The 142,175-nt window shown below is 43.9% G+C and overlaps 2 protein-coding genes across 3 annotated transcripts in view; one reads left to right on the top strand and one right to left on the bottom strand.

Annotated features, from left to right (window-relative positions):
- The first annotated feature begins 20,664 nt into the window (after positions 1-20,664).
- Positions 20,665-101,791, top strand: LOC129855517 (leptin receptor-like). Its single transcript, XM_055923270.1, has 20 exons — positions 20,665-20,937; positions 36,880-36,939; positions 37,921-37,973; positions 41,065-41,310; positions 42,690-42,819; positions 45,452-45,633; positions 61,281-61,438; positions 61,679-61,823; positions 69,790-70,065; positions 70,726-70,822; positions 72,639-72,862; positions 81,232-81,383; positions 91,087-91,240; positions 91,785-91,867; positions 92,134-92,347; positions 93,127-93,333; positions 97,743-97,826; positions 98,383-98,485; positions 98,963-99,038; positions 99,876-101,791. Exons 2-20 carry the CDS (start codon positions 36,929-36,931, stop codon positions 100,722-100,724), a joined length of 3,444 nt encoding a protein of 1,147 aa, XP_055779245.1. The 5' UTR covers positions 20,665-20,937; positions 36,880-36,928; the 3' UTR covers positions 100,725-101,791.
- Positions 101,792-130,750: 28,959 nt separating this feature from the next.
- LOC129855516 (uncharacterized) overlaps positions 130,751-142,175 on the bottom strand; it is a 12,114-nt gene continuing 689 nt past the window's right edge. For both annotated transcript variants that reach the window (XM_055923269.1, XM_055923267.1), the window contains exons 1-2: positions 141,642-142,175; positions 130,751-136,538 (exon numbers count right to left, since the gene is read on the bottom strand). The exon at positions 141,642-142,175 is cut by the window's right edge. In XM_055923269.1, the coding sequence (XP_055779244.1) occupies positions 131,797-133,131 (1,335 nt within the window). In that variant the 5' untranslated portion in view covers positions 133,132-136,538; positions 141,642-142,175 and the 3' untranslated portion in view covers positions 130,751-131,796. The remainder of the gene's footprint in view (positions 136,539-141,641) is intronic.

Genomic DNA, 142,175 nt, shown 5'->3' with positions numbered 1-142,175 from the left:
TAGATTCGATGGTAGTGGCACCTTGTAGTTACATGTAACAATGTCAGATTTTGGTTTGAGTTATTCACATGGTAATTCACATGTGACTTTCTAACGTGAAATTACAAAATATAAGTTACATTGTGGGAAAATAAAAAGTGTAATAGCATCAGTAATTACACGTGTTGAATAACCGTCAGCAAGTGGATGTGTACTTATACAGTTCCAATTGTGCAATAACTGATACTGCTACTAGTGGCATAGCACAGTTTTTCAAGGACCCCCGAAAAAAATAAAATAATAATAATTGGGGTTTCGGACCCCCTGAGCAGCCCCCCCCCCCCCCCCACACACACACACACACACACACACACCAGTGACTACTACAACCCTATTACATGTATTTACATAGTAACACCTAGGTAACTACTATGTTGTTACTACTGTTATTACTGTGTAGTTATGTACTGTAGTGATAAGGGCAACTTAATATAAAGTGCTACCGGAAATAGTTTTCGCCTCAAGCAGATGATTGTAAAGGAAGGAAACCACTTTAGAAAATTCTGTTGTGATTCACCTTTCACTGTGGGTGCAGCTCCGTCTCACTCTTCATCTCCCCACCCACCCTGCCCTGAGCCCAAAGACTCCCACCCCCACCCACCCTGCCCTGAGCCCAAAGGCCCCACGACTGACGCACTTCTGTAGGAAGAATCTCTGATGATCTCTAATGATGGATGAAAACTTCTGCCCAGAGTATTTTTTCCCGACCACGTAGACCATCATGCAAAATTCTAATCTATCTGACTCACTGTCTCCACAGGTAGCAATGTGTTTGTGTCTGAAAAAGAGTGAGAGAGATAGATAGAGGGAGAGATAGAGAGGGAGGGAGGGAGGGAGAGAAAGAGTGAGAGAGAGAGAGAGAGAGAGAGGGAGAAAGAGAGAGAGGGTGCATCTCAAGCTAACAAGGCTAAACAGGCACAGGTATTTGGAGTTACCTCAATGGATGGTTTTGGATTTAAATATTGTTTTTCACAATCTGTACTTTCATTCTAATCTTTAAGTTGTTTGATTAACGTTTAGCAAAAAATAAAATCACCAATTTCAGAGTGAATCCACACACAAAATAATTGGGACAGGTATGGAGCCTGTGGTCTAGTGGTAACACTGGACTGTCACATATGCTTCTCTGAGAACGGGGTTCAATCTCTGATCCACCCTCCCTACTGTTCTCCCACTTGTCTGTGGCAGGTGTCAAATTAGGTCTGAGACTCTTCCTGAGTTTCCCCCCTCCACAGTGTGCTCTGTTTATAAGAGTTAAGCTTTGATTATTATTTTGTGCCGAAAACACGGGTGAGTGTGTGTGTCAATCAGAGACAGAGAGTGAGCGGGAAGAAAGTGACTGTCAACATGCTCTCCAGTGGCCTCAGGATTTTCAATAGATCATCTAAGGTTGGCATCGCTGGACCAAGGTTGAATTTCACTCTGTCCTTTCACTCTGCTTGCTATGAGTCACATCAGTGACTTTGTGCTTAATTTTTCTCCAGCCGGGTCACCCGTGATACAAGTCAGCATTCAACGTCCATCCATGTCTGAGGACGTCGGGAGATGACGTGGAATTCCGGACAGTAGGAACAACAGTGAGCACTGTTACCTCCAAGTAGGTTTTCGTTTTGCCAGAGCATTGTGGACAGGGATGCTAGATGGGCGTAAGCATCTGCCTAATTCCAAAGGTTGCAAGTTTGAATCCAACGATAAAAAGTCATTTTTGTCTTAAGCCTATCCCAAACCTTAACCTTTACCTTAACCATTTGGAGTTAATGCCTTACCTTAAGAGTTCGGCGTTAATGCCTAAATTGAACCCTAACCTTAAAAATGTGGAGTTAATGCCTAAAGTTAACCTTAAACACTTAGAAATGTGACATTTGCAAGAACTTCGAAATGTGTTTTTGAGAAACATGGATGAACGTCTGATGCTGACGTGAGACTGTGAGAGCTAGTTGTTTTCTCTGCATTGTTCTCTTTCTTGGACGTTGGGTTCCTCCTCCAATAGCTCAACTGGAGAACCTCATCCTTTAAAAGGAAAAATGAATTGCTACTAATGCTTTATAACAATCAATAGAGCTACAATGAACTACTAATAATTAACGCAAGGCATGGCCATGCATGGCCGCAGTGGTACACTTCATTCGGTGTTTGTCCGTTACATCTGCCTATGATTATATGTAGTCCTTATTCCCTCATGTTTGCTTTATTTACTTAAAGTGCTTTAAATATGTATTTATTCCTATTGTGTGCTGTGTTTTGGTTTATTTCTCATTCACTTATTTGAGTGACTTCCTTTATTATGAATTGGTTAGCCTCCTTTTGAGTGTTTGTTTCATTGTGTAAATGAATGAGTGTGTTAATCAGGGACCTGAGCCACGCTCCCCTCACCGGAGGAACATTGGGGCTAATGAGCTTTCCCAGCACAAAGGCAGCTCTCAGACAATGTTCAGGAGATTAAAGCCAGCAACAGGAGAAGACGGGTGCCACAGCCATGCTCAGCTACCAACACTACCTCTACCTCTACCTCTACCACTACCACTACCACTACCTCTACCTCTACCTCTACCACTACCCCTACCTCTACCTCTACCACTACCTCTACCTCTACCACCACCACCTCTACCACTACCACTACCTCTACCTCTACCTCTACCTCTACCACCACCTCTACCTCTACCTCTACCACCACCTCTACCACTACCTCTACCTCTACCACCACCACCACCACCACCACCACCACCACCACCACCACCACCAGCACTACCACTACCACGACCGCTGCGTCTGGGGAAGGGGAACCAGATGAATGTGACCCTGCTCTAGAAGTGCCAAAAGGAACGATCCTGCTCGGGATGAAGAGCTGAACGATCTGATGTGTGTGAGTGAAGCCTACGGTTTCCAGTATGATTACGTTACTGACAAAGGTTTCTCCCCTCTCTCCAGACGTCTACCCGGACAAACCGTGATTACACTCTCGGGATGACAAAGGCATTTTCAACCATGGACTCTGTATGTGTGTATGTGGTGCGAGTGTGCCCGGGCCTGTCTGTTTTTACAAATTAAAAACATGTATCCATTGTAACGGCCTTGGGGAAAAAAGAAGTTAAATAAACAATGAAAGAACAGTAAAACTGACTGACTGCCTCTTTCCTGTGTTTGTGGATCCTAAAGAACTTTGTTTTTTTACACATACACAGTAAACTCATTTAAAGTCCATATTCAGTCAATAATATTTCTTATTATGCACATGGGTTTGGAAGCAGGAGAGCACTTTGGTGAGCCGGGGCTACCTTGTCTCATAGCATTTTATATTACTCTGTACGTAAATCCCAGACGCTCCATTTAGTGTGTTATGTTACATTAAGTATGGTATGTATTCATTTGTGGATGATATGTTACGTAATTACATTTCGGATGATATGTTACGAATTGCAATTCGTACAATATTTTACGAATGTACAGTATGATATGTTACAAATTACAATTTGTTGTGGCTAATGCTATCTAGGTGGCTAGGTGTCTAACGCTAATGTTAGCTAGGTGTCTAACGTTAGCTGGGCTAGGAGTTAGGGGTTAAGGTTAGGGTTAGGAGTAAGGTTAAAGGGATAAGGTTAGGGTTAAGGTTAGGAGTTAGGTTGAAGGGTTAATGTTAGGGCCAGGGGAAGGGTTAGCTAACATGCTAAGTAGTTGCAAAGCTGCTAATTAGCTCAAATGTTAAAATTTTCCATGATGAGATTTGAACACGCAACCTTTTGGACGCTAGACGTTCATGTTATACTCCGACCAACCATCCTCCTTTTATTTTATTGGTTAAGTAACCATACCAAACTTAACATACTGTATCATACTTATTTGAGTGTCTCGTATTTCCCGTATTTAAGTTTATTATGTTACGTCTACTCTACGAGACCAGGGTTTCTAGGGTGGAGTTTTGTGTTCGTGTAAGAGCTCTATGGTTAGATTCTTCTAAGCATCTGGTCCACTCAGGGGAGGACAGGGACAACAAAAATATAGTTACACACACAGGCAGTAATGCTACTGACACAACATGGGCAACTATAGTACCGCATTTATTAACTTTTACTGTACCAGTGACCTGTGAAACATAGTCCTCCTTTTTTAACCAGCTTATGTTTTAGACAAATACAACATGTAAAAGCCCCACTGGAGATACAAATCACCACTATACCTGTGCCTCTGTTGCCTCCCTGTTGTGCAGTCTCTCTCTCTCTGTCTGTCTGTCTGTCTGTGATTCTCCCTGTTCTTCTCTGTTGTCACTGTCTGTCACTCCTACAGTAAGAGTTCATCGCGATTACATATAGAGCCAACATGTTAAGGAGCTGGCATTACATGTGTTTCTCTGTTTTCTTCCTACTGTACCTCCAACTGCACTGACCTCTGAGTTGTCTCTGCTAAGCCTAGCATCCTTTCCCACAGCACTGATACCAGAAGACCAGGGCACCACACTGCTTGTGTAGAAACATCCTAGTTGTGAATGAATACACACATTTGTTAGATAAAGATGAAAGATACTGAATAAATGCCTAATAGATGCCCCCCCCCCCCCCCCCCCCCCCCCCCCATGCTAAGGGTTAATTACTATTACATACACTACCGGTGAAAGGTTTTAGAACACTGCCTCTGTATCCGTCGCTTCAGCCCAGTGAGCTAGTTTACGAGCTATAGTAACAGGTAACTCTGGTGTCGAATTACATTACATAGCCCTTGTCCTGAAGGCTGGAAAGTCCCGCCTATCTCCTGTTGATTTCATTCGCTGAAAGGCCCGTCACTTCTTGGGAGTATGATACTCATACGCGTGCGGCACTTGTCAAACAAAGCTCAACGCTGGAAATCTATCCGCATCCACATAAACTAGTGAATGTTGAATTGAACAGAAGAAAACTGAGGGAGAGAAATTCTGGCAGTTCCTTAAGCTCCGAGCTCCAACAGTGCAGGTTTGAATAAAACAATGAAAAAAAAATAATAATAATAAGAAGAAAGTTGAGTAAAAAGCACTGTATAAATGTCTAGTAGATGGCTATTGCTTTATCTATGTGTTATTAAAGCCAATCTAATTACTTGTTAGAATATATTGCAAGTAGCCTAATGTTCCCCCGAATCCCTCTTCCCTAATTAGCCTACTGTAGTAGGTATGAAATATATTTCATACAATATACAGCGAAAATATTTGGCCGAGCTGGCAGCAGTAGGCTGCATGGTCTGTGTCAATGTGTGTGAGTGTGTCTTTGTTTTCTTCCTACATCAATGGCACCACAGCAGCTGATCTGTCACTTGGACCAGTAGAACCAGAACTTTTAGTAAATAAGTCGGTTAACTTCACACATTTTACATCGTTGTCCTCAAGAGCCCTTTTTTGGTCTATAACTTTTTCGGCACCACCTTTCCGTTTTTCTGTTTTGACTGAGTGGCTGACAGTCAGAGCGAGTCTCACTCTTTTTGATGAGGCGCATTTGAGTTTGAATGTGAATTTGCACCACCTCAGCTCTGCCAGTCAGAAAACCGGGCCGGCCAAATGCTCAATATAGATCATTATGAAATAGTGCCGACCGTGTCCATTCTTAAACATATATATACAGTACCAGCCAAAAGTTTGGACACAGCTACTAAATACATTTTTTATAAAAAATAAAAAAACGATTTTCTACATTGTAGAATAATAGTGAAGACATTAAAACTATGAAATAACACGTATGGAATCATTTGCCTTGATGACAGCTTTGCAAACTCTTGGCATTCTCCCAACCAGCATCACCTGGAATGCTTTTCCAACAGTCTTGAAGGAGTACCCACACATGCTGAGCACTTGTTGGCTACTTTTCCTTCACTCTGTGGTCCAACTCATCCCAAACCATCTCAAATGGGTTGAGATTGGGTAATTGTGGAGGCCAGATCATCTGATGCAGCACTCCAGCCCTCTCCTTCTTGGTCAAATAGCCCTTACACAGCCTGGAGGTGTGTTTTGGTCATTGTCCTGTTGAAAAACAAATGATAGTCCCACTAAGAGCAAACCAGATGGGATGGCATATCGCTGCAGAATGCTGTGGTAGCCATGCTCGTTAAGTGTGCCTTGAATTCTAAAGAAATCACTGACAGTGTCACCAGCAAAGCACCCTGACATCATCACACTTCCTCCTCCATGCTTCATGGTGGGAACCACACATGCGGAGATACTGTATACATACTGTATTTATTAGTGAAACCAAAGTGCTGTAACATATATACATTAAACCAACTAGCCTAGTTCACACATTACAACTTTTCAAATATTCAAAATCAAAAGGCAATTGCACAGGAAACGCATACACATCCCGAGTCCTTGGTGCCGACACATTCAGAAATCAAAAGATGGTTCAGTATTTAGTTTCATAGTTCTGACGAAGGCCAAGAGAACAATAAACACTTTTCAATGACAAAACAGAAATCCACTTTGTAAGTTCAAAGATGTAGCCCTCGATGCAATACTCGTGATCATTTTAAGGAGAACAAAAACTACTTAGCCTACATTTGAACACCACTGCAGAAGCTTCGCTATTCGGCATCTTCCCAATTAAGTAGCCTAGTTTTGTTGTTAGGTTCCTTGAAGAGAGCTAGGGCCCACCTCTTCCAATGTATTGTGGAAAGTGTGCATTGAATTCTGCTAGATGAAGAGACCGAAAAAAATTCACATACTATAAAACATATTTGTCACGCATGAGTGCGTTGTTTAGCATTATCGGTTAATTTCGGTAGCACATCCCCATATCTGATTATCGGCTGTTGTCAAAGCCGAAATGAGTATGACATCCAGACAAAGTATACTCAATTTTTGAGATGTCACATACTATAAAACAAAACAAAAAATCTGAAATTACCACTGTCTACCGGTGTCCTAGCTAGCTAACGTAAATTCACCCCATTCCGTACAAATGTGCGTAACCGCGACGTTCAAACGAGGCTACAAAGAAAACTAATGGGACTGTAGCGACTGTGTTGACTTCAAAATCGGGGGTGTGAACTAGGTTTCTATTCAAGCGTTGATCGACATGGTAATGGCTCTATAGTATTGGAGAAAAGTTGAAAAAACTGACCCTCCATTACATCTTGACGTGTCATGTCGTAACGTACAGCACGCATAAAGCAACTATTTCTGTCTTACAATCTCTCTCCACCAGGTGTAGCACTTCTCTCATCGTTTAAAAACAAGAAACGGACAGTGACGGGGGTAAGGGGGATACCTAGTCATTTTTTTCGTCATCATTGCATGCGATCATCATTCTCAAAGCCGCTGTTTACTTCTAAGATCACTTTAGCACCGCCCTAAAAACCCGATTCAAATTCGACACAAACCTTCAAATAGGTATGTAATGACGCATTATACAAACTCTTTATAGTGTTTTATTAGAGGCGATTTTTTAGAGGCGATAAGGTGACAATCTGTCCTTCTCACTACCACGCATTAGTTTCGCTTCAGCACCCGCCATTTAAAAAAAAGACCCGACGGGGCTCATTGCCTGCTTGAATTATGCAGAAACAGGCAGTGTTTAGGTCATGTAATTGATTTTGTTGGAAAGGGGAGAAATTGTGCTTTACAATGGTATTGACATTACAGTTGATCTGGAAGTATTACGTTTTTGGGGCGCTAAAATAAGGGCAATTGTACGGACCAAGGCGATGTACGAGTTTACGTGAGTTTACGTTAGCTACTGGTGTCACCCCCACCTCCTGCCTGCTGTTTACCGGAGTCCTACCTAGTTAGCTAGCACACAGAGTCCATCGCTCCCACCTTCCCTCGCCATAGTTACCAGAACTGCGGGAAAGCAGTGCCCGACAGGCAGGGTTGAAGGATGCTGTCTACCGGTGTCCTAGCAAGCTAGCTACCGGTGTCACTCCTGCCTGCTGTGTACCGGAGTTGTAGCTGGCTAGTGCACAGTGTCCTTCCTTTTCTGTTGGGTTTCTCAGTGGTTGGCGTCCAACGTTATGGTGCATTGCCGCCACATACTGTCCATGAGTGCCCCCGCCTCCCGCCTGTGCACCGGAGTACTACCTTAAAAATGGACAAATAGAAGTATAAAGAGGGGTTCCAGCAGATGCAGGAATGCCCACATGCAGGAACACCCCAAATTCTCAGTAATTTAGCCTAGTATTTTAGGACATACTGTATGTATAGGCTTACATGTATTGCATTGTGCTCGAGTACATTATGTATTCATACTTCAGAGGAAAGATTAGGCTAAACAGGGTGTCATGTTCTTTTGAAATGTAAATTTAAACCAATATCCAAAAAGTCTTACGGGATTGTAATCGGGAACAAACGCATTGCAATTAAATACAGTACTTTTAAGCCTCCGTGCTTTAAGTTGTTTAGTTCCGGGAGATGTTTTGGTTAAATTGCTTTTGTATGAGAGCTGTTTTTCTTGTCTGCTACTTCCTCTGAGTCAGACAGCAGTGTTCATCTCAGCCATGCCATAATTAAAGTGCCTTCCCTGAACCCTCCAATGTAATAAACAACTGTTACTGTAATGTGTTTCAACCACTTATTCATTCATTCAGGTTAGAGCACTAGTTAGAATATTGGAAAGTTGTAAAGCCCTTGCTAGAGTAGTCTTGCGCACCAGACACTTCATCTCCAAGCTATGCACAGGATGGAAAGACTTTCAGCAGTACTACTACTATTTTTGATTCTATTTACATTTTTTTCTCTCTGAATTGTTGAGAAGGGCCAGTAAGTAAACATTTCACTGTCAGCCAACACCTGTTGATTACGAAGCATGTGACAAATAAAATGTGATTTTCACTACTACTACTATGCCTACTACTATTAACTGAGCAATAGGACAAGTACATTAGAGGGTCTAGTTTGAGAAACAGATGCCTCAGAAGTCACCAACTGGCAGCTTCATTAAATAGTGCCCGCAAAACACCAGTCTCAATGTCAACAGTGAAGAGGCGACTCCGGGATGCTGGCCTTCTAGGCAGAGTTGCAAAGAAAAAGCCATATCTCAGACTAGCCAATAAAAGATTAAGATGGGCAAAAGAACACAGACACTGGACAGAGGAACTCTGCCTAGAAGGCCAGCATCCCGGAGTCGCCTCTCCACTGTTGACGTTGAGACTAAAGACACACACACACACATGCCTACTACTACTACTACTACTACTACTACTACTTCACTAGGTATAGACCACACCTTCAACATTTTTGAGATAGCTTAATGCGGGGAAGGTTACAAGGTATGAATGCAGAATTATATTATGCAGAATGAGCTTGGGCTTGAGCTTGCAATGATGTTGGATGACAGTTAGGTGGTTGTAGATTGGAAGAGTCTTGATAGGAGTCGTCAGAGGTGGTGGTGTAGGATAAAGAGGCAGACTGGATGATTGAAGAAGCGTGACGGTTCAGGATGGTTGAGGCAGCTTGATTCCTCAGGATGGTTGAAGGAGCTTGATGGTTTGGGATGTTTGTTGCTTGGTCGTTGCAGGATCGGGAGGGGGAGATGAAGACTGAGTTTTGGGGTGGGAGTCCTTGCGGTCTCTGCTTTTCGGTTTAAAGTTAATCCCCCTTATGGATCGTGGAAAAACACTGTAAAGAAGATCAGAGAAGGGAGAAGGCAGGGGTGGTTGAGGGATGCAAAATTCAACAACCCGATAACAGGAACTGGATAGGGTGAGTATCACTGAGAGTACAAAATATTAAGAAAACCTTCCTAATATTTAGTTGCACCCCCCCCCCCCGCCATCAGAACAGCCTCAATTTGTCGATTTTAAGAATGTGAAATGTCAGAATAATAGTGGAGAGAATGATTTATTTCAGCTTTAATTTCTTTCATCACATTCCCAGTGGGTTCGAAGTTTACATTCACTCAATTAGTATTTAGTAGCATTGCCTTTAAATGGTTTAACTTGGGTCAAATGTTTCGGGTAGCCTTCCACAAGCTTCCCACAATAAGTTGGGTGAATTTTGGCCCATTCCTCCTGACAGAGCTGGTGTAACTGAGTCAGGTTTGTAGGCCTCCTTGCTCGCACACGCTTTTTCAGTTCTGCCCACAAATTTTCTATAGGATTGAGGTCAGGGCTTTGTGATGGCCACTCCAATATCTTGACTTAGTTGTCCTTAAGCCATTTTGCCACAACTTTGGAAGTATGCTTGGGGTCATTGTCCATTTGGAAGACCCATTTGCGAACAAGCTTTAACTTCCTGACTGATGTCTTGAGATGTTGCTTCAATATATCCACATAATTTTCTTTCCTTATGATGCCATCTATTTTGTGAAGTGCACCAGTCTCTCCTGCAGCAAAGCACCCCCACAACATGATGTTGCCACCCCCGTGCTTCACGGTTGGGATGGTGTTCTTCGGCTTGCAAGCCTCCACCTTTTTCCTCCAAACATAACGATGGTCATTATGGCCAAACAGTTCTATTTTTGTTTCATCAGACCAGAGGACATTTCTCCAAAAAGAACAATATCTGTCCCCATGTGCAGTTGCAAACCATAGTCTGGCTTTTTAATGGCGGTTTTGAAGCAGTGGCTTCTTCCTTGCTGAGCGGCCTTTCAGGTTATGTTGATATAGGACTCGTTTTACTGTGGATATAGATACTTTTGTACCTGTTTCCTCCTGCATCTTCACAGGGTCCTTTGCGGTTGTTCTGGGATTGAGTTGCACTTATCGCACCAAAGTACGTTCATCTCTAGGAGACAGAACGCGTCTCCTTCCTGAGTGTTATGATGGCTGCGTGGTCCCATGGTGTTTGTACATGCGTACTATTATTTGTACAGATGAACGTGGTACCTTCAGGCGTTTGGAAAGAAAGAAAAAAAAATCTCAGGTCTTGGCTGATTTCTTTAGATTTTCCCATGATGTCAAGCAAAGAGTCACTGAGTTTGAAGGGAAGCCTTAAAATACATCCACACGTACACCTCCAATTGACTCATATTATGTCAGAAGCTTCTTAAGCCATGACACCATTTTATGGAATTTCCCAAGCTGTTTAAAGGCACAGTCAACTTAGTGTATGTAAACTTCTGACCCACTGGAATTGTGAGACAGTGAAAGTGATAAGTGAAATAATCTGTCTGTAAACAATTGTTGTAAAAAAGACTTGTGTCATGCATTAAGTAGATGTCCTAAGTGACTTGCCAAAACTATAGTTTGTTTTAACAAGAAATTTGTGGAGTGGTTGAAAAACGAGTTTTAATGACTCCAACCTAACTGTATGTAAACTTCCGACTTCAACTGTCTTTTTTATACATACAGGGGTCATAAAATTAATAATCAAATAGCTTAATGATCCATCGTATTTTAAAATAATTCCATACGTTAGCTTAGTAGACCCCCCCATGCTTAGACTTGTAGAGGTTATTAATCAATAGTATGTCAAGGAATTTATGTTCCTGTCCATGTTTGCAGTCATGACACTGCTAAGCTGAGTTTACCTCTCCAACACCAGTCTGGGCCTCATAGGCTACTGTACAATAATCTCACCTTCCTCCCACTTCAGGAGAAAGGATACATTATTGGGACGCACCTACACTTACCGGACAGTTTATTAGGTGCATCTCCCCGTTCACAAAAATGGATAGCCCCTACAGACAGTGAGACAGTATGTAAAGATGTATGTACATGTACATACAGACAGTATGTAAAGCAGACAGGCAAGTGTCGAGGCATTAATTTACTGTTCGATAGAACGTTAGAATTTGCAAAACTAGTGATTTAGGATCCAGTACCTCAGAAAACGACCGCCCTCCTGGGCTTTTCACACATGACAGTGCCTAGGGTTTACCGAGAACGGTGCGACAAACAAAAAACATTCAGTCAGCTGCAGTCCTGTGGGAGGAAAACTGCTTGTTGATGAGGCGTCGAAGGAGAATGGCAAGAATTGTGCAAGCTAACAGGCGGGCCACAAACAGACAAATAACAGCGCAGTACAACAGCGTGTTGTCCCTAGTGTCCTGTGTAGAGCATGGTGCTTGCAATGCTAAGGTTGTGGGTTCAATTCCCATGGGAAACCAATATGAAGAAAGTATGAAAATGTTTGCACTCACTATTGTATGTGTGCTAAATGACTAAAATGTAAAATGTGTGAGAATGACATCTTGGAATGCACAACTTGTTGATCCTTGTCGTGGATGGGCTATTGTGGCAGATGACCACACTGGTTTCTGCTGAAAACAAGAAGTGGCTCCATGGGGGCACATGATCACCAACACTTTTACAATTGAGTAGTGGAAAAACATCACCTGGTCAGGTGAATCCTGGTTACTGTTGAGTGTCAGGATTTGGTGTAAGGGCAGCAAAACGTACTTCATCTAACTGCTGGAAGCGAGGAAGGGATGAGGCAACAATAGAGAGATGAGGCTAATATGCATATCGCACAACTTTAGGGGAAATATTATGACAGTATATGCGTCAGCCTACTAAGTATAAAAATGTAAAAGAGGCCCTGTTATATTTCAAAATGTTTCTAAAATTCGCTAGCATATGAACTTTGTAGGCTGCATGTCCTGCACCAGCAACGCATGTTCTCTCCCAGCTTCATGGTTTGAACAAGGGGAGTAATTCCAGTCCAAATATTTCAGTCCACAAAATGTGCCTACGGGAGCTTGTTTCATTTATTTAACCAAGAGAGCATAGTTACATCTGTGGGCTTTTATGTTTTCCTGTTGCGAGGAATGTGCGGTAGCATATAGCCTACTGTGTATCATAGGCTATTTATTGGATAACGAACGGCACAATCGTTTGGGCTTTTTTGTTTTTGGCCTTGGGATCATAAAATGTCTTTAACGTAGGGCTCATAAAATGTCTTTATCTTATGGCTGATAAAATGTCTTTAACATAGGGCTCATAAAATGTCTTTAACATAGGGATCATAAAATGTCTTTGACATAGGGCTCATAAAATGTCTTTAACTTATGGATCATAAAATGTCTTCAACTTATGGATCATAAAATGTCTTCAACTTTTGGCTCATAAAATGTCTTTAATGTATAGCTCATAAAATGTCTTTAACTTATGGATCATAAAATGTCTTCAACTTATGGCTCATAAAATGTCTTTAACTTATGGCTCATCAGGCTCAGGTAGCATCAGGCTTGAATTTTCATGCCCAGCAAAGCTCTAATCAAATCCTGATTTTATTTATATGCTTTATATGCTTCAGAATGACACTTACGGTTTTGGTGGGAAATACCGGGTTTTCCAGGAGAAATGTGATTTATTGTCGGGATGGAACATTTGTAAAATACCAGGACAATATTCAACCCTAATATAGGCTATGGCTGTCTGCTCAGCACTTCAAATGGAGGAATCTGTTAATTAATTATTAATCCGCATGCAGTGCACCATGTGACCACTCTCCTGGGAGGATGAGATCATTCTTACATGCAGTGGGATGATACCTGGTGAGAGGAGAATGATGTCACCCCCTTATTATGGATGCAAGGATAATCCTGACACCCATTCTAGCATACTGTAATGTCAACAAGCTCTGACATTCTCACATCAGAATTAGATGTTCATCCATGTTTCTCAACACTCACTGGTGTGGGCGGTTTCCACGTCATCTCCCAACATACTCAGACATGGATGGACATCCAATAATCTAAGCTTGTAATCACGGGTGACCTGGCTGGTAATGTAGCCTACAGTACTGTCTCACACATGCTCTTTGACAGCTGTCTCCCTCCTAGGTCAAATCAAATCCAAACCATGATCTTATCCAATGTGATTGTGTGTAGCCTATTGAGAGTGAACTATACACTGCAGGCTACACAAGCCTACCATGTTGAATTGTCTTATAGTGTTTATTTTTTTCAAGTGTTTATTTGTTTTACTATGCACGTGGGACCTAATTCCGACAAACGTACACCTTTCCTACGCAATTCTCAGTAGTTGGTATTCAGACTTACCTTATCGAGGTGGGTAACAGGCTTTGCAGGCGTGGTTCCTTTGTGCATGCTGAAAAAATGTAATTCAACTGCTGAAACCCCTCCCATTTGCTGGCCAACAGATTTTCACGTGGAGTTTTCGTTCCATAGAGTTTCCAGTACAATTACTGTATCTATTTTTTATATTTAACCTTTATTAAACTAGGCAAGTCAGTAACAAACAAATTCTTATTTACAATGACGACGCTGGGCCAATTGGCCTACCCCGGCCAAACCCTAACAACTCTGGGCCAATTGTGCGCCGACCCTATGGCACTCCCAATCACAGCTGTTTGTGATACAGCCTGGAATTGAACCAGGTTCCGCAGGGACCTCTCTAGCACTGAGATGCAGTAACTTAGACCGCTGCGGCACCCTAAAGCCATACCTTTAAATTTGCTGTTCCTAGAATATATGGAAAAAAACGGTTCAGAATATTAGGGATCAATGTATTTGTTTTTATTTTGGATCCCCATTAGCAGTTTGTACAATTTTTAAAACATTACAATACATTAACAGATTTCACAACACACTGTGTGCCCTCGGGAACGCATGGTATTGGCGTTCCGCTAAGATCTGGAGTACTTTCATAAGGTTTTGAAGTAGCTCCTTGTGTCTTCCAATGGTGGCTTCTTGGGAGGAGACAGCGTCGCAGAGCTGGTCCCAGTCTGCCGGGTCAGTATGGCCAGTTTGTAATATCACGACTCAGGATAAGACCCAGATGCAGACACAGGAGGCAGACAGTTATAATGTCAGAAATTTATTTTAAAACAGGAGGCAGGCAAATGGCAGGTTAAGGGCAGGCAGAGGTCAGCAATCCAAGTCAGAGTCAATCAGGGACAGAACGGCAGGCAGGCTCAGGGCAGGCATAATGGTCAGACCCGGGAAGACTAGAAAACAAAACTTGAGATACAGAAAAAACAGGAAACACGCTGGAATGACCTGACAAGGCAAGATGAACTGGTAACAGACAAACAGAAAACGCAGGTATAAATACAGAGGGGATAATGGGAAAAAATGGGAGACACCTGGTGGGGTGTGGAGACAAGAACAAGACAGGTGAAACAGATCAGGGATTTATTCATCGTTTCCTCGCACGTAAAGGTGATAGAATCATGAGGGAATTAAGTCCAGGCCAGAATATGTAGACATATTTGTAGACACACCTTAATCTCCATCCCCCCAAAAATTGCCGGTGTATAGCATGCTATTCTCATTGTTATATTCAAGGTCAGAATACGTGTAGAGAGAAAAGTGAATAAAAAGGGAATTATGTTCCATTTACGCGCTTAACTCGGATAAGTATTGACCCTAAAAGGATTAATGGTATGATGGACTAACGATGATCTTGATGCTAAAAGGATCTTTCTGTTTTTGGGAAACCCACCCCACATTGGTAAATATCTCAGTGAGTACTGTGTGGAATAATGGTGTTAGTATAGACAAGTATAGGAGTTGCAGGCTTTGTCTGCCTTTAGTTTCTTCCTGCCCCTTGATGACATACAGTAGATACAGTGCCTATTTACACATTTTGTTGTGTTACAGCCTGAATTTAAAATGGATTAAATTGAGATTTTGTGTCCCTGGTCTACACACAATACCCCATAATGTCAAAGGGGATTCATGTTTTCAGAAATGTGTACAAATTAATACAAAATGAAAAGCTGAAATGTCTTAAGTCAATAAGTATTCAACCCCTTTGCTATGGCAAGCCTTGATTCGGTCTTAAAATTTTAAATGGTGTTTTTTACATTGGATAAAAGAGACACAGAGCTACGAAATGGTATATCATACACTGCATTTGAGGAACAATGGGAAAGTAATTCTGCTTTGAAAGTTGATTAACTTGTTACCTCACTTTTGAGAAAATGGCCTTTGAATCATTTGGTATCTACTGGAGAGCTCTTCTTTGTCTACACCCATTCAGCATCGTTCACACCCTCTTAAGCTTTCGCCCCACTCATCTCTTTAAGGGTTGATCTGTGTGTTCTGTTCTAACAACAGCAGTCAAGCACCCAAGCTAATTGGCTAATGTTGGCTAGCTTGCTAGCTACTTCCAGACACAACTGAGAGAACAGCTAACTGACCATTTTACTCACCCTAGCAGAACTGGTTAGGCTGTTTTTATGTTATCCAGAGAGTTGGTGACTGCAACTGTGCTGCTGGCAAAAATGTAAGCTTTTTGCCAACGTTTACTGACACCGGCCATATTCAACCGGTGTTGAGCGATCGTAAATTCATCGGTTATTCTGTGCTCTGGCACACTCAGAGAGTTCTCTGAAATCGGAGTAGATAGCACGAGTGAATTTAACAGCTACGTCTATTAGTTGTCGCAGTGACATTCTATTGAAATGGTTACTTGCATAGTGGAGTCTTTTGTTAAGCCATGTAGCTAGCTAGGTAAACAATGAACCATAATCCCAACTCATGGTGTTAGTAGCCTTCATGAATCTACAGGTAGCTAACCAACCAGGTTCACTGTTAGCTAGCTAACATTAGGCCATAACTAGCAAAGCAAATGGCTCTGAGATACGAATAATAAGATCATGCATGCAATGTTAGCTAGTGAGCCAGCCAGCTAACATTAGCTAGCTAGCTAACAGCACACTTTAACTTAGAAACGTGTCATATCTGAAAATGTAGCTAGCTAGACTATCTTACATCATTAATGGAAGCTTCTCGTTGCCACAGATGCCATGGTTGCCCTTAGTTTGAAGATGTAATCCGGAGATAGGTGTTTTCTCCATCTCCTTAGCTATCATACTCTATTTACACTGATTTCAAAACTCGGTCCTCCAGAAAGTTACCGCACACTGAGCTATCGCATCCAACCCCAAGGCTACGGCTGACACGAACATTTACAAGAAGTCCCGCTACAACCTCCACAGTGTCATCAAACAGACAAAAGGACAATATAGGAACAAGGTGAAATTCTAAATGAAATTAAATCAAATTTTATTGGTCACATACATATATTTAGCAGATGTTATTGCGGGTGTAGCGAAATGCTTGTGTTCCTAGCTCCAACAGTGCATTCGTATCTAACAATTCACAACAATACACACAAATCTAAAAGTAAAAGAACAGAATTAAGAAATATATAAATATTAGATCGAGCAATGTCGGAGTGGCATTGACTAAAATACAGTAGAATAGAATACAGTATATACATATGAGATTAGTAAAGCAGTATGTAAACATTATTATTTATTTTTTATTTTTTATTTTTATTTTTATTTTTTTTAAATTTTATCCCATTTTCTCCCCAATTTTTTTTTCGTGGTATCCAATCGCTAGTAATTACTACCTTGTCTCATTGCTACAACTCCCGTACGGGCTCGGGAGAGACGACGGTCGAAAGCCATGCGTCCTCCGAAGCACAACCCAACCAGCCGTACTGCTTCTTAACACAGCGGCCTCCAGCCCGGAAGCCAGCCGCACCAATGTGTCGGAGGAAACACTGTGTACCTGGCCCCCTTGGCTGGCGCGCACTGCGCCCGGCCCGCCACAGGAGTCGCTGGAGCGCGATGAGACAAGGATATCCCTACCGGCCAAACCCTCCCTACCCCGGACGACGCTATGCCAATTGTGCGTCGCCCCACGGACCTCCCGGTCGCGGCCGGCTGCGACAGAGCCTGGGCGCGAACCCAGAGACTCTGGTGGCGCAGTTAGCACTGCGATGCAGTGCCCTAGACCACTGCGCCACCCGGGAGGCCCTTATGTAAACATTATTAAAGTGACTAGTGTTCCATTATTAAAGTGGCCAGTGATTCCAAGTCTATGTATATAGGGCAGCAGCCTCTAAGGTGCAAGGTTGCGTAACCGAGTGGAAGCCGGCTAGTGATGGCAATTTAACACTGATGGCCTTGAGATAGAAGCTGTTCTTCAGGCTCTCTGTCCCAGCTTTGATGCACCTTAATGATCTTTTTGGCCTTCCTGTGACATCGGGTGCTATAGGTGTCCTAGAGGGCAGGTAGTTTGCCCCCGGTGATGCCGCACCACCTTCTGGAGAGCCCTGCGGTTGCATGCAGTGCAGTTGCCGTACCAAGCGGTGATACAGCCCGACAGGATACATGTTAGAATCACCTTTGGCAGCAATTACAGAGATTTGCACACCTAGATTGTACAATATTTGTACAATATTCTTTTAAAAATTCTTTAAGCTCTGTCAAGTTGGTTATTGATCATTGCTAGGCAGCCATTTGCGAGTCTTGCCATAGATTTTTAAGCCGATTTAAGTCAAAACTGTAACTAGGCCACTCAGGAACATTCAATATCGTCTTGGTAAGCATTAATAATAAATGAATTTGAAAAAATTTATAAAAACTTCATTCTACTTGGACATCATGGGGTATTTTGTGTAGGCCAGTGACACGACATCTCCATTTAATAAATATTAACTTCAGGCTGTAACACAACAAAATGTGGGAAAAGTCAAGGGGTGTGAATACTTTATGAAGGCAATGTATATCCTACTACCAGTCACGTTGTATGTATAAACCTCAACCACTCCAGTACCCCTGCACATTGAATAAGGTACTGGCACTGACCTGTATATACTTGCATTCTCATGTTTCTCCAACTTATATTGTGCGTGTTTTTTAAAATTGTATGTTTTATTATTATTATCACTGCAAGAGCTCTCAAGTAAGAATTTCACTGTACTGTTTTACACCTGTTGTACCCTGTGCATGTCGTGAATAAATGTAGAATCTTGAAACACACACACACACACACACACACACACACACACACACACACACACACACACACACACATTACTTGACAAAGATCTGTCAAGGTCAAACTTTACAATGCAACCACATCTGCTTACTGTAAGACAAGGAAAACATTTAGAAGATTTTGTGAAAAGGTGGAAAAATTGATTTGTGTCCTTACATGCGAAACAGTCTTTTGTTACACAAGGACTAGGCTCCAGGCGTCACACTGTGTTTCACTGATAAAGCAGACTGTCATCTCTGTCAGGGAACAAACAACCCGCTGAGAACAGACACCTACCTCTGCTTTGGCTGTGTGCCTCTCATACTGAATCACCCAAGGAATTAGAGATGAATTGTCCTAGACCAATTATTATTATCCACATGTAGTATCTAATGTCTCTAATGCCTCACAGAGCACCAGGTAGAGATAAGATACTTATTTACTCTGATATGTATATTACCTATTATGTACATTTGTCATGTGATCTGATATTTATCATGTTTAGTTAGGTCTCTCTGTGTGTGTGTGTGTGTGGGTGTGTGGGTGTTTGTGTTTGTGCGTGCGTACACTGTGAGAGGATGCCTCTGTTCAGAATGATTTCTGTCATTTGCAAGTTTAATAAAACACCTGTTTGATCAAATAAATATGTTTCTAAGCTGAAGAATTAGTCTACGGAGATCCTTTGGGATTGAAGAGATACGCTTCATACTTTAGGCTGTAGGAACTTCTTCCCTCTCCTTTGAATTGTGGTCTACACTGTGCTTTTGGCCAGTTACTATGGCGAGAGAAACTAGTTTCAGGACTTCAACGCGGATGGGAAATCTATCTGACCGACTTCAGTGGCTCTTTGAGAGAGGAGTTGGGACAGAACCCTCTGTCCTCACTTTAAATCAGACCAGCTGGGACTGTCCATCCATGCCAGGCATTGAGACCCTGATATACGCCCTGTCTGTCTATTTACTTTCAGATCCAGCGACACAACTGGGTCTGGGATGGACAGATTTGAAATGGGGAAATGGGTTGTTCAGGTTACTCAGGACTGAAATTGTACTTTGGTGAAAGTAAGGAATTGTGTACTCAAATATAATCAATCAGCCACCCACCTCCATAGTGCGAGGTTCATTTTTCAATTCCAGGCAGGGTTGTCTCTTGATATCTTGCCGAGAACAGTACAACAGAACCTGGAAGCTGGTGTCCTTGCTTCTTCTTCCCCGATCTTTGTTTTGGGTGATGCAACACATCAATGTAATCCTTCGGTTTATGATTCATCCGACAATAATAGCTACAATAGCTATCACCCAGGTAGTTTTTGGAAGAAGATTTGAAAGGGGAATTTCAAGGGAATATGATGAATATTATAGAATAATGTGATAAATAACCATCCCCTCAGGGTAAACATTAGTCCACAAGCATGCATCCCTTCAGAATAATATGGTCAAAATATTCATTATTATTCCTGTCTACTATATGCCAGTTAGACTAACACCACTACCATGTATTACACGTGTAGACTATACCTTTCAGCTACCCATTAAGTACACAAAATACGAAATGTTTACTGAAGCTACAAACTTTCAATGAGTCAGCTAGGAAATTGTCCGATGACATCACCTTGAGGATGAGATCACTCCACTGATGTAAGGTAAGTATAGGCCTATACAAATGAACCTTTTTGCCATTTTAATAATGCGACATCGTACTCAAAAGCAATTTCATGATAATTGATTATGTTTTTGTAAATGCCTATGGGGCAACATTATATTAATACGTTGTATTTTTTTAGACTAATTACTACTTAATTGTGATTTGTTAATGATGTTGTGTTGAACATGTTTTTTTTTATTATAATAGTGCTTTTAATGCGTATTGCAGGTGTTATTATTTGGTGCGGGATTGTTCCGGTGACGGTATTGGCTCACGCATAACTATGCCACTCCCTTCTCCAAATAGCGTTCGCTGTGGCGCCTTTCAGTAACTTTCATGTCGTGTATAGGGGACAGCTCTGGTGAGACACAACGGACTTGAATGATAAGGAACTGTAGCTGCCTTCCATCAATGTTATAACCGTTATTTTTTTTATACAGTCTATAACAAAGTAACGTATTATCTCTCATCTGTATTTGTGATAGATCAAGGAAAACTATTGGCTACTTATAAAGACTCAAACTTCGTAACTTCGGTATTTGTACCCTAGTGATTCGCGGACCGGATAACTATCGGTTACTGTGCGGAACACTGTCGATTCAGAGAGGAACCAAGATATCAAGTAAGGAAAAACTATTCATTCTTTCTCACTTCGACATTTTTTTTGTGAGATATAGCCTAGACTACTATCCGCTACTCTCAAGATCACCACAGCATTCTATGAATATTTGTGGTCCAGGTGTGAGAACGCAAGCGGATCCTCATCTCGATCTCTCTTGAAGTCTCTCAACTGGGCAGAAAGGCTGGTTGTTTCTGCTTATCTATAAAGTGTTTAAACAAATGCCTTTTTGTTTGAGTCATCTCATTTATCCAGGCTGTTTGCCTATAGCGTATATATGCATAGGCCTACATTTTTTTGGGGTTAAAGATTGCAAGTAAACTTTTTGCAATTTCAAGTTTGAAGTTTTATTAGTCTTATGTACGGGATACACATGGTATACACGTCCAGGAAATGTTTACTTGCAGGTTCATTCTCGACAATGCAACAATAATAATAAATAATAAAATATAAACATAAAGTAAATATCTCAGTAGAATAAACATTTTAGCATAAGTATAATACAGGACTGCACAATTTATAGTCCTATATTCGAATCAAATGTATTGGTCATATGAGATGGGTGATGCAATATGTAAACACAATTTAAAAGTGACTAAGATAACATAGAATATTGTGGAGTGCAGTTTATACATATGAGATGAGTAATGCTAGATACGGAAAGATTATTAAAGTGCCTAGTGATCCATTTCTAAAAGTGGCCAGTGATAACCAGATCTATGTCTATAGGCAGCCGCCTCTGACGTGCTAGTGATGGCTGTTTAACTGTCTGATGGCCTTGAGATAGAAGCTGTTTTTCAGTCTCTCGGTCCCAGCTTTGATGCACCTGTACTGACCTCGCCTTCTGGATGATAGCGGGGTGAACAGGCAGTCGCTCGGGTGGTCGATGCCCTTGATGATGTTTTTGGCTTTCCTATGGCATCGGGTGCTGTAGGTGTCCAGGAGGGCAGGAATTTTTCCCCCCGGTAATGCGTTGGGAAGACCGCACCACCCTCTGGAGAGCTTTGCGGTTGTGGGCGGTGCAGTTGCCGTACCAGGCGGTGATACAGCCTGACAGGATGCTCTCAATTGTGCATCTGTAAAAGTTTGTGATGGTTTTAGGTGTTAAGCCAAATTTCTTCGCCTTCTTCACCACACTGTCTGTGTGGGTGGACCATTTCAGTTTGGAAGTGATATGTACGCCGAGGAACTTGAAGCTTTCATCATCTCCACTGCGGTCCCGATGATGAGGATAGGCGGGTGCTCCCTCTGCTGTTTCCTGAAGTCCACGATCATCTTCTTAGTTTTGTTGACGTTGAGTGAGAGGTTGTTTTCCTGGCACCACACTCACAGAGCCCTCACCTCCTCCCTGTAGGCTGTCTCATCGTTGTTGATAATCAAGCCTGCTACTGTTGTGTCATCCTCTCACATTTAGAGGAAGGGGGGGATTGGGGGGCATGTGTTTAAATTGTGCAGTATTTATCGATCATAACAAGAGACTGGTAGCAGCAGTTGTGATGTGTGTGTAGCACGAGTGTGTGTGTGTGTCAGTAGCAGTCGGTGCCGATGACTCTCATTTATATTCCATTCACCCAGCTCAATGTAACATGGATAGGTTTAGGCTACTACATGATACTCATCATGAGGTTGCTACAACCTAGCCAATGAATGAAAGTTTACAACATAGGTGCACATCTAACTGATCTAAGGTGTAATCATTAGTCCAAAAGTTGAAAATGAGACTTTCCATTGGATAAAGTCATAGCAGCCACATAAAAAAACAGCATGATCACGCCCTCTCCTCTCACTTTTTCTCTTCGCTTGTGGACTTCAGTGCACGACACATCAGCTGTCTGTGACCAGACGATAAAACCTTTCCATGCCATATCATGACCGCTAACTGCTACACACAGCCTACATCGTTGTCACCATATTAACGTCATAGTCAACATAGCTACTTGAACTAACGTGTTAGTTAACACGCTACAATCATGCAGTACAGTGTACGGTCAGAAATCAGTTTAGCAGTTACACTGGTGGGCCCCGGTGGCAATAAATGAATAAAACCAAAAGCTTACCTTGGCTTGGAAGAGTTCCAGTGTTGGATAGTCATAGCCAGCTAGCTAGCATAGCATCCATCTCTGTTTTAGCCAGGTGTTTGAGTAGGCTAAACTAGATAGCTGCATCTGCAAGCTAAGTGAAAGTGAAAGTAAAAACAAATACAAATACAACCAAATATAGCTCTCTCTCTCTTGCTTTTCCTTCATTTTGGAAGAAAGTTCGTTTTTATAAAAAATTGTGAAATAGTGAAACGTTAAAAAAGTTGACCTTTTTAGATAAAACTGCTAAATATATTCACGTCACCAAATAATTGATTAAAACACACTGTTTTGCAACGAAGGTCTACAGTAGCCTCAACAGCACTCTGTAGGGTGGCATCATGTTGTAGCCGGAGGACAGCTAGTTTCCGTCCTTGACTTCAATACAAAACCTAGGAGGCTTGTGGTTCTCACCCCCTTCCATAGACATACACAGTAATTATGACAACTTCCGGAGGACATCCTCCAACCTATCAGACCCTCCTTCATGAACTGACATGTTGTCACCCAAACAAAGGATCAGATAATGAATATACTACTGAAAGCATGAGCTACAGCTAGCTAGCACTGCAGTGCATAAAGTGTGGTGAGTAGTTGACTCAAAGAGAGAGAAAGACAATAGTTGAACATGTTTGAACAAATTAATTTCTTCAAACATGAAGGAACGGAAGAGAGAGAGCTATATTTCTTATTTTTTTCACTTTCACTGTCCCTTACTTAGCTAGTGAATGCAGCTAGCTAGTTCATCTTACTCAAACACCTGGATCAAACAGAGAGGGAGGCTATGTTACCTAGCTGGAGAAGGGTGGGTGTGTTTGTCTGTGTCTGTGTCCCAATCTTGCAGCGGGCTAACAAGTTTCATATTTTTTTTTCGGTACCCTTGCACCACTTGTTAGATGTTATGCACGTTGATAGCTTGACAGCAACATCCTTGCCATGTGATTTATCATAGTAACAGGCAGCTGCAATGTACATGATAAGACTGAAAACATGCAAGGAGAAGCGATCGGGTGAATTTATGATGCTACCGGATAGAGAAATACAACTTCACTCTATCCAATCAGAGCAGCAGGATCAACGTACACCCGGTCCTTCTCTTTACAGACAGGCAAACTAGCCCATTTAGTTATTTAGACCGCGCATGAATGACTCAAAGACAGTACGGTATGGTTTAGAAACTCTGTGACTGACTGACATGAGAAAGATGAATGAAAGCTGGCACCCGAAAATAACCTTTTTCCCCCAATCACGGATAATTACAAAAAATTCGTATCCAGAAAATATCTCATATCTGTTACGATACTCGTTTTGCCCGACTATTCGGCACATCCCTATATGAAAGTGAACTGTTCTTGCGTGTGATCAGGGGTGTATTCATTCTGTCGATTCTGTTGAAAAACCTTTCTTAAACGGAAGCAAACAGAACAAAACGGGGATAAACATAACTGAATTTGTCCAATAGAAGCTCATGTTTGCAACTGTTGAACTAATGATTACACCCTAGATCAGCCACAGTAGATGCAGGCATGATTGTGCAAGGCGGTATTGAATGTGTCACTGGCTGTCACCTTGATTACTCAAATTTCTCTCCACCTGTGCACCTACGTTGTAAAATGTTATTCATAGGCTAGGAGGTAGCAACCTCATGATGGATGTAGAGAAAATTAGAGTATCATGTAGTAGCCTAACCTATTGATATTACATTGAGCTGTCTGAATAGTCATATATCATTTTTTGTTGCCATATTACAACCCATGTTGTGATAATTGCGTTGTTTGCTCTATAACCTGTTAGTTCATATACCTTGCCACTGTGATATATAGGCTTTAGGCTGAGACAAATAAGACACATTGGCAGAATAAATTCAACCACATCTGTGTTTCATCACAAAACCGGAGAGCAACATCAGTCCGGTGGAGTCCACGAAGCATATTGCATGTAACAAACAGTTACATGACTTACAGCATGGTCAAGCAAGTTCATCTTTCTGACATTTTCAGACTACTAATTAACTATTGATTTAGAACCATGGAGAGTTAGGCTACCGGAAGTGGCAAACAGGAGCTGCCTCCAATATTCCAGCACACTTTCAACTTTAACATTTCAACATCATCAACTCACCTATGCTTAGTCTAATACAGTGACAACTAAAAGATACCAAACAGAATTTAGTCCAATCAACATAAGCTAAATATGATCAATATGTCCATGGTACTGATTTGTGTGTGTGTGTGTGTGTGTGTGCGCTTGCAAGTAGAAAAACATGTTGACTCAACCTACTTGTAGAGAAGCCAATGCCGTCCTCCTCTCTTTCATGTTGCCAAAACGGTCTATGACTCTGTCATACAGTACACTTTTAGTTTTTGTTGTCCTAGCCTACCAGGCTAAAATGCTTGCTCGCTAGCCTAACTTCCTTTCATGGGCAACGATGAGCCAGGTAGTTAACACTCATCTACTACATCTAGTCACATATTGAACTTACATCCTCTCAAAGAATCGCCGTCAAAATCAGCAGTATAATCATTGGCCAGCACGGAGAATTAAGTAAAACCAAGTAAAGTTCAAACCCCTATCTCCATCCATTGCTAATTTAGGAAAGAGACCATTGTAGCTAGGCATTGCATCTCAATGCTAGAGGCGTCACTACAGACCCTGGTTCGATCCCGGGCTGTATCACAACCGGCCGTGATCGGGAGTCCCATAGGGTGGCGTACAATTGCCCCAGCGTTGTCCGGGTTAAAGGAGGGTGTGGCTGAGGTAGGCCGTCATTGTAAAATATGACTTGCCTAGTTAAATAAAGGTTAAATAAATAAATAAAAAGCTAGCCTGCCATCGTAGAACAACAACACAACGAGATGCAACAATTGCATTTTTTCCTGTCAATGACGTTTGGTTTTTAATGTGATGTGATTGGTGTGGATCCAAATCCAAACTGGCTTCCCTTAACACTTTCTTTGGGGCGCGCCAGGACCATTCACAGTTGAGCTCTCTCAGTTTACGCTCATAGGCTATTATTTTATATATTATTTTATCAAGGGAGGCCAAATGCTCGCTGGCTTCCCTTGCATTCAATGCTACGGGAGGCAACAATGTCATACTCCTTTTGACCAGACAGCATCAGATAGATGGGCTACACATTTAGAGACAGGGGGGCGCTGTTTTGCTCACTTGGATGCTTTATCCAGTGAGATACATTCAGCGTGTTGTGAATTGAAGGAAAATTCTGAAACACAGAGAGACGAAAGATACATTATTTAATGTTTTATTTTTAAACGGTCAAGTTTTTGGGGAAGCCTGGCTTCCCTTGGCATCTATGAATACATGCCACTGAGGTACCGGAAATCAGCGGTCAGTTCCTCCATGTGTAAAGAATGTCTTGGAAGTCCCTTGAGAGGAGGGAACTGTGGAACTGCTTTAGTTGAGAAATCAACCAGGATTTCCTCCCGGTGATGCAAGCCCCAGAACACAGAGTTTGGAATTGGTTCAACCCCTTGACTAATTGGGAAGTGACAACATTCCCGAGAGTTTTACTTGTGAGTAACCAAGATAACACTGTGACTCACACTGGCTTGGTGGAGTAGGTTATTAAGCTATACTCCCAGGGGCATGCAATCGAGAGGCTGAGATTTGTGTGATAAAAAACAGGCTTCACACCTTTATAGGTTAATCTACATTGCCATTCTGGCTCTGGCTGAAATTCAATCAGCAACCAAAATTAGATTTGAGAGATTTGATTTGGCCAGTGGTCTATGCGTAAATATGCATTAGGTGCCTATTCCGATGTGGGCCACATTTGTTGATCAGATCTAGATTGACATTCATTAGTTTTCTGGTAGTTTGATTATTTGTGACAGGCCTGCTGTCATATCTTGTTATTGTTACTTGCAGAATACAACTTGTTTTGATATGTGATCTAATGAAAATCAGGCATGAGGCTTGTGTGTACCAGCACGGGCTGTCATTGAAAGGATTCACCTTTGTTTTTAATGTAGAGCCTGATCGTGCCCAGTGCTTCCTTCTCATCATTATGCTGATAGTCGTTTGATATAACACACACACACACACACACACACACACACACACACACACACACACACACACACACACACACACACACACACACACACACACACACACACACACACACACACACACACACACACACACGTTGTTATATCTCACTGAATAACACCTAGGCCTGATTGTTATCGCTCAGTAACACAAGTCTGCAGGTTGCCACTTGGTAGAGCTGGGCCGCTGTCCATCGTACTGTATTGTAACCTGGGATGTTATTGTTTTGATCCAGAGAACCAATGAATGAATGGATGCAGTCATTAATCTGTGTTCATGTTTGGAGTAATTTTCATGAATGACTTTTCATGAACTTCCATGCTAAGGGTCGGAGGCTATTGATGTTTGGTATGGGAATCAGGTTCCTAGACCAGGTGACAACACCTTCTCAATTACTAAGTGAGTCGAATAGGCCTAGCTCTGTGACCGCCTTAGCTTCAGAAAAGACGAAGTTAACCACACACAACAATTCATTTACATTTACCAATTGGATGTGCTTGTTGAGCAGTCCGATGACGGGCTCATCATATGCTGCGCCGTGACTGTAAAAAGCGTGCCATTTTCCCTACATACAAATTCACACAGACAAAGGTCGGACAAAATGTGTCTTACGCTACATCCTGCTGAATTTTTTACAGCATTTGTTGCCACTAATGTCTAATTGATTAGGCTATATATCGCATTGGTTCCCGAAAACACTCCAAACAGTTTGCGAATGCTAGGACAGAGATGCATGTCCAATGTCAAAGCAGACCGTGATTTGGCTACATGTTCTTGTCTCAGCCATATCCCCTGTAGTTCAGCTCATTACAGTAATGTCTTTGTTTATATTTTCCCTTGCTTTTCCCAGTTTTAATCTGAGTTATCATTCCAGAATGATTTGAGTCATCCATGGGCGGTCTAATTAACTCGACTGGCTAGTTTGCCTGTCTGTAAAGAGAAGGGCGGGCTGTACGTTGATCCTGCTGCTCTGATTGGATAGAGTGAAGTTGTATTTCTCTGTCCGCTCCGTGGAGTTGTAAAGTGTGCGTGCGTGCAGGGTACCCCTGGTAATAGTTTGGGAATGAGCCTATAAATGATCGCCGCAGCGACAGGGGAGCTTACTTTTGGGAAGAGTTTGAGGTTCCTCAGAGGATTAAGGGGAGGATCATTCTCCTAAGTGAATTTCTGAGAAATAAAAATAGTGAAACATTAAAAAGTTACCCTTTTTAGATAAAAGTATACTAAATGTGTTCACGTCATCAAATAATTGATTAAAACACTGTTTTGCAATGAAGGTCTACAGTAGCCTCAACAGCACTCTGTAAGGTAGCACCATTGTGTGCCGGAGGACAGCTAGTTTCCGGAACTCTTCCAAGTCAAGGTAAGCTTTTGGTTTTATAAATGTATTGCCACTGGGGCCCCCGCCTGTGTCACTGCTAGTAGCTACAGTTGAAGTCGGAAGTTTACATACACTTAGGTTGGAGTGATTAAAACTAGTTTTTCAACCACTCCACAAATTTCTTGTTAACAAACTATAGTTTTGGCAAGTCGGTTAGGACATCTACTTTGTGCATGACACAAGACATTTTTCCAACAACTGTTTACAGACAGATTATTTCACTTATAATTCATTGTATCACAATTCCAATGGGTCAGAAGTTTACATACACTAAGTTGACTGTGCCTTTAAACAGCTTGGAAAATTCCAGAAAATTATGTAATGGCTTTAGAAGCTTCTGATAGGCTAATTGACATATTTTGATGTCAGGCCGACGACAGAGCTGGTGTAACTGAGTCAGGTTTGTAGGCCATTTGAACGTCTCCTCGTGGGACAATGGGTACACGTGACTCTTGGGAAGTGCAGCGTTTACCTGGAGATTTATCGCACAATCCCCCCCCCCGGTTGATGAGGTGTTCATTTAGTCACTTACTTCTTACTAAAAGCGATTGCCAAATCGGCATATTCGGGGGGATGCGCACCGTGGAACCCTGGTCTGGACTCTCCACCGACGTGGCACCGATGGAAACTCCCAGACACTTTCCAGAACACTCCTCTGACCACCCCTGGAGAACCCCCTGTCTGCACGAAATCTTAGGATTGTGACTAGCCAGCCCCAGTACCACTGAAAACGCAGGCGAATCGATAATGAAGAGACTAATTCGCTCCCTATGATTCCCCTGCGTCACCATGTCCAGTGGAACTGTGGCCTCCCTGACCAACCCTGACCCTAATGGCCGGCTATCTAGGGAGTGCACAGGGAAGGGAGAATCTATCTGCACGAGCGGAACACCCAGCTTGATGGCGAGTCCGCGATCCATAAAATTCCCAGCTGCACCTGAATCGACTAGAGCCTTATGCTGGGAAGAGGGGAAAAATTCAAGAAAAAAAATCAAGACAAACATGTGACCAACAGGGGGTTCTGGGTGAGTTTGATGCTGACTCACCTGGGGTGACAGAGAAGCGTTCCGCCTGCCATCTCGACTCCCAGACGGCCCCCCCCAGCACCGATCGGCCGTGTGTCCTCTCCGACCACAGCTGGTGCAGGGGGAGCCCCCTCCTCCGGTACCCCTCGGCATGGCCCCTCCCAACTCCATAGGAATGGGAGCGGGGGTGCTGGGTGGTGGAACGAACAGGACCCTCTCCGAACACCCGCGGGCAGCCAGCAGATTGTCCAGCCGGATAGACATGTCGATAAGTTCATCCAGGGAGAGAGCGGTGTCCCGACACGTTAGCTCCCTGCGGACGTGCTCCCGGAGACTACACCAGTAGTGGTCTATCAGAGCCCTGTCGTTCCACCCAGACCCAGCGGCCAAGGTCCGGAACTCCAAGGCGTAATCCTGGGCGCTCCTCTTCTCGTGCCTAAGGTGAAACAGTCGCTCTCCAGCCGCTCGGCCCTCTGGAGGGTGGTCAAACACGGCACAAAAGCGGCGGGTGAATTCCGGGTAGTGCTCCTTCGCCGAGTCTGGGCCATTCCAGACTGCGTTTGCCCACTCCAGAGCACGACCCGTCAGGCAGGAGATGAGGACACTCACCCTCTCCGCTCCAGAGGGAGTGAGCCTCACGGTCGCCAGGTACAGTTCCAGTTGGAGCAAGAACCCCTGACACCCCGCCGCCGCTCCATCATACTCCCTCAGGAGCGCAAGACGGAGAGCGCTGGAGCCGGAGGATGGGAAGAGAGGAGAAGAGGGGTCCAGAGCTGGGGAAACCGAAGGTGGAGAGGAGACCACTCCTCTCCCATCGGTCCATTCTCTCCATCATCTGGTCCATCGCGGATCTGATCCGATGGAGAACGCCGGTGTGGTGGAGGACACGTTTCTCCATCGATGGAAGGGGGTTGGCAGTTGCTCCTGCTGACTCCATTCTTTCGGGGTGCGGGATTCTGTAACGTCCGGGGTGTAGTGGAGGAAGAAGTCAGGCGCAGCAAGCAGCGAGTTCAGGGTAGCGATACTTTTATTACACCACACCGGTGCAAATGACGCCAACTCAAAACAAATGCCCCAAACAGGGGGAACTAAACAGTTCAGCAAAAAACACCATACACAAACAACCGTGACGTACAGTCGAGTACAAACGTATACTGAAAATAATCCCGCACAACCAGGAGGCGGGCCGGCTGGCAAATAAAGCCCAACCAATTAACCTAACTAAACACAGGTGCAACTAATAAACAGACAAGGGGGGGAGATCAGTGGCAGCTAATAGGCCGGTGACGACGACCGCCGAGCGCCACCCGAACAGGAAGGGGAGCCACCTTCGGTGGGAGTCGTGACAAGTACGTTGTAAAATGTTATTCATAGGCTAGGTTGTAGCAACAACATGATGTGTATAGGGAACAATTTAGTATCATGTAGTAGCCTAAATCTGTCGATGTTACATTGAGCTGGGTGAATGGAATATGAATGACAGTCATCCAATACGCTGTAATAGAAAAAGGCCATGCTCATAAAAAAATAATCATCCTCCCTCATCTCTAACGGCACCGACTTCCACTGTTCTTATAATGGTGTTTATTGAGATGTTTTCCTTTCTTAATACTTGCCTCCTGTGCCTACCTTGGCTTTCAGACACGGTACCCCTCAACACAATCCAGGCATTGATGGAAACACTAAAAACTAAATGGAAGGCGCCTCTCAGACTGTTGTTGTGGCACTCAGCAGGAAGCAAAGCAAATTGGACCCACTCCAATTTGCCTACCTCTCCAACAGATCCACGGAAGATGCCATTTCCATCGCTTTTCACACGGCCGTAACACATCTGGACAAGAAGAACACCTATGTGAGAATGCTGTTCATTGACTTCAGTTCAGCATTCAACACTATTGTTCCCTCCAAGCGCAACACCAAGCTCAGAACCCTGGGTCTTGACTCCACCCTCTGCAGCTGGATCCTGGCATTCCTGACGGACAGACCATTAGCTGTGAGGATTGGCAACAACACCTCCTCCACACTGACTCTTACCAGGGGCCCCGCAGGGGTGTGTCCTCAGCCGTTGTACTCCCTTGTCACCCACAACTCCGTTGCTTTGCACGACACCAACTCCATCATCAAGTTTGATGACGACACCACGGTTGTAGGACTGATAACCAACAGCGACGAGTCAGTCTATAGGGAGGAGGTAAGGGAACTGGCATTGTGATGCCAGGACAACTATCTCGCCCTCAATGTCAGCAAAACAAAGGAGTTGATTGTTGACTTCAGGAAGCAGAGGAGGGAACATGCCCTGATCCACATCAACGGGATTGCTGTAGAGAGTAGAGGACGACCGATTATGATTTTTCAACGCCGATACTGGTTCCGATTATTGGAGGGCCAAAAAAAGCCGATACCGATTTTATCGGACGATTTTTATATATATTTGTAATGATGACAATTGCAACAATACTGAATGTACAATGAACCCTTTTATTTTAACTTAATATAATGCACAAATAAAATCTATTTACCTCAAATAAATAATGAAACATGTTCAATTTGGTTTAAATAATTTAAAAACAGTGTTGGAAAGTAAAAGGGCTTTATGTGCCATGTAAAAAAGCTAACGTTTAAATTCCTTGCCCAGAACATGAGAACATATCAAAGCTGGTGGTTCAATATTCACAGTTCTTCAATATTCCCAGTTAAGAAGTTTTAGGTTGTAGTTATAGGAATTATGACACGTCAACTGTTTCTCCCTATAACAATTGTATTTCGTATACCTTTGACGATTGGATGTTCTTATAGGCACTTTAGTATTGCCAGCCTAATCTCGGGAGTTGATAGCTCTGTTTATGACTTCAAGCCTATGTGTCAAGCATTGTAAGAGCTGCTTGCTAACGCAGTAAAGTGCTGTTTGAATGAATGCTTACGAGCCTGCTGCTGCCTACCACCGCTCAGTCAGACTGCTCTATGAAATATCAAATCATAGACTTAATTATAATAAACACACAGAAATATGAGCCTTTGGTCATTAATATGGTCAAATCCAGGCAACTGTCATTTAGAAAACAAAACGTTTATTCTTTCAGTGTAATACGGAACCATTCTGTATTTTGTCAAACGGGTGGCAACCCTAAGTCTAAATATTGCTGTTTCATTGCACAACCTTCAATGTTATGTCATAATTATGTAAAATTCTGGCAAATTAATTACGGTCTTTGTTAGGAAGAAACACAGTTGCATATACCCTGACTTTGCTTGTACTGAATGCAAGAGAAGTGACAACATTTCCCTAGTTAATATTGCCTGCTAACATGCATTTATTTTAATTAAATATGCAGGTTTAAAAAAATATACTTCTGTGTATTGATTTTAAGAAAGGCATTGATGTTTATGGTTAGGTACATTTGTGCAACAAATGTGCTTTTTTCACGAATGCACTCTTGTTAAATCATCACCCGTTTAGCGAAGTTGAATTAGGCTGTTATTCGATGATAAATTAACAGGCACCGCATTGATTATATGCAACGCAGGACAAGCTAGTTAACCTAGTAATATCATCAACCATGTGTATGTAACTAGTGATTATGTGAAGATTGATTGTTTTTTATAAGATAAGTTTAATGTTAGCTAGCAACTTACCTTGGCTCATTGCAGCCACAAGGTCCTTTTGACGCTGCACTCGCGTAACAGGTGGTCAGCCTGCCACGCAGTTTCCTCATGGATTGCAATGTAATCGGCCATAATCGGTGTCCAAAAAGGCCGATTACCGATTGTTATGATAACTTGAAATCGGCCCTAATTAATCGGCCATGACGATAAAATTCGGCCATGCCGATTAATCGGTCGTCCTCTAGTAGAGAGTCAGCAGTTTTAAGTTCCTCGGCATCCATGTCACAGAGGACTTGACATGGACCAAGAGGGTGCAAAAGCGTCTTTACTTCTTAAGGCGTGCCACCCTCGGTGTCACGACTTCCGCCGAAGTCGGTCCCTCTCCTTTTCAGGCAGCGTTCACCGGCCTTCTAGCCATCGCCGATCCACTTTTCATTTTCCATTTGTTTTGTCTTTGTTTTACACACCTGGTTTCAATTCCCCAATTACATGTTCATTATTTAACCCTCTGTTTTAAACCATGGTTTTTGTGCGTGATTGTTTTATGCATGTTCGGTCCGTTTTTGTGGGCTCGGTATTACGACATGTTATTGGAATATTTGAGTAAAGTTACTAGTCTTACTCATCTCTGCTGTCCTGCGCCTGACTCCTTTGCACCAGCTACACCCAGACCACTACAGAATCACGCACCAAATAATGGAGTCAGCAGGAACAGACAACCCCCCTTTTGCGGTGCTTTTGCGTGCTGCAGACAATGGACCGATGGGAGAGAGGAGGAGTTCTTCCAGCGCCTCCACCAGCACCACTACAACTATAACCTGTTCACCCCTCCTTCACCCGGTCCCAGTGGGATTCGGCTCGCGCTCCCGAGGGAGTATGATGGGATGGCTACCGGGTGCCAGGGGTTCCTACTCCAGCTGGAACTCTACCTGGCGACCGTTCACCCGGCTCCTTCGGGATGTTAGAGCGTGTCCGCCCTCGTCTCCTGTCTCTCAGGGAAAGCCCTGGAGTGGGCCAACGCCATATGGGGGGAAGGAGAAGCGGTGTTGGACCATTACGCGGAGTTCACCCGCCGCTTTCGGGGAGTTTTCGACCACCCGCCTGAGGGTAGAGCGACGGGTGAATGTCTGTTGCACCTGAGGCAGGGGCCGAGGAGCGCAAAGGAGTTCGCCTTGGACTTCCGGACCCTGGCCGCCAGCGCGGGATGGAACGACAGGGCCCTGATTGATCACCACCGGTGCAGTCTGCGCGAGGACGTCCATTGGGAGTTGGTCTGCAGGGACACCACTCTCACGTTTGACCAGCTGGTGGACCTGTCCATCTGGCCTGATAACCTGCTGGCTACCCACGGACGTCCGGATCGGGGCCAGTCAGTTCCATCCCCCAGCACCACCGCTCCGACGCCCATGGAGCTGGGAGGTGCTGCGCTTAGTGCGACCGGAGGAGGGGCCGTTCTCTGTACCATCTGTGGCCGCAAAGAGCACACTGCTGGTCGGTGCTGGCGAGGTTCCTCTGGGAGTCAAGGCAGCAGGCAGGGCACTCCCGTGTCACCCCAGGTGAGTCGGCACCTGAGTTTTCCCCGCATTCCCAGCATAAGGCGCTCGTAGATTCAGGCGCATCTGGGAATTTTATTGACAGAGCATTTGCCCATAGTTTAGGGATCCCCATTGTTCCTGTGGATATGCCCTTCCCTGTGCACACCCTAGATAGTCGACCATTAGGGTCAGGGCTAATTAGGGAGGCCACCGCTCCATTGGGCATGGTTACGCAGATGGTCACAAGGGGAGAATTAGTATTTTCCTTATGGATTCTCCTGCGTTTCCCGTGGTGCTGGGCCTACCCTGGTGCGTATCCGGGAGAGGGACGAGTGGAAGACGGCATTTAGTACCACCTCAGGGCACTGAGTACCTCGTCATGCCGTACGGGTTGATGAATGCTCCATCAGTCTTCCAGGCCTTTGTTGACCAGATTTTCCCCGGATCTGCACGGGTAGAGTGTAGTGGTGTATATCGACGACATTCTGATATACTCCGCTACATGCACCGAGCATGTGTCCCTGGTGCGCAGGGTGCTTGGTCGACTGTTGGAGCATGACCTGTACGTCAAGGCTGAGAAATGTCTGTTCTTCCAACAGTCCGTCTCCTTCCTAGGGTATCGCATTTCCACTTTAGGGGTGGAGATGGAGAGTGACCGCATTTCAGCCGTGCGTAATTAGCCGACTCCCACCACGGTAAAGGAAGTGCAGCGGTTTCTAGGGTTTGACAACTACTACCGGAGGTTTATCCGGGGCTTTGGTCAGGTAGCGGCTCCCATTACCTCACTGCTGAAGGGGGGACCGGTGCGACTGCAGTGGTCGGCTGAGGCGGACAGGGCTTTTGGTCACCTGAGAGTTCTGTTTACCTCGGCTCCCGTGCTGGCTCATCCGGATCCCTCTTTGGCGTTCATAGTGGAGGTGGACGCGTCCGAGGCTGGGATAGGAGCCGTGCTCTCTCAGCGCTTGGGTACGCCACCAAAGCTCCGCCCCTGTGCTTTCTTTTTGAAGAAGCTCAGCCCGGCGGAGCGAAACTATGATGTGGGGGGCCGGGAGCTGTTGGCTGTTTGCAAGGCTCTGAAGGCGTGGAGACATTGGCTTGAGGGGGCTAAACACCCTTTTCTCATCTGAACTGACCACCGCAATCTGGAGTACATCCGGGTGGCGAAGAGACTGAACCCTCGCCAGGCAAGGTGGGCCATGTTCTTTACCCGTTTTGTTTTCACCCTGTCCTACAGACCAGGTTCCCAGAACGCTAAGGCAGACGCACTGTCCCGGATGTATGACACAGAGGAGCAGTCCATAGATCACACTCCCATACTTCCGGCCTCTTGCCTGGTGGCACCGGTATTGTGGGAGCTGGACGCGGACATCGAGTGGTGATTACGTACAAAGCCCACTCCCCTCCAGTGTTCAGCTGGGCGTCTGTATGTTCCGTCTGCTGTCCGCGACCGTTTGATTTATTGGGCCCACACGTCACCCTCCTCTGGTCATCCTGTCATCGGTCGGACAGTGCGCTGTCTTAGTGGGAAGTACTGGTGGTCCACCTTGGCCAAGGACGTGAGGGTTTATGTTTCCTCCTGCTCGGTGTGCGTCTAGTGCAAGGCCCCTAGGCACCTGCCCAGAGGGAAGTTACAGCCCTTACCCGTTCCACAACGGCCGTGGTCGCACCTATCGGTGGACTTCCTCACGGATCTTCCTCCCTCACAGGGTAACACCACGATCCTGGTCGTTGTGGATCGGTTCTCTAAGTCCTGCCGTCTCCTTCCTTTGCGTCTTCCGGCACTACGGGGTAAATTCGGGCTAAATTATTATATTTTATAATTTCTTATTGTTGTTGCATTGTCGAGTAAGGAATCTGCAAGTAAGCGCTTCGTTGGACTTTGTATACCATGTGTATCCTGTACATATTACTAATAAAACTTGAAACTGAAATGGCGTATTATTATCTGAGTTGCAGTGACATGTCATTTTTAAATCAACATGATTTTTTAAAGTACAGACTAAAAATCCACTCAAAAACTATCCTTTGGTATGTTTTCATTAGTCCATTGTTGAAACAGTCCCAAAATATTTTGCATGTCAGCAGTCAAGTTTTGATGCATTTTGCATCATATGATTTTTTTGTGGATTAGTCCTTTAAGATCAATGCACAAACACTCTTGATCAGACTGTCTGCCAAATTACTCAAATGTAAAATGTGTTGTGTCTTCCCAATAGTCTCTAAGGTTCTCTCTACATTTGCTCTATCCTCAGTGAGAGTCATCACAACCGCAGTAGAGGCCATGCTCGCCAACTCTAACTCATGAAGACAATGTAAGTATGATTGTGGGCAACACCCAGGCCTTTAGTATTCAGTGGTCGAGACAGCAAGTGCAGTAAAGAGAGCGAGAGGGGGCGGGAGAGGGAGGAAGAGGGTCGAAACAGCAGGTCCGGGACAAGGTTACGGTTCTATAGCCACAGGTAGAACAACAGAAACTGGATCAGCAGCACGACCAGGTGGACTGGAGACAGGAACAGCCAGAAGTTGTCAGGCCATGTAGTCCTGAGGCTCAGGTCCTCCGGGAAGGTAGAGAGAGCGAGAGAGAGATGGGAGAATTAGAGGAAGCATACTGAAGATCACACAGGACACCAGATAAGACAAGAGAATTACACCAGATAGGACAGACTGACCCTAGCCCCCTGGCACATAGACTATTGCAGCATAGGTACTCTGGGAAACTGTGGCCCCGTCCAAAGATGCCCCTAGACAGGGCCAACCAGGCAGAATATAACCCCACCCACTTTGCCAAAGGGATATCAACAGACCCTGAGACAAGGCAGAGTATAGCCCACAAAGATCTCCCCCACCGCACTAGCCCGAGGGGATGCAAAACCGGACAGGAAGAACAGTGACTCAACATTGTGACTAAAGGCCCTGATGAAGCTCAGTGACACTGCTGACTTAAGTACCTACTGTAAAACACTCTCCTGTTCTCCTGTGAAACTAGTTTTGGGTTGAGTCAGCATTGGGTTGACAAGACTCTCTCTACTTTCCTCTCTTTATCTATCTCTCTGTCTCTCTACTTTCCTCTCTTTATCTATCTCTCTGTCTCTCTCTTTTATCTCATGTTCTCTATCTTGTCTTTCTCTATTCACCCGTTTCTCTTTTTATTCACCTGTACATCTCACCTGATCCCCCTTCCCTCTCCAAATTCCTCCCCATACCACCTCTCATAACTGATAGAAGATGTAAACATTTTATCTCTCCCTCGCTCACTCTCGTTCCTTCTTCCTCCTCTCTCTCTATCTCTGCAGGATCCTGTCTGCAATGCTAACATTCCTGGTGCATATCCTCATCATCTCCCGTGGTGAGTTGAGTTCCTTCCCCATGAGAAGAATCGTAACTATCTCACTGCGTCCATCCACATTACCTCCCCTACAACCTCCCGTGGGCGGATTGCTTCGCGTAGACCGAGAGAATCTGCCAGGACTGAATGGGATGCGTGAGATCAGAGCAGCATTAGCTCCGGATTGGGCGAAGGCGGCGCTTAATCTGCTTTGCCTCGAGTGCTTTGTGCGTGTGCCCACACGGATCGTAAAAGGGGGTTATGCCTGTAATCGCACAATTTCACTCACTCAAACATTTCAGAAGCAACGCCACATGCAGTTACATGTTACGTGGTGTTCCCTAGCAGCTTTTCTGCCGGAACTAGGCCTACCCATGTCAGCAAATACAGTACAGTGCACTTGTATTCGTTTACACAGAAACACAGGACCTCTTCCTATACTATCACATCCACTACACCAGGGTTTCCTAAACTCGGTCCTCGGGACACCATGGTGTGCACGTTTAGATTTTTTCCCTGGCACTACACAGCTGATTCAAATAATCAACTAATCATCAAAACTTTGATCGTTTGAATCAGCTGTGTAGTGTTAGGGCAAACAACAAAACGTGCAGCCCTTGGGATCCCGAGGACATAGTGTGTAATGCAGCGTTTCCCAAACTATCCCACCCCTTAGCTACTTACAATACAGTCCATTATTGGCAAAATCAAAAGGGCCATTAAGTGTTGCATTTCATTGGCGTGACACTGTGTGATCGAAATAGAGGTACGCTGTTCTCTGCGGTTACCCATCCTTTTAATGTTGGACGTCATCCAATGTGTAAGGCAACAATCCTTCTAATGGGTGGAATGAATCATGGTCTTGGAGGAGGACTAGTAACGGAAAGGTTGCAAGATCGAATCCCCGAGCTGACAAGGTGAACATCTGTCGTTCTGCCCCTGAACAAGGCTGTTCCTATGCCGTCATTGAAGATAAGAATTTGTTCTTAACTGACTTGCCTAGTTAAATAAAGGTGATAAAAAATACTTTGTCTCCCTGAGGCACTGTATCCCTATATATTGTGTCAGTCACATTGTTTCACCTGTTGAAATAGGACCATGTTCAGTATTTACAGTTGAAGTCGGAAGTTTACATACACCTTAGCCAAATACATTTAAACTCTGTTTTTCACAATTCCTGACATTTAATCCTAGTAAAAATACCCTGTCTTAGGTCAGTTAGGATCACCACTTTATTTTAGGAATGTGAAATGTCAGAATAATAGTAGAGAGAATTACTTATTTCAGCTTTTATTTCTTTCATCACATTCCCAGTGGGTCAGAAGTTTACATACACTCAATTAGTATTTCGTAGTATTGCCTTTAAAATTGTTTAACTTGGGTCAAACATTTCGGGTAGCCTTCCACAAGATTTCCACAATAAGTTGGGTGAATTTTGTCCCATTCCTCCTGACAGAGCTGGTGTAACTGAGTCAGGTTTGTAGGCCTCCTTGCCCGCACACGCTTTTTCAGTTCTGCCAACAAATTTTCTATAGGACTGAGATCATGGCTTTGCGATGGCCACTCCAATACCTTGACTTTGTTGTCCTTAAGCCATTTTGCCACAACTTTGGAAGTATGCTTGGGGTCATTGTCCATTTGGAAGACCCATTTGCGACCAAGCTTTAACTTCCTGACTGATGTCTTGAGATGTTGCTAAAATATATCTAAATACTTTTCCATACTCATGGTGCCATCTATTTTGTGAAGTGCACCAGGCCCTCATGCAGCAAAGCACCCCCACAACATGATGCTGCCACCCCCGTGCTTCATGGTTGGGATGGTGTCTTTGGCTTGCACGCCTCCCCCTTTTTCCTCCAAACATGATGATGGTCATTATGGTCAAACAGTTCTATTTTTTCTATCATCAGACCAGAGGACATTTCTCCAGAAAGTACGATCTTTGTCCCCATGTGCAGTTGCAAACTGTAGTCTGGCTTTTTTATGGTGGTTTTGGAGCAGTGACTTCTTCCTTAATGAGCGGCCTTTCTGGTTATGCCGATTATAGGACTCGTTTGACTGCGGATATAGATACTTTTGTACCTGTTTCCTCCAGCATCTTCACAGGGTCCTTTGCTGTTGTTCTGGGATTGATTTGCACTTTTCGCACCAAAGTAAGTTAATCTCTAGGAGACAGAACGCGTCTGCTTCCTGAGTGGTATGACGGCTGCGTGGTCCCATGGTGTTTATACTTGCGTACTCTTGTTTGTACAGATGAACATGGTACCATCAAGCGTTTGGAAATTGCTCCCACGGATGAACCAGACTTGTGGAGGTCTACAATTTATTTCCTGAGGTCTTGGCTGATTTCTTTTGATTTTCCCATTATGTCAAGCAAAGAGGCACTGAATTTGAAGGTAGGCCTTGAAATACATCCACAGGTACACCTCCAATTAGCCTATCAGAAGCTTCTAAAGCCACGACATAATTTTCTGGAATTTTCCAAGCCGTTTAAAGGCACAGTTAACCTAGTGTATGTAAACTTCTGACCCACTGGAATTGTGATAGAGTGAATTATAAGTGAAATAATCTGTCTGTAAACAATTGTTGGAAAAATTACGTGTGTCATGCACAAAGTAGATGTCCTAGCCGACTTGTCAAAACTATAGTTTGTTGACAAGAAATTTGTGGAGTGGTTGCATAAAAGTTTTAATGACTCCAACCTAAGTGTATGTAAACTTCTGACCTGAACTGTATCCTTAAGCTATAGAATCCCTCTGGTAAAGACTGAGGTTACCAGAGTTTATTCCACTGATGTTCTCTGAACAATAGTATTGCCTTTTTTATAATACTTTTTCCAACTTCATGAACATGTCTTGAATGATTGATCTTTTTAATTGATGAATGTATCATTATTATCAATTTACATCAATGACCTCCATTTAAATATTTCTGATTCTGCCTAGGAACAAATGCTATTGTAACGGTTGGAAATAAATATTGTGGGGATGGAATACCATGTGAAGAATCAACCCCACAACTCTGGTGTTACCAGCATCATCATGCCACAGCTTCTGCCCTGTGTCTGATGTCATTTCCTGTCAACCATGTAAACTTCCCATTTCTGCCTAAGGTGTTGTGTCTCTGGAGCCTATGCAAGAATCCCCCCATGGAGACGTTCTAGACCTCCCTTGGCAGACAGAGCTCTGCTGTGCCTCACCCCCAGCCCAGCTTCATCATGGGGGAGAGGGCGAGGACGAAGGGTCTGCAGGGTCCAGGAGGGCACCATCTGATCCGGGACACCCACACACACCCCAGTGCCTCTTTAGGAACTCCACAAGCACACTAATACCTCCCCAGGAGACAAATCCCAGTGGAGGTCAGAGTCCTGCTCTCTTTTAATGACATTACAGTTACTGGGTGATAGTTCTCTCTGCAAGACCTGGGCCCGTATTCACAAAGCATCTTAGAGTAGCAGTGCTGAGCCAGGATCAGTTCTGCCTTTTAAATCATAATGAATAGGAGTTGGGGACCTGCTCCTTAATCAGCACTCCTTCTCAGAGATGCTTTGTATACACTACTGTTCAAAAGTTTGGGTCACTTAGAAATGTCCTTGTTTTTGAAAAGAAAGCACATTTTTTGTCCATTAAAATAACATCAAATTGATCAGAAATACAGTGTAGACATTGTTAATGTTGTAAATGACTGTTGTAGCTGGAAACGGCAGACCTTTTATGGAATTTCCACATAGGCGTATAGAAGCCAATTATCAGCAACCATCACTCCTGTGTTCCAATGGCACTTTGTGTTAGCTAATCCAAGTTTATCAGGCTAATTGATCATGAGAAAAGCCTTGCCAATTATGTTAGCACAGCTGAAAACTGTTGTCCTGATTAAAGAAGCAATAAAACTGGCCTTCTTTAGACTAGTTGAGTATCTGGAGCATCAGCATTTGTGTGTTCGATTACAGGCTCAAAATGGCCAGAAAAAAAACAACTGTCTTCTGAAACTCGTCAGTCTATTCTTGTTCTGAGAAATGAAGGCTATTTCATGCGAGAAATTACCAAGAAACTGAAGATCTCGTACAGCGATGTGTACTACTCCATTCACAGAACAGTGCAAACTGGCTCTAACCAGAATAGAAAGTGGAGTTGGAGGCCCTGGTGCACACACATACACACACACACACCTAGTTAAATAAATAATAAACCCACACCCAATTAGGACAGTCATAGCAAAAAAGCCATGGAACATATTCTGAAAAATAGACCTTGAATCTGGCCAATATTATCTCAGGATCCACTTTGATGAATTAAACAAACAGTGAATGGGAAGATGTTATTAATTCATTCACCCCCTCTTAACAAAATAACTCTGTCTAACGCAGGTATTGTGTACCTCCGGTATACACTACCGTTCAAAAGTTGTTTTTTTGGGGGGCCTGCACAGAGCCCTGACCTCAACCCCATCGACCACCTTTGGGATAAATTGGAACCACAACTGCGAGCCCGGCCTAATCGCCCAACGTCAGTACCCGACCTCGCAAGTCACCGCAGCACTATTTCCAGAATAGTGTAGGTCGTTATAGCAGATAAGGGGGGACCAACTCCATATTAATGCCCATGATTTTGGAATGAGACGTTTGACGAGCATGGAGGGCACATACTGTTGGTCATGGAGTGTAGATTGGGTTTTACAGCGACCAGACAGACAGTCAGACAGTCTTGATGCAAACATGCTAATTGAATCTCTCTCCAGCCACCTGTTGGGACATCCTGTGTCGTGTCGATGAGACCTGGGAAAATGTAATATGTGATCTAAAGCACCGCGCCACTTCTTCAGACAACTCCACTCCTGGGTCGGTGACAATTTGCTTGCAGTGCTTGGTGTGAGTATCAAGTTAAATTTAAAGTAACAGTCCAGTGTTACCAGATTTCTATTAAATAGGACCTATAATTAATTACATTATGAGGGAAATAGAATGACATCATCCTCTATGAGGAAAGAGCAAGCATTTTTGAAACGGTCCATTTGAGTTACAAGATGGAGGTGGGGTTTTTTAAGTGTTTTTTCATGCAATGTATGCTTTGGCCACAAATACAAGTATAGGATGAGTCAACAATATTGCTTGGGTATGAGTTAACAGAATATTCACTTTTAAAAGTGATATTTTCACTGATCAGTTACTTTAACTTGCTGCTACTCTCTAGTCTCTCTCCTCTCCCATTACTTTTTGTTATTCCTGTCTAGTGTTGGCCAAAAACCTACCTGAGGCAATAAGAGCACAGGTGTGTGTGTGTGTGTGTGTGTGTGTGTGTGTGTGTGTGTGTGTGTGTGTGTGTGTGTGTGCTATGAGCCTATTCATCTCCCACAGCAGGGTTAAGCATGTGGTTGTAGGTGAATCTACTGCTGTGCAGGCAGCAGATCAAGTGTTGTAGGTGAATCTACTGCTGTGCAGGCAGCAGATCAAGTGTTGTAGGTGAATCTACTGCTGTGCAGGCAGCAGATCAAGTATTGGCTGGTTGATAACACACCAGCACCAGGATAACTGGGATTGCTGGCACTGTGCTAAACAGACAACAAGAACACACTACTGTTGTCACTCAATAAGCCTTTGATACAGTCATTCAAACAGGATCATCTTGTTCCATACTCAAACAGTGTTTGATGTTTTAATGTTTGAATGGTTAAATGTCAATCAATCAAATGTATCAGCAGTTGTCACAAAGACTGTGTTAACACAGGTAGCCCAATTGTGATATTTTGCCAATAATTGGTCTTTTGGCTAATCAGATCAAATCTTTTGCTTATAATTGGGCAAAAGATCAAAATCGGGCTGCCTGTGTAAATGCAGCCAAAGTGCTTTCACTTGCTCATTGCTTTCATGTGGATTGCACCTAGCCTGGTCCCAGATGTTTGTGCAATCATTTCAAACATGGCAGGACAAGGAATTTGACATGATAGCACAAACAGATCTGGGACCAGGCTAGGTTGCACCCTGACCTGTGCTTTGTCTATGATTTCCACACTACACTAGCCTATTATATTTACTGTATGAACGTATATTTATTTAGGCTGGCATTTGTGATGAGAACATGTTTTGTGTCCCCAAATAGCACCCTATTCCCTATGTAGTGCACTACTACAGTTGAAGTCAGAAGTTTACATACACTTAGTTTGGAGTCATTAAAACTCGTTTTTCAACCACTCCACAAATTTCTTGTTAATTAACACGTTTTGGCAAGTCGGTTAGGACATCTACTTTGTACATGACACAAGTCATGTTTTTCCAACAAAATTTTCCATCAATTGTTTACAGACAGATTATTTCAATCTGATTATTCACTGTATCACAATTTCAGTGGGTCAGAAGTTTACATACACTAAGTTGACTGTGCCTTTAAACAGCTTGGAAAATTCCAGAAAATTATGTCACGACATTAGAAGCTTCTGATAGGCTAATTGACATCATTTGAGTCAATTGGAGGTGTACCTGTGGATGTATTTCAAGGTCTACCTTCAAACTCAGTGCCTCTTTGCTTGACATCATGGGGAAATCAAAAGAAATCAGCCAAGACCTGTCACAATCGCCTGGAGTGGTGGGTGCAGAGTCAATTGCAGAGAGCCGAGGATACTGGGGAAAACCGTCTTTATTTGGATTCCCAAACGAACGCCCAAAACCATAGGCGAAAAATAGACAGAAATATAGTCCGACCCAACACAGGGCACACAAACACGCACACCCTGACTAACAGAAAACAATCCCCCACCTAACAGGCTTAAATAGACATAAATCAAGAAACAAAATAAGAGACAGGTGCAATCAATAATACCAAACAAAGAAAAGGAAAAAGGGATCGGTGGCGGCTAGTAGACTGGCGACGCCGAGCGCCGCCCGAACAGGCAGGGGAGCCACCTTCGGTGGGAGTCATGACAAGACTTCAGAAAATAAATTGTAGACCTCCACAAGTCTGGTTCATCTTTGTGAGCAATTTCCAAATGCCTGAAGGTACCACGTTCATCTGTACAAACAATGGTACGCAAGTATAAACACCATGGAACCACGCAGCCATCTTACCTGACTCGGTTACACCAGCTCTGTCAAGAGGAATGGGCCAAAATTCACCCAAAGTATTGTGGGAAGCTTGTGGAAGGCTACCTGAAACGTTTGACCCAAGTTAAACAATTTTAAAGGCAATGCTACCAAATACTAATTGAGTGTATGTAAACTTCTGACCTACTGGGAATGTGATGAAAGTAATAAAAGCTGAAATAAATAATTCTCTCTACTATTATTCTGACATTTCACATTCTTAAAATAAAGTGGTGATCCTAACTGACCTAAAACAGGGAATTTTTCCTAGGATTAAATGTCAGGATTTGTGAAATACTGAGTTTAAATGTTTTTGGCTAAGGTGTATGTAAACTTCTGACTTCAACTGTAGGGAATACCATGCCATTTGGGACACAGACCATGTGGTGATCTGGTTAAGTAAATAAATATCGCCTGTCTTTTTCAGAGCACAGCCTGACAGAGAGGTCAACACCACGCATGTGACTGACAGCATGGACTGTGTGGGAAAGGATTCCATCACCTGTTCTATCGTCATCCTCGCGGTCAGCAGTGTCGTCGTTGTAACAGCCAACGTGTCCAACACCACAGCAGGTCCTCTGATGATTCTCATCGTCCCTCCGCGTCTCGGTAAGGAGTGGTAAATACATCGGATCCCTCCTTCACCCTCTTGTCTGAAGATGATAGAGGATGTTAATTGATTTAATGGCCAGGTGGCTTATCTATCTGGACCTCTAATTCAGAGACTAATGGATATTACTTAAACTTCTTTTCATTAGTCCACTGTTGATACAATCCCCAAAATGTTTTGCATGTCTGCAATCAAGTTTTCAAGATATAGAACTTACAAAAAGCAAATTGTCATGCATCATCATGATGATGTGGCTAGTGACAATTTGCTTTAGTTTTTGATTGTTTTTGAATTGATTATTCCTTTAACCTTTTCATATATGAGTTCCAAATTTCTCTAACGGTCGCCCCAGCTTGAGTTTTTTTTCTGATCGTGATGTCAGAATGCACTCACTGTTCCAAAAATGGGATTGTTACGCAACAGGAAACAGGACAGTTAACCTGCGCTGCGCTCAAACTAAGACACACGCTGCCTGCCAGTTATCTATAGACTATATTTCAACTTGTCAATTTGAAATGATTTTCTTAGAAGTTTGAATTGAGTTGTGTTCCACCTTCTCATAAATTCACATAGAAGTAGCCCATTTCACTGTTGCAGGCAATTTATGTTAGAGGCTTTACCGACAACTTCTCTTCGATGAGAGCCTAAGAAACCTCCCCAGTGTTTCCCCAGATCATGTATGCAGACATTTGCGCAGTCTAGCACAAACTTTCCCCCCCTGGCACATTTTCTGGCTGGCGTTCGCATCGCCTTCATTGTTGTTTACAAATAATAACTTAGGACATTTGTGCGTTCCAATTAAAGTAAGTTCCTTATTTTCCGTATATCGTGTTGTCGTTTCTACTTTAGCATACTGTATGTATGTATGGAGCATAATGTATTTACTGTTTTATTCACATTTATTCAGATTTATTTTATTGTAATGGACACATATGATTACATTTACATTTAAGTCATTTAGCAGACGCTCTTATCCAGAGCGACTGATGTGTGTAAAATACTTTTTTGAAGGTTGTACTGATTATGATGAGCTAATGCTAAGCTATTTGCCAGCTGTGTTGACATTATACAATGCATTCTGGGTGTCACGTAAACGTCTGTCAGACCAAAGATATTATAACAAATGAGGTGAGGGATGGTTCACTCATCTTTCGGAGTAAACTTCCGGAAGTGAATTGAGAGAAGTGAATGATGGTAGACGACACACCCCTTCAACATACATACTGAAAAAGGCCAAACTCATCTTGTCTCCTCTTATCTTTGGATGACCCTGAAAAAACAAACATGGCAGCGCGTACAAACTACCCATCATCGGATTCATTTTAGAAAGTGTTTTACTCAATTATTTCGATCAATGGTGAGCTCACTTGTGATGTGATTAATTGTAAATAGTAATTTCTATTAGCTAATTCATATTATGGTTTCTGTCAACTGAAAGTTAGCTAAATATGACTGCTTGTGTTAGGTCAATATTTTTGCCATCGGTCCTACTGGCCAACGTGCAAACGCTGGATAATGAAGTGGACGAACTAAAAGCATGTATATCCTACCAATGGGACATTAAAAACTGTAATATCTTAAGTTTCAACGAGTCATGGCTGAATGACAACATGAATAACATACAGCTGGTGTTTATACACTATATCGGCAGGATAGAACAGGAGCCTCTGGTAAGACGAGGGGTGGTGGTCTATGTATATTTGTAAACAACAGCTGGTGCACGATATCTAAGGAAGTCTCAGTTTTGCTAACCTGAGGTAGAGTATCTCATGATAAGTTGTAGAGCACAATATCTACCTAGAGAGTTTTCATCTATATTCATTGTAGCTGTCTATTTACCACTACAAACCAATGCTGGCATCCAGATATGGCGCTCCTAGTGGCTGGGGACTTTAATGTAGGGAAACCTAAATCCGTTTTAGCTCATTTCTACCAGGATGTTAAATGTGCAACCAGAGGGAAAAAACTCTAGACCACTTTTATTCCACACACAGAGATGCATGCAAAGTTCTCCCTCACCCTCCATTTGGCAAATCTGACCATAATCCTGATTTCTGCTTACAAGCAAAAATTTAAGCAGGAAGCACCAGTAACTTGGTCAATAAAAAAGTGGTCAGATGAAGAAGATGCTAAGCTACAGAACTGTTTTGCTAGCACAGACTGGAATATGTTTCGGGATTCTTCCGATAGCATTGAGGAGTACACCACATCAGTCACTGGCTTCATCAATAAGTGCATTGATGATGTCATCCACACAGTGACTGTACGCACATACCTCAACCAGAAGCCATGGATTACAGGCAACATCCGCACTGAGCTAAAGGGTAGAGCTGCCACTTTCAAGGAACAGGACTCTAACCCGGAAGCTTAAAAGAAATTCCGCTATGCCCTCCGACTAAACATCAAACAGGCAAAGTTTCAATACAAGACTAAGATCAAATCATACTACACCGGCTCCGATGCTCGTCGGATGTGGCAGGGCTCGCAAACTATTACAGACTGCAAAGGGAAGCACAGCCGAGAGCTGCCCAGTGGCACGAGCCTACCAGGCGAGCTAAATTACTTTTATGCTCGCTTCAAAGCAAATAACACTAAAACATGCATGAGAGCATCAGCTGTTCAGGACGACTGTGTGATCACGCTTTCCGCAACTGATGTGAGTAAGACCTTTAAACAGGTCAACATTCACTACGTCACAGGGCCAGACGGATTACCAGGACGTGTACTCCGAGCATGCCCCGACCAACTGGCAGGTGTCTTCACTGACATTTTCAACCTCTCCCTGTCTGAGTCTGTAATACCAACATGTTTCAATTAGAGGTCGACCGATTATGATTTCTCAACGCAGATACCGATACTGATTTATTGGAGGGCCAAAAAAAGCCATTACGATTAATCAGGCAATTTTTATATATATTTGTGATAATAACAATTGCAACAATACTGAATGAACAATGAACCCTTTTATTTTAACTTAATATTATACATAAATAAAATCTATTTAGTCTAAAATAAATAATGAAACATGTTCAATTTGGTTTAAATAATTCAAAAACACAGTGTTGGAGAAGAAAGTAAAAGTGGAATATGTGCCATGTAAAAAAGTTCTTTGCTCAGAACATGAGAACATATGAAAGCTGGTGGTTCAATATTAACAGTTGTCCAGTATTCCCAGTTAAGAAGTTTTAGGTTGTAGTTATAGGAATTATGACACGCCAACTGTTTCTCCCTATAACAATTGTATTTCGTATACCTTTGACGATTGGATGTTCTTATAGGCACTTTAGTATTGCCAGCCTAATCTCGGGAGTTGATAGCTCTGTTTATGACTTCAAGCCTATGTGTCAAGCATTGTAAGAGCTGCTTGCTAACGCAGTAAAGTGCTGTTTGAATGAATGCTTACGAGCCTGCTGCTGCTGTTTACCAGCGCTCACACAGACTGCTCTATGAAATATCAAATCATAGAATTAATTATAATAAACACACAGAAATATGAGCCTTTGGTCATTAATATGGTCAAATCCAGGAAACTGTCATTTAGAAAACAAAATGTTTATTCTTTCAGTGAAATACGGAACCATTCTGTATTTTGTCAAACGGGTGGCAACCCTAAGGCTAAATATTGCTGTTTCATTGCACAACCTTCAATGTTATGTCATAATTATGTAAAATTCTGGCAAATTAATTACGGTTTTTGTTAGGAAGAAACACAGTTCGCAACGAGCCAGGCGGCCCAAACTGTTGCATATACCCTGACTCTGCTTGCACTGAATGCAAGAGAAGTGACCAAAATTCCCTAGTTAATATTGCCTGCTAACATGCATTTATTTTAATTAAATATGCAGGTTTAAAAAAAATATACTTCTGTGTATTGATTTTAAGAAAGGCATTGATGTTTATGTTTAGGTACATTTGTGCAATGAATGTGCTTTTTTCACGAATGCGCTATTGTTAAATTCTCACCTGTTTGGCGAAGTTGAATTAGGCTGTTATTCGATGATAAATTAACAGGCACCGCATTGATTATATGCAACGCAGGACAAGCTAGTTAACCTAGTAATATCATCAACCAAGTGTAGTTAACTAGTGATTATGTGAAGATTGTTTGTTTTTTTATAAGATAAGTTTAATGTTAGCTAGCAACTTACCTTGGCTCATTGCAGCCACAAGGTCCTTTTGACGCTGCACTCGCATAACGGGTGGTCAGCCTGTCACATTGTTTCCTCATGGATTGCAATGTAATCGGCCATAATCGGCGCCCAAAGACTGATTACCGATTGTTATAATAACTTGAAACCGGCCCTAATTAATCAGTCATGCCATAGTCCCTGTACCCAAGAACACTAAGGTACTGTAGTGGAGCATGTTGAGAGCCTCAAGTTCCTTGGCGTCCACATCACCAACAAACTAATGTGGTCCAAACACACCAAGACAGTCGTGAAGAGGGCACGACAAAACCGATTTCCCCCTCAGGATACTGAAAAGATTTGCCATGGGTCCTCAGATCCTCTAAAGCTTCTACAGCTGCACCATCATCCTGATGGGTTGCATAACTGCCTGGTATGGCAACTGCTCAGCCTCCGACCGCAAGTCACTACAGAAGGTAGTGTGTACAGCCCAGTACATCACTGGGGGCCAAGCTTCCTGCCATCCAGGGCCTCTATACCAGGTGGTGTCAGAGGAAGGCCCTAAAAATTGTCAAAGACTCCAGCCACCCTAGTTGTATACTGTTCTTTCTGCTACCACACAGCAAGCGTGACCAGAGTGCCAAGTCTAGGTCCAAGAAGCTTTTAAACAGCTTCTACCCCCAAGCCATAAGACTCCTGAACAGGTAATCAAATGGCTACCCAGACTATTTGCATTGCCCCGCCCCCTCTTTTACAATGCTGCAACTCCCTGTTATTACCTATGCATAGTCACTTTTTAAATAATAATAAAAATAATAATAATTTAAATTTTCTCCCCTTTTCGTGGTATCCAATCGCTAGTAATTACTATCTTGTCTCATCGCTACAACTCCCGTATGGGCTCGGGAGAGACAAAGGTCGAAAGCCACGCGTCCTCCGAAGCACAACCCAATCAAACCGCACTGCTTCTTAACACAGCGCGCCTCCAACCCGGAAGCCAGTCACACCAATGGGTCGGAGGAAACACCGTGCACCTGGCCCCCTTGGTTAGCGCGCACTGCGCCCGGCCCGCCACAGGAGTCGCTGGAGCGCGATGAGACAAGGATATCCCTACCGGCCAAACCCTCCTTAACCCGGACGACGCTAGGCCAATTGTGCGTCGCCCCACAGACCTCCCGGTCGCGGCCGGCTGCGACAGAGCCTGGGCGCGAACCCAGAGACTCTGGTGGCGCCACCCACTGCGCCACCCGGGAGGCCCTCATAGTCACTTTAATAACTCTACCTACATGCACATATTACCTCGAATAACCGGTGCCCCCGTACATTGACTCTGTACCAGTACCCCCAGTATATAGCCTCACGATTGTTATTTGATTACTGCTCATTAATTATTTGTTACTTTTATTTTATTTTATGTATTTTTCTTAAAACTGCATTGTTGGTTAAGGGCAGTTGTTATGGCTAGGGTCCTTTTTTTTCTCAATTTCCTCCTGACTGACGTGCCGAAAGTAAACTGCCTGTTGCTTTGGCCCTGAAGCCAGGATATGCATATAATTGGTACCATTGGAAAGAAGACACTTTGAAGTTTGTAGAAATGTTATTTCAAGACTGACATTTCATTTTTCTTAACGAGCAACAGAGAAACACGTGGAATTGGTGCGTTCATTATGCCAAGTACCAGCGTGCTGCCTGGCAGGCTGGCACTGTTCATTATGTAGGCTAGCGGTATCTAGGGAGCCATTTGGACCATAATGAAACTAGAGAGTTAGTCAATAACTCCCGTTTGGAGTTTGCCAAAAGGCACCTAAAGGACTCTCAGACCACGGGAAACAAGTTTCTCTGGTCCAATGAAACCAAGATTGAACCCTTTGGCCTGAATGCCAAGCGTCACGCCTGGAGGAAACCTGGCACCATTCCCTACGGTGAAGTGTGGTGGCAGCAGCATGCTGTGGGGATGTTTTTCAGAGGCATGCACTGGGAGACTAGTCAGGATCGAGGGAAAGATGAATGGAGCAAAGTACAGAGTGATCCCTGATTTAAATCCTGTGCCATAGCGCACAGGACCTCAGACTGGGGCAAAGGTTCACCTTCTAACAGGAAAAAAACCCTAAGCACACAGCCAAGACAATGCAGGAATGGCTTTGGGACAAGTCTCTGAATGTCCTTGATTGGCCCAGCCAGAGCCCGGACTTGAACCCGAACGAACATCTCTGAAGACACCTGAAAATAGCTGTGCAGCGACGCTCCCCATCCAACCTGACAGACCTTGAGAGGATCTGCAGAGAAGAATGTGAGAAACTCCCCAAATACAGGTGTGCCAAGTTTGTAGCGTCATACCCAAGAAGACTCGAGGCTGTAATCGCTGCAAAGGGAGCTTCAACAACAAGTACTGAGTAAAAGGTCTGAATACTTATGTAAATATGTTATCATTTTTTTATTTGTAATAAATTGGAAAACATTTCTATAAATCTTTTTTGCTTTGTCATTATGGGGTATTGTGTGAAATTTCAGGAAAACAATTGATGAGAAAAACAATTTAATCCATTTTAGAATAAGGCTGTAACATAATAAAATGTGGGAAAATTCAAGGTGTCTGAATACTTTCCGAATTCTCTGTATCTCAATTCTGAATAGTCCCCTTAGTGTCCAACCAACATGAAGTTAATTGACATTCATTCCGTAATCTACAGTAAAAAGTTATTTCACATTCACAGCCTGTTTAATGAGACATGAATGTCTGAGAGTGCTAATTTATTTTATAATGAAACAGAAAATTTAAAAAGATAATGCTAATTAATCCATTCTCTCTTTCTGTCGGCTAGGCGGTGACATTGTCATTATAATACTCAATTACCCCCCCTGCCAATCATCATCAACGCGTCTCATAACGATGACATGTCTCATTTCCATTTCATTCGATGGGCTACAAACAACGCCTGTGTCAAGTCAATCGCTGGGAGTAAGCGCAAGCAGCTCAAATTAACAAAGCCGTTTTGTCACGTTCCTGACCTGTTTTTCCTTTCTCTTGTATTATTTTAGTTGGTCAGGGCGTGAGTTGGGGTGGGTTGTCGATGTGTTTGTTCTATGTTGGGATGTTTGTGTTCGGCCGGGTATGATTCTCAATCAGAGACAGCTGTCAATCGTTGTCCCTGATTGAGAATCATACTTAGGCAGCGGGTGATTCACGTGGTTTTTGTGGGTGGTTGTATCGCGTGTCTGTGTTAGTACCACACGGGACTGTTTGCGGTTTGTCACGTTTGTTGTTTTGTATTTTTAAGTGTTCAGTCTATTTTCATTAAATATGAACACTAACCACTCTGCATATTGGTCTGATCCTTCTCGCCTCTCCTCCTCGTCCGAGGAGGAGGATCACGACGATCGTTACACGTTTAAATACCAGGCAGAGAAATATGTTTAATTGTCAATTTAAATGCTGTTTAAATACCAGGAAGACAGTGTTGTGTTCGAGATCACCTAAAGTGAGACTGATTCAAGACCAAGGCCGGAACGAATCAGGTCCGAGTTAAGACCAAGACCGGAGGGTGGGTGAGACTGAGTCAAGACTGAGACCGGGAGGGGGACGAGGGGTACGAGACCAATACCAGGGAGGGGGACGAGGGGTCTAGACCAATACCAGAAAAATGCGAGTCCAATTCAAAACCGTTACTGTAATTTTGTCAAATTGTCACCATAATAAGAGTTCAAAATGTCCAGTATTTCTGTGTTCATATTTCAGAACAACATATGGATTCTTTAGACATTAAAAATGGGGGAAAATGTTTTCTGAGGGCAAATAGAGCCATTCTACAAATGTTTACTAAGCCTAACACAGTGGGGATGTAACGTCCTGACCGGAGTTCTTATGTGTTTTGCTTGTTTAGTGTTGGTCAGGACGTGAGCTGGGTGGGAATTCTATGTTGTGTGTCTAGTTCGGCTGTTTCTGTGTTCAGCCTAAAATGGTTCTCAATCAGAGACAGCTGTCAATCGTTGTCCCTGATTGAGAATCATATAAAGGTGGCTTGTTTTGTGTTGGGGATTGTGGGTGGTTGTTTCCTGTCTCTGTGTTTGTGTTCTGCACCAGATAGGACTGTCTCGGCTTTCACGTTTTGTTATTTTGTTATTTGTTCATGTTCACTGTTTATTGTTATATTAAACATGTTGAACACTAACTGCGCTGCATTTTGGTCCTCTCCTTCATCCCAGGAAGAAAGCCGTTACAGGGGAACAGTGAGGGCCTTCTACGCTTTTAGAGAAAGGCTAAGGATTTATAAAATAATACAAATAATAATTATATTTTTATCTTCAATTATGTTTTGATTTAATCTTATTTAATCCAATTAGGATATTTATTTTGGTCTTCTCTGGGGAGATAAATCTAGCTAGCTAAGTCAGCCATTGGCTAGGCCTTCAGAAGCTTGATAGAAGGCACGTGTCATTCAACTGTATTAGTGCAACATTTTGGAGTAACAGTGGAATCAACCAATCACATTTGCTTGTAATGGGTGGGACCGTTTTTACAAAAACGTATGGAAACTTCTGCCTTCTCGAAGCAATAGCGAGCAGTAGTTTTCCCACGGTCTAGCTAGCTAGATTTTGTTTCAGGCTAGTTTGCAGCGGCTGCATCAGGTGTTATCGAAGAGGATGTTGTTGCTAATTTATTAGCGTCTCCCTTTTCAGCAAATCTGGTGAGTGGAACTATGCTTTTTATTGCAGCTTTCATCCTGTTATTAGCCACGTCTTTCAAAATAACTTATACTACATGACCAAAAGTATGTGGACACCTGCTCGTCGAACATCTCGTTCCAAAATCATGGGCATTAATATGGAGTTGGTCCCCCTTTTGCTGCTATAACAGTTTCCACTCTTCTGGGAAGACTTTCCACTATATGTTGGAACATTGCTGCGGGGACTTGCTTCCATTCAGCCACCAGAGCATAAGTTAGGTTGGGCATTCACGTTGGACGATTAGTCCTGACTCACAGTCGTGGTCGGCATTCCAATTCATCCCAAAGGTGTTTGATGGTGTTGAGGTCAGGGCTCTGTGCAGGACAAACCATTTCTGTATGGACCTCGCTTTATGCACAGGGGCATTGTCATGCTGAAACAGGAAAGAGCCTTCCACAAACTGTTGTCACAAAGTTTGAAGCACAGAATCATCTAGAATGGCATTGTATACTGTAACGTTAAGATTTCCCTTCACTGGAACAAAGGGGCTAGCCCGAACCATGAAAAACAGCCCCAGACCATTATTCCTCCTCCACCAAACATTACAGTTGGCACTACGCATTCGGGCAGGTAGCGTTCTCCTGGCATCTGCCAAACCTAGATTCGTCCATTGGACTGCCAGATGGTGAAGTGTGATTGTTCACTCCAGAGAATAAGTTTCCAATGACGGCAAGCTTTACACCACTCCAGCCAACTCTTGGCATTGCGCATGGTTATATTAGGCTTATGTGCGGATGCTCGGCCATGAAAACCCATTTCATGAAGCTCCCGACAACCAGTTTTTGTGCTGGCATTGCTCCCAGAGACAATTCACAGCTCTGTAGTGAGTATTGCAACCGAGAACAGACCATTTTTACGCGCTTCAGCACTCATCGGTCTCGTTCTGTGAGCTTGTGTGGCCTACCACTTAGCGGCTGAGCCATTGTTTTCTCCTCGATGTTTCCACTTCACAATAACAGAGCTTAACGTTGACCGGGGCAGCTCTAGCAGGGCAGAAATTTGACTGACTTGTTGGAAATGTGGCATCCTGTGACAGTGCCACGTTGAAAGTCACTGAGCTCTTCAGTAAGGCCATTCTACTGCCAATGTTTGGTCTATTGAGATTATTTGGTTGTGTGCTCGATTTTATACACCTGTCAGCAACGGGTGTGGCTGAAATAGTCAAATCTACTAATTTGAAGGGGTGTCCACATACATATATACTGTGTGTGTGTGTAAAACATTGTTGCATTTATACTTTAGATCACCGGTTACTTTGTGTGCCAAACGTGCAATGTTTTTCGCAATGGGAAGTAATAGTTGTACATTTCAGTTGAGAAATTCTTAGCCTAATGGTTGTGTTTTTGTATTCTTATGATTGGGACCTACAGGCTTATTATGTCCGAGTGAATGGACTGCTGTCTTTCCATCGGACCTATGCAGTGGTGTAGTGGGTCTTGTGTGAAGGAAAGGCGCCCTGTGTGAGACATCCTATGTTTTCCCATAGATGTGTCAGATTTTCACTCCACAACAATGTGGAATGACGATCCTCTCAAGCACAACAAGTCCACAACAATGCTTAAACCACATCAGGAGGCCGTTTTATAAAAACATTTTATTTTTGGAGGGTGTGCTTACACTTTAATTCAATTGAGCAAAACAAATGCCCTCCAAATTGATACAAATCAGCATGATATCATTCTGTCAGGTAGGTCTACATTGCAGTCAACATATAATTGGGAAGGTTTTTTGGGACAGCCTTTAGAAATGTCCATGCAAACAGAGCATGCTGAATGCAAATAGCCTACTAACCAAGACTAAAGACGAAACTTTTTCAATACCAGGTTTGCATACCCATTGTTGGCTTAGTTAGCATTTACTGGTAAATATCATCAGTTGAAACGTCTTTCCTACCTATCGGCTACCGATGTCATTCTTCGGAGAGCTGCTCCATGCCACAACCAGTTGAGAGCTGAGCACTCTTGCTGCCTGAATATTATATTCTGCTGAAACTAGGCTTTGTGTGCTGTGTGCATGGGAATATATTTCACGTGCTTTGTGATTGTGTAGGCTACGTTGTGCATGATTTCTCTATTGTACTACATAATGAATATGTTGTATACCTCCACTACACTACTTTGATATGCAACAGAGGGATTAACAGAGGGATCAACAAAGGGATTAAGAAGTGAGTATAGGCAATGCCCACTGGGTATATGGCTTACACCTGCGTATAGCCTCCACTACACCACTGGCCCTTTAGTGTTTTACAAAAAGTGCACTCTCCTACATTTAATTTATTTAACTAGGCAAGTCAGTTAAGAACAAATTCTTATTTACGATGACGGCCTACCCCGAACAACGCGGGGCCAACTGTGCGCCGCCCTATGGGACTCCCAATCACGACCGGCTGTGATACAGCCTGGAATCAAACCAGGGTCTGTAGTGACACCTCTAGCACTAAGATGCAGTGCCTTAGACCGCTACGCCACTCGGGAACCCTAAAGCCATCCCTTTAATGTATTACAGTTTCTATCCTTTTAGCATCACGAGCCTGTCACACACTGAAAGCCTAGGTCCAAATAAGTTCCCCACTGCACAAACATGTCTATAATAGATAGAAAGACTGTTACAACTTCCCCCTGTCTCTCCTTACTTCCCCCACTCTTCCCTACCAGCTAGTCAAGGAAATTCTGACAAAGTTAGAGGATATTTTTCAATGAAAATAAAATACATTTGGACAAGGTTTGAGGATATTTTTCAATGAAAGTCAAGGACAGTAATGTTACGAGTAAAGTAGGAATCCCAGGTTTCAAATTGTTAAGATATACATTTTTCAAGAATGCAGTGCATATCTTTGGCCTGGTGAAGCCTTTTATGCGCTGACTGAATGGAACCTGAATTTAGGAGTTTTTTTACTCCGCTGGATGTGTGCTCACTGTCCAAGACCGAGTAAAAATGTATCCACCAAGACAAGCCTGAGACACTCACTCAATATGTAGACCGGGACTCTGTCTCGAGTACTACAACACCGCAGAAAGATAAACTCAGCAAAAAAAGAAATGTCCTCTCACTGTCAACTGCGTTTATTTTCAGCAAACTTAACATGTGTAAATATTTGTATGAACATAACACGATTCAACAACTGAGACATAAACTGAACAAGTTCCAAAGACATGTGACTAACAGAAATTGAATAATGTGTCCCTGAACAAAGGGGGGGTCAAAAGTAACAGTCAGTATCTGGTGTGGCCACCAGCTGCATTAAGTACTGCAGTGCATCTCCTCCTTACCCAACTCTTCCACCAAGGCGCCTGCAAGTTCCTGGACATTTCTGGGGGGAATGGCCCTAGCCCTCACCCTCCGATCCAACAGGTCCCAGACTTTCTCAATGGGATTGAGATCCGGGTTCTTTGCTGGCCATGGCAGAACACTGACATATTTGTCGTGCAGGAAATCACGCACAGAACGAGCAGTATGGCTGGTGGCATTGTCATGCTGGAGGGTCATGTCAGGGTGAACCTGCAGGAAGGATACCACATGAGGGAGGAGGCTGTCTTCCCTGTAACGCACAGTGTTGAGATTGCCTACAATGATGATGTGGTCTGTGGCACAATTCCCCAGACCATAACGGACCCTCCACCTCCAAATCAATCCCGCTCCAGAGCACATGCCTCGGTGTAACGCTCATTCCTTCGACGATAAACACGAATCCGACCATCACCCCGGGTGAGACAAAACCGCGACTTGTCAGTGAAGAACACTTTTTGCCAGTCCTGTCTGGTCCAGCGACGGTGGGTTTGTGCCCATAGGGGACGTTGTTGCCGGTGATGTCCGGTGAGGACCTGCCTTACAACAGGCCTACAGTCCCTCAGTCCAGCCTCTCTCAGCCTATTGAGGACAGTCTGAGCACTGATGGAGGGATTGTGCATTCCTGGTGTAACTCGGGCAGTTGTTGTTGCCATCCTGTACCTGTCCCGCAGGTGTGATGTTCAGATGTACTGATCCTGTGCAGGTGTTGTTACACGTGGTCTGCCACTGCGAGGACGATCAGCTGTCCGTCCTGTCTCCCTGTAGCGCTGTCTTAGGCGTCTCACAGTACGGACATTGCAATTTATTGCCCTGGCCACATCTGCAGTCCTCATGCCTCTTTGCAGCATGCCTAAGGCACGTTCACGCAGCTGATCAGGGACCCCGGGCTTCTTTCTTTTGGTGTTTTTCAGAGTCAGTAGAAAGGCCTCCTTAGTGTCCTAAGTTTTCATAACTGTGACCTTAATTGCCTACCATCTGTAAGCTGTTAGTGTCTTAATGACCATTCCACAGGTGCATGTTCTTTAATTGTTTATGGTTCATTGAACAAGCATGGGAAATTGTTTAAACCCTTTACAATGAAGATCTGTGAAGTTATTTCCTGAAAAGGGGACGTTTCTTTTTTTGCTGAGTTTACATCTTATTGTCAAATACCAGGAAGAAATTTTGAGGCTCTCTTCTATAAACTATAACTCTACTCTGCCCTGGTAATGGATTGCGATTTCAGTGACTAATTCAATTTTGAGGTATTGATTTTCCTGACATGAGGAGCATGGCCTTATTGATCGGTAATCAGTATAAGTCCAGAGACCATAACATTTATTACATTGTTTTTCCCCATCATCAATCTACACACTATACCCCGTAATGACAAACAAAAACAGGTTGTTAATCATTTTTGCTAATTTATACGAATGTACATAAGTATTCAGACCCTTTACTCAGTACTTTGTTGAAGCACCTTTGGCAGCGATTACAGCCTCAAGTCTCCTTGGATATGACGTTACAAGCTTGGCACACCTGTATCTGGGGAGTTTCTCCCATTCTTCTCTGCATATCCTATCAAGTTCTGTCAGGTTGGATAGGGAGCGTTGCTGCACAGCTATTTTCAGGTCTCTCCAGAGATGTTTGATTGGGTTGATGTCTCTGGCTGGGCTACTCCTGTGTTGTCTTGGCTGTGTGCTTAGGGTTGTTGTCCTGTTAGAAGGTGAACCTTCGCCACGGTCTGAGGTCCTGTGCACTCTGGAGCAGGTTTTCATCAAGGATATCTCTGTACTTTACTCTGTTCATCTTTGCCTCCATCGTGACTAGTCTCCCAGTCCCTGCCACTGAAAAACATCCCCCACCATGAGGCTGCCACCACCATGCTTCACCGTAGGGCTGGTTTCCTCTAGATGTGACGCTTGGCTGTCTTGTGCGTTTTGGCTTCCTCTGGCCTTCAATGCTGCAGATTGTTTTGGTTACCCTTCCCCAGATCTGTGCCTCGACACAATCCTGTATCGGAGCTCTACGGACAATTCCTTCGACCTCATGACTTTATTTTTTATTTTTTTATTTAACCTTTATTTAAATCATGTCGAATCAATTGAATTTACCACAGGTGGACTCCAATCAAGTTGTGGAAACATCTCAAGGATGATCAATGGAAACAGGATGCACCTGAGCTCCATTTCGAGTCTCATAGCAAAGGGTCAGAATACTTATGTATTTTCACTTCGTCATTATAGGGTATTGTGTGTAGATTTTTTAAAATCCATTTTAGAATAAGGCTGTAATGTAACAAAATGTGGAAAAAGTCAAGGGGTCTGAATACTGCCACTGTATGTTTCTGCTGATTTCCTTATCTGGCTGCCCTGTATGAAGCCGCTGGGAGTCTATAACTAATGCAGTTATCAGGGACAATCAATGTGTCTCCAATGGCTGTTACATTACTGTTTGTGTCTGAGGCCATTGTTGACGCTGCGTTATAGAGATATTTGATCATTGTAGGGGCAATGTTCCCTCTAAGCTGAACGTGTGAATGGGCGTGCAGCTCCCTGGGACTACCACGCAGACGAAATATCCTCAGAGTTCTCAGAGAGGCACGGGATTGAACTTCACTAAACTTTCTGTAGTTTTCCCATTTAGTTAACACTATCAACATTTCCGTTTGCTGTGGGAATTGTGATCGAATCAAAGCAATATTAGCCACTTTCAACGCAACATACCAAAACAAAATTAACTATGCAAGACTTATTATGAAAAACTAACTATACAAGAAATGTTGTTGTCGGCAGAACGCATCGGAGTAGGATTCTATTGCATTGACATGCAGGACTCTACACAGACCTATGTGCCATAACCAATAAGAACTGCAGTAGGCCTATATGCAAATAGACCATTGGCATATATGGATCTGTGCCATTCACTTTGAACTGGACTGTGTTTACAGTATGAGCGTTCGTGAGTAGTAGCGCTTGTTTTGAGAAAAAAATGAAAGCTACATGTAGCAACGTGTGCACATTTGTTCATATCCTTTTCTTGTTAGTGGGTTATTAGCCCAGTTATAGATAATTTGTAGTCTACAATGGGGGAGTGATTGTTTCCTACAAGAGCACAAAACTGTACATTTCTAGACATCTTTGAAAAGCCAGTCAGGTAAAGATGTTTGTCTTAAAGGGGCAGTGTTGTATTTTGAGAGGCTTGAACAAGCTAAGTAGCTAATAGGCAGAGGGTAGCACTACATGACCACTGTTAAAACTAACTTAAAGCTGGTACAGCCTCAGTGTTCACAGTAAACACGCATCGGAAGTTGCACAGACTTTTCACAATGTTCAAGTTTGCGCTCAGCAGACAAGAAATTTGCTCAGTGATGAAATCAGTTAGAGGGAACAATGTGTAGGCGTATTGGATGGCATTGCGATGATGATGTTACATAGTTTGGAGGATGGTGATGATGCTCTGGCTAACAATCACAAACGATGATTTATCTAGTATGTATTGCTTGTGGTGTGTGTGTTATACAGATAAACCAAGCCCACCAGTGAACCTAACACACACCCAGACCGCAGAGGGAGAGCTAGTTCTGAGCTGGAGCAACCCACAGCCCCATGCCAGCCCTGTCCCACTGGCCTATGAGGTCCGATACATTACCTCCCACAACACCTCGAACCCCAACTGGAAGGTAAGAACACACCTCTTGCCTCAGAGCAAACACAATATCTAAGTACAGGTCTTACAACAAATACAGACAAACATCATTTATCAGAGAACAAGAGCAAACACGTTAAGTGAGATTCTTAAGACCACTCATATTTTATTAGTCATATTCTCAGTCAACACAATGGCATTGTGTATTTGTGTCAAATTTTGCATTTGCAGGTAGAGTAACATCTTGTTTCTCTACACTATTCCTCTTGCTCAGCATGTGGAGGTGACTGGAGACCAGTGGGTGTCTCTGACTGGATTGAGGGCAGGTCTGCACTACATTGTACAGATCCACTCTCACCACCCTGCTCTGCCCCACCTGTGGAGTGACTGGAGCCAGCCACACCACATCTACCTGGAAGGTGAGACCTCTGCCGGCACAGAAACACCCTAAACATAGAGTTAACTTAAATTACTCAAATGTACAATTATATCAGACGCTCTTATCCATAGCTTCTTACAGGAGCAATTAGGGTTAAGTGCCTAGTTCAAGGGCACATCGACAGATGTTTCACTGAGTCAGCTTGGGATTCAAACCAGCAACCTTTCAGTTATTGGCCTAATGCTCTTAACAGCAAGGCTACCTGCCGCCATACTCCACTCATACTCCACTCACATCTACCTGCAGAGTAACACCTCTGCCATGCTCTACTTACGTACAATAGACATACAGATATTCAGATATATTTCCTTCACATACAGTACACTACACAGTAAGACCTCTGGCTGTACAGCAATGTACACATATGCTTAGCTTTACTGTTTGCCTTAACCTTTTCACATGTATCAACAAATGGGTGTGATTATTCTACAGTGATCCTTGCAGCATACGCTCAAACCGGTGTGATTAAAAAGCTTATTTAGAACGTCCAGTTTCGATTGACGCAACAATCAGCTTTTAAGCTGGCCACTCTGTTTTTTCACAGAAACGTTTTGCAAAAATACAGTCCTTACAAAGTTATGTCCTGAATGTGACCAGTTTTTTGGGGGATGCAATGTTCAGACATTCACAGAAGTATCTACAGCATAACACAATCATCCAAACCGGAAAATATAGGCTAAATTAGTCTTAGCGCTAACTGAGGAAAGATTGGCATAACACAAGCGGTCATGTTTAGATAACTCTCGGCTGTCAGAAACCACAATATGAATAAGCTAATAGCAATTACTATTTATAATTCATCACATCACAGGTGAGCTCACTATTGATCGAAATAATTGTGTAAAACACTTTCTTGAAATCGAAAGTAATCCAACGATGGGTAGTTTGTGCGTGCCGCCATGTTTGTTTTTTTGCGTCACCCAAAGATAATAAGAGGAGACAAGATGAGTTTGGTCTGTTTGCAGTATGCATGTTGAAGGGGGTGTGTCGTCTACGATCATTCACTTCCCTTCATTCACCTCTGGAAATTTACCTTTAACCTCATTATAACATCTTTGGTCTGACAGACGTTTACGTGACATCCAGAATGCATTGTATAATGTCAACAAACATGGCACCACACATAGCTGGCAAATAGCTTAGCATTAGCTCATTATAATCAGTACAACCTTCCAAAAAATATTTTACACACATCATAGGTGTCCATTACAATCTATGCAATAATTGGAATGCATTACTTGTCATCAGTACTTGAAAACATGTGAATAGAACTGTAAATACATTATGCTCTATACATACAAAATATACATACATACAGTATGGTACAGTAGAAATGACAACACAATACAAAAAATAAGGCACTTACTTTGATAGGAACGCACACATGTCCAAAGTTATTATTTGTAAGGAAAACATGAAGGAAGGCAATGCGAGCGCCAGACAGAAAATGTTTAAATTTGTGCAAGCCTGAGCAAATGTCTGCATACTTGATCTGCGGAAACATTGATGAAGTGCTTGGGCTCTCCTTGAAGAGAGTTTGTCCGGCTCAGTAAAGCATCAAACATAAATTGTGCGCAACACTGAAATGGGCTACATCTATGTGAATTAATGAGGAGGTGGAACACACCTCAATTCAAACTCTTAAAAAAATAAAACATGTAAAAAATGATTTGAAATTGACAAGTTGGAACATAGCTTATAGATAATTATCAATCAGAGCGTGTTAACTGTCCTGTTGCGTAAACAATCACATTTTGGAACAGTGAGTGTATTCTGACATTATGTGCATAAAACAACTCGCGCTGAAGGTGACCATTAGAGATATTTGGAACTCACATGTGAAAAGGTTAACAAAACATCTACAGTAACTTAGAACGTGGTTAATGGCAAGCAGAAACAACCTTTCCCCAGTTCCAGATCATCTAACTGGGCTGTAGGCAGTGCACATCTAGGGTTTGCTTTCCCACTGTCTTTTGTCCCGGGTTAAGTATTGAGCATGACACGTAGGTCTATGAAAGAGGTTGTTTTCAATGGACAACTACTACCTGCACTCAAGTCTATTTTCCTCCCTCTACTGCTCCCATTCATCTACAGAAGCCTGATTGAATGTTTCTGAAATTGACGCAGTAGGAGTGAGAGAGTCTGCAGGCGAGCTACTCTGGCACAAACGCATCAGCACTTGTGTCACATCTCCTGGATGGTAGCAAGTTGCTTGTTATTCCAGTAAACTAAAAGCGTGCTTCCCAAAAGGGGACCTATTCTGTACATAGTGCATTACTTTTGATCAAAAGTAGTGCACTTTATAGGGAATAGGGTGCTATTTGTTCCAGTAAACCCACTGGGCACACACCGATTGAATCAACGTTGTTTCCACACCATGTCAATAAAATTACGTTGAACCGATGTGGAATAGACGTTCAATTGATGTCTGTGCCCTGTGGGAACTAAAACAACAGAATTAGCTTCTTCGTTTTTCAAAGTTTTGTTATTCTAATGATACAGTGGCATTTGTTTTAGAGAGAGTCGTGGAGGACGAATGTCTCATCAATTGTGATGTGTGTGTGTGTGGTGTGGTGGGGTGCGGTGTGTGTGATTCAACTACTGACCTCTATTATCTCCAAGGGGAGATAGGGTGCAAAAATCTGAACACCAAAACAAACCAATTAAACTTGCTCATCTGCTTATGTTATGTAGGAAGCAGAGTTGAGAAGTTAGAGGTCAGAGGTTATCTCCATGGTCAGTGGCTGTTCACCCATGATTGAAACAAAATAATACGCTTTTTCCCTAGCACACTTTAAGAGGAGACTTTTTAATGAAGTCATAAATCATCTGTGGTTGACAGATTGTGTGGGCACAAACACACCTAGCTATTATAGTATTGAGACTGGGATAGGTCTGTACCTGCTGCGTACCATACCGTTAGTGACGATGGATGATTCATAGATATGTATTGCATTTCCATGCACTCAATATAGGGGGACTGGTCTAAGGCGCAGCAGTCTAAGGCACTGTATCGCAGTGCTAGAGGAGTCACTACAGACCTGAGTTCGATCCCGGCCGTGATCGGGAGTCCTATAGGGCGGCGCACAATTGGCCCAGCCTCGTCCAGGTTAGGGGATGGTTTGGCCTGAGTATGCCGTCATTGTAAATAAGAATTTGTTCTTAACTGACTTGCCTAGTTAAATTAAATATACACTGGGTTACTAAGCAAACAGATTTGGAAACGCTGGATGTTTGAACTGTGAAGTTACCGCATGAAATGTCAAATATGAGGACAGGATCAGAATGGAGCAGGGTGGAGAAGAGGGAGCCAGATGGATTATATTGTTGGAATCGGCTGAACTTTGAGATATTAAATAAATGATAGAGACAAAGCCTTGAATAGAAAGATTTTGTAAAAAGCCAGAAGGCTTTGGAATGTGTTTGATGGAGGAGAGGAGAGCGATGTGTTGATATAGGGAAAACAGATGGATATCTGTGAGTCAGGAGGTGAGAGGATGAGTTCAGTTCCCCTTAAGGGAGTGATCAGGGTTGCTATCTGGTTACCTTCTTTCCTGTGGAGCCATAAACTGTAAAGAGGAGGAGTGTCTTAAGTAGGATGCATATAAACTGTGATGTCTGAAATGTTTTGCTGTCTGTTTTCAGCTGTACAGAACCTTTGGGAAGAATAAACTTGGTTAAAGCTTCTCTAGTGTCCGTGAGTTATTTACTCTGAAAAATAAGAACCCAACAATATTAAGATAATATTAGTTCATGAATATGAATGGGACATTATTCAAGTTCTTCGTCAAAGGTGTCACATTGTGACCTTAGTTCGATTTTGTGTTAGGTTGGTCAGGGCGTGAGTTGGGGTGGGTAGTCTATGTTCCCTTTTCTATGTTGTGTTATTTCTATGTGTTTGGCCTAGTATGGTTCTCAATCAGAGGCAGGTGTCGTTCATTGTCTCTGATTGAGAATCATACTTAGGTAGCCTGTTTTCCCCATTTTAGGTGTGGGTGTTTATTTTCTGTCTAGTGTCTGTTCACCTTGCAGAACTGTTTCGTTTTCTCCTCATTGTTATTTTGTGTAGTGTTCAGTTTTCGATTAAAATTATGACGGACACTTACCACGCTGCATTTTGCTCCTCTTCTCCTTCCACCAACGAGAATCGCTACAAAAGGGCTGATTTGCATTTTAGTGTAGTGCAGTTAATCTCCCTTTCTCTCCTCTCTCTCTCTCTCTCTCTCTCGCTCTACCCCCAAGCCAGAAGACTGCTAAACAAGACTAAATAGCTAATCAAATGGCTACCCGCTGCTGCTACTGTCTATTACCTATCCTGTTGCTTAGTCACTTTAGCCCTACCTACGTATATGTCCATAGCTACCTCAATTCCCTTGTACACTTGCACATCAACGCGGTACTGGTACTCCCTGTACACTGAGTTTACAAAACATTAAGAGCTCTTTCCATGACATAGACTGACCTGGTGAATCCAGGTGAAAGCTATGATCCCTTATTGATGTCACTTATTAAATCCACTTCAATCAGTGTAGATGAAGGGGAGAGACAGGTTAAAGAAGGATTTTTAAGCCTTGAGACAATTGAGACATGGATTGTGTATGTACAGTGCATTCGGAAAGTATTCAGAACCCTTGACTTTTTCCACATTTTGTTACGTTACAGCCTTAATCTAAAATGTATTAACTTGTTTTTTCCCCTTCTCAATTTACACACAATACCCCATAATGACAAAGCAAAAACAGGTTTTTAGACATTTTTGCAAATTTCCAAAAAATAAACAACTGAAATATCACATTTACATATGTATTCAGACTCTTTACTCAGTACTTTGTTGAAGCACCTTTGGCAGCAATTACAGCCTTGAGTCTTCTTGGATATGCCGTTACAAGCTTGGCACACCTGTATTTGCAGAGTTTCTCCCATTCTTCTCTGCAGTTCCTCTCAAGCTTGGATGGAAGGTTGGATGGAAGGTTGGATGGGGAGCGTCGCTGCATAGCTCTTTTCAGGTCTCTCCAGAGATTTTCGATTGGGTTCAAGTCTGGGCTCTGGCTGGGCTACTCAAGGACATTCAGAGACATGTCCTAAAGCCTTTCCTACGTCGTCTTGGCTGTGTGTTTAGGGTTGTTGTCCTGTTGGAAAGTGAACCTTCGCCCCAGTCTGAGGTCCTGAGCCTTCGCCCCAGTCTGAGGTCCTGAGCCCTCTGGAGCAGGTTTTCATCAAGGATCTCACTGTACTTTGCTCTGTTCATCTTTCCCTCGATCCTGGCTAGTTCATGCCTCTGAAAAACATTCCCACAGCAGGTTTGGTGCCAGGTTTCCTCCAGACGTGACGCTTGGCATTCAGGTCAAAGAGTTCAATATTGGTTTCATCAGACCAGATAAACTTGTTTCCCATTATCAGATTCCTTTAGGTCCCTTTTGGCAAACTCCAAGCGGGCTGTCATGTGCTTTTAATGAGGAGTTGCTTCCATCTGGCCACTCTACCATAAAGGCCTGATTGGTGGAGTGCTGCAGAGATGGTTGTCCTTCTGGAAGGTTCTCCCATCTCCACAGAGGAACTCTGGAGCTCTGTCAGGGTGACCATCGGGTTCTTGGTCACCTCCCTGACCGAGGCCCTTCACCTCTGATTGCTCAATTTGTCCAGATGGCCAGCTCTTGGAAGAGTCTTGGTGGTTCCAATCTTCTTCCATTTAAGAATGATGGAGGCCACTGTGTTCTTGGGGACCTTCAATGCTGCAGAAATGTTTTGGTAACCTTCCCCAGATCTGTGCCTCAACACAATCCTGTCTTGGAGCTCTACAGACAACTCCTTTTATAGACAACTCATGGCTGGGATTTTGCTCTGACATGCACTGTCAACTGTGGGACCTTATATAGACAGGTGTGTGCCTTTCCAAACCATGTCCAATCAATTGAATTTACCACAGGTAGACTCCAATAAAGTTGCATAAACATCTCAAGGATGATCAATGGAAACAGAATGCACCTGAGCTCAATTTCAAGTCTCAAAGCAAAGAGTCTGAATAGTTATGCAAAGAAGGTATATAAAAAAATATATATACATTTGTAAAATGGTGTAAAAAACTGTTTTTGCTTTGTCATTATGGGGTATTGTGTGTAGATTGATCAGGGAAAATATTATTTAATCAGTTTTAGAATAAGGCTGTAATGTGGAAAAAGTAAAGGGGTCTGAATACCTTCCAACTGTATGCGTGCTGTCGTGTCTTTGCCATCATTAAAACTGAAGACTTATTTATCAAATAACTCTCTGGAATTATTATTACGCGATTAAACTGATTAATCATTTAACTGCAATTAACTAGGAAGTCGGGGCACCAAGGAAAATATTCCGATTACAAAGTTATAATTTTCCTAATATAACTTTCAGATATTTTAATAGCTGCTCAATTAGTCTTCGAATTAATGAATTATTATTTACCTCACGTTAGTCTTATTCCAAACGTTGTAAATTGTTGGTTATCTGCACGAACCCAGTCTTCACTGTGAGTCATCCATACATCAATTGTCTTAAAATCATTTATTTACAAACTAAGTAATTCACAGAAATGCATCACACAAACAAACAAATTAGATCTGTTTACAAAGAAATGATAGGGGGATGTGCCCTAGTGGGCCAAACCGGTATGGCGGCTTGTTAGACAGAGTGATAATTATAACAATTGAAATGCTAATCTTTTGCACATGTATGCTAACTCATTCGGGAACAATTGCAATCAATATATATATTTACGCTCAGGGTGTCGTCGGGATCTCTGTTGAAAAGTTTGTTTTTGTTGGAGTGTTTGTCCGCTCTCTCTCTGTCATGGTTAGAATGGATAGTTCAGAGTGACATTCATTCATGTCGTTATCGGATAGATGTTTCGGCGGTTGTCGGTCTTCGCGTTCAATGATACCGAATTCCTAGCTGCAGACTAGTAATTAATATCAAAGACTCGTACTTATTCTGTCGGTATCGATAGTCTGAGTTTAACCACGTGGTATGGTTAAAAGATTCAGCCATCTCCTCAAACCTTAGGTTTATGGTCTCCTCTCAAACCTTGGCCCTCTCGTTATCGAGGTAAGCTGGTCTGGTGATAGAAAACCCAGGTGGGGATTTTATTCGGAAGAGCAGAAAAGTGCCTGTCCCAGGACGCAAGACCATAACTGTGCTCATGGGCGGTCCTCTGATTTAGTTAAACTCCAAAGGGAATTGGAGTTTCCTTCATTAAACAGTCCAAAATCACATTACACAACTTCATATTAGAAGCCACGTGTTGAAGCCATGTTATTTTTACTCATTGTTATCCACGGTGTATTTATTCCCTTTGTCACCATTTCATTTTTAAAATCTTTAATTCTGCGTTGTTGAGAAAGGACCTGTAAGGAAGCATTTCACCTGTTGTTTATGAAGCATGTGACAAATAAAATGTAATTCTATTTCTCATCCACTCTTTTATTACTGAGGTCCCATTTGCTCTGAGTAAGACTATTACATTCAGCTAGTCACCCAGGCTAAGGCCCCTTAGCTGTCAGTCAATATATTATGTCTGCTATTCATCCATGTACCTCATGGATGACTAGCAAATCATTTCAACTGGAAGGAAGTTTGTGATCATATTCCAGAAGCAGTTTTTCATCTGTTCTTTCAGACTATGTCTGGAGGTTGGGTACTGCTACATGAAATTGAGTTCCTCGGGTTATTTAAAAAATACATATTTGACATAGATTTACTTCTTACCGTGGTCCTTTAACTCGCAGAAAGAAAGAAAAAAAGGTGCCGCCTGTTGCCATGGTAACTAATTAGGTTGCTGCATGAAACAACAAATTTAGACAACTCAGTCAGGGTATCAAATCAATCACGATGCTCTCGCAGAAAAACACTTCAACTCTCAACTGTCAGTCAGGTGATCTTGCTTTTCTGACTGAATTCCCTTTGCTTGGCTTCAGATGTGACATATCTCCCTGAGAGAGTGGTGGCCAGCCTTGGAGACAGTGTGACTGTGTACTGCGTGTTCAACGACCGCAGGGTGAACGCCAGTACTGCAGTCTGGTTTCTGAACCTTGACCGCCTTCCACAGAGCCAGTACACTGCTGTCAACGACCGTGTCAGTAAGATAACGGTTCAACCGTCTGAGCAGAAACTGTACGACATTCTGCGTTGCTGCCAGCTTTCAGGGGAGAAGTATAGCTGTAACTACCGCTACGCAACGATTTACATTAAAGGTGAGCTGGTATGGATGGATGGGTGGATGGGTAGATTAAGTCCTGTAGGGTTAGGATTAGAGAATGGTTAGGCTTAGACTTCAGGAAAAGGATGGGTCATGGGATTAAGGGATCAACAGTAATATACAGTGTATATATATATATATATATATACAGTACCAGTCAAAAGTTTGGACACACCTACTCAAGGGTTTTTCTTTATTTTTACTATTTCAACATTGTAGAATAATAGTGAAGACATCAACACTGTGAAATAACACATATGGAATCAGGTAATAACCAAAAAAGTGTTTAACAAATCAAAATAGATGTAATATTTTTGATTCTTCCAAGTAGCCACCCTTTGCCTTGATGACAGCTTTACACGCTCTTGGCATGCTCTCAACCAGCTTCATGACCTGGAATGCAGGTGTTCCTTGTTAAAAGTTCATTTGTGGAATGTCTTTCCTTCTTAATGCATTTGAGCCAATCAGTTGTGTTGTGACAAGGTAGGGGTGGTATACAGAACATAGCCCTATTTGGTAAAAGACCAAGTCCATATTCATGTGTTTGTTATGACCCCTATCTGTCTGTCAATGGGCTGTGGTCATGTTTCAAGCTCAAGGTTCATATTGATGTCAGGGTAAGGGTTTCACTCTTCTATTTGTGTCTGTGTTTCAGATCCGGTCATAGATATCAGCTGTGTAACCAATGGGGATCTGGACAGCATGACCTGTAGTTGGAACAACATCCAAACTAAAATCAACTTCCTGTCCAGGTCAATACTACTTTTACTTACAGCATTGGACCACCTACACATACACGTGTATATGTGTACATAGACCAGTAAGACCTATACATACACTTGTATACTTGTACATACACTAGTAAAACCTACACATACACTTGTATACTTGTACATACACTAGTAGAACCTACACATACACTTGTATACTTGTACATACACTAGTAAAACTTACACATACACTTGTACTGTATAGTTACAGTGACTGTTGGTTATCTTATGAGTCCAATCAATCTATTAGTGTCTTTGAAATACAAGCCCAGCATGGAATACAGCAGGACTTTACTTTTGACTCCTGTGCAATATTGACACCTTTTCAGTGTCTCTGCTTGATGTCTCTGTGCTGTATTCCTAAGAAACACCGGACAGGAACTGGTTCAAGATCGTAGAACAATAGAGAATGGATTTAGACCCCTCAAGCAAAACTCAAATGACTGTGTGTAATTATTAGTAAATTGCCACGATTACAAAACTAAGGCAATGAACGGAAGTTTAGACTTGTTGCATAACAGAGAGCTATGGCATCATAGGGCAAACATACCCATAAGGAGATAAGGCGTTTTCACCCTGAAATTCTTTGTGTGTGCGTGTTACTATCGTCGTGGGGACCAGAAGTCCTGACAAGGATAGTAAAACAATGAACATTCTGAGAGTTGGGGACATTTTGCTGATCCCCACAAGGAAAAAGGCTATTTTAGGGTTAGGGTTAAAAGTAGTATTAGGGGTTAGGTTTAGGATTAGGATTAGGGTTATGGAGTTAGGGTTAAAAGTAGTATTAGGGGTTAGGTTTAGGATTAGGATTAGGGTTATGGAGTTAGGGTTAAAAGTAGTATTAGGGGTTAGGTTTAGGATTAGGATTAGGGTTATGGAGTTAGGGTTAAAAGTAGTATTAGGGGTTAGGTTTAGGATTAGGATTAGGGTTATGGAGTTAGGGTTAAAAGTAGTATTAGGGGTTAGGTTTAGGATTAGGATTAGGGTTATGGAGTTAGGGTTAAAAGTAGTATTAGGGGTTAGGTTTAGGATTAGGGTTATGGAGTTAGGGTTACAGCGCCGGCGCTCAACATCCTTTCCCCCGTTCTGCTAAGAATCACTCAGCGCTCACAGAAAAAAAATGCCACTCCAAAAATCGCTCTTCATTTTTTGGTTCTTAAGATAATTTAACCAACACCCCATCTTTTATTGTGACTATGTACCATCTGATTTTGAAGTGCGCTATCGTAAGAAGCTTCTACATTTCAGAAACGTGCCGTAGGCTATCAAACAAAGACCTACATGATGATATGCGGCCGCTGTGTTAAAAAACAAATTGGTTTTTCTGTGGCTCTGTTGCGCTCACATTTGACAGATGAGCTCATTGGTGTTCTTGCCATAAATTACACAGGCGGTGTGACCTATTTCTTGATCGACTCATATCAACATCTCTGCACATTAGTGGTGGGGTAGGCTAAATAAATAAAACAGAATAGGCCTAATTAAAAGAACAATGATGAAAGGAATGAAAAATGCTGGGCAGAGCATGCCCAGAGCTGAGTGGTACCAGAGCAAAATTGGAGGGGGAAAGAAGGTCGACACTCCCCAAAAACTGTTATCCTCTCCTCGCTCTAATCGCTCTACTCCTCTCGAATTCCCTGTTTGGGGTTAAGGTTAGCTTAAGGTTAGGTAAGGGTTATGGTTAGGCGTTAGGGAAAATAGGATTTTGAATGGGAATCAATTGTTTGGTCCCCACATGGATAGTAAAACAAACGTGTGTGTGTGTGTGTGTGTGTGCGTGTCTGTTTATATTCTCCAGGGTGGCCGACCTATCCTGCGATGTAATGGAGGAGGCGGAGGATGAGGTGGGCGGGGCAGTGGGTGTGGTCAGGCAGGCGGTGTGTGTATCCAGCAGATCTAGAGAAGTGAAGAGCTGCACTCTGCAGCCAATCAGAGTGACTTCATGCTACAAGCTGTGGATGGAGGCCAAGACAGACAATGGCATGAGGTCACATCCTGTCTACATCACACCTATGGACCACGGTGAGTTAGGACATGTGCAGCATAGGAATTCCAAGTTTCAAGTTTATTCACCACGTACACAGGATGCAACAGGTGTAAAACAGTACAGTGACATTTTTACCTTGAGAGCTCTTTCCCAACAATGCAGTGATGGTAATGATATAATAAAATAAAATAACACACAAGAAGTATGAAAACGTTTGAAGAAACCTGCACTCGATGGTGCAGCTGTAAAAGTTCCTGAGGATCTGAGGGGCCATGCCAAATCGTTTCAGCCTCCTGAGGAAGAGGAGGCGTTGCCGTGCCTTCTTCATGATTGTGCTGCTGTGAGAGGACCATGTTAAGTAGGGATCACAATGGAAATAAGTCAGACTTTTTTGTGATATCCATGTGTTGTTTTTTAAAAGTATGTACTGTGAGTATGTTTTTTTTTAGCTGGCAAATAAAATCAATCAGACTCAACAGTGATGTGGACACAGAGGAACTTGACCCTCTCCACTGCGGCCCCATTGATGTGGATGAGAGTGTGCACCCCCCTGTTTCCTGAGGTCTACTGTCAGATCCTTGGTTTTGCTTACGTTGAGGAAGAGGTTGTTGTCCTGGCACCACACTGCAAGGTCTCTGACCTTCCCCCTGTAGGCTGTCTCATCGCCGTTGGTGATCAGGCCTACCACCGTCGTGTTGTCAGAAAACTTGATGTTGGAGTCGTGCGTGGCCATACAGTTGTGGGTTAACAGGGAGTACAGGATGGAGCAAAGCACACACCACTGGGGGCTCCCCGTGTTGAGGGTCAGTGTGGCGGACGTGTTGTTGCCTACTCTCACCACCTTGGGTCGGCCCGTCAGGATCCAGTTGCAGAAAGAGAATCCCATGGTCCCAAGCTTGAATACCGTCCAGCCTGAGGCCTTGCAAGTGTTGACCAGATTTAAAGCCTTACTCATTTCGGAGAGCAAGATCATCCAGTCCTCTGGGGCCTGTGGGGAAGCAGAAGTATAGAGTCATGATCTGATTTGCTGAAGGGGGGAACGAGGGAGGACCTTGTATGCATGCTTGTGGATTGAGTAACAGTGGTCTAGGACTTTATCGCCTCTAGTGACAAAGGAGACGTGTTGATAGAAGTTGGACATCACGTGTCTTAGTGCATTGTTTCCTACTTGTTTATAGCCTACATAAGGGACGCGAGTGGCATTTCCCGTATGAGGATTTCCATATTGCAAATGTACGGTCCCTTACTAGACGTCCGCGAGTGTTAATAAAATAGGCCGACGGCTTCAGGTCGTGCCCCAGGGCCCGTTCTTGCGGGAAGTCATCAAATAAAGTCTCTCGGACATTTGGTTTCCATTTTATAAAAGGTAAAATTTGGGGTGATTTTTACGCTGTACCGGAAAATTCCACCAGATGGCGACTGGCTGCTTATTGCAAATGGACAAAACATCACCAAACGAACATGGCCGTTTCTCCTAAACGGAAAAGACTTTGAGGATGAAACTCAGTGAGCACAGGTTTGGCCAAATGGACTTTTAGCCCAGAAACAAGATGGCGTCGAGGCCTCAGCGCTTTTTAAGTTAAGGCCCATTTTCTGGGATTAAGGCTAGGGGTTCCGCTAGCGGACAACATCCGAAAACATCCACTGAAAAGGCAGAGCGCGAAATTCAAAAATATATTTTTTAAATATTTAACTTTCATACATTCACAAGTGCAATACACAAATTAAAGCTTAACCTGTCTAGCCCCGGGGTGCCGCTCGCGGCACACCCCCCCCACCCCCACTGAAAAGGCAGAGCCGCGAAATAAAATAAAAAAATATTTTTTAAATATTTAACTTTCACACATTAAAGTCCAATACAGCTAATGAAAGACACAGATCTTGTGAATCCAGCCAACATGTCCGATTTTTTAAATGTTTTACAGGGAAGACACAATATGTAAAGATGTAAATCTATTAGCTAAACACATTAGCATAATCCACCATCTTTTCTTTGTCCACGAACACCAGTAGCTATCACCAATTCGGCTAAACTAAGATATTGATAGCCACCAACCAAGAAAAAACCTCCTCAGATGACAGTCTGATAACATATTTATGGTATAGGATAGGTTTTGTTAGAAAAATGTGCATATTTCAGGTAGATGTCATAGTTTACATTTGCACCCACCGTCACGAATGGACTAGAATAATTACAATGAGCAACGTGTTTACCTAACTACTAATCATCAAACATTTCGTAAAAATACACAGCATACACTAATCGAAAGACACAGATCCTGTGAATACAGACAATATTTCAGATTTTCTAAGTGTCTTACAGCGAAAACACAATAAATCGTTATATTAGCATAGCACATGTGCAAACATTACCCCAGCATTGATTCTAGCCAAAGAGAGCGATAACGTCAACATCGCCAAAATATATTAATTTTTTCACTAACCTTCTCAGAATTCTTCAGATGACACTCCTGTAACATCACATTACAACATACATATACAGTTTGTTCGAAAATGTGCACATTTATTTCTGAGCCACTGTGAATCTCTGGGCACCGTTCCAGTTCATGCCGAACGCAATGTGCATTTCTACATGGCAAGTGGACAGCTTTCGACCAAAAGACGATTAGACCCAAGAAAGGATTCTTTGACCAAGATTCTGATGGAAGAACAGCTCAAAGTAGGAACAATTTATTATGATAAATCGTGTTTCTGTCGAAACATTTTAGTGGCTTAGGACGCCATGTTTTTTGACGTAGCTTCGCTTGGCGCAAACTGTATTGAAAAGTAAGGATAAATTAAAAAATGTAATAACGCAATTGTATTAAGAATTAAATTGTCTATCAATCCCTGTCCACCCTATATTTTTTAGTCACGTTTATGAGTATTTATGTATAAGAGTAGATCACTGTCTAAGTGGCGCAAGGACTTTTTCTTTACCAGCTTGTCTACATTTCACATTGTCTAACCATGATTTTGGTGGCTAAATATAAACATTTTCGATCAAACTGTATATGCATGTTGTAATGTGATGTTACAGGAGTGTCATCGGAAGAATTCTGAGAAGGTTAGTGAAAAAATTAATATCTTTTGGCGATGTTGACTTTTATCGCTCACTTTGGCTAGAATCAATGCTGGGCTGCTAATTGCTATGTGCTAAGCTAATATAACGATTTATTGTGTTTTCGCTGTAAGACACTTAGAAAATCTGAAATATTGTCTGTATTCACAGGATCTGTGTCTTTCGATTCGTGTATGCTGTGTATTTTTACGAAATGTTTGATGATTAGTAGTTAGGTAAACACGTTGCTCATTGTAATTATTCTAGTCCATTTGTGATGGTGGGTGCAATTGTAAACTATGCCATCTACCTGAAATATGCACTTTTTTCTAACAAAACCTATCCCATACCATAAATATGTTATCAGACTGTCATCTAATGAGTTTTTTTGTTGGTTAGGGGCTATAAATATCTTAGTTTAGCCGAATTGGTGATGGCTACTGGTGTTGGTGGACAAATAAAAGATGGTGGATTATGCTAATGTGTTTTTAGGTAATAGATGTACATCTTTACATATTGTGTCTTCCCTGTAAAACATTTTAAAGATCGGAAATGTTGACTGGATTCACAAGATCTGTGTCTTTCATTAGCTGTATTGGACTTTAATGTGTGAAAGTTAAATATTTTAAAAAAATATTTTTTTTGAATTTCGCGGCACTGGTTTTTCAGTGGGGGGGGGGGGGGTGTGCCGCTAGCACCACGCTGATCCTAGACAGGTTAAGGGTTGCCTGGTATGGCTCTCAATTAGAGGCAGGTGTTTGGCGTTTCCTCTAATTGAGAGTCATATTAAGGTAGGTTGTTTTACAGTGTTCGTTGTGGGTGGTTGTCTTCCGTGTCTGTGTATGTTGCGCCACACGGGACTGTTTCGGTATGTTTGTGCGTTCGGTTTTTGTGTAGTCTGTTTTTCCCTGTTCTTGCGTTCTGCGTGTTACATGTAAGTTCTTAAGTTCAGGTCAGTCTTCGTTGTTTTGTTATTTTGTAAATCATTTCCAAGTGTTTGTTTTCGTGTTTTCGTCGTCTGTCTAATAAATCAGTATGTATTCACAACCCGCTGCACGTTGGTCGAATCACTACTCCTCCTCTTCGTATGAAGAGGAGGAACGCCGTTACACAAGTGTTATGCACAGAATTATAGATATACTTATCAGGTTTCTGTCAGATTTCAAAAAAGCTTTTTCGGAAAAAGCACACCTTGCAATAATCTGAGTACAGTGCTCAGACACAAAAACAAGCCATACAGAGATCCGCTATGTTGTGGAGTCAAAAGTCAGAAATAGCGTTATAAATATTAACTTACCTTTGATGATCTTCATCAGAATGCACTCCCAGGAATCCCAGTTCTACAATAAATGTTTGTTTTGTTTGATAAAGTCCATCATTTATGTCCAAATACCTCCTTTTTGTTCGCGTTTAGTTCACAAATCCAAATTAAACAGGCGCGGGCAAGTCCAGGCGAAAGTTCAGACGAAAAGTCCAAAAAGTTATATTACAGTTCGTAGAAACATGTCAAACGATGTATAGAATCATTCTTTATGATGTTTTTATCATAAATCTTCAATAATATTCCAACCGGACAATTCCTTTGTCTTTAGAAATTAAAAGGAACAGAGCTCGCTCTCACGGCCGCACCCATGATTTAGCTCATGGCCTTCTGCTAGACCCCTTAGTCAAACAGCTCTTATTCGCTCCCCCTTCACAGTATAAGCCTGAAACAAGGTTCTAAAGACTGTCGACATCTAGTGGAAGCCGTAGGAAGTGCAATATGACCCCATTTACACTGTATCTTGGAAAAGCAATGAGTTGAAAAACTACAAACCTCATATTTCCCACTTCCTGGTTGGATTTTTCTCAGGTTTTGAGAATGAGTTCTGTTATACTCAGACATCATTCAAAGAGTTTTAGAAACTTCAGAGTGTTTTCTATCCAAATCTACTAATAATATGCATATCTTAGCTTCTGGGCCTGAGTAGCAGGCAGTTTACTCTGGACACGCTTTTCATCCGAACGTGAAAATTCTGCTCCTATCCCAAATAGGTTAGGGGTCAAAAACAGTAATGCACCGCTAATTTGTCAGCTTCATGTCAAAGTACATAAACCTACGGTGTAAGGAAAAAAAGAACAGCCATTATCTATCGTAATTTACGAGAAATCGTTCAATGTTCGTTTGGTGATGGTTAACGTCTTTTCAAAAACGTTATAGATCCAGTTGAGGCGTGTTCAGACAAATCCGTTAAGGCGGGTTTCGGAGCTCTACATGATTTCTGTGATTTTCTGAACTCACACAGTCATTGGGGAGTGACACAGTGTGAGGCTTACAGACACACAGAGCCTGCAATAGTTACCTGTGTTGGAACTATCAAAGAACCGTCAGACCTAGAGCTCTGAAACATTATATACATGTTCTAGAGCTTAAGTCGATAGTGCACTGTGAGTTAGGTGGCTCTAGAAGGTTCTCAGGCCGAGGCATGACTTCCATTCATTTTGAACATCGTGAAAATGACGACATTTAGAAAAGTCCCAGAATCACAAGACTATGTGCATTGAAACCGCCTCGGCCAATAGAGACGGACCCTAAGGTTTCTGTCCGGTAGCTCTTTCAGGGATCCCATAGCAACGTTCTGAAAAAGTGCATTTTCAGCATTAAGGTTGCTGCTTGGGCTCCAAAATGACATATCAGAATGGGATTCTGGGTTGGGATTCTGGGTTGCCTCAGCTAGGCCTACACATAATGTCAGAACTGGACTTGCTGCTAGAACGTAACTACGTGTTTAAAGTTTTTTTAATGGTTTTAACAGAAGACGCTGTGAATTTTTGGCCTGTTCTGAAATATGTGATAGTTGGCTTCTAAACGAGTTGGACGAAGTGGGTTTGGTGTCAGTGTGTATCAGTTTGGTCTCAGAATGATATGTTATTGACTGATTGACGCTGACTTGATGGCTGTATAATATATTGGCATTGTACATTTCATATTGCAAATGAACAGCGTACATTTCCAATGTTTTTAATGAGGGATATACCATCACCAAATGGACAGGCTGAAATCAACACCACGAGTGATGGAGAGGAACCACTATCACTGCTCGTCCATCCCGAGTTCAACGAGCCAGTCAATTGGGCATTTCTGCAGTATATTAGACCATGTCCAATTTGTGATGGTAAATGCCCATTGTAAGACATTGCAAATGGACAGTGTACATTTCCAATGTACTTAATGTGTGAATTACCATCACCAAATGGACATGCTGAAATCAACACTAACAAGTGATGGAGAGGAACAACTATCACTGCTCGACCATCCCGAGTTCAACGGGCTAGTCAATTGGGCATTTCTGCAGTATATTCGAGCATGTCCAATTTGTGATGGTAAATGCACATTGTAAGACATATTAAATGGACAGCCGTGCACTTGGTAATCTGAACGGGTTGCCAGGAGCAATTTAATTGTTTTTATTTTAATGCCTTTAGGGGGGTGCAAGGGGTCCATGGCCGGGTAGGGCACACCCCGCACCCGGGCCCATCCAATAGGGCCCTGGTCATTTTGGACATTTTTTCCAAAATCTTTAAAAAAAAGCGAGAGTCCCACTTCTCTCTCACTGCACCAACGAGCGATGGAGAGGAACCATTATCACTGCTTTAATTTAATGGGGGATTTTCTATCACCAAATGTACAGGCTGAATCAACGAGAAATTCTTACTTCCTATGACTTCCTCTGATCAAACATGACAAATAGACCTTCTAGGCTGGATCAGGGCTTAACATAGTGATATATATCACTTAAATGCCATTTGGACATTTATTATGCCATTTGGACATGTTTCACTGACTTTTGGTTTCGGAAGCCGACTTCCTATGATCATATATGGCAAATGGACATAACATCCTGATTTGGTACTTTCAATACTTATGTATGGCATTTGGACATTTCTTATGCCATTTGGACTTGGTTCACTGAAATTTGGGTTCGGAAGCCAACTTCCTATGATCATATATTTTTTTAAATGTACCTTTATTTAACTAGGCAAGTCAGCTAAGAACAAATTCTTATTTTCAATGACGGCCTAGGAACAGTGGGTTAACTGCCTTGTTCAGGTGCAGAACGGCAGATTTGTACCTTGTCAGCTCGGGGATTCGATCTTGCAACCTTTCGGTTACTAGTCCACACTCTAACCACTAGGCTACCCTGCCGCCCATATATTGCAAATGACTTTCAAAATTTCACCCTTGGGACCTGACTTAGTGACCATTTGCCATATTAAAATCTACGGTGGAGCGCGCTCGACATCTTTGGGATTTTGGGGGTTTGACACTTGGCATTTGCCATGTTCCGCTTGCAATATGGTTTTGATGAACTGCCATCCATTTGAGTGGTATTTGCGATTGTGTATATAGTTCGCCCAATGCCAATAAGTTGCCATTCATTTTTGTCCATTTCATGGGGGTCTTCCCTTACCTTGTACAGTTCGTCAAGTGCCAGCTTGTTGTTGTCCTGAGGTGGGATATATACAGCAGTCATGATAACAGATTAAAACTCTCGGGAGGTAGAAGAGTCGCTATTTGACCATCAGGTATTCCATGATGGGTGAACAATAGGTCTAGACTTCAACTGCGGTAGAGTCTGCACACCATTTGTTGTTGATGGAGAGACATACCCCTCCCCTCTGGATTTCCCTGAATCCAATGTCCTGCCCACTCAGTGAATGGAGAATCCATCGAGTTGGATAGCCATGGGGGGTATCTTGTCCGAAAGCCATGTTTCAGAAAAACTGAGAATTTTGCAGTTATGTGACTCCCATTGGTAGCAAATCTGCGATCAGAGGTCATCCATCTTATTATCAAGTGACTGTTGGCCAATAGAATGGAGGGAAGTGGTGGCTGCTTTTCCCTAATCCTTAGTCCCACCAGGACGCCTTCTCTCCAGCCTCTTATTTGCCAGCATTTCGTCTTGGGTAGCCTGAAAATTTGGTCGGAGCCTGGTACACAAAAAGCCCAGGGTAGATGAGTTAAAGTCGAAATTGAATCATGAATTGAGGTTAGTTCTTGTCGATCATAAGAAATTCTAGAGGATACATTTAGTGCAAAAAAGTTACGATTAAACGCCAAAAGAATCACAAAATAGAAAAGTTGGGTCGGAGTTCACAAGACGTAACCATACAGTAGGGAGCCATCTTTAGATGTTCTGGTCTTTCTTACATGTATGTTCTTACCTGTTGTGGCTTTTAGGAACCTACAGCAGCAGTATGTCAATAATAATAATAAGTACTTTAAAAAAAACATGTATAGTTGTCAGTCTGCTTGACCATGCAAGATAATGACTGTCCTCTCCATCTCATCTCCCCCTCCAGTGAAGCCCCACCCTCCCTCGGGCCTTGAGGCAGTGAGCATGCCAAATGGGGTCCTGAGGCTGGCGTGGGTGCCCCCAGAACTGCCCCTCTACGATATGCAGTACCAGGTTCGCTATGCCCTCTCCACTGACAGGGCCCATCCATTCTGGCAGGTACGTAAGACTCTGGCCATAGGGCTCTGGTCAAAAGTAGTGCACTATGTAGGGAATAGGGAGGGTGCCTTTTCAGACAGATGCAGCCTTGAGCTTATCCAGAGTGGCAATGTGAGCAATGGGTGCAATCGGGTGGCATCATGAGCATCAGTTCGTCGGACTAAATGAGTCTATTTGTTATCTACTGTATCTCCTATCTCTGATCTGGTAGTGGCATTATTGCCCTAAAGGACATGGCATTTACTGGTAGTGGTACACTGACATGTGGTGGCAGACTGGCAGGTAAATAGGGGGCAACCACACAGAGACTGAAGCTGTGTCTGAAATGGCACCCTATTCCCTTCACACATTTTTTTACCAGAGCCCTACACTGCAAAAAGTGAATTCTAAGCAAGTCTAAATATATGCCAGGTTGGGACTAATAACAAGATCATCATCCAAGATGGCAGCATGTCAAGTCGTTTGTCTGTGACTAGTACATTTTAACCTACTAATAACCTATTTATTTATGGTTGAGTAACTTCCTTGTTGTGTAGTGCAAACTATTTTGTTTTTGCTGGTGTAAAAATCACAGGTCCTCCTCAACTCGGCACTTCATTACTTGAAGTTTACAAAAGTAACCCTATCTCTGGCTGGCCTGAGTTCCTTCTTCGTCCGCGGAGTGTCTCATCCAAGCTGCTCCTTTTTGCTCTTCGCCTGGCTGTCAGTGGCAGCTCAACAACCCCCAACCCGTTCTCTCAATCGACCTCAACACCCAATCTACTCACACGTGCAAATACTCACATTCAGACTCATACATACACGCTGTCCCTCTCTCCCCTTACCTTCGTTCGCCTCTATTTTTTACATTTGTCAGAGAAAAGGACAATTTTCGTGGTATTGCTTTGTGCACTGACTTTACTGAACTCTCTAGAAAACGAACATTGTCGCTGGGTGAGTACATCTGACAATGTGCTCTCTGGGTGAGTACATCTGACAATGTCCATTAGACATTTTGTATGTCCTCTCGTCCAAGTGCCGATGTATTTGTGGCATGATGTGTCCAGTACGAATTTGTGTCACTACCAAAGTCTAATGGTTTTAAATGACTGTTTTGTATTGTCTGGAAACTCACTTGTAGAATTCGCTTGCAAGTAGGTCTCTTAAAAAAGAGAAGCCGTGCAAGGTTATTAAACAGAGGTGCCTAGTTATTCTTATTTTGTTGATATCAGGTAACGTGCAACCTAAACTTGGCCCTGCTATGCAATGTATCCAACCCCCCTCTGATTTTAAATCAAGATCTGTTTTTGGTATTTTTCCTTTAACCTGTTTGGGCTGCAAGGGGCAGTATTGAGTAGCCAGATAAAAGGTGCCCATTTCAAACGGCCTCGTACTCAATTCTTGCTCGTACAATATGCATATTATTATTACCATTGGATAGAAAACACTCTCTAGTTTCTAAAACCGTTTGAATTTTTTCTCTGAGTGAAACAGAACTCATTCTGGAGCACATTTCCTGACCAGGAAGTGGAAAGTCTGAAATCAAGGCTCTGTTCTTCTTCCTGCCTATAAATGGGCATGAGATCTATTAGTATACATGCACGTCATACACCTTCCCCTGGATGTCAAGAGGCTGTGAGAGAAGAAATGAGGTGATTATCTTGGTCTGAGATGGACCACATCATCTTGGAATGACGTGTCCCCCATTTGCGGTACTCTGAAGAGCGCGAGGTGGACAGTGGGATTGCCTTCTGTTTAGCTGCCGTTATGGACGACTACTATCTCCGGCTTTGATTTTATTGGATACATGTCACCATATCATCGTAAAGTATGTTTTTTCAATATAGTTTCATCAGATTATTGAACATTTTTCGGGAGTTTTGCCGTGTTCCGTTCTCTTCCGTTGTTGACATGGAGAGATTCGCGCCACTTGGCTAGTGTGCTTGCTAAATGAAGAGGGAAAGTTGCCGTTCTAAATCCAAACAAGGATTGTTCTGGACAAAGGACACCTTGTCCAACATTCTGATGGAAGATCAGCAAAAGTAAGAAACATTTTATGATGCTATTTCATATATCTGTCGTAGATGTGAACTAGTCGTCGGCGCCCAAGTGTTTCTGGCTATTGTGGTAAGCTAATATAACGCTACATTTAGTTTTCGCTGTAAAACACTTAATAAATCGGAAATATTGGCTGGAATCACAAGATGCCTGTCTTTCATTTGCTGTACACTATGTATTTTTCAGAAATGTTTAATGATGAGTAATTAGGTATTTGACGTTGGTGTCTGTAAGTTTTATGGCTGCTTTCGGTGCAATTTCTGATTGTAGCTGCAATGTAAACTATGATTTATACCTGAAATATGCACATTTGTCTAACAAAACATATGCTATACAATAAATATGTTATCAGACTGTCATCTGATGAAGTTGTTTCTTGGTTAGTGGCTATTTATATCTTTATTTGGTCGAAATTGTGATAGCTACTGATGGAGTAAAAAACTGGTGGAGTAAAAAAAGTGGTGTCTTTTGCTAACGTGGTTAGCTAATAGATTTACATATTGTGTCTTCCCTGTAAAACATTTTAAAAGTCGGACATGTTGGCTGGATTCACAAGATGTGTACCTTTCATATGCTGTATTGGACTTGTTAATGTGTGAAAGTTAAATATTTAAAAATATATATATTTTGAATTTCGCGCCCTGCACTTGAGCTGGCTGTTGTCATAAGTGTACCGACGTCGGGCTTGCAGCTAGAAGAAGTTTTAAATGTACGCAGCTCTTGTCAAAAATTGATGGGGTTAGGATTTGGGCTAAATCAACTGATGCTGATGTAATTGTGTTTTCTGAAACCTGGCTCAGCAAGTCTGTTTTTGATAAGGATATTTGTATAAGTGGTTACAATGTTTATCGCACTGATCGGGTTAAGAAAGGTGGGGCTGTGGCTATATGTGTAAAGACTAAATTCCCTGTAAGTGTGGCAAAGTCTGAAACTAGTTGTAAACAGTTGGAATTTCTTGCTTATAATTAAGGTTTCAAATGGTCTCTCTATAACTGTGATTGGCTGTTATAGACCCCCCTCTGCTCTCGGTGATGCATTTTCTTCTTTGACCCACCTTATGTCTAAACTTCTTTACAGTGAAATGGTCTTGATTGGTGATCTCAACTGGTGTTGGTTAAAGCCGGTGTCTGATTATTTAAAAATGTTTTGTAATTCTATGAATCTTACCCAGTTGATTATTTCACCAACTCGCCCAAATCTTAAATTCCCAGATAAATCTACCCTGATTGATTTGAAATTGACAAATGCTCCACATAAATATTCTGCGATTGGTGTTTTTTGTAATGATTTAAGTGACGATTGTGCTGTTGTTGCTGTTCGAAATACTAAGGTTCCTAAGACCAACCCACGTTTTATTCGTAAGAGAAATTTGAAGTGTTTTAATGAGCAGGCTTTCTTTCATGATTTGTTTTATTTTGACTGGAGCAAGATTGAGCTTATCCCTGATGTGGAAACTGACTGGAAATTCTTTCATGATGGTTTTTTCCAAATAGTAAACAAACATGCCCCATTCCGCAGGTTCAGGGTTAAAGGTTGGGATAATCTGTGGTTTTCTTCTGAGCTGTCTTGTATTATTCGCGACCATAATCTAGCCTGGGCTAAAGCAAGGAAATCATGTTCTGATGCTGATTGGCTTATTTTTAGGCAGTTACGAAACAAGTGTTCTGTTCTTCTCAGGAAGGCCAAGTCTGAATATTTTATGTCTGTTACCACTGATAACCTGAATGACCCTAGAATGTTTTGGAAGACTATTAAGTCTATGTCTGGTAACAGTAATGTTAATGAATTACCGTCATGTGTTTTGAAGTACTCTGTTGCTGTATATGACAAAACTGAAATGCTGAATTGTTTCAATGACCACTTTGTATCATCTGGTAGGCTGTTTGATTCAGTGTCCTCTGTCTCTGTACAACCCTGTGTGGATGAACCAGTGAGAGCTGGTCAAACTTTTAGCTTTTTGCCATTCTCAGTGCAGGTGGTACATAAAGCCCTGAAATCCTTAGATCAAAGAAAGCCTGCCGGTCCTGATGTTTTGGATCCCTGCTTTTTAAATCTGGCAGCTGATTTCATAGCTGAACCACTTACATATCTGTTCAATCTAACCCTGGAATGTAATGAAATTCCAAAGATCTGGAAATCAGCATTTGTCCTGCCACTTTTAAAAGGGGGAGAGCCAACTCTTTTAAATAATTATAGGCCAATCTCAAAGCTGGCACCCCTGGTGAAAATACTTTTGAACAGCTAAAAAAGTTTTTATTTACTAGCTCTATTTTATCAATGTACCAATCGGGCTTCAGGAAGAAGCATAGCACAATTACAGCAGCCATGAAGGTTTTAAATTATATCACTGAACCCCTTGACAAAAAACAGCACTGTCTCAATTTTTATTGATCTTTCTAAGGCTTTTGATACACTTGATCATGCTATACTGAGGCAGAGATTGTCAAGTGTAGGTCTTTCGGAGCATGCAGTTGCATGGTTTGCTAACTATCTGTCTGATAGAACTCAGTGCACTCAATTTGATGGGCTTGTGTCTGTTAAATTGTCTGTCTTTAAGGGTGTGCACCAAGGCTCTGTACTTGGTCCTCTCTTATTCATTATTTATATAAATGATTTAGACAAAAATGTCCAAAATGCGCAACTTCATTTTTATGCTGATGATACTGTTATTTACTGTTGTGCCTCGTCTCTTACAAAAGCTTTCCAGAACTTGCAAACTGCTTTTTATACTGTTCAACATACCTTGTGTCAATTGAAGCTTATCTTCAATACTGACAAAACTAAACTAATGGTGTTTTCTAAAGCAAGAAATAGACCTCTGAACCTTTCACCTATTACTACCTGTCAGGGCAAGGAGATTGAGGTTGTAACCTCATATAAATATCTTGGAATTTTAATTGATGACTGCCTCTCTTTTAAATTGCATATTCAACAACTTACAAAAAAATTGAAAATCAAATTGGGATTGTATTTTAGGAATAAGGCCTGTTTTTCTTTTGAAGCCAGAAGGAGGCTAGTATCAGCTACATTTATGCCTTTACTAGACTATGGGGATATTTTATATATGAATGCTTCCGCTCAGTGTTTAAGATCAATTGACACCCTTTACCATGGCACTTTGAGATTTATTTTAAACTGCAAAACCCTTACGCACCACTGCACTTTGTATACCAGGGTTGGCTGGCCTTCTCTAGTCACTCGTAGGCTGATTTATAAAGCAATTTTGGGTTTACTACTGTCACGCCCTGGCCTTATTATTCTTTGTTTTCTTTATTATTTTAGTTAGGTCAGGGTGTGACATGGGGAATGTTTATGTTTTGTTGGTTTTGGGTGTTTATTTGGTAAAGGGGTTATGGGGTGTAGTAGATGGTTTTGTGTTGAGTGTATATGTCTAGAGTTGTCTATGTTGGTTAGTTATCTAGGAGAGTCTATGGTTACCTGAATGAGTTCCCAATTAGAGACAGCTGATTTCGGTTGTCTCTGATTGGGAGCCTTATTTAGGGTAGCCATAGGCTCTCATTGGTTGTGGGTAATTGTCTATGTAGAACGTTTGTAGCCTTTATGTATGTGCACAACGTTTGTAGCTTCACGGTCGTTTTGTTGTTTTGTTAAAGTGTTTTGTGTCGTGTTCATCTTCGTGTTGTTTAATAAAAGAAGATGGCTTATTTTCCAACTGCTGCATTTTGGTCCGTAAATCCTCCACACGATCGTGACAGAATTACCCACCATAGGACCAAGCGGCATGACCAGCGGCAACAGGAGAAATACAAGGATTCATGGACATGGGAGGAAATTTTAGACCGGGAAGTACCAGGAGAATATAACCGCCCCAAAGCTGAGCTGGAGGCAGCGAAAGCAGAGAGGCGGCGATATGAGGAGCTAGCTCGGAGACAGGAAAAGGAACCTACAAAGGATCTGGGCTACACTACGTGGGAGGAGATCGACAGGTGGGCGATCAACCCAGGGAGAGTGCCGGAGCCCGCCTGGGATTCTCTGGCGCAGTGCGAGGAGGGATACCGGCGAATGGAGGCAGCACGACGAAGCGGTAGGAAGCCTGTGGGAAAACCCAAAAAAATTCTTTGGGGGGGGATTAAAGGGAGAGTGGCGAAGTCAGGTAGGAAACCTGCGCCTACTCCCTGTAATTACCGTGGAGAGCGAGAGTACGGGCAGACACCGTGTTACGCAGTAGAGCGCACGGTGTCTCCTGTATGTGTGCATAGCCCGGTGCGGGTTATTCCACCTCCCCGCACTGGCAGGGCTAGATTGAGTATTGAGCCGGATGTCATGAAGCCGGCCCTACATATCTGGCCACCAGTGCGTCTCCTCGGGCCGGTTTACATGGCACCAGCCTTACGCATGGTGTCCCCGGTTCGCCTACATAGCCCGGTGCGGGTTATTCCACCTCCCCGCACTGGTCGGGCAACGGGGAGCATTCAACCAGGTAAGGTTGGGCAAGCTCAATGCTCAAGAGTGCCAGTACGCCTCCACGGTCCGGTATTTCCGGCACCACCTCCCCGCCCCAGCCTAGTACCTACAGTGTATACACTACGCACTAGGCTACCAGTGCGTATCCTAAGCCCTGTTCCTCCTCCACGCACTCTCCCTGTAGTGCGTGTATCTAGCCCGGTGCCTCCAGTTCCGGCCCCACGCACTAAGCTACCAGTGCGTCTCCAGAGTCCTGTGCATCCTGTTGCTGCTCCCCGCATTAGCCCTGAGATGCGTGTCCCCAGTCCGGTACCACCAGTTCCGGCCCCACGCACTAGGCCTAATGTGCGTCCCCAGGGTCCAGTATGCCCTGTTCCTGCTCCCCGCACTAGCCCTGAGATGCGTGTCCCCAGCCCGGTGCCACCAGTCCCGGCACCACGCACCAGGCCTACAGTGCGCCTCAGCCGGCAGGAGTCTGCCGTCTGCACAGCATTGACTGAACTGCTCGTCTCCCCAGCGCCATCTGAGCCATCCGTCTCCCCAGCGCCATCTGAGCCATCCGTCTCCCCAGCGCCATCTGAGCCATCCGTCTGCAATGAGCCTGCAAAGCCGCCCGTCTGCCATGAGCCTGCAAAGCCGCCCGTCTGCCATGAGCCCACTGAGCCGTCCGCCAGACAGGAGCCGCTAGAGCCGCCAGCCAGACAGGAGCCGCTAGAGCCGTCCGTCAGACAGGATCTGCCAGAGCCGCCAACCAGACAGGATCTGCCAGAGCCGCCAACCAGACAGGATCTGCCAGAGCCGCCAACCAGACAGGAGCAGCAAGATCCGTCAGCCAGCCATGAGCAGCCAGATCCGTCAGCTAGCCATGAGCAGCCAGATCCGTCAGCTAGCCATGAGCAGCCAGATCCGTCAGCTAGCCATGAGCAGCCAGATCCGTCAGCCAGCCATGAGCAGCCAGATCCGTCAGCCAGCCATGAGCAGCCAGATCAGTTAGCCAGCCATGAGCAGCCAGATCCGTTAGCCAGCCATGAGCAGCCAGATCTGTCAGCCAGCCATGGGCCGTCCCTCAGTCCGGAGCTGCAGTCCCTCAGTCCGGAGCTGCAGTCCCTCAGTCCGGAGCTGCCATTCCTCAGTCCGGAGCTGCCCCTTACCCTGGAGCTGCCCCTTACCCTGGTGCTGCCCCTTACCCTGGTGCTGCCCCTTACCCTGGTGCTGCCCCTTACCCTGGTACTGCCCCTGACCCTGGTACTGTCCCTGACCCTAGTACTGCCCCTTACCCTGGTACTGGTCCTTAGTCCGGAGCTGTCCCTTAGTCCGGAACTCCCCCTTAATGCAATGGGGTTAATGTGGAGGGGGGTCGTTTGGAGGAAGCCTAGGAGGTGGTTAGGTACTGTGGTGACGTGGGGACTACGACCAGAGCCGGAGCCGCCACCGTGGAGGGGAGCCCACCCAGACCCTCCCCTAGACTGTGTATGGTGCGCCCGGAGTTCGCGCCTCAAGGGGGGGGTTATGTCACGCCCTGGCCTTATTATTCTTTGTTTTCTTTATTATTTTAGTTAGGTCAGGGTGTGACATGGGGAATGTTTATGTTTTGTTGGTTTTGGGTGTTTATTTGGTAAAGGGGTTATGGGGTGTAGTAGATGGTTTTGTGTTGAGTGTATATGTCTAGAGTTGTCTATGTTGGTTAGTTATCTAGGAGAGTCTATGGTTACCTGAATGAGTTCCCAATTAGAGACAGCTGATTTCGGTTGTCTCTGATTGGGAGCCTTATTTAGGGTAGCCATAGGCTCTCATTGGTTGTGGGTAATTGTCTATGTAGAACGTTTGTAGCCTTTATGTATGTGCACAACGTTTGTAGCTTCACGGTCGTTTTGTTGTTTTGTTAAAGTGTTTTGTGTCGTGTTCATCTTCGTGTTGTTTAATAAAAGAAGATGGCTTATTTTCCAACTGCTGCATTTTGGTCCGTAAATCCTCCACACGATCGTGACAACTACCTTTTTATTTGGGCATTTTTATTGTTCAGAAATGTGTTAGGTACTCTCTTCGTTCGCTGGACTTTATCCTGCTAACTGTTCCAAATGTCCGAACTGAATTTGGTAAAAGGGCTTTTATGTACTCTGCGCCATTGTCTTGGAACGCCTTACAAAATACTTTTAAACTGGAAGAACTTGTCCAGATTGGTATTTTTAAATCACTGATGAATGATCTTGAGACTGATTCCCTGACCTGTCAATGTTTTTAATTTGTTGTTTTTGATTTTGTTATACTCTTGTGAATTCTATGGTTTTTACTAGATTACTTGTAGTTTTTCATAATTTTTTTTCATTCATAATCTTTGTAATGACTTGGTGCTGCCTATCTTGGCCAGGGCGCTCTTGAAAAAGAGATTTTAAATCTCAACGAGCCCTTCCTGGTTAAATAAAGGTTAAATAAATAAAATAAAAAAATGCCAACAACAGCTAGTTTTCAGTTGCCCCCCCCCCCCACTCAGACCACTCCCAGACCTAGCTGAATGTTTTAATTGAATACAAATCACAGTAAGGTACTTAATTGTTACCCAGAAATTATTTGATATTGAAATAAAAACTAATTTATTTGATATTGAGAAGTTGCATTGGACCTTTAAGGTAAACTATCTTGATAAATATAAATGACTTGCATTATGCTTTTTTAGGTTAAAATAATAAATTATCTGCCAATGACATTAGATAATTTAGCTTGGTAAGAAATATCACTCAATATAAGATATTTAGGCTTGCTTACATTTCACGTTTTGCAGTGTATGGGCCCTCATGTAGGGAATAGGGTACCATTCTGGATGCAGCTTGAGCCTCAGCTGGTTGGCATAAATGAGTCTGTCTCTAATCTGGGGGTGGCATCATTGCCCAAAAGGATATGAAAAGGAATAGGCCTACCTGATTAAAACTTTTTTCTATAGAAAATGTCCCCACTTTTGCTGGTCACAAGAGTATTTTGGAAATCTCCCTGCCATTTAAAATGCTCCTTCGCTTGCTCAGGTCACATAACATTCATATCTATTAAGACCTCTATTTCCCTAAAATTATTTCGTTTTTGAGTTGATGGATAAATATGTAGCTGTGTATGCCGGATATCTAAGTTCAATCACTGGAAAATATATTTTCGGATAGAATATACTTTAATGTCCCTGAGGGGAAAATATTTCCATTATCATGGGATATGTGATTTAACATGTGATCTTTAATTGGGATGTGTCCTGCAGGTCCTGGCTTCTCAGGCAGAGTCGTGGGCTGAGGTTCCTGAACCAGATGTATGTAGGGTGTACAACGTGCAGGTCCGCTGTATGCATATCAACAGCTCTGGGACCTGGAGTGACTGGAGCCACTCTCTATACACCACGCCTCACAACAGCAGAGGTATGTACAGTGTGTCTTCATCACATCGATGTCATTGAAACTGCATTTATACAAGTTAGTCTCATTGAGAGAAAAATCTATTCAGCAAGATACACATGTATTGTACATAACAGTTTTGACAACGTTGCTTTGACAAAACGCATCAGCAATACACCTTTGAAGGGAATTAAGCTGCTGTCCTGAAAGTTACTTGTAATTGCGCCAGCACACCACAACTATCAAGACTGACCTACTGTGTACAAAGAGCACATTAGCTCTCACAACCACAATGGATGGGTCATTTCAAAACCGTCATTATCCATGGTTTGTCGTGCGGTATAAGCTCTTTCTGACCCTGATCGAACTGTGACCTTGGGTGGTGTCTGTCTATCAGAATCACTGTTATTGAGTGCTGCAGCCAGCACTTTAATATGACCTTCTCTGATGGTTAGATCTGATAGAAAATGAAAGCCTCAGACATAGGTACATAAACACACACACACACACAAGTATGCATGCACACGCACACGCACAGAGTTGTAATATCTTTGTTCTGTTCTATCAGCTCCCGACCAGGGTCCTGATTTCTGGCGAGTGTTTCAGGAGGATCCAGCAAGGAACCAGACTAACGTCACTCTTCTCTTCAAGGTACAGTCCATAGCCTACAGAGAACACATTAAAGATTGCACAATATGTGGTTTAAACGTCAACATCAAATAGTTACATTAATTGAACAGGTGTGTGAAGTTGCCTCCTCTCCTTTTTACTACATTAATGTCCTTAGTTTAGTCCGAAAATCCTATTGTTGGCTTCCCCAACACTTGTTTTGTCTGATCAAATAGTATAAGGAAGTAGCACATTGGATAATGATTCCTCATTAGAGTCTTTGATAGCCTCTAAACTCTTCCCCATAGCATTTCCCCATAGTGGAGCCAACCTACTGTGTGGAGGGCCTTGTAGTACAGCACCAGGCCTCTGGGGGCATTGTGACTGAGGAGCGGATAGGCCTGGTGTCCTCCTACCGCTTTGAGTGGCGAGAGGAGGTCCACTCTGTGACGGTCAAGGCTCAGAACAGCCAGGGATACTCCACTAGGAACATCAACATGACTCTGGAGAGACACCCCAAACGTAAGGGAATGTATTTGTATAGGGCTGAAGAATTGTTATACTCAATACACAGATTACTAGTCAGTCAATTAAGAGTTAGTAGTTGAAAACATATATCTGAAAATACCACTTTCTTTGAAAATCTTTAAGAACTGGTTGTTTGTTTTCACATTTATTTTTATTAGTTGGTGTTTTTGGTTCATGTCTGCTAAATGACTTAAATGTAAATGTAAATGTAAGTCAGTTGAAATGCTAGGTGTGCTGCCATTGCAGTCATCAGGGAGACATAGCAGGCATGTTAATGTCAGTTAAAAGCCTGAGAGTGGACTAAAAGCCATTATCTCTGGCTTGGGATGTTCTCTTCCGAGGCCTAATAGCTGTTTGGAATTGATTGTAAAATGGAGCTCTTCTCAGCACAGGTCTCTGTGACACACCGTATTATTTGTGTGTGTGTTCTCCTGCTATTCATATTTTCATGAATAGCTAATTAGTTGAGAGGAAACCATTAACTGTGATACAAGTAGTGCTGGTACTATTAGTTTTCCTATTGAATTTTTTTTTGACGATGGGCCCAAAATAAAAAGCTGCTGTTCAGTTTATTTTATAGTCAAGGACAGAGGGGGAACACTCGTGTTGTGCTAATCCCCACGCATGTCAGAATTAGAAGAAAACACACGGTAGTAGAAGAAGAGTAACGGAAAATGTATATATAAATACAAACATGCTATTTTCTTTCTTTTTCCCTCCATCACTCTCCCTCCTTTTGCCTCTCTCCCTTCCCATGTCCTCCCTCTCTCCAGGCCAGTGTGTGCGTTCGTTCTGTGTGTCCCGTGTGAACAGTAGTTGTGTGGTCCTGTCATGGTCTCTGCAGCCCAACAGCAGTATACCGTGTTCCCTGGTCGTAGAGTGGTCGGGTCAGAACCACCAGAACAGACAGGGTCAGACCACAGTGGGCGGGGAGAGGTGGACCAGGGTCCCCCCTACTGACCAAGTCCTCTACCTACATGGTACATCATGTCGCTCTTTCTCAGTCTGTCTCTCTCTTTCTCAGCCTGTCTCTGTCTAAACCTCTCTTTCTGTTGTCAATCTTTCTGATTACTTCAAATCACATTTTATTTGTCACATGCGCCAAATAAAACAGGTGTAGACCTTACCGTGAAATGCTTACTGACAAGCCCTTAACCAACAGTGCAGTTCAATAAATAGAGTTGAGAAAATATTTTCTAAACAAACTAAAGTAAAAATCTATCAAATCAAATCAAAAAGTAACCAAATAAAATTACATAACAATAATGAAGCTATATACAGGGGGTACCAGTACTGAGTAAATGTGTCTGGGTACAAGTTAGTCGAGATAATTTGTAAAGTAACTATGTGTAACGGATGTGAAATGGCTAGCTAGTTAGCGGTGGTGCGCGCTAGCAGCCTTACAGTCGGTTACGTCACTTGCTCTGAAACCTAGAAGTAGTGGTTCCCCTTGCTCTGCAAGGGCCGCGGCTTTTGTGGAGCGATGGGTAACGACGCTTCGTGGGTGACTGTTGTTGATGTGTGCAGAAGGTCCCTGGTTCGCGCCCGGGTCGGTGCGAGGGGACGGTCTAAAGTTACACTGTTACATTGATGCTGTTGACCCAGATCACTGGTTGCTGCTGTCTTGCTCACATTGAGGGAGAGGTTGTTGTCTTGGCACCACACTGCCAGGTCTCGGACGTCCTCCCTATAGGCTGTCTCATCGTTGTCGGTGTTTAGGCCTACCACTGTTGTGACGTCAGAACTTAATGATGGTGTTGGAGTCGTGCTTGGCCACGCAGTCGTGGGTGAACAAGGAGTACAGGAGGGGACTAAGCACGCACCCCTTAGGGGCCCCAGTGTTGAGGATCAGCGTGGCAGATATGTTGTTGCATGATTCAGTGTTGCTTGCCTCAAAGTGAGCATAAAAGGCATTTATTTCATCTGGTAGGCTCGCGTCACTGGACATCTCGCGGCCGAGCTTTCCTTTGTAGTCTGTAATATTTTTCAAGCCATGCCACATCCGACGAGCGTCAGAGCCGGTGTAGAGCTGAGGCTCCTGAGTGGCGCAGCAGTCTAAGCCACTGCATCTCAGTGCTAGAGGCATCACTACAGACCCTGGTTTGATCCCGGGCTGTATGACAAACGGCCGTGATCGGGAGTCCCATAGTCCCGTGCATAATTGGCCCAGTGTCGTCCGGGTTAGGGGAGGGTTTGGCCGGCGTAGGCCGTCATTGTAAAATAAGAATTTGTTCTTAACTGACTTGCCTGGTTAAATAAAAAAGTAGGTATTCAACCTTAGTCCTGTATTTACGCTTTGCCTGTTTGATGGTTCGTCTGAGGGCATAGCGGGATTTTTTATAAGCGTCCGGATTAGTGTCCCGCTCCTTGAAAGCGGCAACTCTGGTCTTTAGCTCGGTGCGGATGTTGCCTGTAATCCATGGCTTCTGGTTGGGAAATGTACGTACGGTCATTGTGGGGATGATGTCGTTGATGTACTTATTGAGATATATACACTGCTCAAAAAAATAAAGGGAACACTTAAACAACACAATGTAACTCCAAGTCAATCACACTTCTGTGAAATCAAACTGTCCACTTAGGAAGCAACACTGATTGACAATAAATTTCACATGCTGTTGTGCAAATGGAATAGACAAAAGGTGGAAATTATAGGCAATTAGCAAGACATCCCCAAAAAAGGAGTGATTCTGCAGGTGGTGATCACAGACCACTTCTCAGTTCCTATGCTTCCTGGCTGATGTTTTGGTCACTTTTGAATGCTGGCGGTGCTCTCACTCTAGTGGTAGCATGAGACGGAGTCTACAACCCACACAAGTGGCTCAGGTAGTGCAGTTCATCCAGGATGGCACATCAATGCGAGCTGTGGCAAAAAGGTTTGCTGTGTCTGTCAGCGTAGTTTCCAGAGCATGGAGGCGCTACCAGGGGACAGGCCAGTACATCAGGAGACGTGGAGGAGGCCGTAGGAGGGCAACAACCCAGCAGCAGGACCGCTACCTCCGCCTTTGTGCAAGGAGGTGCACTGCCAGCGCCCTGCAAAATGACCTCCAGCAGGCCACAAATGTGCATGTGTCTGCTCAAACGGTCAGAAACAGACTCCATGAGGGTGGTATGAGGTATGAGGGCCCGACGTCCACAGGTGCTTACAGCCCAACACCGTGCAGGACGTTTGGCATTTGCCAGAGAACACCAAGATTGGCAAATTCGCCACTGGCGCCCTGTGCTCTTCACAGATGAAAGCAGGTTCACACTGAGCACATGAGCACATGTGACAGACGTGACAGAGTCTGGAGACGCCGTGGAGAACGTTCTGCTGCCTGCAACATCCTTCAGCATGACCGGTTTGGCGATGGGTCAGTCATGGTGTGGGGTGGCAGAGGTAACCTGACTGCCAATAGGTACCGAGATGAGATCCTCAGACCCCTTGTGAGACCATATGCTGACACATGCACATTTGTGGCCTGCTGGAGGTCATTTTGCAGGGCTCTGGCAGTGCACCTCCTTGCACAAAGGCGGAGGTAGCGGTCCTGCTGCTGGGTTGTTGCCCTCCTACGGCCTCCTCCACGTCTCCTGATGTGCTGGCCTGTCTCCTGGTAGCGCCTCCATGCTCTGGACACTACGCTGACAGACACAGCAAACCTTTTTGCCACAGCTCGCATTGATGTGCCATCCTGGATGAACTGCACTACCTGAGCCACTTGTGTGGGTTGTAGACTCCGTCTCATGCTACCACTAGAGTGAGAGCACCGCCAGCATTCAAAAGTGACCAAAACATCAGCCAGGAAGCATAGGAACTGAGAAGTGGTCTGTGGTCACCACCTGCAGAATCACTCCTTTTTTGGGGGTGTCTTGCTAATTGCCTATAATTTCCACCTTTTGTCTATTCCATTTGCACAACAGCATGTGAAAATTATTGTCAATCAGTGTTGCTTCCTAAGTGGACAGTTTGATTTCACAGAAGTGTGATTGACTTGGAGTTACATTGTGTTGTTTAAGTGTTCCCTTTATTTTTTTGAGCAGTGTATATATATATACATACACTCCTCAATGCCATTAGATGAATCCCAGAACATATTCCAGTCTGTGCTATCAAAACAGCCCTGTGAGTAGCATTCGCGTCATCTCACCACTTCCGTATTGAGCGAGTCACTGGTACTTCCTGCTTTAGTTTTTGCCTGTAAACAGGAATCAGGAGGATATAATTATGGTCAGATTTGTCAAATGGAGGGTCAGGGAGGGCGTCTCTGTATGTCTTTGTATGCATCTCTGTGTGTGGAGTAAAGGTGGTCTAGAGTTTTTTTCCCCTTTGGTTGCACATGTGACATGCTGGTGGAAATTAGGTAAAACGGATTTAAAGTTTGCCTGTATTAAAGTCTCCGGCCACAAGGAGCGCCGCTTCTGGATGAGCATTTTCTGGTTTGCTTATGGCCTTATTCAGTTCGTTGAGTGTGGTCTTAGTGCCTGCATCGGTATGTGGTGGTAAATAGACGGCTACGAATAATATAGATAGTGTGGTCTACAGCTTATGATGAGGTATTCTACCTCTGGCAAGCAATACCTCGAGACTTCTTTAATATTTGACATCGCGAATCAGCAGTTAATGACAAATAGACTCACACCCACGCCCCTCGTCTTACGAGACGTAGCTGCTCTGTCCTGCCGATGCTGGTGCCGTCATTCAGCTGCGTCTCGGTAAAACATAAGATATTACAGTTTTTAATGTACCGTTGGTAGGATAGTCTTAATCGTAGATCGTCGAGTTTGTTTTCCAATGTTTGCACGTTAGCCAATAATACGGAGGGAAGTGGTGGTTTACCTACTTGTTAGCGAATTCTTACAAGGTACCCCATCCTCCTCCCCCTTTTCTTCACGTTGGTGACGGGGATTTTGGCCTTGTCTTGACAAAGCAATATATCCTTCGCGTTGGACTCATTAAAGAAAAAATAATTGTCCAGTTCGAGGTGAGTAATCTTTGTTCTGATGTCCAGGAGCTATTTTCGGTCATAATAGACGGTAGAAGCAACATTATGTACAAAATGACTTATAAAAAATGCGAAAAAATGGACAAAATAGCACAGTTGGTTAGGAGCCCGTAAAACGGCAGCCATCCCCTCCAGCGCCATTATATTCTCTCTCTGGGTCTCCTTTTCTTTCGCAACACTCAGTTACATTTAACATTTTATTCTAAATGGATCTAGAATGGCCTAAATAAACCCACACAACCACTATTTGATATTTGTCAAATTGAGGTGAATATTTCAGTCCACTTTGAGTTCCAGTTTGAGATTGTTGGCTGTGAATATCTGGCGCCCTCTAGTGACAATACATATTCATGCTTCAGTCTGATTGACTAATCTGAACATCTCTGTTCTCTGCCTTTATTTTCCAGGTGATTTCTATGGCTCTGAGGAGTATGTGTTCATCTTGTATCCAGTGTTTGCAGATGGAGAAGGCGAGCCAGTGTATACTAAAGGTAAGCTCTACTTTACCTCCAGGGATGAATACAACCAATACAATCCACCCGTACACCAATATCTCTGTAGGCTACAAATTGTATTTTATTTGTCACATACACGTGTTTAGCAGATGTTGTGGGTGTCGCAAAATGCTTTTGTTTCTAGCTCCAACACTGCAGTAATATCTAACAAGTAATATCTGCCTAGTGGTTAGCGCGTTGGGCCAGTAACCGAAAGGTTGCTGGATTGAATCCCCGAGCTGACAAGGTAAAAATCTGTCGTTCTGCCCCTGAACTAGGCAGTTAACCCACTGTTTCCTGATAGGCCGTCATTATAAATAAGAATTTGTTCTCAACTGACTTGCCTAGTTAAAAAATGTTTTAAAGTGACTAGTGTTCCATTATTAAAGTGGCCAGTGATTTCAAGTCTATGTATATTGGGCAGTAGGACATAAGTATGTTATATGTACATTGCAGCGTATCCCTTAGGGATATATATTTATTGAAGGTCCTCTGAATGTGATCCAATATGGATTGATTGATAGCCTTACCATGGTGTTGTCCTGTCCTCCAGCCTTTAGGGGGGCCAACGCTGGGCCTGCTGCCTACATGCTGATGATGATCATCGCCTTCCTTTCCGTTGTCCTCTTCGTCACCCTGGTCATATCCCAAAACCAGTAAGATTATATCTCATATAATTGATAAAACACCTTTTATACTGCTCAATAGCAGTGGTGTATTCTGTTACATAAGGACATTACTCAATAATTATATAACAGGTACTATGTGTAGTGTGTCTGTCACTAAGAAAGAGAGGACCTGTGGTTTTGGCCTCTGGGTAGGTGGTGAAGACTACAGTGGTCATTCTAGGTGTTAATTATTGATCTGAGGAACAGTCAGACACGCTGATTAGGAATGTAATTAGAGTCTACATGACATTGCAACAATAGAAAGAATGTCCCGAGGGTTCAATTACTGTCGTGATTGGCTGAATGTGTTCTGACAAAGAGGGAGACATGGAGAAAGGGGGTGAGAGGGGGCAGAGAGAGAGGGGAAAGGGAGAGATGGGTAGATGAAAGAGAGAGAGAGGTTTTGGATTGGAGACTGAGAGGCTCCCTGCCTTGTTGTTAACTCCTATTCTGTTTGAATCCCAGCATGAAGAAGTTCATGTGGAAGGATGTTCCCAACCCAAGCAACTGTTCCTGGGCCCAGGGGGTGGACTTCAGGAAGGTGAGATGGACAACTAACCCATTTACTCTCGAATATAACCCATTTACTCTTGAATATAACCCATTTACTCTTGAATATAACCCATTTACTCTTGAATATAATCATACTATCTCTAAATGGCAGAGACCATGAAAACCACACCACATTTACCAGAACACAATCCATATACAGATGTAGGATCTTAATTTGAGCTTGTTGGATACAACAGGAAAATAATACTGCAGCAACAGGAAATGTGTATTATAATTCATGGAGATTTTTGTAGGAGTTGATAAAAAAAAATCGTAAGGGAAAATCAAGTCTGAAATGTCAAAGTGGAAATTACGAACTTCAGAAGCCTTTTTAAAGTTCTCTTGCAACAGGGTGATCCAATTAAGACCACCTGTTGGGAAAGGGGGATACCTCTTCAGTTGTACAACTGAATGCATTCAACTGAAATGTGTCTTCCGAATTTAACCCAACCCCTCTGAATCAGATAGTTTCTGTGGGCTGCCATAAACAACATCCACTTCTTCGTGGCCCGGGGAACAGTGGGTTCTGCCTTGCTCAGAACAACAGATCTTTGCCTTGTTAACTCGGGGATTCGATCCAGCAACCTTTCAGTTATTGGTCCACGCTCTAACCACTAGGCTACCTGTAGGGCTGCTATTTAGATCAACTATTCTATAAACTACATGAACTCTATAGCTTACTTATGTTCCTAACTCTACTGTTCTTACTTATGTTCCTAACTCTACTGTTCTTACTTATGTTCCTAACTCTACTGTTCTTACTTATGTTCCTAACTCTACTGTTCTTGCTGTGTTCCTAACTCTACTGTTCTGTGGTCCTGTCCAGGCTGAGACTATGGAGCAGTTGTTCCGCCAACCAGGGGGCCCTCCAGCCTGGCCACCACTCCTCATCTCAGACACTATCTCCCAGGCCACCATCGTAGAGAAGACTTGTCCCCCAGCCCCAGACAAGGACAGCATCCTGATCCCAGCCTCCACCCCATCCCTCTTGGACTTAGAGGTGCCTGAGGTCCCAGAGGAGGAGGAGGAGACCCCCCAGCCCCCAGAGCTCCCCAGGAGTGTGGAGAGCTCATCCCAGTCGACAGTGACCTATGCTATGGTCCTGCTCTCAGACGACCCCTGCCGGCGCTACAAGCAGGACGGCAGCCTCAGCCGCTCCAGCGACGAGGGCAACTTCTCCGCCAACAACTCTGACATCTCCGGCTCCTTCCCCGGAGGCCTGTGGGAGCTGGAGAATTCCCATTCCCGAGCCGGAGAGTCGGACCTGGACCCACAGCGTTCACGCTCTTACAATTATGTGGAGGAGTTTTCTGAGACGTCGGAACAGGAGGATGAGGCCCTGGGAGGAGAGAGGGATGGGGGGATGGAGGAGAAGGACCTGTATTACCTGGGAATGGGCTACCAGGAGGAGAGTGAGGAAGAGGAGGAGGAGGAGGAGAAGAGGGAGGAAAACACAGGGGCTATGCTGCTCAAAGAGGTGGTGGTTCTGCGGAGAGAGGGCTCATCCATTGAGTCCAACCCTCTACTTGGGTGTCGGGACTCTATGTTTAGTGAGTCCAGTGACGAGGGGGCGGTGGTAGGGATGGGGATGAGTTCTGTCCCCCTCTACCTCCCACAGTTTAGAACTGCTCCCTCCAGGCCACTCAAAGCACAGGGCAGCACCCCCAAGCTGTAAGACCTGGTAGTGCCTAATGTATTGTTTAACTCTAAGGAGGGACAGCACTCAGGAGAGGCATAGACAATAGCCTGTGGCCGGTGTTCAGTCACTGGACCGTGGCTGTTTCTTAGATGACACCCTATTCCCTATATAGTATAGTGAACTTAGATCCCTATGGGCCCTGGGCAAAAGTAGTGCACTTATATCAGAAATGTAGAAAACAGGGACAAGGTGTCCGAGGGGGCTAGGCATACTAGGTGCTAGGCCTCTGCACACATCACAAGGAATAGGGTGCCATTTCATAAGCATGCTCCCTCCCTGTCTACAGTGGCACACTGCTACTCTGCACCTTCAGTCCACAGGAAGCCAGCTCTGTCGTGTATCAGAGCTGAGGAGAGGAGAAGAGACTCCTTTATCCAGCACTGCACACTTTCAGGAACTATTATGCTGGGATGAAGGGAACGTCATAAAAAAAAGAGAAAGAAAAAAGGCCTATTTTCTGAATAGGTCTATTTCCTTTCCGATGGCTGCTCTGAGCACAACACAAGCACATGATAGGATCGTGTCTCCAAGCAGGTGGTACTGAGTAGTTTGACTGGTGGCGCACAAACGATGATCATGATGATGCTGGTGAATTTGGATGCTTTTGGAACATTTACCGTAACTGTTGTGGAGAATTGCCGTTCGGATCTGCATTTGCATTGACTGAGCCCTCAAACAATGAATGTCGCTTTTCTTCGTTGTTTGCACTGTATTTGAAACTGTGTTACGATATGTAAAAAAAAAAAAATGTGCCATCTATTTCCATTGCGTGCCATTTGCTATTGAACAAGCTATTGCTAGATATACATTTGATGGAAGTACATTGTACATTTTGTACATTTTGAAACCAATGAATAAAAGGAAGACTATCCCTTACTGTGGAAGGCAGAATGATATTTAATGTTTATCAAGGTCCCTCGTCTATTTTTCGTGGTCAAAAGTAAATATGTATGGCCACTACTGTCGACTTATTGAGAAAAGGTTAACAAGTTGACGGTTTTCCGTGCTGAGAAAAATAAAATACAAAAGCATTTTCTCTTCCACCATTTCCAAGGCTATCAGTCACTCAGAGAGCAGAGAAAAAAACAGGTTAGGGTTGCAGACAGACAGTACTAGAAGATCCCGGAGCTGCCACCCTGAACCATTATTTTGTTGTATATTGACTTAGTCACCTGAAGAATGATATAATAACGCCATGTGATTGTTGCAGCCTGTAGGCTACTCACAGACCAGGGCTGTGCCTCTAACCTGTGGGAATGACATTACAGTGAGCAGCAGACGTGGGTGAGGTGGGTGGGCTGTCACTCTGTGTTAAGAAAGCCAGAGTTCAATGCGGAAGTGAAGGCCCTAGCTCCTGTAATAGAATAACCCGGGCAGCATTCCTGATTGAGTTTGCTAAGATGAAACCGATTGGATTGACTCGGGGGGGGGGGGCTTCATCCCTAAATGTCACATTACTAGTTTTGTAGTGCAATATGTAGGGAATAGGGTGCCATTTGGGATGCATACTGTGCCAGGCCCAGAGGGTTGTGAGGACACTAATGCTCTGTTGACACCTTCACACCTTATTATTTCTATCATTCCCTCACCATCTTTTATAACTGGGGAAGCGGCCATGTTGTGGCCATATCGTTATTGTGTTCTACTAGCCAGGGCTCTGTTTGAGGGAAGATGGAAACATTTCAGATTACTATCTCAATAACACTTGCCTTAGATCAGGTATTCCCAGGGTATGCGCAATGCCGTCGGGGGTACGTCAGATAGAACTGTGATTCACACGCGCAGACATTTAGAAACGAAACATGACAATTTGAAAAATAAGCCACAGGAGTTTTTTGAGCGAGAATAAAGACGACTTTCGAGTAGTAAGACGTGTGTAAAAGCAACAGATGCCATTAATAAGAAGGGGCTAGAAGTGTCTTATATGGTGAGCTACCGAGTGGCTAGGACAGGCAAGCCCCATACTATTGTGGAGGACTTAATCCTTCCTGCTGCTGCGGATATGGCTGGGACAATGCTGGGGAAAAAAGGCCTATAAAAGGCCTATAAAAAAACTATACAGACAATGCCTTCATCAAACAATACTGTTTTACAACGCATCAGTGACATGGCAGGAGATGTTTTTAAACAATTACTGCTTTGCATACAAGCCAGTGAATTCTATGCGTTACAGCTGGATGAGTCAACAGACGTAGCGGGCCTGGCACAGCTCTTGGTATATGTCCATTACGTTTATGGGGGGTCAATTAAGGAAGCCATCACCTTCTGCAAAACACTGGAAACCAGGACAACATGAGAGGATCTTTTTTTAAGTACTGGGCAGCTTTGTGAAATCAAATGGACTTTGGTGGTCAAGATGTGTTGGGATCTGTACTGATGGCACAAAAGCCATGACAGGGAGACATAGTGGAGTGGTAATGCGTGTGCAAGCAGTTGCTCCCGACGCCACTTGGGTACACTGCAGCATCCACCGAGAGGCTCTTGAGGCCAAGTGAATGCCTGACAGCTTGAAAGATGTTTTGGACACTTAAGTGAAAATGGTTAACTTTGTTAAAGCAAGACCCAAGCAAGGCCCCTGAACTCTCGTGTATTTTCGGCATTATGCAATGATATGGGCAGCGACCATGTAACGGTTTTACAACATACATAAGTGCGCTGGTTATCAAGGGGCAAAGTATTGACAAAATTTTTACAATTGAGAGACGAGCTTAAAGTTTTCTTTACGGACCATAATATTCACTTGTCTAACCACTTGCATGATGACGAGTTTCTCACATGACTGGCCTATCTGGGTGATGTGACACGGATGCCTTTTGCAACCACATACCTATGTGAGAGTGGATTCTCGGCCCTCACTAGCATGAAAACGAAATACAGGCACAGACTGTGTGGGAAATGATTTAAGACTCAGACTCTCTCCAATACAACCCAACATTGCAGAGTTATGTGCATCCTTTCAAGCACACCCTTCTCATTAACCTGTGGTGAGTTATTCACAATTTTTGTTGAACAAATAAGGTTTTATATGTAAGATGGCTAAATAAAGAGCAGAATTATTGATTATTATTATATTATTATTTGTGCCCTGGTCCTAAAAGAGCTCTTTGTCACTTCCCACGAGTCGGGTTGAGACAAAAACTCACACTCATTCTTATATAAATGTATCGTATAGTGTGTGTGTGGCAGGCTTACAATGATGGCAAAAAACAACATTTGAGAGTGCGCTGACCCCGGTGCTAGAGGAGGTATGCAGCTGGAGGTTGAATGTTTGAAGGGGTACGGGACTATAAAACGTTTGGGAACCACTGCCTTAGATAAAGGATAAATAGAACTTTGGTTTTAGAAGTGGAGGAGACATAATGTTTTAAAAAAATGTTTTTTTTATCCATTTGCCTTGTTTTGTATCACATTCCAATGATAAAACTGGGGGGACAAAAAGCAATTTCTGAATGTGGGGGTACATGTCCACAGAGAAAGTTGCGGCCCTGAATAGAAACATTAATAAAATGGACGGTGAGCTTGTGACGGAACCATGAGCCTTCGTTAGTGACTGTGAGATAGAGGCAGAAAAGGATAGCACAGGGCAGAATTGCCCATTCATGTAGAGTAGGCTAATGCTAGCTCCTTACTGTCCATTCACAAAGCTATCTCAAATCAAATTGTATTTGTAACATACACTGGATACAACCTTGAAATGCTTACTGAAGAGCTTTGAAGGCACTCACTATGGTGTTCAACGCTGAGCTGTAGTCAATGAACAGCATTCTCACGTAGGTGTCCCTTTTGTCCAGGTGGGAAAGGGCAGTGTGGAGTACAATAGAGATTGCGTCATCTGTGGATCTGTTGGGGCGGTATGCAAATTGGAGTGGGTCTAGTGTTTCTGGGATGATGGTGTTGATGTGAGCCACGACCAGCCTTTCAAAGCACTTCATGGCTACAGACTTGAGTGCTACTGGTCGGTAGTCAATTAGGAAGGACACCTTGCCATTCTTGGGCACAGGGACTATGGTGGTTTGCTTGAAACATGTTGGTATTATAGACTCGGTCAGGGATAGGTTGAAAATGTCAGTGAAAACACTTGCCAGTTGGTCAGTGCATGCTCTGAGTACACGTCCTGGTAATCCATCTGGCCCTGCGGCCTTGTGAATATTGATCTGTTTAAAGGTCTTATTCACATCGGTTACAGAGAGCATGATCACACAGTCGTCCACAACAGCTGGTTCTCTCATGCATGCTTCAGTTTTGCTTGCCTCGAAGCACGCATAGAAGTCATTTAGCTCATCTGGTAGGCTCGTGTCACTGGGCAGCTCGCGGCTGGGCTTCCCTTTGTAGTCTGTAATAGTTTGCAAGCCCTACCATATCCGATGAGCATTAGAGCCGGTGTAGTAGGATTCAATCTTAATCCTGTATTGCCTGTCTGATGGTTTGTCGGAGGGCATAGTGGGATTTCTTATAAGCATCCGGGTTAGAGTCCCGCTCCTTGAAAGCGGCAGCTCTACCCTTTAGCTCAGTGCGGATGTTGCTTCTGGTTGAGGTATGTACGTACGGTCACTGTGGGGACGAAGTTATTGATTAACCTGGTTAGTGCTGTGGTACACTCCTCAGTGACATCGGATGAATCCCTGAACATATTCTAGTCTGTGCTAGCAAAACAGTCCTGTAGCTTAGCATCTACGTCATCTGACCACTTCCGTATTGAGCGAGTCATTGGTGCTTCCTGCTTTAGTTTTTGCTTGTAAGCAGGAGTCAGGAAGATAGAATTATGGTCAGATTTGCCAAATGGAGGGTGAGGGAGAGCTTTGTACGCATCTCTGTGTGAAGTAAAGGTGGTCTAGAGTTTTTTTCCTCTGGTTGCACGTTACATTCTGGTAAAAATTTGGTAAAACGGATTTAAGTTTCCCTGCATTAAATTCACCGGAAACTAGGAGCACCGACTCTGGATGAGCATTTTCTTGTTCGGTTATGGCCTTATTCAGCTAATTGAGTATGGTCTTAGTGCCAGAATTATTTTGTGGTGGTAAATAGTTTGTGGTGGAAAAATATAGATGAAAACTCTCTTGGTAAATAGTGTGGTCTACACATTATCATGAGGTACTCTACCTCAGGCGAGCAAAACCTTGAGACTTCTTTAATATTAGATTTCGCGCACCAGCTGTTATTGACAAATAGACACAGAACACCACCCCTCGTCTTATCCCTTGTCTTACCATGCATACGGAGGAGAATAAGATCCCTGACGCTCTGTCTGAATGTTAACAGGTCTACGTGTTCTCATCTATGTTGATTGTTGATCATTGCACGAAGAGAACATAACATCTCTTAATAAATCGTTTTTAATCAATAACTTGTTTTATTTTTCTATATTTTTCAAGGCGACGGATAGAGGTTTGTGATAGAGTCCTATCTCGTCCTCTCTTTCTCTCTTAGTAACACAGTGACCATGGATGGATGAGATGCTCACATTAAATATCTTTAACACAGAACAAGGACAGATAATCGCTGAGAGGGAAGAGAAACGGTGAAGTCAGGTTGGCCTATGTAGCCTACAGAAACTCTGTACAGTGTCCCGCAACCCCCCTAAAATCCAATAGAGCCGCTTCACGGGTTAAATGTTGTAAAGTGCTTTAGGATCTTCCTGATGATGAGGAGAGTGGGGTAGTAGGGAAGACAGGGGTAGTCTCTCTGGGTGAAGTAAGGCAGGCTGAGCTGGGGTAGTAGTTTAGAAACGCTAGCGCTACTGAAAGGTTTCTATGGAATGGGGTGCAGTCGTATTCCAAAAAAGAAATGGCATCTCCCTTCTCTGTGTAGCTCAGTCGGTAGAGAATGGCGCTTGCAACACCACAGGCTGTGAGTTCGATTCCCATTGGGACCAACATACGTAAAAATGTATGCACACATGACTGAGTTGCTTTGGATAAAAGTGTCTGCTAAATGGCATAGAGTGCTTTTGGAAAGTATTCAGACCCCTTCACCTTTTCCACATTTTGTTTTGTAACAGCCGTATTCTAAAATGGATTAAATAAATAAAACTCCTCATCAATCTACACACAATACCCCATAATGATAAAGTGAAAACAGGTTTTTAGATATTTTTGCAAATGTATTAAAAATAAAAAAACATGTACATGATTTAAATAAGTATTCAGACCCTTTGCTTTGAGACTCGAAATTGAGCTCAGGTGCATCCTGTTTCCATTGATCATCCTTGAGATGTTTCTACAACTTGATTGGAGTCCACCTGTGGTAAATTCAATTGATTGGACATGATTTGTCTAAATAAGGTCCCACAGTTGACAGCGCATGTCAGAGCAAAAACCAAGCCATGAGGTCGAAGGAATTGTCCGTAGAGCTCCGAGACAGGATTGTGTTGAGGCACACATCTGGAGAACTGTACCAAAACATTTCTGCAGCATTGAAGGTCCCCAAGAATACAGTGGCATCCATCATTCTTAAATGGAAGAAGTTTAGAACCACAAGACTCTTCCTAGTGCTGGTCACCTGGCAAAACTGAGCAATCGGAGGAGAAGGGCCTTGGTCAGGGAGTTGACCAAGAACCTGATTGTCACTCTGCAGAGCTCCAGAGTTTCTCTGTGGAGATGGGAGAACCTTCCAGAAGGACAACCATCTCTGCAGCACTCCACCAATCAGGCCTTTATGGTAGAGTGGCCAGATGAAAGCCACTCCTCAGTAAAAGGCACATAACAGCCCGCTTGGAGTTTGCCAAAAGGCACCTAAAAGACTTTTCGACTATGAGAAACAAGATTAAACTCTTTGGCCTGAATGCCAAGCGTCACATCTGGAGGAAACCTGACACCATCCCTACAGTGAAGCATGGTGGTGGCAGCATCATGCTGTGGGGATGTTTTTCAGCGACACGGACTGGGAGACTGGTCAGGATCGAGGGGAAAGATGAATGGCGCAAAGTATAGAGAGATCCTTGATGAAAACCTGCTCCAGAGCGCTCAGGTCCTCAGACTGGGGCGAAGATTCACCTTCCAACAGGACAACGACCCTAAGCACACAGCCAACGCAGGAGTGGATTTGGAACAAGTCTTTGAATGCCTTGAGTGGCCAAGCCAGAGCCCGGACTTGAACCCTATCGAACATCTCTAAAGAGACCTGAAAAGAGCTGTGCATCGACGCTCCCTGTCCAATCTGACAGAGCTTGAGAGGATCTGCAGAGGAGAATGGGAGAAACTCCCAAAATACAGGTGTGCCAAGCTTGTAGCGTCATACCCAAGAAGACTCGAGGCTGTAATCTCTGCCAAAGTGCTTCAACAAAGTACTGAGTTAAGGGTCTGAATACTTATGTAAATATCATATTTCAGTTTTTGTTTTAAATACATTTACTTAAATTGATAAAAATCTGTTCTTACTTTGTCCTTACGGGGCACACATTATGGGGCACAGACATCAGTTCAACGTTTATTTTTTATTTACATTTGGTTGAGTTGCCAACTAACGTGAATTCAATGTGAAATCACCAAAACATTTCGCCATGTCATTGGATTTAGGTGAAAAGTTGGATACAAAAAAAGACGACATTTCCTTACGTTGATGACTTTTTGCAAATCGATAACGCCATGTTTATTCAGTGTCATCACAATTAATTATGTGGTTGAAATTATTTGGAAACATCGTTGATTCAACCTGTTTTTGCCCAGTGGGATGAGGTTTGGACTGTTGGTTTTTGTAGAGGGTTATCGACACAATTAACATATTATTTTTACCTATTGGTCAAAATATGTATTTTTGATTGGACACCCTACGTCTTAGTTTATCAACCTGCCATACTTTGTATGTGTATATTTGTGTGTATGCGGCATTTGTGTGTGTGCAGCGTGTGAGTGTTGTGCTAACTTCACCACTCTGGAACAGATGGCGACTTAATCTTCTTCATCGTCCTCTCGTCTCCATCCAACTCCTATCAAAGTATTAAACATCTTTGCTGTTTGGGCCAGAGTTTTAAAACAGATTTAGTGACGCATCTGATTTTGTGAACTTGCAGAAACAGTGAATAAACGAGTTTTTGGGCCACGGTGATTTAGCTTAGATCTAAGTTTGTCTACACTGTGAACCCCAAGGCATTTTTTACTCAAATACTTCTAGCAAGTTGAACTCAGTCAATGAAAAGTCATTATTACTTCAAATGTTTAGTTGGTACTGACCCAACTAAATGAGAAGACACATCAACTAAATCTTTTACATTTATAATAACAAATATACATTTTAGCCAGCATGCTCTACCGCAGGTCCATTTCTTGGAATAGTTTTTAATATCTGTGGTTTTTTTTTAAATGTGCATTGAGTGATTGATTGAATACTCCTATGCTACACAAAGATAAATAACATACATTTTTCTAAACGAATCCAATCATTCATTTCTATTTTTTGCATCCGTTACTGAAATGGTTGTTCCAGTTTAAATGGCTTATGTAATCTCCTCACACTGTTCCTTACCCTGGCAGTCATTATGAATGCAGGTTGCGGGTGAATAACAATTCCAACTGTTGGATATCCTAACGCTGGCTGAATTCCAATAGGAATTACACATCACTTTGCAAGCCAGTATAATGTGACTTGAAGGTAGGGTTACAAAATTCGGGTAAATTTCCAAGCTTTTCCAGAAATCCCGGTTGGAAGATTCCTGAATAACCTCCAACCAGGAAATTCATTTTAATCTGGGGATTTTGGAACAGTTGCTGGAATTTTTTCAGCCCTACTTGCAGGCCTGATGTGGCCTGTACACCATGAGTTTCAGGCCACTGTATTAGGATCAAGCTAGGCCTCGAAATATGGCCTTATGATGTAATGTATTGTCATAAAGAGTTTAATTATCATGATAATATTCACCTAGGAACTCACTTGGGGAAGGCCAAAGGACAAAACATTTACGAATTCAACATGTCCCTGTCACTAACAAATACAATCATGGGTGGTATAACTCTACAATTCACTCAATAAAACCAAATTACATTGGAGGCATGGCTTAGTGGGGGCGTTACTCAAAATATTTAAGCTGACACTCAAATCTGGATCCCCGTACAGGGTCACAGTGACTCTTATCAGTTTGAGTAAAGACTACAAAATCACTTTAAGTAACTGTACTCAGATATATTAAGAGCAACAGGTTTCCTCAAAAGTATCGAGTAATGACAGCCATTGTGGTTTACCATGTACAGTAGATTGCTCTTGAACCTCCATGTGTGAGGTTCCGTGTGTGTGTGCACGCGTTGGTGTTTGCTTATGTATATGTCTGTGTGTATGTACTTCACATACAGGAGGGATTATCGAATGCAAGACAGGTCGTGCTTGGCTAACAGTTAGCTTCATTAAAGCGGATCACCTATTCATTCATTAAAACTGGCACTGTCGGGCTGGATACAGTTACTATATATTCAACAGCAGTGGGTGAGAGTGAATGAACAGGCAGGGACAGCTAAACGACTCAGTAATGTCACACACAGAGATGGCAATTACCTGACTGAGGTAATGAGAGGGAAAGGGAGATGGGGAGTGGAGGGAGAGGAGCGATGGAGATAGGACAGGTATAGAGGTAAGAGGAGAAAGAGGGGGGAGAGAGAGAAGGATGGAGAAAGAGCATGGTTCTTCTTTAGGTTTCTTCCTCTTCTAAGGGGTTTTCCTAGCCACCGTGCTTCTACATCTGCATTGCTTCCTCTCTGGGATTTTAGGCTCAGTTTCTGTATAAGCACTTTGTGACAACTGCTGATGTACAAAGGGCTTTATGAATGCATTTGATTGATTGATTGATTGATTGATAAAGTGACAGGAGAAGGTGAGTGAGAAAAGGAGGGAATGGGAGAAGAGGAAATGGACATAGAGAGAAACATAGAGAGGAGGTGATGCTGTGTGTGTGTGGGTGGGATGTTGTTGGAGGGGGGTGTGGGTGGTGGGAAAGAGAGAGAGAGGGAGAGAGTAAGGGAGTGAGAGGGAGAGCAAGTGATAGCTAGAATGAAGTAGAAAAACAGGAAGTGATGAAGAGAGGTCAGAAATGCTTTAGAACAACTTTTGTGATTACCTGTGGCTCAGTGACCCTAGACTCATAGTCCCTGCCCTGTTGCCACGGTCCACCGAGTACACACACACACACACACACACACACACACACACACACACACACACACACACACACACACACACACACACACACACACACACACACACACACACACACACACACACACACACACAGGCTGTCTGTGTGTACATAAATGAGTAGGGCTGTGTTCCTGCTCTAGAGGGTCAGAGTGACCATGACTAACTACCTCATCAAACAGAGGGAATGGCCCCATCACCATGAAGATGTGTCAAGATTGCCAGGTGATGAGTGAAGACCCCCCGCCGCCGCCCCCTCCACTCCACTCCACTCACATACACACACACACCCCTCATACACTCCAATCTGGGTGATATGTTTATGCGTGTGTGTTGATGCTCAGAAATGTGCTGGGTGAACTAGGAAGACTTCTATCCTATCCTCTTCCTAGTTCTTGACTTTCTCTGGCAGAATGTTAAAGTAGTGGATTGATATGCACCCCGTGTCTCCAGCACGCTCTCTGTCACTCAGACAGACCCAGGGACCGAGGCATCAAAGCAGCCTCTCAGCCGCTCTGTATAGATAGACCCGGGATCAGTTGACTCTTAGTTCTAGATTCAATCAGATCAAGAATTAACCTGAGATAGTGCCACGCCTGCTCCCGCTCCCCCTCTCTGGAGCTCAAGGGCGCCAGTCAGCCCATCATATCGCACACCTGTCACCATTGTTACATGTATCAGAGCTTCATGGCTCCATCACATCTTTGATTGCCTCCCTTATATCTGTCACTTCCTCATTTTCTTCCCCGTGTCTGAATGAATGTTGTTTTGTTCCTCCTGTTCAGACGCTGTCCTTGTTTTGTTTCATGTCTGTTATTTATTAAATATTCACTCCCTGTACTTGCTTCTCGTCTACCAGCGTCTGTCCTCAGACTGCAGACACCAATATTGGAATCATCAGGGAGGTATTTTTTGTTGAGGGGGGGTTGGTGATGTCGGGTCCGGGTTCCGCTGCCAAAGGAACTGGGGGTGCCTCAGCTGGCTCGTAGGGCTTCCATGCCTTAGCTGGCTCGAGAGGTTTTCTTGCCTTGGTTGGCTCGGGAGGCTCCCAACCCACGTCATGCCCCAGCCGGCTCGTCGGGCTTCCACCCCTCAGCCGGTTCATCAGACTCCAATCCCACGTCATGCCTCAGGCGGCTCGTCGGGCTCCCCCGCCTCAGCCTGCGCGTCGGGCTCCCGCGCCCCGGCAGGCTCGCCAGGCTTTCCCGCTTCGGCCAGCTTGTCGGGCTTCCCCGCTTCGGCCGGCTCGTCAGGCTCCCACGCCTCAGCCGGCTCGTCTGGCTCCCACGCCGGGTAGTGCCCCCTAGAGGGGTGGGGGGGTACTCCCGCTCCCCCTCTCTGGCGCTCTCTGGCGCCAGGTGACCCATCATTACGCACACCTGTCACCATCGTTACGCGAATCAGCGCTTCATGGGACTCACCTGGACTCCATCACGTCTTTGATTGCCTCCCCTATATCTTGACTTGTTTTGTTCCCCCTGTCCAGACCCTGTCCTTGTTTTGTTTCATGTCCGTTATTCATGAAATATTCACTCCTTGTACTTGCTTCTCGTCTCCCAGTGTCTATCCTCACAGATAGCAGACAGCAGCATAGCGGCTGTTCTGGCGGTGTTGGAGGTGGAATTGCATTGGAGCCGTCAACTCGGTGAGCAGATGCTCTTGCGATCATTTTAACAAATCAACACCTGCCCCACTCGAGTTAGAAGTTCAGAACAAGAAAGTGTAGTCTATATAGAAGTATTTACACTCAAATGGAAAAATCATTCAAACAAAATTAGGATTTCTACCAGCCTAATTGAGGTGTAAATTACATCTCACATTCCAGTGTTCGAACTTGTAATGGGATTTCTCTTAAAGCGACTCAGTGCAGCCAATGTCAATTTCTGCTTTAGATATAATTCCAGGAGGTGCTTGTGAATTTGATAGCTCTAACGCAAACACTGCCCAAACAACCGCTATGCGAATGTCGGCTAAAGCGGATCCGATTGAATAAGGCCTGTAGGGTTAGTGCGTGTAAGGTTTTGGTTGTCTCACAGACTAAACTCTGACCTAGGGTCAGTCCCTATTGCTCAGAGGGATAGTCATACAGATTGAAATGGGATGGTAAAGCCAGTAGCAGCAGGTGTGTTTGTTTCAGACATCTTCATGTAAGCTACATATTTTGCATTTCATTTGGCGCATTTATTCGTGCCTGCAAGGTATGTACCTTTGTAGAATGCAGGAGTTTTTGTGTGAATAAGACTAGGGATTCAGTGGAGAGACTTGAAGGAAAGCTCATCTGAGTCCTTATCGTATACATGTGTTTTTGTATGTGTTTGAATAAATGCATTCCTCTGTTTGTGATGGTGGATCTGCTATGGTGTTTGGCAGCCAAGCAGGGATACTTATGACGCTTGATTTCCATCCCTATATTTAGACATGGAGATGGAGATGAGATGGAGATGAGATGCAGAGGAATCCTTCCGAATGCTCAGCAAGAGTAAGATTGGTAGAATGGGAATGGGGCACACCGGTTGTGTTAGTGTACTACACTGCGCTGCACGCTATTGTAATATTGATGCAATGTGGACCAGAGTGGTAGTCCAAACATCCAGATTCCTGAGAAGCCGAGGGGAAATCTCATCACAGAGTGGTGAAGTGTCAACAACATCATGTTGTTATTGTGTAATACCTGTATTATTTAAGGGATAATGCCCGAGAAGCCGGTGTTTGGAGGATATGTTGGCACGGGTGTTGTTAGGCCTGAGATGAAGTTGAGGGCCGGCAAACAGTGCCAATATATCCTCCAAACACTGGCTTCGAGGGCATTGTCATTTTATACAACAGGTTACCTTCATATTCAAATAATGATTTACATATTTTCATAAAACAGTGCAGCCAGAATAACAGCAAAGTAGCCGCATTTGCATTTGTTTAAGCTGTTTACTACAGACATTTATTTGGATACATCAATAACAATGAGCTAAGGATGCGCGATTTCGCCTGGCATAGAACATGTGCTCCCTCGTCAGGAACACAATCACTTCAAACTAAAGCTGGAAAGACTGCATACTAGCTGCATTTTGTTTCGCTTTTGTCACACCCTGATCTGTTTCACCTGTCTTGTGCTTGTCTCCACCCCCCTCCGGGTGTCTCCCATCTTCCCCATCATCCCCTGTACATTTATACCTGCATTTTCTGTTTGTTGCCAGTTCGCCTTGTCCCGTCAAGTCCTACCAGTGTGTTCCCGTGTTTCCTGTGCTCTAGATTTTGTTTTTTCTTCGTCTTCCCAGTTCGGACCTTTCTGCCGTCCTGTACCTGCCTGACTCTGATTTGGATTACGACCCTTTGCCTGCCTCAACTTACTTTTTGCCTGCCCTTTGTACTATAATAAACTCTGAGACTCGTACTATCCGCCTCCTGTGTCTGCATCTGGAGTCCTGATAGTTTTACCTGTTTTCTATTGATATTTCTTTGTATATATCCATAAAATGATGCCAACTGATTCATGATTTTGACTGGCTGAGAAAAGCTGTATGCCTGTCTATCTCGTCCCGACACGTTCAAAACTATGGGAAAGCTGGAGATAGAATTTCAATATTGAAACAATGTTGAAAATGACGGAGAGACAGACAGCAAGGTTTATACAAACCTCCGTTGTTGAAAACCAAATGCTACTCTAAAAGAAATGGGAGATAATGTCTAAATGCTTTTTATAGTGGAGATCTGGCTGGGTTGATGAGACAGTGGATTGCGCAGTGAGATGGAACAGAGTAAATAAACATTTCAACTCCATAGCTTTAATCGGTGGTAACTTGTTAAATTGACACCAGCTGGTATGCGGTTTTAACCAATCAGCATCCAGGATTAGACCCACCCATTGTATAAATATGTAAGACACACAGAGAGAAAGAGAGAGCTCTCGTGGCAACAATGTGAGCTTGATGACTCATGTCTGGAGGTCATGCTGCTAGGGCTGGTTGTTACGGCGATAGCGGGGTTGGTTGGTATGGCGAATGATCAACAAGCTCTCACAGTCTCACTGCAGAATTAGACTCCCCGGAATGATAGCGTCTGGATCGTGTAGCCTCTCAGCACGCCTCGCTAACACGAAGACGAGTATTATCAGATCTGACTGTGTGTGTGTTTGTGCCAGTGAAAGTATGCATTTATGTGGTTTGTGTGCTAAGTACCATATGCAGGCTGACCGTGTGTGTATTTTATTCCCTGTGCCTACAAGTGTGTGGTACCTACAAGAGTGTGAGTATGTATTGAGACGTATTAGCTTAAGGAATGCAGAGCATCTCAGAGTCAGACTGCCATACTGAGAGAGCCAGCCACAGGCAAAGACAAGCCCAATGGCTGCAGCCTGCTGATTAGAGGTCTACTGCTGCATGGCATTTCATTATGACCTAAGGGATGCCGTGCATTTAACCTGACAGTTAGCCAGTGTGATATAACACCTTCACTTTCACGCTCTCTCTCTCCCACTGCTGACCAGGTCCTCTACCTACAGTACATGGTTCTTGCTCGCTCGCCCCTATCCCCATTTCTCCCATCTCAATTCAATTCTATTCAAAGGGCTTTATTGGCATAGGAAACATATGTTGCCATTGCCAAAGCAAGTGAAATAGATAATAAACAAAAGTGATATAAACAATCAAAAGGAAACAGTATACATTACACAGTGCAGGGACCTACCCTTCCGCCATCCCTCACCCCAATAAACACACATTAGATAATATTCGAGCTCTGTGTTTTATTTCTGTAAATGAAAAGCGCTCTACAAATGCAAATGAATACTGGAGAATAAACACACGCTGGCATCCATATTTTGGTTTAATGATCCGGTCTTAAACCAAACAAAAGCTCTGCTTTGATCTTAAACACAATTTCCAATTATTTTTCCACCCTTCCTGTATATAGTTAGGCTACTGGTTTGACATCGACTCTAGGGGGTTAAAATAGAACAAAAGCAAAGTAAAAGCACAAAAACACAAACAAAGATCCACATTCCTACTACAAATACATTTAACAAGTTACACCCCCACCACCACCCGCATACCCCATGTGAATTGAAATACAAAATAACATATTACAGTAAATTCTTTGTCGTTCAATACATTCTATGAATTCATTTCTCAAAATAACTATTTGGGAAGTTTTTTTTGTAACTTTCTGTAAAGGAGTTCCAGGACTTCACTGCCCTGAAGCTGTTTTTCCCAGCTCTAATTTGGGTTTTGGTGATCTATACAGTACGTGGCCTTGATTCTGCTCCGTATGTTACGAGAGTCTTTGTCTTTGATCATGTCCAATGTATTTGGCGGTTGGTCTTTCAGAGGGGTGAATTTTATGGAAAAGGATTATTATTTTCTACATTTCCTTCTACATTTCAGTGCATTATGTAATTCCTTGGAGGACCACTCGTGGCCATATTGTAGAACCATTCTGGCTGCCTTATTTTTTGCTATCTGTAGTCTCTTTCGGTCACCAACACTTGCATTACTCCAGACAAATGAGAGCTTGTGAGATTTGTTTTAGAATTTACTCAGACATACTGTGCATTCGGAAAGTATTCAAACCCCTTCCCTTTTCCACATTTTGTTACGTTACAGCCGTATTCTAAAAATTGATTAAATCAAAAAAAATCCTCAATCTACACACAATACGCCATGGTGACAAAGCGAAAACAGGTGTGTAGAAATGTTTGCAAATTTATTTTTTTAAATTCTTACAGAAATATGAAAGACTTATTAACATAATTATTCATACCCTTTGCTATGAGACTCGAAATTGAGCTCAGATACATCCTGTTTCCCTTAATCATCCTTCAGATGTTTCTACAACTTCCTTGGATTCCACTGGTGGTAAAATCAATTGATTGGACATGATTTGGAAAGACACACACCTGTCTATATACGGTCCCACAGTTGACAGCGCATGTTAGAGCAAAAACCAAGCTATGAGGTTGAAGGAATTGTCCATAAAGCTCTGAAACAGGATTGTGTTGAGGCACAGATCTGGGGAAGGTTACCAAAACATTTCTGCAGCATTGAAGGTCCCCTTCACATGACCCTACAAAGGGCCTTGGTACCGGTCGTAGAAAAAATAACTTAACTGGATTTTGAAATAGTAAAATTGATTCTAGAACACATTTGGGGGTTGGTAAGCTGGGCTGCTATTTTGGCCTCCATCATTCTTAAATGAAAGAAGTTTGGAACACCAAAACTCTTTCTAGAGCTGGCCTCCCGACCAAACTGAGCAATCGGGGGAGAAGGGCCTTGGTCAGGGAGGTGACCAAGAACCCGATGGTCACTCTGACAGAGCTCCAGAGGTCCTCTGTGGAGATGGGAGAACCTTCCAGAAGGACAATCATCTCTGCAACATTCCACCAATAAGGCCTTTATGGTAGAGTGGCCAGACGGAAGCCACTCCTCAGTAAAAGGCACATGGCAACCCTCTTGTAGTTTGCCAAAAGGCACCTAAAGGACTCAGACCATGAGAAACAAGATTCTCTGGTCTGATGAAACCAATATTGAACTCTTTGGCCTAAATGCCAAACGTCACGTCTGGAGGAAACCTGCCACCATCCCTACGGTGAAGCATGGTGGTGGCAGCATCATGCTGGGGGAACATTTTTCAGTGGCAAAGACTGGGAGACTAGTCAGGATCGAGGGAAAGATGAACGGAGCAAAGTACAGAGAGATCCTTGATGAAAACCTGCTTCAGAGCGCTCAGGACCTCTGTCTGTGGCGACGGCTCACCTTCCAACAGGACAACAACCCTAAGCACACAGCCACGACAACGCATGAGTGGCTTCGTGACAAGTCTCTGAATGTCCTTGAGTGGTGAGTAAGTGTACTTTGTCAACTGGAAGCACACGCAGTCTGTGCAACACTGCTTCAGTAAGTGTATCTTTTTTAATTGAAAGATTATTTCTTGCTAACATGAAAGAAATTGGGCATGTCACATATGTTATGAAAACCATTTAGCAAGTGATGATTATTGACATTTCTAAGCATTAAAACACAGTGTCGGAATTGTAGTTTACACTTAGCCAAATGTGGGCAAATGTCATGGCTAAAAACCCTACATACGGAGAAGAAGGGTTTTCGAGAGCTAGCAGCACCCTATATTGTTTGAAAGATACCTTCCTTATTTTTCCAAAACAGTACTGCAAGCATCGGGGCTCTAAACAAAACTCCCCCGGTCAGAAGACGCTTTTGTCGCTAAAGAAGTCAGCATCTATGAATGGGGTAGGGTGAAGCTAGTCAAAGTAGTTTGTTGTCAATTATATCGATTAGATTAGTGTCCTCAGGTAAGCACATTTGTGATTTGAGCACTTCATCAGTTTATACCTGTGGTAATGTGAAACTGCAGGATTTTGATGACATCATTTGTTCAGTAGAATAAAGAACGTCCCTTTCATTGACAGGATGACTCATATTCTGTATGAGATTTTTGACCTTATTTTCTAAATAATCGGCTAAATGAATAGCCGTGTCAATAGGTTTAGTTTTTATTTACCCATTTACTTTCACACTAGATGGATAAAATGTGATGGATGTGCCCAGGAGGCCTTTTACAGTATTCCAGACTGATTTGGGATTGCTTTTAGAGTATTGCCTCAGTAGATAGAGAGGCCAAACGGAAACAGCCCATTCATCATATGCTGTTAATTATTTCCTTCCACTTCCCTCAATAGACTGACTGCATGACTCCCTATAGTTGACCGACCGCCTTGATTCTGTCTCATGCAGCAAAATTAGAAAGGGTGTTTTTTTACATTTGATAAAAGAGACACAGAGCTACAAAATGGTATATCATACACTGCATTTAAGGAACAATGGGATAGTAATTCTGCTTTGAAAGTTGATAAACTTGTAACCTCACTTTTTGTGAAAATTGCCTTTTAATGTTTTTGTACCTACTGGAGAGGTCTTCTTTGTCTACACCCATTCAGAAAGCTTTTAAGATTTAGCCCCCACCCAAACTCTGATCATTTTACTCACCCTAGCAGAGCTGGTTAGGCTGTTTTCATGTTATCCAGAGCGTTGGTGACTGTAACTGTGCTGCTGGCAAAAATGTAATTACGCTTTTTTGTCGACGTTTACTGACACCGTTTACTGACACCTTTCAAAGATGTGTTCTTGTTCTGTTTGTCTATTTCCTTTTGGCTGAACTCCAAGCTGGCTGTCTGCGATACTCTGTTGGATTGTCTCTAGCATCTCCAGTTTCGCCCGCTTTTTGTCGATGGACTCCAGCACGTCCTTAGCACGGCCCACAGCCTCCATGCTGAAAGACTGTCCTTCGCTGGTGGTGTCCGATGAAGAAGACTGTCACTTCTTGCAGGGGAGAGCGTATGACAGAGCTTGCACGGATGCTGCCTTTGGCAGTTTTCATGTCCAACAGGTCCTGCAAATCCCTATATGACTTGCCTAATTAAATAAAGGTTAAGTTAAAAAAAATACATAAAAAATATAGCTTTCTGGATCCTGGATTGACTGGCAGTTCCAGTTTTTGCTTAAAACGTGCACTACTACACATTATATCCTTGTGGATGGCAATATAAACTCATAGATAAATCTATTTTACTTGGATTGAGCAAACAAGTGTATCTTGTGCAGCGAGAGAGAGACCATACCGCTGCTCACCAGCCTGGTGAAACAATTTATGAATGGCTACCTCCCAAATGGCACCTACTTTTGACCAGAGAAAGTGCACTATACAGGGTGCCGTTTGGGACACAACCAATGCATGTTGGGATGTTAATTGCTTAATTAACTCAGGAACCACACACTGTAAACAATTTCCTGTAATTTTTACAGTAAATTACTGGCAGCACCGTAGCCAGTAGGTTACAGTAAATGTCCAGTAAATTACTGGCAGCACAGAAGCCAGTAAAGTACTGTAGATTTCCAGGACCTTCACTGAAACACAAATTTACAGCAACACCTGACTACAGCAATATGCTTTATTTCTACAATTTACAGTGCATTACTGGAAGCACAGTGGTTAGTAAACTGTTGCAGATTTACAGTGCAGGCATCTTGTGTCAAGTCCAGGAGTAAAAATGTGCTTAACAAATTGCACAATTAGTTGCGTGGACTCACTCCATATGTAATAATAGTGTTTAACATGATTTTTGAATTACTACCTCATCTCTTTACCCCACACATACACTATATGACCAAAGGTATGTGGACACCTGCTCTTCGAACATCTCATCCCAAAATCATGGGCATTATGGAGTTGGTCTCCCCTTTGCTGCTATAACAGCCTCCATCCACTCTTCTGGGAAGGCTTTCCACTAGATGTTGGAACATTGCTGTGGGGACTTTAGTCCATTTAGCCACAAGAGCAGTAGTGAGGTTGGGCACTGATGTTGGGCGATTAGGCCTTGTTCGCAGTCGGCGTTACAATTCATCCCAAAAGTGTTTGATAGGGTTGAGGTCAGGGCTCTGTGCAGGCCAGTCAATTCCTTCCACACTGATCTCGACAAATCATTTCTGTATGGACCTCGCTTTGTGCACGGGGACATTGTCATGCTGAAACATGAAAGGGCCTTCCTTAAACTGTTGCCACAAAGTTGGAAGCACAGAATTGGCAGAATGCCATTGTATGCTGTAGCGTTAAGATTTCCCTTCACTGGAACCAAGGGGCCTAGCCCGAACCATGAAAAACAGACTCAGACCATGAGTCCTCCTACACCAAACATTACAGTTGGCACTATGCGTTGGGGCAGGTAGTGTTCTCCTGGCATCCTCCAAACTCAGATTCGTCCATCAGACTGCCAGATGGCAAAGCGGGATTCATCACTCCAGAAAACGCATTTCCACTGCTCCCGAGTCCAATGGTGGCGAGCTTTACACCACTCCATCCGGTGCTTGGCATTGTACCCGTACAGCTAATCAGACTTCTTTCTATACATAGGCCCAACCTCTCCCTCACCCTTGATCCATCTTCCTCTACTTTCTTCACTGCCTCAGCATACAACATCTTCTGCACTACTCTGACCCTGGCCACCTCAACCTGCCTCTCTTGCACCGGACACCTCCAATCCCCGGCAACATGGGTAGCCCTACAATTGACACAGAACTTTTCCCACCGAAAGTACACATTCCTCTGTCCCATGTCCTCCTGCACACTTCCCACATCTTGGAGTCTCCCTCCTACACACTGCTGCGACATGCCTATAAAACGTGACACCTACAACACCGCAGTGGATTTGGCACAAAACCTCTAACAGCAAAACTCACATATCCTAACATTACTTTGTCAGGTAAAGAGTCTGAATCAACGCTCAAAAGAACAGACTGTGTCACCTCTGTTTCACCACTCTTCCCACCAAGTCTACTTTGTACCAAATGGCGGGTGTCACAAATACTTAAATTGCTCCGCCTCCACACTTAGCGCTACCCGAGAAATCACTCCCTTCAAATGGTGCCCTGTACCTAAGAGGAAAGCAAGATAAAGTTATTTCCCCAAGTTGCGTCGCAAAAGCGCCTGCTCCCTTTGATCGAAAAGAGAGAAAAAAACAGTCCACTTCGTGTTATATTCACCAACTCAACAGCACCCACCATCTTTCCGCCCAACCTGAAACCACCCATGGATCAGCCACAACACCTGGTTCCACCCTCTTCAAAAATTCACTCCCACTGGACCAAACGTATCTTTATCATAACCCTCAATGCAAGGCTCAGGCTCCGAGCTCCTGACAACACCTTCTACCCATTCCATTTCACCTCCAGAACTCGAACCTCCTTCCGGCTCACTCTGTTTGAACATTGCACATTTATCTCATCAATTAAACATTTGATCTCCATACAGCTCTCTGTTTCCAAAACTAGAATCTGTAACAGAGTCGACTCTTTTTTGTAGACTTTGCCCTTTCCCAAAGTTTCCCAAAATTGCATCGTTTAGAAAGAGTGCAAGGGTGAATTGAGTTATTGCACACGCGCACTTCACAGAGTAGGCGTTCCCTAACGGAAATATGCAAATAAAATGCTAGAACACACCAAAAGGATCTCACTAGCTTGTGCTTATCTCTGTCCACCTCCTTGCTTCTTCTGCGCACTATGATTCATTTGCTACCATTGGAAACGACAGGCTCTAGTCTATCTTGGGTTAGTTATAAAAAATCTTTGATACTATACTGCTCTATGAATGGGAAGGTCATAATGGAAGGTAGGAATGGAAACATTACAGGAGCCAACAGATTATGTTAGAGTTCTCACCACCTCTCACAGCGTGTGCCAGTTTAACAAGGAAAGCAGAGAGATTGGAAATGATAATATGATTTCTACCCTATGTATAGACACACAGGCTGTGTAGACACACACACACACACACACACACACACACACACACACACACACACACACACACACACACACACACACACACACACACACAGAGCCCTGCTGTAATTGCCTGAGGTGAGTCCTTTCCACCATCTCAACAGACAGAGGGGATTTGAAAGGGTCTCCCAGCCCTTCCGTTAACATCTTGCCATCACATTCAGAAAACGTTAAGCCTTTAATGCTTTAAGTGCATGACTCTGCAACAATGCTAGCGGATGCTAGAGGGAATTCCCATGTGCACAATGCCAGGACATAGCATCAAGGGCTAATCGGTTGGCCTAGTGAGGCGTAAGTTGTGTTGTGTGTTGTGTTAGTATAACAAATTAAGATGCATGTCCATCCTGTCCAGTGGTGGGAAAAGTACTGTCATACTGTCAAGAATTGTCATACTTGAGTAAAAGTAAAGTTACCTAAATAGAAAATGACTCAAGTAAAAGTAAAAGTCACCCATTAAAATACTATTTGAGTAAGTCTAAAAGTATTTGGTCTTAAATATACTTATGCATCAAAAGTAAAAGTCCTTATATTAAGCAAACCAGACAGCACAATTTTCTTGTTTATCTTATTTTTACGGATAGCCACTCCAACACTCAGACATCATTTACAAACGCATTCGTGTGTAGTGAGTCCGCCAGATCAGAGGCAGTAGGGATGACCAGGGATTTTATCTTGATAAGAGCTTGAATTTGACAATTTTCCTGTCCTGCTAAGCATTCGAAATGCAACGAGTACTTTTGAGTGCCAGGGAAAATGTATGGAGTAAAAAGTACATTATTTTCTTTGGGAGTGTAGTGAAGTAAAATATAAATTCACTTCTTCACTTGACTCATCTACTTATATTAATCAATATAGCCGATAGTACAGACTAGAGGATTTCCAGTGATGGAACTAAGATTAATATCTGCATTCAGGCCAGGCTACCACACACTGCTACAGTGTACTAGTGCTATTTCTCCCATTCTCGCTCTGTGTATGTGTGTGTGTGAGTATAGAAGAATAGTAAACAAACAAAAATTTGACCAACTAGGGACATTTTGTCAGTCTCCACAAGGTCAAATGCTATTTCTAGGGGGTTTAGGGTTAAGGTTAGAATTACGTTAAGGGTTAGTGTTAGGAGCTAGGATTAGTTTTAAGGTTAGGGTTAGGAGCTAGGGTTAAGGTTAGGTTTTTGGGTTAAGGTTAGGGTTAGGGTAAGATTACGGGTTAGGTTTAGGGAAAATAGGATTTTGAATGGGACTGAATTGTGTGTCCCCATAAGGTTAGCTGTACAAGACTGTGTGTGTGTGTGTGCGCGCGGGCGGACTAGTACAAAAGATCTGATGCACTATTGTAAAGTGGCTGTTCCACTGGATGTCATAAGGTGAATGCACCAATTTGTAAGTCGCTCTGGATAAGAGCGTCTGCTAAATGACTTAAATGTAAATGTAAATGTACAACCTCCCCTGTTCTCTTCTGCTCCAATCCAGTGAAAGTCAATCAGCTCACAGTACACACGTCTTAAATGGGTTAGAGATCATGGGAACAGAGTCATGAGGAGTAATCACTACCAACATGCCCTTGTGACACTCAGTCACACACACGCACACATGCATGCACACAGAACACTGACACATCGCTTTCCTGTTCAGCTTAGGAGATGTTACAAACTTGATAGCCATCCCCCTTCCTCCCTCTACCAAATCTTCCTCTCTTTCTGTTCATCTTCCATCTCTCCTTCCTTCTCTCTGCTTCTCTCATTCCATGGCTGTAATCCGCGGTTCCAAGCAGACGTGTGTAGTGTCTTAACTTGGCCTGAGGACAATCACACACACACACAGAGGCCCTCTGTCCGGCTGCGTCACAGTGGTCCTGCTATCTCTGTCTCTATCTTCTCACAGGGCTGTCAGCGGTCATGTGAGCAGTGTGTGTGTGTGTGTGTGTGTGTGTGTGTGTGTGTGTGTGTGTGTGTGTGTGTGTGTGTGTGTGTGTGTGTGTGTGTGTGTGTGTGTGTGTGTGTGTGTGTGTGTGTGTGAAATGTGACAGCACCTTGCTCAGACCAAACAATATATCCAACCATAAAACAACGACATCAATATGATTATTTAGCACATTATCGATTCATGTACTGTAACGCAATCACTAAATACATCCGGATTCATGACATTTCCCAGCAATGGAATATAAGGTGATTTCCCATACAACCCCCCCCCCCCCCCCCCAGATCTGCTGTCTTCACACATGTTGAGATTAATTTTCACATACTATACATATCACCACCTTTCCACATGTGAGGAGAATAGCATGTTTTCACTGTAGTTTCATTTCACTGCAGTTTCACATGTTAAAAATGTGAAAATCACACTTGAAGTGGAAACAAAATCTCACTTTTACATGTTGAATTGCAGATTCACATGTGTGGTTGAAATAATATGATTCTCCTCACTTGTGAAAAGATGGTGTTAACAGGTTGCAGTAGCAATGTTTATTTTGTACCTTTTTTTTAATGAAACTGTGGCAGGGAGTAATAGTGTACTGGAGTAATTGTGTTTTAACTGGTGCAATCCTCTTGTGCCTTCAAACTCAACTCTGGACCTCGAAACCAGTTCCACTGCATTTTTTTATTATTGTTCCCCTCTAATCAGGGACTGACTTAGACCTGGGACACCAGGTCTGTGCAATGTATTATCAGGTAGAACAGAAAACCAGCAGACTCCAGACATTGTAGTGTAAGAGCTGAATACCCCGTCCCCTAGTGTGTGTTATTTTTGTGCCATTAAAATCAAGCAAAACGTCTGAAGTCGAAATCTTAGTATTGTAAACAAAAATAATGATATTGAAAGCAAAACATAAACCCAAAAGTATTAAAAGCTAAACAAAATATTGTAAGGAAATTACTCAGAAATGCGAGATTTAAAAAAATAATCACTGTAAATGGGGTGCAAAAAATATACACTGCTCAAAAAAATAAAAGGAACACTTAAACAACACAATGTAACTCCAAATCAAACTGTCCACTTAGGAAGCAACACTGATTGACAATACATTTCACATGCTGTTGTGCAAATGGGATAGACAAAAGGTGTAAATTATAGGCAATTAGCAAGACACCCCCAAAAAAGGAGTGGTTCTGCAGGTGGTGACCACAGACCACTTCTCAGTTCCTATGCTTCCTGGCTGATGTTTTGGTCACTTTTGAATGCTGGCGGTACTTTCACTCTAGTGGTAGCATGAGACGGAGTCTACAACCCACACAAGTGGCTCAGGTAGTGCAGCTCATCCAGGATGGCACATAAATGCGAGCTGTGCAATGTAACAGGAATATTTAGACTTATGGATGCCACCCGTTAGATAAAATACAAAACGGTTCCGTATTTCACTGAAAGAATAAACATCTTGTATTCGAGATGATAGTTTCCCGGATTGGACCATATTAATGACCTAAGGCTCGTATTTCTGTGTGTTATTATGTTATAACTAAGTCTATGATTTGATAGAGCAGTCTGACTGAGCGGTGGTAGGCAGCAGCAGGCTCGTAAGCATTCATTCAAACAGCACTTTCCCGCATTTTGCCAGAAGCTCTTCGCTGTGCTTCAAACCTATCAACTCCCGAGATTAGGCTGGTGTAACCGATGTGAAATGGCTAGCTAGTTAGCGGGGTGCGCGCTAATAGCGTTTCAAACGTCACTCGTGTTGTTGATAATTCGTTTTACTTGAGACAGGAGACCAAGTGGAGACATAGGACGAGGTGGATAATTTTATAATAAGGCAGGTTTATTCAAGTGTAAAAATATTATGCAAAGCGTGCAGCACGGCTCTTTTCTATCCGATCCGTATGGGGTCATTTGGAAAAGAGGGCGTTTTTTAGAATTGTTCAGTACTATACAGACAACAAGCAAAGTAGGTAGATCTGCGAGTCCGGCCTTCCGATTGGTCGATCTGGGTTTTGGGTAGTCCTGCTTCCGGCCTGGTGTCCACGTTCCATTGGTTCCTGAGAGTTCTTTGTCCTGAGGTCCAACCATGGGTTGGGTGTGTCTGTAGTTATTATGGGGGAGGGGAATCATGTGTGTCTATAGTTGGTGTCTTAAGTCCAGCATATGTCCAAGAGAAATGAGGAGTATGTGTGTTTTTGTATAATATATGGCTTATGTTGAAGTGTAGTTATTGCTAGTTTCCAGTCTCTATTTCAATTTCTTACAAATCCCTCTCTTCGCGTCTCACAAGAGACGTGACATAAAAGTATATAAAAGACAAAACTAAAGGATAAAATTTGTCAGAAGACAAATTTTTGATTCCCTCTCTTCACGTCTCACAAGAGACGTGACATAAAAGTATATAAAAAGACAAAGCTAAGGGATAAAATTTGTCAAAAGACAAATTTTTGATTCCCTCTCTTCACGTCTCACAAGAGACGTGACATAAAAGTATATAAAAAGACAAAGCTAAGGGATAAAATTTGTCAGAAGACAAATTTTTGATTCCCTCTCTTCACGTCTCACAAGAGACGTGACATAAAAGTATATAAAAAGACAAAGCTAAGGGATAAAATTTGTCAGAAGACAAATTTTTGATTCCCTCTCTTCACGTCTCACAAGAGACGTGACATAAAAGTATATAAAAAGACAAAGCTAAGGGATAAAATTTGTCAGAAGACAAATTTTTTGATTCCCTCTCTTCACGTCTCACAAGAGACGTGACATAAAAGTATATAAAAAGACAAAGCTAAGGGATAAAATTTGTCAGAAGACAAATTTTTTGATTCCCTCTCTTCACGTCTCACAAGAGACGTGACATAAAAGTATCTTAGTCCTCAAATAGATATACAGGTCCAGCTTCCCCATCCTCAAGCAGTGGGAACATTTGGGCCCTTTCCTGATTAGGGTCTATGGCTGCAGTTATAACCCGGCTAGCAAGCGTGCGCGCACATGGAATGCAACAGCATCCACAAAGTACAAGAATGGCCGCAAAAACAGAAATTGATACTAGGACGGAGGAAGCCAGCGTCTTATATTTCCCAAAAGCATCCATCCATGAGTCCCACATAGTAGTGTCCACTCCAGAATGCTGTTTCATCTTACCATTAAGGGTACGAAGTCCCTCCAATGCTACAGTCAGACTCCCATCCGTAGCTGTGTTATTGGGAATGAAAGTACAACACTGTTCACCAAACATTGCACAGACCCCCCCCCGTTCAGCCAATAACATATCAACCGCGATTCTATTTTGAAATGCCATCAGGGACGTAGCTGCCAATTGTCCATGGACCGCCTCGAAGCCTTGTTGAGTCCAATTGCCCAGTTTCTGGACATTAAAATGAATGTAGTTAATTCTGTCCACATTTTTATTAACTGTACACCACCAACAAAATGATGATTCAAAACCTGCGGCCACTTGGTCGACCAGTTTATACTTATCTGGTACCCCCCTGGGGACACCAATTGCATCAATGTAAGTTGGGTCCCCAGCAGAAGGGCCCACCGTGCGCTTGGTCCTGATAGGCCAATATTCAGGACCCAGGGCTTGTATACGGGTGAGCAGATCTTGGATGCCTATGGGGTAGACAGAGATGGGCAACAAAAGAGTTACAAGTGCACAAGTACCAGTGGCATTGAGGGGAAGTCTGTCAAACAGACTAGTTCCCCCACACCACCACCACACATCAGCTCTAGACACTGGTTTAAAGATTGCCGTGAGCATGTAAGTGTACCCGCACCATCTAGCAGGGAGCTTACCCAAGAATGTCCCTCCAACTGTCATGGTTATGCACGTAAAATTAGCTCTAGCCACACTTGAGGAGAATATCGGTTTCTTGACAGCCGTGGTGACTACTGGATAAACAGCGTCCCACTGTGAACACTTCTCAGGTGGGTTGTCTCTTTCCATAAGGGGTATTAGACAGTCTCCGCTAATAGCGGCTGGGACTATGCGGAGCAATGGTCTAGCTCCCATGCAAACAACACAGCTTTTCAGGGTTGTGTTAGCTGCTTGTTCAGTCAATAAAAGCCAATTGTTAGTGAATCCTGAGATTCCGGTGACAGTAAGAATGGTATCATCAGGGGTAGTAGGAGTGGTGACCATATTAATAGGAACCCACTCCTCCTTCCCCTTAGATTTTAATACGGTAAACCGGTCAGAAATAGCAGAGGGCTGAGCCTGCTGTGTAATGCAGATTTTTAATGGCCAATATAGTAGATCCTGGCTAGACTCTACCTGAGGTGCTAATATAAAATCCTGACAACCCGTCCCAGTACCTGGTCGGATAATTAGTGATAGACCCCAATTACGCAATTTAGTCCTAGTCAATGTTAATCTTTGTCGCCAGCTAAGAACTGCTTGCCCTGATGAATAACTGGACCAGTCAGGACCAGTCTCAGCGACCAGGCTCTTCCATGTCCACTCCTGAAACGCCCCTTTTGTCATATACCAGTCAAATCTGGTGTACTCTAAAGCATGCCCTCCCCGGCCATTCCTAGCTTTTCCCAATACTCCCCAAGTCAGTGTGATGGTTGTGGTTGCATTAGAGGGTACACATAAGGTGATGCTTCTAACCTTTGTTGGAGTACATGGTTGGTCTGTGGGTGTAGTGCTACGTTTGTGTATAACGGGACTGGTGAGATCGAGGGTAATGTTAGACGTGGCATTAGTGGTTGTATGATGTGAGAGGGTTGGATGTGTGAGCTGTTGTATGAGCCATGTGAAAGTTCCTAGGGACACTCCCATAATGATTATGAAAATAACAAACAAGGGACCTGAAATTCCCATTCTTTCCCAGGGAGTGAGATATCCCGGTCCTAAGTGAATAGCTTTAGTTCGTGGAAACTGGGGCTGGCGTCCCATTTTCACCAACTAAGGTTTGCTTGTTTGGGGTCGAATTGAGATTGGCCAAATCGGCCCTGACTTCAGTCAGAGTTCTAGAAGGAGTTGGGGCTGGTGTACAATGTGTAAGGTGATGCCAAGGTGCGCCCGATTTACCTTTGACCTGGACTGAGTGTGAAGTAACCTCCCCCACTTCGTACGGTCCAGTCCACCTGGGTTCTAGCCACTTTCTCTTGTGGACTCTCACCCTTACCCAGTCACCAACTTTTACCTTCAATGATGCCGGATCTCCCGTCAGCTCCCCCTGCTGGACCTTGTGAATCTGTTTGGAGAGAGCTGCAGAAAGTTCCGTCAGTTTTCTCACATATTCAGACATTTCAATTTGTTGTACATCGAGGGGGGGCATATGACCTCCCTCCCTCGGTGGACCAGGCATGACCCTCCCAGTCATTATCTCATGAGGAGAGAGATGGGTGCCTGCACCTGGCGAAGCTCTCATGGCCATCAATGCCAGGGGCAGGGCTTCCACCCATGTCAACTTCGAACCTGCACATACCTTAGCTATCTTAGCCTTAAGAGTTTGATTTGAGCGTTCCACGAGGCCCTGCGATTGGGGCCTATACACTGAGCCAAATTTGTGTACAATGCCAAATCTTTCCTCCACCTGTCTCAGGTGTTTGTTACTGAAGTGGGATCCATTGTCGGATCTGATTTGCCTGGGGACTCCGTACCTTGGTATGAGTTCGGTTTGCAGCCACTTAATGACCGACTTTGCATCCTCCCTTGCTGTTGGTATTGCCTCAACCCATTTAGAGAACCTGTCTACCATAACTAACAGGTACCTTTTCCCATTTGTCACATTGTCTTGTCCCATATCTGTGTAATCTATGCTGATGTCCTGAAAACAAGCATTTGGGACTGGGTATGAACCCATGGGCGTTTGATATGGTTTCTTTGGATTGTGGCTACCACAGATGCTACACTCGTCACAAAACAAATCTGTCATGTCTTTCATGTGGGGGTGCCACCAGATGTGGGACACCTTCTGTAAAGTTTTCAGTTTGCCTTCGTGTGTGGGCCCATGAGCTTCTCGTAATAGTTCTGGACAGAGGTTTGCAGGGGCCACTAGTCTGCCATCATGGCATCTCCATAGTTCATCAGGTCCTTTGGTGGCCCCTTTCTGTCCCCATACTGAGTGTTCATAGGGTCCTGCTGAGAACTGGAGTTCTTTTATGTGTTGCCCTGTGAGCTCAGTCCGAGCTGGTTGAATCTGAAGTATCATTTGTCTCGGGGTGTATCCACCAGCTTTCTTGGCTGCTTTGTCAGCTGCATCATTTCCCTCGCTGATTCTGTTTTTCAGTTGTTGATGTCCTTTACACTTCATGATGGCCACCTTCTTAGGAAGTGAGACTGATTTAATCAGTTTTTCCATCTGTGTCTTGTGTTTGATTGGCATGTTTCCTGTGGTGGTGAAGTTGCGTCTAACCCATTGTGGTCCATCAGTATGGACTGCTCCATGAGCATACGCTGAGTCGGTGTAGATGTTTACAGTCTTTCCTTCAGCTCTTTCCAGAGCTTGTGTCAACCCTATGATTTCAGCTAGCTGGGCTGATGCAGGTTGTGTGATGATGGCAGATTCCAAAGTCACATGTGATCTATCCGGGAGCTGCTGCACCACTGCGTATGCTGCTATGTTCCCTTCCTCTCCTCTATAGCAGCATCCATCTGTGTATAACCATAGGTCCGGGTTGGTGAGTGGTTCGTTCCCCAGGTCAGGTCTCAGTTTCAATTCTTGTGCAGCTCTTTCTGCACAGGAGTGGGGCAGACCTTCTTCAGCATTGAGTGCGTCTGCCATGTTTTTGTCAGTGTTGACAAATGTGATGTGAGATTGTGTGCATTTATTCTGGATTTTCGTTTTTCTTTCAGCGCTGAACGTGAATTCTTTGCTCATCAGATATGCTGCAACCCCATGGTGGGTGTGAATCTCCAATGGATGACACATTACCAGGTGGGCTGTTTTTTCAATAGCTTTTGCCACTGCAGCCACATACCTGGAACACGTGGTTTGTCCTACTTCAATGTGGTCCAATTTGGAGGAGTGATACATCAACACTCTTCTCTCCCCCTCTTGTTTCTGAAAAAGGATGGATGATGTGAATCCTTCCTTTTCAGAAACATCCAGATGGAATTTGTTTTTGTAGTCAGGTGATGTCAATGCTGCTGCCACTGAGAGATCTGTTTTCAAGAGTGCAAACGCCTTTGATGCTTCAGTGGTCCATGTCAATGACGAGTGTAGGTTCCTTGATCCCGCCTCTCGCACTATTTCTCTCAGTGGCTCAGTTCTGGCAGTGTAGTCTGGGATGTGTGTTCGGCTGTACCCTGTCAAGCCAAGGAAAGACAACATTCCCGACACCGTGATGGGGCGTGGATGATGAAGTATCGAGTCTCTGTGGCTTTTGGAGAGTCCTGCTCCTTCTCCTGAGATTTCTCTGCCAAGGAAAAGGACAGTTCTGCGACAGGTCTGGACTTTGCTCATTTTGACTTTGTATCCTTTGACGGCCAGAAAGTCCAGTAGTGTTTTTGTCATCTCAAGGCAGAGATCCGACGTGGGAGCCCCCAGCAAAAGGTCATCTACATATTGGATTAGTATCACACCTTCTGGGATTTTCAACTCTGCCAGGTGTGTCTTTAGGATATGATTGAATATTCCGGGTGAACACCTATAACCCTGTGGAAGAACAAAATAAGTGTACTGATGATGTTCATACGTGAAAGCAAAGAGTGGCTGAGAGGCTTCATCAAGTGCTGAAGAAAGCATTAGCCAGATCCACCACCGTGAAGTATTGGTGTTTTGGAGACAGGTTGCTCAGAGTGATGTGAGGGTCAGGGACAGGTAGGTCTATTGGTGCAGTAACGTCATTTACTGCTCGGAAGTCTTGAACCATCCGATATGTTTCTCCTCCGGCTTTCAGCACTGGTAGAATCGGCGTGTTCCATGGAGATACAGTTCGATAGATAACCTGTGCTCTCAGTAACCCATCAATGGTCGGTTCGATCCCCATGATCTGTTCGGGTTTCAACCGGTATTGAGTTCGGTAGATAGGTATTTGATCTGGGTTCAGTAGGGTGATGGTGACCGGTGTCACCTGTAGTTGGCCCACATCAAAAGGGGTGTGAGTCCATAACCTTTCATCTATGGTGGAGATCAATGCTTTGGTAGATGGGTGGTCGGTGTATGGCTTACCATGGTGTCTTGGCAGGGTCAGTCGTTCTGGAAAACAGTGTTCTTCAGTGTCAACAGTCATGAACCTCCACATGTTTTCAGTGGTGGCCTTGTCTATTCCCGGTGTTTGGGTGGGTTCCCACTGAAGTTTGGATGCTCGTCTGATCATAGGGCCCAGGCTCCTTGCTTCAAAACCGTTTCCCACCGCTAGTGTAACATGGGGAGCTGACTCCTCCCCTAGTAAGTACCAGGATTTCAAATGAGGTGGTAGGATAACTGGTGCTGCCACCCCCTCTTGTCCACACACAATGGTGCAACACCTGATGGATGGCGTTAGGTGCATCATGTTCTCATCCCAGTCATCGGTGTATGTGTTCACGTCATTGTCTGTCACATTCAATGTGCAGTGAATTTCAGCTTGTGGGGTCTTGTATGGGTGTAATGCATAGATCTGTGATTTCAGTTGATTGAACTTAAACTGGACCTCCGGGGTCCCAGGACCTGTCTCAATGCATTTTAGCCAATAGATTTCTTGTGTTGCTGACAACACAGGGGTTGGGATGATAGGTAACATCAGTACACTGACGGGGTGGGCAGGTGTTGAAGGAATAGGATCAATGGAGACCTCCACGCCCTTCTCAGTAAGGTAAATTGAACATTTCAGTTTGCATAGTAGATCCCTTCCTAGGAGGTTGATTGGACAATTGGGACAGTATAGGAACTGATGCTTCAAATTGGAAGGGCCCCATGAGAAAAGCAATGGAATGGTCTTGTTCTGTGCTTCGGGTGTTCCTGATACCCCCACCACCTGTATTGTTTCCGAAGAGAGTGGTTGACGAGATCTTATGGCAGAATACGTACATCCTGTATCTACCAAAAATTGGTGGGTCACTCCCTCCACCTCACACATGATAGTTGGTTCGGTGTGTAGTGGAAAATGTTGACCCCCATTCTCGTTCTGTGGTGGTGGGCAGCTTCAGGGCCATGGGGCATATTCATCTGACATGCCCTGGAAAGGAGGAGGTGGTTGCTGATTTGGGTCTGGGATAGGGTGATTGTATGCAGGTTGCTGGGCTGCACGTGGTTGGTACATCATTGGCCTGACTCCTCCACGTCCCCTTGGGGCGGTTTGTAGTGCCCTATTTGCCATCCAGTAATGTTGGGTCGGTGTCAATGGGTGTGGGCACTGACGTGCCATATGTCCAATTTGTTTACAATTGTAGCAGTTTATTGGTCGTGTTTGTCCTGTCCCCCATGGTGATGGGTAACGTGGTTGTTGTCCCCATGTTGAAGGATACCCTTGTTGTGTTGGTTGATAGTATGGTGGGGTGACCATGGGTAATGGCTGATCCAGGAGTTGTGATGGTATGATAGGTCCCTGTGGGGTTGACCTGGGGGGTTGTTGTTGCTGTATCATTTGTGAAACAGTTTTTTCAATGATTTGTGAGATGTCTGGTTGATCTTCAGCCACCATCTGTTTCTTTGGTTTTTCTCCTTTCTGGGCCTCTTTCAATTGTAGTTTCAAAAGTTGTACCTGTAGGGACTGGACTTGTGTTTCAGCCCCTCCCTTATCCTTATTGTATTGGGTGATGTGATGATGTACATGGGAATTGAACTGAGCCTGGGGAAGTGCCATTAACCCCACCGTGGCCCTTAGTTTAGTTCGGACCTCAATGGGAGCGCCGCTCACCACCATCTCCTTCCACATGCTGATCGTGGTGCCAGTATGGTCATATGGTTCTTCATGAACAGTTCTCCATGTGGTCTTCGCTCTGTCTAGGTAGGCTGCCGGTTGTTCCCCTGGATTGATGGTGAAGGATGAAAGGGTTGCATGGTTTCGTTCTGTGGGATATGCCCTTCTCAACACTGCCCACAATTCCGCTCGGAAGTCTTCCTGGGCCAGTGCAGCCGGGGCTGTGGCAAGATCTGCCTCTCTTATCAGAGCACTCATGGTGGTATGGTCTGTTGCTCTAGCCAGAAGGGCCCTTATGTCACCTAGACAGAGCCGTAGGCCGGACGTCAGTGTTTGCAGTTGAAGGAGCCATGCAGAGGCACCCCCATGCAGACTGGGTAATTGTCCCATCAAAGTGGTGAGGTCTGTTATTTTCCAGGGTTGGTATTCTTCATGCCCTCCATCCGGAGTGGGTCTCAACGGCATCTGCATCTCCGACCCTTCTCGTCCTCCATGTTTGGGATCCCAGTCTGCCCTGGACGAGACACCCCTGCGGTTCTGTTCCTTGAGACGAACGGACTGTCTAATAGGTTCGACCAAATCCGTCACCTTCCCCATCATTACCCCTTTTATATGGTACGAGCCCTCTCCACATTCAGCATCATCTATCATAGATCTGGCCCGTGCCAATGACTCCCTGAGGTCCCGCTCCTCCTCCTCTTCATCTTGTCCTGTTCTGTTCCCACCTTCATCGTCCTTGCTGTGGTTCCCTCTTAGAAAGGCCCCAGAGGGACAATGTCCTGGTGGCGACCATGACCCTTCAGTGACTATTTGACTTTCCCCCCGTGTTCTGTTTCTGAACCAGTCTGGGTTTGGAGTGGAAGAGAACTGAATCAGCTCTCTGTCTTCTCTCTTCAAAGGGCCTAGTTGAGACCCAACACCCCGTCCTTGTGGGTAGGTTGATAGAGACTCACCGTGTCCCTGTAGTGAGGCGGAGTTGGAACCCCCCCCACGTCCCTGTGTGTATGCTCTATCCCTCTCCTCCCTGTCTCGATGATCAGGCCTCTCTTCACACAGGAGTTGCCCTTCTTGGATCCCCAAAGTCATGCTTCCTTTTAGGTGTCCTTCATGCACCACAAACACTGGTGCCTGTACCACAGCAGGGGTCAGAAAGGGGTTTTGAGGGAGGTGAGTGAATGGATTTTGAAAATAGGGAGGTGGTGCTTTTTTCTCTCCCTGTGGCAGTTCTGGGTATAGATGGGTGGGGGCCGATGGGGTTGCTGTGGTGGTAGGTGGGCCATCATTATTATTGGGCCCGCCCTCTTTGGTGTCAGTTGGTGCTCCAGTGACCACTCCCATAGTGTCAGGTTTTCGGTAGGGGAGTGCCCTTCTCATCTCTTCAATTGCCCACAATCCTATTTTCATCTCAGCCTCTGCCTTTTCCCTTTGCTTCGTCCCTTCTTTTTTTTAAAAATGACTCTTATTTTTATCAACTTCACATTCTATCCCTTGCTTCACTGCTTCCTCCAATTTTTTCTCCATAATGAGGAGTTGCCCTTTTGATGGGGCGACTCCACTAAGAAAACCTGTTTGAGTCCATCTTAGCCTCACTTCCTCCCAAATCTTTTTAACGGGTTTGTAGTGTAATTTCCCGCCTGCTCTATCTTTCATTCTCTGATCTAAATATTCGTTGAATTTGTGTTTGGGGACGATAGTCGTGGTCATTTTGTCGTTAAGCTATGTCTGGGTCTATTATTATCTTTGTATACTTTAGCCCGTTACTGATCGAAACCAGCGATGTATTTTTCTTCCCCTCTCTACCCCCAGTCTCGTGTCCGACTCGCGTGGACAAAGGATTTTATTGCCGTGTATTTTATGAATTATTTTCGTTTTCCAACAATATTTCAGCTATCTCTTTTGAAACAATATACGAATGTATTCATGCGCTCCTGTTATAATTGGAATGACAGTTTTGGGTATTTTTAATAAAAAAAATATTATTGCTTTTCGCTAAATTAATTAATTAAATACTTTGGCAAAATATTTCAGAAGTTTCCTTTGGGGACAATATACTAATGAATTCAGGCGCTCCTGATATAATTGGAATGGCAATTATAAGACCTTTAACTCGAGAGATATTATTTCTTTTAACTTTCCCGGTTAATTTAAACTTTTTCCGATTAATTAAATACTTTGCCAAAACATTTCAGAAATTTTCCTTTGGGGACAATATACTAGTAATTCACGCGCTTCTCTAATAATTTTCAAATGAATTCTATCCCTTAAGGATTTGCCAACAGTATAAGAGGGGAAAACCAGGTCAACTCATCAACCGTAAATGGCTGCTTCACCGTGGCACACAGATTCTGACTCGGCGGTCACCACTAACGGAGCCTGAACTTAGCTTATAGCTAATTAGTAGCAATAGATCTCGTGGAACGCTCAATCACACACATTAATTTGGAGAGTTTCAGGTTTAATACCCTTGCTCCTATTTCAAGCTTAGTTTTATCACCGATGCTCCTAGTTGAAAAATGTTTCAACTAGTCCCAGATTACTAATGCGACTTGAACAGCATTAATTTGGAGAGTTTCAGGTTTAATACCCTTGCTCCTATTTCAAGCTTAGATTTATCACTGGTGCTCCTAGTGTTACGAGTCCCGCCGAGGATGGTGCCTCTTCCCGTTCGGGCGGCGCTCGGCGGTCGTCGTCTCCGGTCTACTAGCTGCCACCGATCCCCTTTTCTGTTATCCTTTTAGTTTGTCTAATTTGTTTCACCTGTTGTGTGTTTAGATTAGGGGTTATTTAAACCCAGTTTGCCCGCTCCCTTTTGTGCGGGCTTGTTTTTCTGTTTCGTGTTTGTGGTGTGTATTTTGTGGATTTTGTTACTCTATTGACTTTGGACATTTTCTCTTACGCGCCCAGTGTTTAGTGGGGCGTCACCGGTTTGTAGGTGATTACGTCAAGGAAATAAAATTCCACTTTTTTGAAAGAGATTCCTGCTCTCTGCACCTGACTCTTGTTTCCACCACTGGAATTGTTACAGAAGCCCGCACCCAAAAATAATGGAGTCAGCAGAAGCAGCAACCACCCCTCTCCCATCGATGGAGGAGCGTGTCCAGCATCACACCGCCGTTCTCCATCGGATAGGGACGGCAATGGACATGATGATGGAGAGGATGGAACGATGGGAGAGGAGTGGTATCCCGACTACAACCCCAGCTCCTTCCCAGACGGCGCAACCTTCCCCATCAACGTCAGCATCAGGTTCGGGTGCATTGCGTCTTGCGCTCCCAAGGGAGTACGATGGAGCGGTGGCTGGGTGCCAGGGGTTTTTGCTCCAGTTGGAGCTCTACTTGGCCACAGTTCGTCCGACTCCCTCTGGAGAGGAGAGTGTTAGCCTCCTCATCTCCTGTCTGACGGGTAGAGCCCTGGAATGGGCTAATGCGGTCTGGAACGGCCCAGACTCGGTTCGAGACAACTACCCAGAGTTCACTCGCCGCTTTCGGGCCGTATTTGACCACCCTCAGGAGGGCCGAGCGGTGGGTGAGAGACTGTTCCACCTCAGACAGGAGACGAGGAGTGCGCAAGACTTCGCTTTGGAGTTCCGGACCTTGGCTGCTGGCGCGGGGTGGAATGACAGGGCCCTGATGGACCATTATAGATGTAGCCTTCGGGAGGACGTCCGTCGGGAGCTAGCTTGTCGAGACACTACGCTCTCTCTCGATGAGTTAATTGACATGTCTATACGACTGGACAACCTGCTAGCTGCCCGCGGGCGTTCAGAGGGGGTCCTGTCCGTTCCACCTCCCAGTCCTCCCGCTTCAACCCCGATGGAGTTGGGAGGGGCTGCATCTAGGGGGGCCAGAGGAGGTGGCTTCTCTTGCACCTATTGTGGCAGGAGAGGACACACTTCAGACCGGTGTTGGAGGAGCGCCTCTGGGAGTGGAGATGGCAGGCGGAATACTCCTCGATCACCCCAGGTGAGTAGGCACAAGACTCACCCAGAGCTTCCTGTCGGTCACATGTTTTTGGTTATTTTTTTCCCTGCGTTTTTCCCTTCTCTCCAGCATAAGGCGCTCGTAGACTCAGGCGCAGCTGGGAGTTTTATGGATCGCGGTCTAGCCCGTAAGTTGGGTATTCCGTTGGTGCAGATAGACCCTCCTTTCCCTGTGCACTCCTTAGATAGCCGACCACTAGGGTCAGGGCTGATCAGGGAGGCCACGATTCCGCTGGACATGGTAACACAGGGGAATCATAGGGAGCAGATTAGTTTCTACCTTATTGATTCACCTGGGTTTCCAGTGGTGTTGGGGGTTCCTTGGCTAGCCATTCACAATCCCCTCATTTCCTGGAGACAGGGAGCTCTTCAGGGGTGGTCAGAGGAGTGTTCAGGTAGGTGTGTGGGAGTTTCCATCGGTGCCACCTCGGTGGAGAGTCCAGACCAGGTTTCCACTGTGCGCATTCCCCCAGAATATGCCGATTTGGCTATCGCTTTTAGTAAAAAGAAAGCGACTAAATTACCACCTCATCGACGGTGGGATTGTGTGATAAACCTCCAGGTGAACGCTGCACTTCCCAGGAGTCATGTGTACCCCTTGTCACAGGAGGAGACGTTGGCTATGGAGACATATGTCACGGAAGCTCTGAGACAGGGGTTCATTCGGCCCTCCATGTCACCCGTCTCCTCGAGTTTCTTTTTTGTGAGAAAAAAGGAGGGAGGTCTGCGTCCGTGCATTGATTATCGAGGTCTAAATTCAATCACAGTGGGATTTAGTTATCCGCTACCTCTCATCGCTACGGCGGTGGAATCATTCCACGGAGCACGTTTTTTCACAAAACTGGATCTTAGGAGCGCGTATAATTTGGTGCGTATTCGGGAGGGAGACGAGTGGAAAACAGCGTTTAGTACCACATCAGGCCACTATGAGTACCTCGTCATGCCGTATGGGTTAAAGAATGCTCCAGCCGTTTTCCAATCCTTTGTAGATGAGATTCTCAGGGACATGCACGGGCAGGGTGTGGTAGTGTATATTGATGACATCCTGATCTATTCTGCTACACGCGCCGCGCATGTTTCCCTGGTGCGCAGGGTTCTTGGGAGGCTGCTGGAGCATGACTTATACGTCAAGGCTGAGAAATGTGTGTTTTCCAAACAAGCCGTTTCCTTCCTGGGTTATCGCATTTCCATGTCAGGGGTGGTTATGGAGTGTGATCGCGTTAACGCCGTGCGTAATTGGCCGACTCCAACCACGGTAAAGGAGGTGCAGCGGTTTTTAGGGTTTGCCAATTACTACCGGAGGTTTATCCGGGGTTTTGGCCAAGTGGCGGCCCCCATTACCTCACTGCTAAAGGGAGGGCCGGTGCGTCTACAGTGGTCGGCCGAGGCTGAGAGAGCTTTTAACCAGTTGAAGGCACGTTTCACTGAGGCTCCCGTGTTGGCGCATCCGGACCCTTCATTAGCGTTCATAGTGGAGGTGGATGCGTCCGAGGCTGGTGTTGGAGCCGTGCTATCACAGCGCTCGGGCACGCCACCGAAGCTCCGTCCCTGTGCTTTCTTTTCTAAGAAGTTGAGTCCGGCGGAGCGGAACTATGATGTGGGGGACAGGGAGTTACTAGCTATGGTAAAAGCCCTGAAGGTGTGGAGACACTGGCTTGAGGGGGCTAAGTACCCTTTTCTCATCTGGACTGACCATCGCAATCTGGAGTATATCCGAGAGGCGAGGAGATTGAATCCGCGTCAGGCGAGGTGGGCCATGTTTTTTACTCGTTTTAGATTTACGATCTCTTACCGACCAGGTTCCCTCAACACAAAGGCCGACGCGCTGTCTCGTCTCTATGACACGGATGACCGGCCCATCGATCCGACTCCCATCCTTCCCGCCTCATGTCTGGTGGCTCCGGTGGTATGGGAGGTGGACGCGGACATCGAGCGGGCGTTGAGGGTAGAACCTGCGCCGTCCCAGTGTCCGACTGGCCGTAGGTACGTACCGCTTGGTGTTCGTGATCGATTGATTCGGTGGGCTCACTCAATACCTGCTTCGGGTCATCCGGGGGTGGAGAGGACAGTGCGTGGTCTTAGAGGGAAATACTGGTGGCCCACCTTGGCTAAGGACGTGAGACTCTATGTCTCCTCCTGCTCGGTATGCGCTCAGAGTAAGGCTCCTAGGCACTTACCAAGGGGGAAGTTACAACCCCTTCCGGTTCCACAACGGCCATGGTCTCATCTATCAGTAGATTTTTTGACGGATCTTCCTCCGTCTCAGGGGAACACTACCATTTTGGTCGTTGTGGATCGGTTCTCTAAGTCCTGTCGTCTCCTCCCATTGCCTGGTCTCCCTACGGCCCTACAGACTGCGGAGGCTCTATTTACCCACGTCTTCCGGCATTATGGGGTGCCGGAGGATATCGTATCTGATCGAGGTCCCCAGTTCACGTCCCGGGTATGGAGGGCGTTTATGGAGCGTCTGGGGGTCTCGGTCAGCCTTACCTCTGGGTATCACCCCGAAAGTAATGGGCAGGTGGAGAGAGTGAACCAGGAGGTGGGTAGGTTTCTGAGGTCGTATTGCCAGGACCGGCCAGGAGAATGGGCGAGGTACGTCCCGTGGGCGGAGTTGGCCCAGAACTCACTCCGCCACTCATCTACGAACATGTCGCCCTTCGAGTGTGTACTGGGGTACCAGCCGGTCCTGGCTCCGTGGCACCAGAGCCAGACTGAGGCTCCTGCGGTGGAGGAATGGGTACAGCGCTCTAGAGAGACCTGGCGAGCGGTCCAGGACTCTCTTAAGCAGGCCAGTGAACGGCAGAAGAGGAGCGCTGACCGCCACCGCAGTGAGGCCCCTGTGTTTGCACCAGGGGACAGGGTCTGGCTCTCGGCCCGAAACCTGCCCCTCCGCCTGCCCTGCCGGAAGCTGGGGCCGCAGTGTGTGGGGCCATTTAAAGTCCTGAGGAGGATAAACGAGGTGTGTTATAGGTTACAACTTCCCTCTTACTATCGTATTAACCCCTCGTTTCATGTGTCTCTCCTCAGGCCGGTGGTAGCTGGTCCCCTGCAGGAAGGTGAGGTACCGGAGGTCCCTCCTCCCCCTCTCGACATCGAGGGGTCCCCGGCGTATAGGATCAGAGCCATTCTGGACTCAAGACGCCGGGTGAGGGGCCTGCAGTACCTCGTGGACTGGGAGGGGTACGGTCCGGAGGAGAGATGCTGGGTACCGGTGGGGGACATCTTGGATCCGTCCCTGTTGAGGGACTTTCACCGCCTCCATCCGGAGCGCCCTGCTCCTCGTCCTCCGGGTCGTCCTCGAGGCCGGAGTCGGCGCGCTGCGGGAGCCGCGCGTCGGGAGGGGGGTACTGTTACGAGTCCCGCCGAGGATGGTGCCTCTTCCCGTTCGGGCGGCGCTCGGCGGTCGTCGTCTCCGGTCTACTAGCTGCCACCGATCCCCTTTTCTGTTATCCTTTTAGTTTGTCTAATTTGTTTCACCTGTTGTGTGTTTAGATTAGGGGTTATTTAAACCCAGTTTGCCCGCTCCCTTTTGTGCGGGCTTGTTTTTCTGTTTCGTGTTTGTGGTGTGTATTTTGTGGATTTTGTTACTCTATTGACTTTGGACATTTTCTCTTACGCGCCCAGTGTTTAGTGGGGCGTCACCGGTTTGTAGGTGATTACGTCAAGGAAATAAAATTCCACTTTTTTGAAAGAGATTCCTGCTCTCTGCACCTGACTCTTGTTTCCACCACTGGAATTGTTACACCTAGTTGAAAATGTTTCAACTAGTCCCAGATTACTAATGCGACTTGAATCCCAATACGCCAAGCTTAGCTTTCTCACTGATGCTCCTAGAGGGATGCCATTTCCACTAGTCCCAGATTACTAATACGACTTGAACAGATACATTTGAGTTTCAAGTTTAATACCATTACTCCTATTTCAAGCTTAGGTTTATCACTGATGCTCCTAGTTGAAAAATGTTTCAACTAGTCCCAGATTACTAATACGACTTGAACAGATCACATTACATTTCAAATACATTTGAGTTTCAAGTTTAATACCATTACTCCTATTTCAAGCTTAGGTTTATCACTGATGCTCCTAGTTGAAAAATGTTTCAACTAGTCCCAGATTACTAATGCGACTTGATTTTATACTTCGCAAATATCTTTACACATTGCCTTAGATTCTAAACAATTCCACATAAATTTAGCAACAATTCACTCACCTCAGTACTTCTGATCATTGAATTTAGATATTGGCTATAATACAATATGCAGATTTTGATTAAACCGGC

The sequence above is a fragment of the Salvelinus fontinalis genome, chromosome 5 (assembly GCF_029448725.1).
Source record: "Salvelinus fontinalis isolate EN_2023a chromosome 5, ASM2944872v1, whole genome shotgun sequence".
Taxonomy (NCBI): Eukaryota; Metazoa; Chordata; class Actinopteri; order Salmoniformes; family Salmonidae; genus Salvelinus; species Salvelinus fontinalis.
Note: the sequence above shows the minus strand (reverse complement) of the source record. Positions and strands in the feature narration are given on the sequence as shown.

What these genes read in the sequence shown, in the direction of transcription:
- LOC129855517 (XM_055923270.1), top strand. An exon ending in GGGCCCATCCATTCTGGCAG is followed by an intron (nt 81,384 to 91,086) that starts GTACGTAAGACT and finishes TGTGTCCTGCAG; the next exon opens with GTCCTGGCTTCTCAGGCAGA. An exon ending in CCAAGTCCTCTACCTACATG is followed by an intron (nt 93,334 to 97,742) that starts GTACATCATGTC and finishes TTTATTTTCCAG; the next exon opens with GTGATTTCTATGGCTCTGAG.